Below are 121896 nucleotides of genomic sequence, written 5' to 3' on the forward strand. Positions count from 1 at the left end.
CTTGGAAGGGATTCTGCCCTCCTACTCCAGGGCTCCTGTACTGCCCCATCCTCCACATACTCTACAATATGGCATCCTCCATGAAGTGTGACCTCGCACATACATTGTGTGTGAGGTCACACTGCACAGACAGAGGACACAATTTTGCTCTTTAAAATGGTATCCTCCATGCTTTCTCGGGACCTGTGAGTTAATAATTCATTAAAATGGTGTCAGGCTGGCAAACAGTTTGGGATTCCCTGCTCTAGAGAGTTAAGGGCCCTTGTTTTCCCATATTTAAAGAAACTAAACTTCCAAGTCTAAAATAAGTGGCACATTATGGGTCAGATCCACGTTGCCAGTGAATCAGTGGGGGGTTTCCTATTGATTTTAAGAGAAGCAAGAGCCGAGCACTTCCTCTTGCCAAAAAACAAACAAGTTCTGGAATAACCTTAGTATACTGCAACCTCCACCTTCTGTGTAAATCAGAAGACATCAGGCTGTGCTGCAAATCTTTAAGGCTGGCTCTGTGGAGTTGTGTGTTTCCCTAATGACAATGATGACATGATCTCCTCCTAGTCTTGGAAAAATATGCTACAAAGTGTATTTGTTCCAGGAACACCTCATGTGTTTAACGTCAGCTGTTCACATCACTTCCCTAATTAACCTGAGTACTGCACCAAAAAGATAGTCATGGGCTTGGTGTACATACATCCAGCATACATTACAGCCACTGACCCTTCTATATGTCACTTTGTTGGCTGTACATCTTACGTTCATAGAGCATTGAGAAGGCTACAGATAATCTCATAAACCTCCAATCCCTACAAAGTACCATGCTGTGAGGTTAACTGCTTTATAGCGTGTTGGACAGTATGCTGTTTTTCATTTCTGGGAGACAAGTAAAGGACTTGACTGCTTTCCAAATAATGCTGCAGCACATAATTTAACTGGAGCGTAGAGCATTTGGCAAAAGGAATCCCCCATAGCAAGAAAATAAACACACTGGCCTGTAGCCTCAAAGTTTATCAGAACCAGAGGAAACATTTAATATGCATGTGATTCCCTACAAAGCAGTTATTGCTGAAGGAAACATAACAACTAGCCAGAGCTAAGGAGTGGTGGCTAGGGGAGAGGCATGTTAATCTTACTTTAATGATTTTTAGAAAGACTGATGCAATTTCAGTAGTCTTTCAGTCACTCGGGATTACACTGGATTGGAACATCACTGGAATGCTGCTCCAACTCTTTAATAAGAAAGGAGATTGTGTTAGGGTTTTAAAAATCTAATCATGCTATATTTGTTTGATTGTTTTTTAAATGTTTGTTGTGGAATTCATTTCATAGATGAGATAATAAAGGTGTGAATTTTTTGTTGGTGGTTGTAATATTTGTGATGTTTTCTGACTGGCTCCCAAGCTCCACCTAAAGAGGAGTAAGGAAAGGAAAAGTGGAAGAGTGACAACTTTCGGAGTAGATCTACATTATGTATGGTGCACTGGATCTTTATGGGAAGACCTCCTGGAAACTTCCTTTAGCCCACTCATCTTGCTGAAATAATATGTTTTATACTTACCCATCTCTGCTGATAACAGTGATATGGCCCTTTATGAAGGTCTCTATTTAACCACCAGTGCCAGTTCAGGAAGTTCAGATACAGTTTCATCATTCCATCAACCCTGAGTATTTCTGCCAACAAGATCATAAAACGACTGACACTTGAGTTACTAAAAATAGGACTGCACATATATGTAATTTTCCCAGTTCCCTCTTGATTTCTTTGCTAAACAAAGAATTGTATTATATTAGACTGAAGGAGTTTCCTTCTTTCCTCCTCCAAGGTACCATTCTTCTAGTAACTGCAGAACTAACAGTGGATATTTTTACACCTATGTGTCGTACCTATCAAGCTCAGGAAAATATTGGGCTGTGAAATAGAAGTAATAAACAGGCAGCGGAAATCTGCTAGAGGCATCATGCAGGCATTGAAGCACCACCGAGGAATATTAAAAGTTTTCAAAAGTAACAGAAAACACTCAGAGGCAGAGACATTTGCTGGAGGCTACTGCTTATTGGTTTGCATAGCAACACACTGGTGAAGCTGGGGACACCATCCCTTAACTTATATTCACATACAAGGTAACTTATTGCAGTCTCTGGGTGACTGAAACAGGTTAATGCAGACAACTGAGAGTACTTTATAATCTGTACAGTCACAGTTTGTTTGTTTTTTAATAGTACAACCCATTTGTTGTTATGTTACCACTATGGGTACATGCAGAAGGTGTATTTACACCAGGGGTTCTCAAACTTGGGGTCGGGACCTCTCAGGGGGTCATGAGGTTGTTACCTGGCGGGTCATGAGCTGTCAGCCTCCACCCCAAACCCCGCTTTGCCTCCAGCATTTATAATGGTGTTAAATATATAAACAAGTGTTTTTAATTTATGAGGGGGGTCGCACTCAGAGGCTTGCTGTGTGAAAGGGGTCACCAGTACAAAAGTTTGAGACCCACTGATTGACATAATTAATGGGACTGTTGCAGATGTGGAGCTGCTTGGTAATCATTTTGAACACTGTATGTTGGCCTAATTATTAGGATGTTTACTGTATGAATATGTTGCCTTATTTTCAGAGTGGGCAGCATGGAAAAACCATCAGGAAGATAAGATAAGCCACCAACTAGCAAATTCTTGAGGGTGGTTATGGAACAATGGAAGAGCCCTTGGCTCTTAAGAGTCTGACTTGACTTGCTGATCCTGCTGAACAGGTTTTGACAAACAAGGCCAAAGCCTAGGAACTGACAAGACCAAAGGGACTCTGGCTGGAGCAAAAGGGACACTCCTGTTCTGTCAAGAAGGAAGGTTCTTGCTGGGGAGCTGTGTGGGGGAAACCATACTACCACAGGCAGCACTTGGGGTGTCTGAGGAAGGTAGGCCTTCCTTGTCTGTCGCTTTGACCATGTCATCCCTCTCTCTACATTCTTCCACTGGCTCTCCTTTATCTCATCAATCATTAGCTAATTGTCTTCACTTTCAAGGCCTTTCATGGCCTATCCCCACCTACCTATCATCTGTCATTCACTACTGAGATGTCAACTCCCACCTCCAATCAACTCATGATAACAGCCTCCATCACCCACTTGTTACATTTTCAAACACTTTTCTCCCATGCTGCCTCTCTGTGTACCCAGGAGTGTGAGTCGCCTTTTTACCTCCTGTCTCCAGCCTGAGGGAGTCTTGCCTGTGTCTGGCTGGATGTCCACTCTCTAACACCATCAGCCTTTCTGCCACTCAAGCTGTGCCAGCCCTGTCTTTGCCTTGAAGGTTAACAATAGGTGCACCCCATTCCCAAGTCCCTTTCACGCATTCCCCTGTGATAGACAACCTGACACTGACTACTCACAGAAATTCCAGATCCTCTGCACCCAAAGGTGCAGTGTACCCCACTTTTACCTTAAGCCACCACTCTTCTATAGCACACAGCACTTGTGAGTGCTTATAATAAAACAAAAGGGTAAAGATTTACCTAGAAATGAAAGAAAGTGATGGAAACAAATGGTTGCAATAGAAAACAACACCCAACTCTCAGCCTACACTTACGAATAATTATCTTTCCTACCTAATAAAGTAGATTTTCCACCCCCCAAAGTTCAGTCTCTTACAGAGCTGGCTATTTCACAAGAACCAGGATCCAAACGTTCCTGAAAACACTCCCACTCAACAAGGGTGTTTCTCAGTGAATGGATACAGAGTGCTTCTCCCTCTTCTGTGTTACACTGAAAACAGCCTATTGTTTCAATTCATGTCTTGTTACGTTCCGTTTTACCTTCAAAAGGTTTTGATTGTTTGCAATTGCCGCTAATGGTTTCCCATTCAAAGTCTTAGTATTATGCAAACCTAAACAATGGAGCCTGACATTGCATCACCAGCTAAACATGGTGGGGATGACAACTCCTCCACTGCCCAAATGAGCCATCACTGAGGGAAAGTTTACACTTACAACACTCTTCAGAGTAGCAGCCGTGTTAGTCTGTATTCGCAAAAAGAAAAGGAGTACTTGTGGCACCTTAGAGACTAACAAATTTATTAGAGCATTTTTTCCACCAAATGCATCCGATGAAGTGAGCTGTAGCTCACGAAAGCTTATGCTCTAATAAATTTGTTAGTCTCTAAGGTGCCACAAGTACTCCTTTTCTTTCTACTTACAACACTGCATCGGTGCAGCTCTCCCATTGGCATAGTTTCCACCTCCATATGAGGCGGTAGCTATATTGGCAGGAAAAGCTCTCCCATTGACATAGTGCTGTCCACATGCTGGGGTTAAGGTCAGTATAACTACATTGCTTAAAGGTGTGGATTTTTCACACCCCTGAGCAATGTAGTTGTACTGATGTAGATCTGTAGTGTAGACCACCCAAGATACGTTATGCCCTGTTAATTAATTTTTCCTCCAAGTGCATAAAGCATATTTTCAATATAAATACATTATTCCTTAAATATTACCTATCATACATCTCACAATGATTATTTTCAGAGTAGCAGCCGTGTTAGTCTGTATCCGTAAAAAGAAAAGGAGTACTTGTGGCACCTTAGAGACTAACAAATTGATTAGAGCATAAGCTTTCGTGAGCTACAGCTCACTTCATCGGATTCATACAGTGGAAAATAGAGTGGGGAGATTTTATATACACAGAGAACATGAAACAATGGGTGTTACCGTATAGACTGTAACAAGAGTGACCAGGAAAGGTGAGCTATTACCAGCAGGAGAGCGGGGGGCGGGGTGGTGGCGGGGAAAGGACAATAAATTGTGTTAAGTATCTCATTCCCTACAAATATGTTTTAGTATTTGCTGGGAAAGCCTAGGAGACTCTGAATTGCCAAAAGGTATGTGATTTTCAGTGTGAGGGGCCTCTAGCTCATTTTCCTGTGAACTTGAATTAATCAGTTATTCAGCCAATTATACTCATCACACTTGTAAAATGCTCAGAGATTGCATAATGAGGAATGCAAATTACTCCAACTCCCCAGATAACAACTCTCCCTGACACTCTCAGCTACTCCATGGCACTGATCTTTCAAACACCAGGGCTCCTAAAACATGAATAAATAAAATATATGAATCTATTTTCCATCATCATACTCTGTGGATACTATAAGGGGAACATAAGGGAACCTAAATATTAGAGCTTCTTAAAAAATGGAATTCCTATTCTGCGGGAAATTCCAAGATTTCATTTCATGCTGTATCTGGATGAAAAGTAGAGATCTCTGCCTTTATTATTATTATTATTTTCATAACATCATATTCAAAAATTTTGACCTGATTGAAATGTTTTGGTTTAATTGAGTTGAGATATTTTGTTTTAATACTATAATTTTGACTTATTATATTATATATTTGTTAAGGGTTTTATGTTATACTATAAATTATAATACAATATAAAATTTAAATGATAAAGTTGAAACAAAATAGTTTGGCCCTATCCAAAAGAAACATTTCAATAATTTCCCATTCAAAATTTCAGCCAAATTAATAAGTTTCCACAAGATGTTTGATTTAATAAAATCAGCATTTTTTGATGGAAAAATCTTCCATTTGAAAATTTTCAACCAGCTCTATTAAATATTAAGAGACAGTCGGAGTCCTCTTGTAGGCCCACAATAACTATTTGTGCTAAAGCAAACTGAAGGGGAAGACACGTGTAGCTGATGGGAAAGAAAAGCTGTGTATCTAACAAGTAGAATTTGTTCAAGAAAAAGGACAGCAAAGCTGAGGGCCACATACTGAGTAGGTAATAAGAAAAGGAGTACTTGTGGCACCTTAGAGACTAACAAATTTATTAGAGCATAAGCTTTCGTGAGCTACAGCTCACTTCATCGGATGCATTTGGTGGTCTGTAGCTCACGAAAGCTTATGCTCTAATAAATTTGTTAGTCTCTAAGGTGCCACAAGTACTCCTTTTCTTTTTGCGAATACAGACTAACACGGCTGCTACTCTGAAACCTGAGTAGGTAATGGTCATGCTATTAAATCTACCTAAGGCCAGCTATAACGCATATGAAACACTGTGGCTTCATGTTTGGTTTCATGACTTCATTGGGCGTTGGATCAGGTCTTTAGGAGCAGTTTTTCAAAGGTGCTGACCAGCAGTTGACTTAAAGAGAAGTTTTGGGCACACATCAATTCTGTTTTGGGCACACATCAAGCCTTAAACCTGGTTAGCTGATGATGTAATGCAAGGCTCAATTGTCTACTGTTGTCCTGTTACAGACCAGTCAAGAGAAAACCATCAAAGACAACAGCAAACAATCAGAACCACTTGGAGGTAAACAAGGACAGAGGATTGCCCTGTCTAGGAATAGAGACAAAAGTAGTTTTAGGTAAAACCAGTAAACTGGGGTATAGTGCATCTCTGGGGCCAGAGGATCCAGGATTTCTGTAAGTAGCCAGGGTCAGGGGTTGGATACCACAGGGGAACGCTTCATAGAGACTCAGGAACTGGGGTGCAGCTATTGTTAACCTGCAAGGCAAAGATAGGGCTGGCATAGCTGGGGGGCAGGACCAGCCTTAGAGGTGGGTGGACTGGGTGATCACCCAGAGTGCCTTGCTAAGGGGGGCATCTCTAGAGCATGGGTGTTCTGTCCCTCTTTCCACTGCTGCTCTGCGGCCACCTGCAGGCACCACTGCTCCTGCCCCCTCCCCACCGGTTTGGAGTCGCCCCTGGCCAAGCTGCTCCCGGGAGCTTGCTGTCTGCTGTGCAGAGCTGGGTCGGGGGCTGATGTTGGTCTATCCCCATCCCCCCACCTGTGTACCACTGAACTGGGGTGAGGGGACAGGAGTCTGTGCTGCTGCCTCTGGGTCACGAGTGGGAGCAGCTGGCAGTGCTGCTGGACTGAACAAGCCTTCAGACTAGTGTTGCCATGCGTAAAGAGAGCGTGCCGTCTCTCACACTCCCCCAACACATCCACTCTCTCTCTCTCTGTCTCACATGCACACATACACACACTCGCACTGTCTCTCTCACATTCCCCCAACACACACACACACACTCTGTCCCTCACACTCCTCCAACACATACTTTGTCTCTCACTCTTTCACACACACACAAGCTCTCTGTCTCTCACACCCCCCCAACACACACACTGTGTCTCTCACACTCTCTCATTTCATAATTTTATTTCTCTCTTATGTTTAAATTTAATTCTTGAGTAGTGAGTTCTAAAATGCCTAACCTGTCCTGGCTGGAGTAATTATCATTATTACTTTTATTGCCATCTTGTGCTTTGTCATTCATTATTTAAAATGGTACAATCAAATAACAGTATCCTTTTAGAATGTAAATTTAGCTTGTACTCACCTTAGCAGTGCCAGTTTAAAAAAAATTAGCTAACCATGTAACTTTAGACACTGTGCAGATGAAAGTCGCTTATTTTCTAATTGTATTTTAAGTTATATCTGTAAAATAACTTAAAATTTGTATGAAAATAAATGTGGTTCCAAGTATGATACTAATAGCAATGACGGAGTCAAATGTTAGTGAGTCACGTACATGATTGTGATTGGTAAATATAAATGCCAAAATAATTAGAAAAATAAATTCCTGTTCTTAATAAAAGAGAAAAAATTAAGTAAATACATTTTTAGTGGAGTAAAAAACAATCGACTAAAAGAGAGTAGATAATGACAGTAACACAGAGTGTGTCTGTTAGAAAAAGTAAGCAGTTTTTATTTATTTTTATTTATCACTTGTTACCTATCAGCTCTGTGTTCTTGGGGAATCAGGGTGCAGTATCCAGCCTGTCTGACTCACGAAAGACCTCCCCCGTTCCCCCTGCCCCCAGTCTCTGCTTGAACCAAAGCCATTCAAAAGAAAGACTTACAAAAAGCAATGAAAAGGCAGTGGGAGACACACCTCAACCCCTCCGGACAAGAGTGACAGGATTAAGGCAACTCCCCTAGCCTCATTTGCATCAAAGATGGGACAGGGAGGCATCTCCATTAGCATACAGAATGGAGAACAGAGATTCCAAGGCAAGAACCGCACTGAACTCTGGGACCGGAAAAGCAGGGAAGCAATGCTCTCTGCTCCAGATGTTAGCGAACCCACGCCTGCACAGCCCCAGCTCAGTAGTTATCAGACCAATTCTAGTAATAAATCCTTTATTGGTATCCAAAATACTGAAGCTGCCTAATTGCATCGTGAGCTCCCGCGAAGGAACACCACCCATAGCCAGGAATGATCGGCTCCCCTTGTCTAGCCTGAACAAAACAACTTTGGTATACTCACTTGAGCCATCAGTTTACTCATAAACAAATCTAGCGTTAGGGGCATATGAGGGTGGCAGCTTGAAAGTGCTGCTTGACCCACCCTACTCAGGCATACTCTATTCTGGTGCGGTGCCCAGAACATATGAAGGTGACAGCATGGAGGTGCTGTTCAACCCAGCCGGCTGAGTCCAGGGACATATAATGGGTCAGCCTGGGAGTGCTGATAAACCCGGTCCTCTCAGACGCTCTCTGTTAATGTGTGTGTGTGTTCGTCTGATTCTGGGACTGGAGGAACCCGCCCTGGGGAACCTAGGTCCTGCAGGATAGCTCCACTGGGAGGGAACTTGCAAAAGGGAAAAATAGAGCTCTGCATGAGAACACAAGTGACACAAGCAGTACATTGATAGATTTACAGACCTCCCCCCCGAGAAGAGTAACCCTAATAAATGAGCGTACCCCAAAGTAACGGGCAAATCTGGTAACACTCTACTAAACATAGGGTACGAAGTATCAAACTTTTATTTCTGATATCTATGTTAAAGCTCCAGAACTGATACCTCAAGATCTGGGATTGGGAATATCTTGTTGCATTATCTTCTGATTGTTTTAAATTTACATATAAATTTAAAATGTGGCTTTAATTGGAGTTTGTATATACTTTTTTATTTCTTTATATAGGAATTAGATATAGAGCTACAGTCAGCTAATTCTTAAGTTCTTATCAGAAAAAAATCCTAGAGTTTTCAGGTGCCTAAGTAGCCTCCCTGGAATCACAGTTATAGTTGCCCCTCACCTCCCCAGAATCTGAAATGGTGCTCCTGGTGAGCCAGGAGTGGCTGGAGGGCCATGGGCTTTGGCAAGATGCAGCCCCCCACCCAAGTGACAGTGCAAAGCCTGCCTTGAGCAACAGGATGAGTGCCAGGCACCATGAGCCACATCAGCAGTGCAGAAGTAAGAGTGGCAATACCTTCAGAGCTGGGCACCTGTCACTATCAGGCTGCCCAGCCAATGCCTAATTTGTGCTGGGGCAGAACTCTGCACAGCTGTCCTTACCCTTATGCAAAGTATGCAGCTGTGTAGGGCACCTTGAAATTTGGGGCACCAAATTTCCTGGTGCCTTGCGCAGCTGCGTGCTGCTTCAGCCCCTGCCCCGCCTCTTCCCCAGGGCCCCCGCCCCTGCTCCACCCCAGCCCCGTCTCTTCCCTCCCCTGCTCTGCCTCTGCCCTGCTCCCACTCCTCTGAGGAGTGCAGCAGGGCCAGGCCTGCACTCACCAGTGGCAGGAAGTGCAGCGGCTCGGCCCCAGCCACGCCGGCGGTGAGTGGGGGGGGGGTTGTTCCCCCCGTCCCCCAAGCCAGCCCTGCCCCTCCCCTGCAGAGATCTGGGGCCAGTCCACCCTCCCCCACAGAGGCCCCTCCCCCTCCTCCCGCAGGAGGGCTGCGTAGGGCCCCAGAATAGCTAGGGACGGTCCTGGAGCTCTGGCACCTCTTTCCGTGCAAATTATGCGCCGGGGAGACGCAGCAGGGCCCAGAGGTGTTGGGGAGGGAGCCCAGGGAGCCCAGGGGGGCCAGGGATGGGGGGGGTTGCCAAAATACAAGTTCACCCAGGGCGCCATTTTTCCTATTGCCTGCCCTGCCTGGGGGGAGAGTGCTTGAATGTTGGCATGGCTGGTGATGTTAGGGAGCTAACACCCCGTTCCGACAAGCAAGGCTCCCTTCCCCCGGAGGCAGAGGGTAGCAAGGTTGACTTACAGTCTTGGGTACCCTGAGAACTGTTGCAACAACCTCTGCGTAATTTGAAGTGAAAGAGCCACATCCCAGCACCATGCTTTTTGTTCAAATTCTGCAAAAAGGGATGAGAGTGTAAAACCTCAGTGCCTGTCTGTGATTTGTCCCGTGAGAGGCCCAAATCCTCTTAAGCCGCGTAACACTGCCATTTACAAACTAGCTAAGGACCAGATTGATTTTGATCAAGCAAATCACTGTTTTACTTCAATCAGTGCGTCGTCCCATTACACTCATGCACTTAAAGTTAAGCATGTGCTTAAGTGCTTGGTGGATCAGTACCATTATGCCCTTCGATAGAAAACACACGAAAGGGGAAAACTTCCCTCATTTCGACAGTGGAAAAGCGGATATGATATTCCCTCTGCCAGAAGAGGGGTATTAGAGAAGTGGCAGGGCCAAGCTTATCCCTACATAGACACAAAGCCCCACAATAAATCTTGTTGACAGTCCCATGGGTCTTCTAGATGCAGCATATAGCCTAGTGTAATTTCTAGCCTGACAGTATGGCTTTCCCAGAAGTCTGATGTACCTGTGAATGATTACTCCCCACCAAAAGATATAGAGGCCATATGTGGCTCAGAGCACTATTAATGCCCACTGTGTTTCTGCTGCAAAAATGAGGGTTCCCTAGGGGAACATTCTGCCTAGAGCAGCTGCAAACTGCTCCTTCCCCTTCTGGGCAGCCACTTGCTCTGAATTCACCCCAAAGCACCAAGTACCCATTGTCCATGTGGAGAGGTTGCTGGCAGCAAGGCATTTGGGAGGGGTATGCACATTCTATCTGGATATGTACTTCCCAACACCACTTCAAATAATTAGTGCACGTGTATTCGACAGAATGGAACATAGCACCACACATTGCATGAAACTTACTTCTCCAAGCAGTTCAGTTCCACCTCTACCCTGCTCTGTCCCCTGTGATTCTAAGAAAAACATTCTTGTTTTCCTAGATACACTGAGATCCAACATAGAGTTAATTTGCCATGCACAAAGAAAAATTTCCACAGGTTAATTGCCATTTGGGACAATAGGAGGAGATATTATAAAAAATAATTACTAGCTGCTGACATACTTTCTTTTGGTTTTCTGCATTTTCAGACAAACAAATAATAGTTTATTTGTAATATCTTGATTGATATTATTTCTTGATTAAAATATATACTATGGATTTAAAGAAAATTATATATATATTCAGTGGCTAGACACATATACAGATATCTATCTATCTATCTATCTATATATATATATATACATGAAATGAAAAGAAATATAGCACTGAAATGAAAATATAGCACCAGGTTCTCCCCTGCATTAAGAGAGCTTTGCACAATTCTATGGGTGAAAAGTGGATTTAAAGTGGCTTAGCTGGCCACTGGAGGATCAATTTTGCAAGAGGGGCTATTCGCCACCCCATTGCCAAGCATATGGCCAAGGGAAAGCGAGACGAGTTGAGGTATTCTTGTGCTCTGGAAAGCCTCAGGTGCCATAATGGCCCCTTGGGGCCATTGGTCACAAATGCAATTTAAAGCAGCCTTCAGGCTACTCTAACCTGTGCCATGCACCTGACCAAGGCAGAACAGCTCAGGACTGGGAGGACACAAAGATGGCTTAAAGCAGTGGTTCTCAAACTGGGGGTCGGGACCCCTCAAGGGGTCGCAAGGTTATTACATGGGAGGTCACCAGCTGTCAGCCTCCACCCTAAACCCTGTTTTTCTTCCAGCATTTATAATGGTGATAAATATATTAAAAAGTGTTTTTAATTTAAAAGGGGGGGGGGCGCACGCAGAGGCTTGCTATGTCAAAGGGGTCACCAGTACAAAAGTTTGAGAACCACTGGCTTAAAGACACCTTTGCAGTTGTCACTCCTAGCCATGTTGCGTGCTACTCAACCTCAGCTGAAAATCTACTGTATGGACTGTTCAGGGCCAGGTTACACTGACATGATCCCTGACACAGCTACAGGGCTTGCTGGTCTCTCTGAGTGCACTCCTTCAGGTATTAGGCCTTGTGTCTTTACCTTTCCTGGGGTGGAATCCTGTGATTGTCCCATTCTTAGCCTGGCCCTGGACTACAGTACGCTGTGTATCAACAATATCCAGCAATTCCCACCAGGATCAGCACCTGTAGTTCTTCCCTTTGGAAGTCTCTGACCAGTGGTGAATATAGTGACCAGACAGCCTTCTTAAACTAAAGTATTGTTTATTTTAACAATAGGAACAAAGCATTTAAAAATAAGGATTTTGAAACAACCAGCAATCTAAACACATGCGGCATACCTATCTTACTTTAAGTGCTCCCATCCTGTGATGGTCACTTAGCTATTATTTATTTGTATTACCATAGTACCTAGGAGCTCTAGTCATAGAATCATAGAAATGTACTAACTTTGTCTTGCCTCAGTGCAGGGGACTGGACTAGAAGACCTATCAAAGTCCCTTCAAAGACCTCATTGTACTAGGTGCTGCCCTGACAGAACAAGGAGACAGTCCTTGCCCGAAACAGTTTGCAATCTCAGTATAAGACAAGAGACAACATAAGGATACAGACAGACTGACAGGACAATACAAGGAAACAATGAGAGACTTTTGGTCAGCATGAGAGGCAATGGTTTCTCACAGCAGCAGCCCTAACATTTATCAAGTGTTTTTGTAGGCATCATAGCAAGGGAGGGTTTTTAGGAGGGATTTGAAGATGGATAATGAGGTAGCTTTGCAGATATTTATGGGGATTTCTTCCCAAGAGTGAGGATGCAACACAGGGACCCCCTGGCAAAGGGTCTCCTGTTCTTTCAACACTCACCTCAGACCAGACAACCTCATCACACCAAATGCATATCTTGCAGGGTATTTATCTATAAAGAGTAACATGCTATGTAGCGACAGAAAGCTTGTAATTTGTCAAGAGTCATAATCATTGTGTAAAAAGAAAAGGAGTACTTGTGGCACCTTAGAGACAAACAAATTTATTAGAGCATAAGTTTTCGTGAGCTACAGCTCACTTCATCAGATGCATACAGTGGAAAATAGAGTGGGGAGATTTTATATACACAGAGAACATGAAACAATGGGTGTTACCATACAGACTGTAACAAGAGTGACCAGGAAAGGTGAGCTATTACCAGTAGGAGAGCAGGGTGGAGGGGTTGGGGGAGGGAAACCTTTTGTAGTGATAATTAAGGTGGGCCATTTCCAGCACTTTACAAGAACAGTAGGAGGGGAAATAAACAAGGGGAAATAGTTTTACTTTGTGTAATGACACATCCACTCCCAGTCTTTATTCAAGCCTAAGTTAATTGTATCAAGTTTGCAAATTAATTCCAATTCAGCAGTTTCTCGCTGGAGTCTGTTTCTGAAGTTTTTTTGTTGAAGAATTGCCACTTTTAGGTCTGTAAGCGAGTGACCAAAGAGATTGAAGTGTTCTCCGACTGGTTTTTGAATGTTACAATTCTTGATGTCTGATTTGTGTCCATTTATTCTTTTACGTAGAGACTGTCCAGTTTGGCCAATGTACATGGCAGAGGGGCATTGCTGGCACATGATGGCATATATCACATTGATAGATGCGCAGGTGAACGAGCCTCTGATAGTGTGGCTGATGTGATTAGGCCCTATGATGGTGTCCCCTGAATAGATATGTGAACACAGTTGGCAACGGGCTTTGTTGCAAGGATAGCTTCCTGGTTTAGTGGTTTTGTTGTGTGGTGTGTTGTTGCTGGTGAGTATTTGCTTCAGGTTGGGGGGCTGTCTGTAAGTAAGGACTGTCCTGTCTCCAAAGATCTGTGAGAGTGATGGGTCGTCCTTCAGGATAGGTTGTAGATCCTTGATGATGTGTTGGAGAGATTTTAATTGGGGGCTGAAGGTGATGGCTAGTGGTGTTCTGTTCTTTTCTTTGTTGGGCCTGTCCTGTAGTAGGTGACTTCTGGGTACACTTCTGGCTCTGTCAATCTGTTTCTTCACTTCAGCAGGTGGGTATTGTAGTTGTAGGAATGCTTGATAGAGATCTTGTAGGTGTTTGTCTCTGTCTGAGGGGTTGGAGCAAATGCGGTTGTATCGTAAAGCTTGGCTGTAGACAATGGATCTGCTGAAGTGAAGAAACAGTTTGACAGAACCAGAAGAGTACCCACACCAATGCCCCACTCCTGTTCATCCTCTTTTACCTGAGGCCCCGCCCTTCCTCCACCTCTTCCCATCCCTGCTTCGCCTGCATGGGGCCTCAGGAAGGGGCGAAGAGGCATGGGAGACAGGAGGTTTTGGGGAGGAGGCTGAGTGGAACTGGGGGTCAAATGTGGGAGGGCTTTGGTGAGGAGGAGGCCAAGTGGAGCGGGCCTTGGGGCAGGGCCACAGTCCGGGTGCACCCAGCCTCCCCAAATGAAGGAGTTGCCAGCCTTTTACAATCCTAGAAAAGCCACGCTCCTTGCCCAGAAGAGCATGCAAATCCAAATGAGACAAAAGAAACAAACAAGACACAGGTCTGGGAGAGAGGGGCCTGAGGATGACTGATGAGGGGTGGGAGGGAGGAGGGATTACTTGAAGAGGGAGGTTTTATGACCTAATAGAACACAATGGGACAATTTTTTATCCATCTATGCTGCTGCTTTGCGTGACCTGTGGCAAATCAATTCAGCCCTGTCTGTGCCTCTGGGAAATGGGAATAACAATACATAGATGTCTGTGGAAACCTTGGTAATTCTCCGATGAAAGGTTCTCTGTTAGCATCAGTATCATTATTTATTGTTATTAGCATGGTAAGAAATCCATCACCTAGCAACAGAACAGTAACTCTCCTCTCCCTCCTCCAAGCTCCCAAGTACTTGTCCTCATCTCAGCTTTCCAGCAATCTTTTCAGCTGGGGCAAGTTTGCAGCTCATGACTGTTGGTGATATTACCCCAAACCTACCCTGTCCTGGACATTCACAGCTGGTGCCATTTCACTCCCTTCCTCCTCCTCCCCCGTTCCCCCTCGTGCATCATTGTTATCTTCTTGCAGTTCTTTCTTTCTCTTTTCCCTTTTCTCCTTCACTTCTCCCCTCCTCCATTTCCTGCTTTATTTCCCTTTGTTCCCAAGCAATTGTGCATTGAGGCTCATGACCCCCAAGTCCCAACTCTTTGGTTGGTTGGTAGGATTGTGACATCAATAGTCATTCAGCCAATCACCACACACAACAGTTTTATGCAGTGTAGTTGTAGCAGTATTGGTCCTAGGATATCAAAGAGACACAAGGTGGGTGCGGTAATATTTTTTATTGGACCAACTTCTGTTGGTGAGAGACAAGATTACGAACTGAAATTGGTCCAATAAAAGATACCCACCTTGTCTCATACATAACAGCTGACATTTGATCCTGTTGGATAAAGTGCCAAAAATGTCTTCAATCTTTTTTTTTAATCAAGTAAATCTGTGGTCCGAATTTTTTATTTTGCATTTATTTATTTTAGATTACAGGAACAGCTGCCAAAATATACTATTTAGGTGACATCTCACTCACCTAAATCCAATCAGACCTGTAGGAGTAGCTGGCTTCATATATGTGCAGTACATCCAGACAAACAGCTGGACATGATTTTTATAAGCTAGGAAAAAGATTTGTCTTTATTTTACATGCTAGTGTTAGGATAGTCAAATTGCTCATTATTATGATTTTGGCAATTCCATTAGCCAGCATGGTGCTTTAGACATATACAAGGACAATGACCCTACCCTGCAGGAGCTCACAATGTAAATTAAACAGATAAAATATCAAATAATGACAACAGACCAAGGTCAAGGGAGAGAAGGAAGGAAAGGAGACAACCAAAAGACATGGAAAAAGAGAAAACTATTCTTTATTTTACATGGTCAGCAATTCCTTGTATCTGTTCTTTTAGCAATGTACCTTTTATCTGTCTATTCTTGTATCTAATCTAGTTGGTTTCTTGTTTTGTTTCTTTAGGGGAGGGAACAAATCAGAACCTCATATCCTAATCAAGCCCAGAATTTGGAGAAATTTGGATTTTGATCTGATTCTGAATCCAAATGTTGAAATCCCGACCTATTTCTATGGGTAGATGCCCAGCAGGTGTAAACCAGCATTGTTCCATTAAAGTCAATTGAAACAGCAATTGCCTCCCTTATGAAATAATGGGTGTCATTCTCTATGGACAGATTCTCAACTAGTGTAAACTGGGATTATTCCATTGACTTCAACAGAGCAACACCAGTTTACACCAGCTGAGGATCTGGTTACAGTGTTTTTGTTACTTTAATTTTTTTGTAATGATCAGACACACACACACACAAAAACCCCAAAGCCTGATTTTAAGGAGGATGTACCTACAGTCTAAAAGAAAGAGAGTCTTGCTCTCTTGCTTGTTATTCCAAAATGCTGGAGGGAGCAAGGACTTGGACTTTTCTACTCTTTGGGAGAAGGATTCTTTTGCTAACTTTGGCTTCATTGCTGGAGAAGGGCAGCTCATTGCCAATAAACCAGAATAGTCCCTGTAACTTCTCTGCTGATGTGTGGAGGCTGACACTTGACAGGAGAATAATGCATAAACTGGACATTTATTGCACAGTAAAACCCATGCTGCTCCCTTAAATAGTCATTAAAGGGGGGAATGTTGGAAATCAGCATTCAATGCATGTCCAGCCAGCCCCCACGTAAAGGACAGTGAGGGAGCAGTCATGCATTGCAAATGTTTCTTGGGCACAATACCATGAAGCAAACCCACCCTTTCTGCCACACAAAAGATCTCTGGGGGGGTGGAGGGGCGGGGAACACTCACAGAGCTACTGATATATCTGTCCATTGTGAAAAATCCATATAGAGAACGTTTTCTTTTATCCTTTCCAGGAAAAAAGTTTCTTCCCTTTTGTTAATTATCCTGGTCACTTGCAGGAAAACAGGCTCTTTGTTTTATTTACATAGTTATATCAACATTTTTCAATATTTCCTTTCTATGTTCTTAGACGGCATCCATCAATCTTAAAGACATTACTGCTGTGCTGTATATCTTTGGTTAGAAGCCACGCTTGGTTAGTGGCGACACTCTTACCATACAAACCTTGTCTGGTGCTCTGGCAATATCCAGATCCTCATCACATTCTTTCATCCCCACATTCTGCATCAAATGTAATATCCCCCACTCCTCACCCTTACAACCCTCAACGGTTTAGCTCCAGTCTGTATTTACTCTTATCCCTTGTCACCATTACCCCACCCTCAGGTTCTTTGCTCCACCCAAGCCAGAGGATTACCCCCAACCCTCTCCACACACTCTCCTCCCTATATCCTTCCTTCTCATACAATCCCCTTCCCTGAGCCTGTCTGCCATGCTTCCATCCACTCCTCCACGTCACAACTCAAAGGAGACTTCTCCCAGAAGACCTATAAACCCCAGCACCTCTTTTCCCTTACTCATCACCACATAGATTATAGGAAATATTGCTGAAAAAAACCCAAATTGTGTAACGAGCAAGACTCATGCAAAGCTTCACTGCTTACTCACATTGCTGTTTCCTGCATCCCTTCCCATCATCTTCCATTCATACATTCTCCATCTAGAGTGCCACTCTTTGGGACTTTGATTCTGTCTTCACATTGCCAGTACAATACCTAGAACACTGTTGGTGCTCTACATATAACAGGAGCAAACCAGGGGAAAAGAATTCCATTGAACAGAAGACATGCGTGTTTCCAGAATCCCCTTGCCACAACATTGCTACAGGAAGCATCTTAATGGAAGCTAGGGCTCCTAACTGAAGATATACAGCATATACAACTCAACATCAGAACACTCATTTGAGTTAGGGGCATGATGATTAATCTAGGGGTCATCAGTAAGACTTAGTTTAAGCTTTCTGTGTGTGTCCAGAAGAAATATTACTTTAATTTTACTTGCAAAACTGGCCAGAAGGCATCTTAAATCCCCACAGCAGCTCCTCATGGGCTGTGACTTACTTACAGAGCACTAATATAAATTGGGGAGAAATAAAGAAGAGGAACTCTTAACAGGCTGCATGGAAGACAGATGGGATGATCTACCTTCCATTGGAACAATGCAAGTTTTGCCATGGACTTTCTTGCAAGTGGGACAGGGATGAGCAGTTCCGGCACTAGGCATAAGCAGACTAAACAATTGCTTAGGGCCCTGAGCAGCTCAAAGGAGCCTCTGATTCACTTTTTTAGTATGTGTTGTGTGGGGAGAGGGCCCAAAAATATTCCTGCTTAGGGACCCCAATGGAGTAGCACTACCTCTGGGGATGAGAAGAGGCGTTTGCCCTCCAGATATTAAATCAAACCTGCAAAGGTGAAACTGGAGTAGAATCCAGGCCTTCAAAGGCAAAGTCAGCACCATAGTGAATTCTCTTGGTGCAATATAGACCCAGACCATGCAGTGTAGGCCATTCTCAGTGTTAACAGGGTTGTCACTGAGTTGTATTTATCCACATGAAATCAAGTATTGCTGGAGGATGGGGAGAGAAGTCTTGAGGGGCTTGAGGGAAGCTGAGGGAGAAGACAATTGTGACTCATTCGGATGACTGGAGTTAAAGGAGGTGGTTTTGAGACTTGAGAGTAGTGGCTGAAAGACTGGGAAATGCTGATGGTTGGTAATGGGAGCTAGAATTTGCACTTGGTTGAAGGAAATTAATATATACTATTCTATGGTCATGGAAAGTGCAAGGAAGTGGAAATCAGGACCCACTGCATGGAGCCTGGTGAAGGAGGTGTGTGTGTGTGAGTATTGGTACCAGACTGAAAAATGCTGATTAAAGGAAATTGGGATTTGAAGGGTATCTGGAGAAGCATGGACTTTGGACTTGCAAGGAAAGGGGAATCAATCTGAACTGGGGTATGGGAAGTCCTTGGAGAATAGGTAGAGAGCCAGAAAGTTTGAAAATGTTTACTGGTTGAAGGTTAAATGTGAATACAATATAAAAATAGTTGAAAACCTGCATGCTTGCACTTGTTAATGGGGCATCAGCCATCTTGGGTGACACACCAAGGATTGAAGCTAGTATCTCCAGAGCCGAAAGCATGAATTGCTATAGCTTGAGTTAAAGCTTGCTAGTTAGGGCTGCAGCTAGGGTTCCCAAACCTCCAGGATTGTCCTGGAGTCTCCAGGAGTTAAAGATTGCTCTTTAATTAAAGATTATATCAAGATTATATAGTGATTTTCTCAGTCCCTGGAAAAATCATAGAGCAGGTCCTCAAGGAATCAATTCTGAAGCACTTAGAGGAGAGGAAAGTGACCAGGAACAGTCAGCATGGATTCACCAAGGACAAGTCATGCCTGACTAATCTAATTGCCTTCTATGACGAGATAACTGGCTCTGTGGATGAGGGGCAAGCAGTGGATGCGTTATTCCTTGACTTTAGTAAAGCTTTTGATACGGTCTCCCACAGTATTCTTGCCAGCAAGTTAAAGAAGCATGGGCTGGATGAATGGACTATAAGGTGGATAGAGCACTGGCTAGATCGTCAGGCTCAACGGGTAGTGATCAATGGCTCCATGTCTAGTTGACAGTCAGTATCAAGTGGAGTGCCCCAAGGGTCAGTCCTGGGGCCAGTTTTGTTCAATATCTTCATTAATGATCTGGAGGATGGCGTGGACTGCACCCTCTGCAAGTTTGCAGATGACACTAAACTGGGAGGAGTGGTAGATATGCTGGAGGGTAGGGATAGGATACAGAGGGACCTAGACTAATTAGAGGATTGGGCCAAAAGAAATCTGATGAATCTCCTTCCTTGGAAGTTTTTAAGGTCAGTCTTGACAAAGCCCTGGTTGGGATGATTTAGTTGGGGATTCGTCCTGCTTTGAGCAGGGGGTTGGACTAGATGACCTCCTGAGGTCCCTTCCAATGCTGATATTCTATGATTCTATGATCATGTGATGAAACCTCCAGGAATACGTCCAACCAAAATTGGCAACCCTAGCTGCAGCATGCAGGGAGACCTCTAACATACTCTCACCAGTGGGTTAAGTAATACCTACCAAAAAAATGCCAGACTATCAATTGGGCTTTAGCATCATTGAAGCCCTGGTAGCAGCTCCAATGTATCAATTACTTTGTCTTTAAAAGAATACAAACACACATTATCCTTCCAGCTAGGTATATGAACATAGGACCTGCCAGCATGTTGCTACGTGGGAATCAGGAAGGACCAAGACACCAACAAGTCTTCTCTTATTTCCACCAAAAAATATAATTACAACAATAGACTTCTATAGTTTTGGAGAGATAAATTTTGATCTGAAAACCGATTTTGTTTAAATTCTCAGGGATTTATTAGTAAGAAAGCTTAGTGTAAAAACATTTAAAAGAGTATTTCAAAATGTCAGTGTCCCTTTAACTAGAGCCACAGTATAATCCTCTATAATCACAGTATAACCCTACACTTCTACATGGGAAGCACAAGTAACTAATTGGCTTTATAATCTGACTGTAACTGAGTATTTGATTTCTTCATACAAAAAGTGTCAAAGGTAAATGAATAAGGACTGGTTTCAGAGTAGCAGCTGTGTTAGTCTGTATTCGCAAAAAGAAAAAGAGTACTTGTGGCACCTTAGAGACTAACAAATTTATTTGAGCATAAGCTTTCGTGAGCTCCAGCTCACTTCATCAGATGCATTCAGTGGAAATACAGTGTGGAGATTTATATACATAGAGAACATGAAACAATGGGTGTTACCATCCACACTGTAACCAGAGTGATCACTTAAGGTGAGCTATTACCAGCAGGAGAGCGGGGGGGAGGAGGAACATTTTGTAGTGATAATCAAGGTGGGCCATTTCCAGCAGTTGACAAGAACGTCTGAGGAACAGTGGGGGGTGGGGGATAAACATGGGGAAATAGTTTTATTTTGTGTAATGACCCATCTACTCACAGTCTCTATTCAAGCCTAAGTTAACTGTATCCAGTTTGCAAATTTATTCCAATTCAGCAGTCTCTTGTTAGAGTCTGTTTTTGAAGTTTTTTTGTTGAAGTATTGTCACTTTTAGGTCTGTAAGCGAGTGACCAGTGAGACTGAAGTGTTCTCCAACTGGTTTTTGAATGTTATAATTCTTGACATCTGATTTGTGTTCATTTATTCTTTTACGTAGAGACTGTCCAGTTTGACCAATGTACATGGCAGAGGGGCATTGTTGGCACATGATGGCATATATCACATTGGTAGATGCGCAGGTGAACGAGCCTCTAATATTGTGGCTGATGTGATTAGGCCCTATGATGGTGTCCCCTGAATAGATATGTGGACACAGTTGACAACGGGCTTTGTTGCAAGGATCGGTTCCTGGGTTAGTGGTTTTGTTGTGTGGTGCGTGGTTGCTGTTGAGTATTTGATTCAGGTTGTGGGGCTGTCTGTAAGTAAGGACTTTCCTATCTCCCAAGATCTGTGAGAGTGATGGGTCGTCCTTCAGGATAGGTTGTAGATCCTTGATGATGAGTTGGAGAGGTTTTAGTTGGGGGCTGAAGATGATGGCTAGTGACGTTCTGTTATTTTCTTTGTTGGGCCTGTGCTGTAGTAGGTGACTTCTGGGTACTCTTCTGGCTCTGTCAATCTGTTTCTTCACTTCACCAGGTGGGTATTGTAGTTGTAAGAATGCTTGATAGAGATCTTGTAGGTGTTTGTCTCTGTCTGAGGGGTTGGAGCAAATGTGGTTGTATCGTAGAGCTTGGCTGTAGACAATGGATCGTGTGGTGTGGTCTGGATGAAAGTTGGAGACATGTAGGTAGGAATAGCGGTCAGTAGTGAGTGATCACTCTGGTTACAGTGTGGATGGTAACACCCATTGTTTCATGTTCTCTATGTATATAAATCTCCACACTGTATTTCCGGTATATGGTGGTGTTTATGTGACCATCGCTTATTAGCACTGTAGTGTCCAGGAAGTGGATCTCTTGTGTGGACTGGTCCAGGCTGAGGTTGATGGTGGGATGGAAATTGTTGAAATCATGGTGGAATTCCTCAAGGGCTTCTTTTCCTTGGGTCCAGGTGATGAAGATGTCATCAATGTAGCGCAAGTAGAGTAGGGGCATTAGGGGATGAGAGCTGAGGAATCGTTGTTCTAAGTCAGCCATAAAAATGTTGGCATACTGTGGGGCCATGCGGGTACCCATAGCAGTGCCTCTGATTTGAAGGTATACATTGATACTCGATTAGAGACCTAAAAGTGGCAATACTTCAACAAAAAAACTTCAGAACCAGACTCCAACGAGAGACTGCTGAATTGGAATAAATTTGCAAACTGGATACAATTAACTTAGGCTTGAATAGAGACTGAGTGGATGGGTAATTACACAAAATATAACTATTTCCCCATGTTTATCCCCCACCCCCCACTGTTCCTCAGACGTTCTTGTCAACTGCTGGAAATGGCCCACCTTGATTATCACTACAAAATGTTCCTCCTCCCCCCCGCTCTCCTGCAGGTAATAGCTCACCTTAAGTGATCACTCTGGTTACGGTGTGTATGGTAACACCCATTGTTTCATGTTCTCTACGTATATAAATCTCCACACTGTATTTTACACTAAATGCATCTGATGAAGTGAGCTGGAGCTCACGAAAGCTTATGCTCAAATAAATTTGTTAGTTTCTAACGTGCCACAAGTACTCCTTTTCTTTTTGTGAATAAGGACTTAACTGGACTTATCAGAAATGACACTTTTCTAACAGGCTACATCCTAGAAGCCACAATTTGAGTAGAAGTGGGAAATACTTAATCAAAATGTAGTGGAAGGCAGCTGTCAAAATAAGCAGACCCTATGCTTTCCCAGATAGTCCACAAAGATACAGATTTAAGATACTTCTTTGCTTTCTGACAGATCTCGTGGCTATTGATTTACTGTCCTTAGTCATCTTAATGAAGTGCTCATCATAGCAAGACAAAACCACTAATTGAGCAGTGGACCTAGATGGGCTTCAAGCCCTTACTTTCTAGAATTAAGTTTAAACTTCTCCTTCAGTACTTGCGAGGGAAGCCTAGTCTCTTCCTGAGTTGCCAGTCTCAGCCTTTTCATTACTGAGTCTTTTGGTACAGATACGGCTGTATCTTGAAAGATGGCTCAAGTGTCATCTTCTGTGAAGTCAGTACCTCAAGATGTGAAGAAAGTTTCCATGGCAGGGTCAGACTTTTTTTTTTTTTTTTTTTTTAATACTTTGACAGTCTCCACCAAATTCAAGATGCACAAATCGAGGAAGAATGAAAATGAAATACAGTGTGATTCCACAAAGACTGCAGAATGTCCTGTCTCTGACAGTGGGATACCCACCTCCAGATCTTTATATCCTAGGGGTTCTACTCCTACTTTTTATTGACCTGTCCAAGTCATAATCCTCTGTTTGTGGTATTACAGTGAATTGCTATGGAGATTATTGCAATGTCACAAACAGAGGACTGGGGCTTCAACTTGCTAATACGCCACCCAGGTGAGCTCTTAGGAAACAAGAATATTGCTTTCATGCAGGTGATCTTAGTAATAACAAATGAAGGGAGAAATTCTCTCTTCCCTTCCCCATCACTTTGAAAATATGTGCACAGGCAGAATCATTTCCGTGAGGCATTAGCTGCTCATTCAAGCCCTGATCTCAAACGGTTCAGAAGTCAGTGGGGGTTGGAAGTATTCAGCACTTCCCTGGATTTCGTTTAAAGTCCAAAATGCAAGGATACAATCTTTCCCTAGAAAAATACTGAGAAGGTTGGTCCCTTGTTGTCTTTTACGCACATGACTGTACAGTGAGCACCATTCTATTTAAATTATAACGTCAGACCATCAGCTAGCCTACCTCTTAACTCAGGGACTGGGGCAGGAACATCTTTCACCTCTCCACCTACAGCTAGGAGAATGAGTTTTCTCGTGAAAGGAATCTAAACTACAAAGCTTGATGTGAACATACTTTTGTATTACAGAGAACTGAGACTAGAATTTAACTTTGAAATTGACTTATTTACTGCAACCTCAGCCTGAGCAAAAAGTCAGCCTGTTGCCAATGAGTGCACACTGCAGAACGGTAATCAGCTCCAAGCAGTTTAAACTGTCCTTCTGGAGACTAAAGCTAAATGTGTTGTCTTTTCCATTTGGACAAGAAGGCTCATGTCTGAGCTAAAGAAAATGCTGAATATCCACAGGATTTACAAGATTAGTGATTTACTGTGCCAATAAATTTTAAACATCATGCTAAACACACTAGGAAGTCCTCCACCTCCCCATTCCCCTCTATATAAGTAAATCTGACATATGACCCACAAGAGTGGGAGAGCTCTAGATATGCGTTACAGTGTATGAAAAGCAAATGAATCCCCTCTGCACTACAGCAGTCTCTGAACAGCTGAATCTACAGTCTGACAGGCCAGGGTGATGAATATGTGCATCCAAAGGCCCCATGGCTATGTAAGTCAAACATTTCATAAGCAGGTGCTTCTGATTTAAAGCCATTATCACTATAACATATGGAACTTGCAGCATTGTCAACAATTGGGATACTTATCCAACCAGTGAAAAGATACAGAAGGGTCCAGATAGATTCAGGGATGCAATATTTACATAGATTACTATGAAAGGGGCTACTGAAGTCTGTTAATGAACTAGCCTTATACTATTGAAGCCACTGAGCCTCATTCAGCACATGGGCCTCATTCAATCCTTGGATAATTTCTCCACTGTAGAAAAATTTCCCCCAGTGTGACAGAGACTTCACCATATCTACATAACAGCTTTGAATGTAAAGGGACATGGTCAGAGCACTGCTGAGGTCTGGCTATGCTGAGCTCTGGTTGCTGTAAAGGACCATTGGGGCATATACAGCCAGGCACAAGTTGGAGCAGCCCCAAGGTGTCTCTAACTTGTGTAGGGGCTGAATCAGTCACCGGGCAATCCCAGGCTAAAGTAAATGTAAAGGAGGTGTAAAACCATCTTTGCCTCCCATCCTTTTGGGTCCTGCCTCAAGTTCAATGTGAGTCTACTAATGAAACTGGCCCATTGGCTTTATTCGGCAATAGGCAGCAAACCTCAAAAGCTTTGATGGTTCAGAAGAGCACCCAAAATGTAGATGTTTATCCAAACGCTTATAATCTTGTGTGTCTGAAATAATGATGCCCCACCCCTTCATGGTATTTGAACACTTCCTACACATGCAGAGGCATAATATTAAAATCATCAACCAAACATTTTCAAATCTCAGAAGAGTTTAGGGTTGGAGCTGGGTTGAAGATCTGGGTCAGTTCTGATTTTATCTGAGTCCCTTCACCCAACCTTGGTTTCAGTCCTACTGTAGGTTACCAGTAAAAATAAGTTACGTAATGATTTGCGAATCCCTAGTCTATGCCACTAACTGCCTAAATATAAAGGAATAATATGATCAACAGTCTTGGTTTAAGAGAAACTGAGGAAAAGGATAGCAGCGGGGCTGCAGGTTAAGATGGAGATCAACTTTCTTTAACTCTGTTATCTATATTGTGACACATGCAAACCTGCATGTTTTCCATTTCTATTTCACTTGTGGCCATTTTGGCTCAGATCCTCAAGGTATTAGGTGCCTAAATCAATGGAAGTCGGATGCCTAAATATATTTGAGGTTCTGGGCCTTTATGCTTTCTTTATTCTGGTTGTACGGGGGTGGCAAACAGAATTATGTTGCCCATCTGAATTATAAGAAAGAGAATGATTAAACTGGAATATGGCCAAAATTTTGCACCAGTTTATACTCCATGCATTTCCATTGACTACAGTGGAGCTGAACAGTTTGTGAATCAGAGTGCAATTTGTTCCAGTATCTTTATAATGGGATCCTTTTCCTGTGCTGTGCTTAAAGTGGTCTGAAAAAGGTGGCATGGTCTATAATAAACTGGAGGCAGCAACTTTGGTAAGATAGTGCTTAAAGTGAGTCCTTGAGCAACCCAGCTTGATTTCTTTTCTGAGTCTACAACCCCTTTCACTTTAAGCACTGGTTTTTTTTCCACAGTCTAAACATTAAAGCCTTTCCCCTGTGCACAGCTCACCTAAGTGAACATATTTTGCACAGGGGAACTCTGTGGGTGATGGAATTCCCAGTTGACGTCATTCTGCAGCCTCTATTACAGCCTCAGAACTCCTGTAATTTTAATGGCACCTATACTCCCTAATCTCACATATGGAAGATTTTTAGTTGGTGGAACTTCATAATTTCTGATCCACTGGCCATACCTTTACCCTGTCCTAAATCCACCCCCCTCCTCATCCCATAATACTATACTTTAAGCATCAAATGAAGCACTGCTTCATTGCAGACAAGGTATGTGGATCCCTTTGCTCAAGCTGTCTCTGCATCCTAGCTCCCCAGCACAGTGGCTCCACATAGTTTTGCTACCTTTAGGGCCATGTACACCCAGGCAGGGTTGGGCAAGATTTGCCCGTAAGGCTGAACAATTGGTAATAAAATGAGCAATAATGACCCAGTGAGACAGCATTATCTGGAAGATAATGACTGGCTGGGAAAGTTCAATGCCCAAGGCAAAGCAGAGAAATCTTACCCAAATCACTTAACTGTCAAGAAAACCTCAAATTGGAGGAGGCAAATCCCATAAAATATTCTTTTCCTTTCTTCTATCTGTTGTTCTGACTGCTGCTGTGGATGTGAAGGGTTTCTCTGTTAATGACACCAATCTTTTTCTACAAGTTAATAGCCAGTACAGTAACCAGTGGGAAAGCAGAACTTGCATCTTCTGCTGGGTTTATAATACAGAACTCCCCACTTAACGTCCTCTCGCTTAACATCGTTTCCATTTTACATCCCTGCTCCCTTACAGAACATGTCCCTTTCAAGTTGTGCAATGCTCCCCGAGAATGTGGTTTGGCCGCCTGCTTTGTCCATGGCTGGCAGCCCCCCTATCAGCTCCACTATGCCCCCCCAGCACCTCCCACCCTCCAGTGGACCATGCAGATCAGCGCCTTCCCCCTGCTTCCCCCGCCTCCTGTCCGCAGCAACCAGCTACCTTGCGGCGTTCAGGAGGCAGGAGGGAGAAGCGAGGACGCAGCGCGCAGTCTCCCCCCTCTCTCCCCTGCCCACAGCAATCAGCTGGGTTGTGGCGTTCAGGAGTCTGGGGGTGGGAGGAGCAAGGACGGATGAGGCGTGTGGAGTAAAGGGGAGGAGGTGCAGGGGGAGGAGAAGAGGCAGGGTAAGGGTGGGGGCTTGGGGGAAGGGGTGGAGTGGCTTGGCCGAGGATTGAGCCCCCCCCGGCAAAGTCAGTGCCTCTGCTTGGGAAGCTGCCACTGCTGCTGCGCAAGGTGCTTCTCCGAGCCTACGGCACCTTCAGTCTCCTTGCCTGCTTCACTGTCTGCAGTGCCAGTGGGCTGGGCCTGTGTGGGGTAAGGCGAGGGCACCTCCCAACGATAGTACAGCACCTGTGTTAAATTGCTCCTTTAAAATTGTTTAAAATGTATATTATGCCGTTTGTCTGGCAAAAAAAAAAAATTTCCCTGGAACCTAACCCCTCCATTTACATTAAAGCTTATGGGGAATTTGGCTTCGCTTAACATTGTTTCGCTTATAGTCGCATTTTTCAGGAACATAACTACGACGTTAAGTGAGGAGATCCTGTATGCCTTAAGATGGACCCTGCTATGCCTTTGATTTATGCAGCCACAACCAAGATATATGGACCTGCCCAGCAAAGCCTGTCATAGGATGGGTTAAAATTAGATCTTTCCACTGAGCACACAGAAAATAAGCCCAAACCAGACAGAGCTACTTCTCCTTTTGCTAATAAAGTCATCAACTAGCAGCGATCTCAGAGCGGGAGGTCATATCCTTATATCATTTACACTCAACAATAAATGAACAGTTTTTTTTTTTCCCCCTTGGATACCTGCCTCTCTGGGAGGTGTTACTCATTAACTTTTCTCAGCTGGCCTCCATTTCTCCCATAGGCACTACTGATACTATTAATGTGATGGGTGGCTCTTGGTGAGTTACTGACAAGTATGCACACCATGCCATCTGCTTAAAGTGTGGTTCTACTCTAAAAAGAGTCCGTAAAAATGGCACCTTCTTACTCATCAGATCAGCTCCTTTGTGTATTCAGAGTCATATGTGCTGCTTTCAGGGGCAATTAAATGTTTACTCCCATTGAACTTGCAGAGCTAACTGCTAAGAGTGAGAGTTAGCTGGAGTCTAATCCTTATGTTGCATCATCAATAAAATTGGCCCTGCCATTGGAATTATGCAGCCCATTGAAGTCAAGGAGGTTGCTGCATAGATGTAAGAGCTTGGACTGAGGGACCTTTATTACTGCTGCTAATACATGAGGAGGAAAGAATTCAGTTGGACTTTCAGATCTCAGGCTGAGTTTGCAAGGCTGGCTGTAGGGAAGTACGTGTAAATAGTTCAGAGTTCACATGGAAATTATTTGAGATACATATATGAAACTTGCTTGCCACAATGCCAGTTTTAGTCATTGCACAGAGCACTAGAGACCACTGGTACCGACCACTACACAACAGAACAAAACCTTCAGGTCACAATTGGACCTTGCCTCCAATCCAGCCTCCAACCTGATCTCAAATGGTCCAGGAACCCTGCCTGCCTGAAGAACTATCCCAACAGTCAGCTGAAAGCTAACACTAACCCCCCACCTAACAATAGAAGAGATACCTATTCATTCTTCCTTCTCTCATTGCCAAATGGAGTTGATAAAACTAACAGCTGGGTAAGTTAGAATGTCGGTTGCAACCCCATCAACATCATCTAAAAAAAAGGATTTAAAATAAAAGCTGGTTTTGTAACTTGTAATTTTGCTGAATGCCTAAGTTACTAAATAAGAAGGCTTACGTCATGCATGTGGTTATTAAGAAGTTAAGCCTTAAACTGTAAGTAAAAAGCCTGAAGATTTTAGCAGTAGCCATGGGGTTCAAAGTAAAATCTAATTAATCCATAAATCACAGCAAATTGGTGGCTTCTACTGGGACAAGTGAGTTAAGCAATTTACGTTTGAGGTGGCTGACTTCTCACTATGGAAAGCACGCTGTGAGAAAGTACGTGTTTCACTTCTATGAAACTGTTTTGCACGATTGCTTTTCTAACTTGGTCTTTGGAATGTGGTAATTGGTCAAGTGTGAGAAAGAAGCTGGGAGCGTGATGATGAAGGCCCTAATTAAAACATTAGCATTGATGACTGTCCCATGTCCATTAAAATATTCTCTGGAGTTTATTCCATGTAATCTTGGAAAGCAAAGCATTAGCAAGCCACAGCAGAGAAAGTCAAATTAATTCCAGGTCATATTTTGCATTCTATCCTTCTGCCCTTTGGAATTGTGTTAATTGTCTGTATCTAAATAACAGAATGTATAATATTAAAAGGTTCTTTTACTGCTAAATATTTAAAGGACTCCAAGTGATCTAATCTGTCTCCCGCCCACCATGAGTCTGCAAGTCATCATAGTGAAAGACAATTTTGTGTAATGAAAACATGTCCATGGAAAGATGTGCAAATGATAACCCATTTGTCTTTCAAATCAAATGCTTAAGAAACTCTGTTGCAGAAAAACTGCTACAAATAATACACTCATTTACTGCTGAGGGAGCACATTTTTCTCATTGAAAAGAGATATTAAATGAACCAGCTCCCAGGATTTCTCTGAATTATCCTTTATGAGTCTTTAGTGTGAGAGAAGGAAAACAAATAGTATAAGCAGGGGGGGACTTACAGACCATAGAAGTCACAAGTACTTATGAATTTGCCACACATTGTAATATTTCTGCATACCAAGTGATTTATATGTTTTATTCCAAAGAACTATGATGACTGTTTAGTAGGAAAAACACGTGTCTGCAGTGTACTCAGTAGTTTCATTGTGCTCTGGAGTTGGGATGGGGGGGAAGGAAAACTGACCAGATGAGGAAACTAAGTTTTAAAGAAAATGAGCAGCCAGACAGTCAGTTTCACCACTGCCTTAAGCAGGAGTAACTCACTTGAAATCAATGGAGTTGTGCCCATTTCTTGATGAGTTTGCCCAGAAATAAGTAAGGAGTCGATTTGCTCCTGCATCAAGAGCTCCACTCCGCACAGGAAATGGAGTGGGAGGGGGTTGGGAGAGGTTGTCTGTGTCAAGGAGCTAGTTACAGCCACCTGATCCTAAGTCACAGCTCCTGCCCCAATACCAGGAAGCAGCAATAAGATGTGACACTGACATTAGGTCTTTAATGGCCCCCATGCTAAGTGGAGGCCTAACATTGTGGAACTATGCTCTGCCCTACCCTGGCCTTACCATTTTCCTCCACAAAAAGGCTCCCATTACCAGCCATAGGTGCAGATCCTGCTGCGTGTTGGGAATTTGAAGGCAGATTACCTTAGTGGTGCACAGGGGCCATGACCACTGGCCCACAGATTGAAATCGTTTTTTTATTTGCATTATGCCATGTTATGTCAAGGATAAAGTCTGGAACATCAAGTGTGGAAGTATGGAGGCAATGTTGGCTTTAACAGCAGCATTTTCTTTAGCACTCATGTTCCCTAGTATTTTACAATTCATTCCTGGGAGAAAGTGAAGACCAAGTCCCTTAGAATCAGATGCTAAACAGCCTTCTCTGCCTTGCTGAATAAATCTGACATTTATAGTTATAGATTAGGCGAATCTGGACAAAGTCACCATACTGTGTATTTTCAGCTATGGTGCAAGTTCATTATGGACTTGATGAAAATCCCTTTGAAGTCAATGGAAAGTTTTCAACTGATTTCAAAGGGCTCTGGATCAGGCCCTGTGACAAAAAAAATGTTGTGGGGATAACAACCACAGAAATATTCTGAATGAAATACTAAGTTTGACAGCCAGGCTGTATGGACCAATCCAGAAAAGCGTTAAGCTTACGCTAACTTTAAGTACGTAAGTAATCCCACTTACTTACTGTCAATGAGGCCATGCTCACAGTAGATGCTGATCCAGCAAAGAAGCGCTTGCACACATGCCTAAGTTTAAATCAACAAGACTACCTATGTCCTTCAAGTTAAGCATGTGCCTAATTCACTTCTTAGTTGAATCAGGACCTATACGCACCAGGCAACTGCTGGATTTAAAGCAACAGCTTTTGATGGGTGAAGCTAATGTAAGTGATAATCATCTAGATCCCTTCATTTTTTGTGTAGTGTAGACATTTGCAATGTAAATATTTAGGTACATATGCTGCTGGGTGGCCTGGCACACAAAATCAGCATTCCATTGAGATCTCATTTAAAAAGCACATATATTTAATAACGATAGCAAATACATTGTTTGCTAAAAAATGAGAAAATGAATCAGTTGTTTTTTCCTGGAATTTACACTACTATAGTTCTGTAACTTTCTTCTGTGGTCACTGCAGACTGATGGTAAATAGCTGCTGGCTAAATTGGATACATATTTATGCTTACCAATGTAATACTCATATTCTATATAAATATAATAAAATAATAAAAGATTTAACATTTTTGTTTTCATTCTGTTACTTACATATATTTACTGTGAGTTCACAAAATACACTTCTCTTTCCTGTCTCCCCCAATCTTCTATTGAATTCCAAAGAAACCTGAGTTTATAGTTCAAGTTAGTATTTGCAACATATTTAGGTATACAGCTCTGAAGCATGCAAAGGATTCTTCTCACTACGCTAGACTTGAATGCAAGCATTTTCATGTTCTTAGTGTAAGTATGTTGTTTTTTTTTTTTAAAAAAAAGATACACAAATGGCAGCAGTAAAATGGACCCAGAGGATGCACAGGTGCTTGATGCAAATAAAATAGGACACTTTGAAACCCAAAAATGTGTAAAAATGCTTTTAGTTATATTTAAAAATACCATTTGAACTATCTGGGGACATTATATATCTATATATTTTCTAGTGCTGGTCTGACAGCCCCAGAGACTTGAACCCTTTGTACATCAAACAGAACAAGGCTCCCTATACTGATCTACCACATAACTTTAGCTGTGACCTGAACAGCTCATCTCCAGGGGTAAGAAGGTGTTTCTTCCTCCATGCCCATTCAAGTCCTGATCCTCTGTTGGCATTGCCAGCAATGGTTCCCAATGTGGGGATTATTTGAGGGAGAGGGCTATATATCTCATCAGTAGCTGGACTAACCATTACCTCAGGTCACATAGGCCATCAAGCAGAGGTAATAATTTAGGAGGCAGTGCGGCCTAGAGAACAGTGTGCCTGGGTTGGGTGTCAGGTCATCAGATTCCTACTCATGGCTGCTGCTGACCTACTGTGTGACCGTGGGCAAGTCACTTCACCTCTCTGTGCTCCTATTTCCTCTCTCACCCTTTGTCTTTTCAATTTAGACCAAAAGCTCTTCAGAGCGGGTAATGTTTCTTACTATGCTTTTGCACAGAATCTGACACCATGGGGCCCCAGTGTCAGCTGGGACCTCTAGTGCTACCGAAACACAAATAATAACTATGGCCAAGAAGATATTGGTTGGATTCAAAATTATGATCTTGAGATGAAGGTCCCCATATTTCATTACCAATCCCCTGAGCCATTTTTTTTTTTGCTCTTTTTTCTGCCTTGTATTTTAAAAAGGCATTAGAACCCATTGATTACATGTGAAGGGGTCGGGGGGAAGGAGAAGCACATACATAATTGGTGGTTACCTGCCACTGACCCAGGACCCAGAGTTAGTGATAAAAGTTATCAAACAATCCTGTACACACAACTCATATGCCAGCACAGTACAGACAAACCACAAAATAGTCTTTGGTTAAACCGTCTAAGTTTATAGCAAATGGTTTGCAAAAAAATTAACCAAAATTGTTACTCCCTTTATTCAGATGTATTGTTTACTTAGAAAAAGAATGCCAGTGTGTAGAGTATGTTGCCTGTTAGGAAAGTTAATCTTCACATCTCAGACTACTACTAAATTTTTGGTAACCACTGCATTACCATCCTTGCAGTCTGAAATGGCACTGGTGTGTCCTTTTAACTCTTAAATTTACTGCAGTCTCTCAGAGAAGCCTTCATGTATGGTCAATGATATTTTGCTAAAACAGAGGTTAATGCAATTCTCCCATTATGTTTTCCACAGAATTAGTACAAATACAAAAGTCAGAGGTGACTGGATTATTTAAACGACCAAGTTGCAGTTTTGACTATTGTTTTAATCATCCACTTGCAGACTTGTCTTATGAGTTGAGCAGGAAAATGTCAATTTGACCAAACTAGTTTTAAAACAATGTTTCTTTTCCATAACACCTCCTATAAAATGAACATTTTCTTTAAGAAAAAAATAAAAGATTCAACTATTATCTAGTTTGAAAGATTAACAGTAAAATCTGCTTTGACAATCAAAGCCTTCACTTGCTCTGAATGTCTAGAACTCATGCTGTTATCCAAGTTCCCACTGATCTGCTTTTCCTTCTTGGTGGAGCCTGTTCTTGAATTAGAAGTGTAGCTCTTGGTTTCAACAATACAATCTCTAGTGTTTTGCCTCTACTTCAGCCACATGAACAATACCTGTGTCAGTACGATACGAGACCAACTGTAGTCTCAATCACAGTTCCTAGCTGGTACCAGCAGTCACGGCAGCAGAAAGCCCAGGGCAAATTTATTAATGCAGGTAACACTGGTGAATCAAGCTGTTATGCTTGCTCTTCTTTTGATGCTGAAAATCTTAATGTAATACTAGATTATAGTATCTCCTTATGTAGATTTTCAGTAGATCTTTTAAGACACATTTCACTGTAGAGTCAAGCCAAATGAATGTCACCTTTGCTAAATTTTCTTAACAGCATAAATTGGGCCCTCTTCTTTCAATTTCAATAACTAAAACCCATCAAAACATTACAAGCAGACCTTTGATTTGCCAGGCTGGCTGCTATAATATATTATATAGGGAGACCAACATGCCTGCAATTTTCTCTTCTTCTAAACATTTGAAGCCCTAGAGAGCAGCACTGCAAATCCTGGCTTTCAAGAGCGTCAGATTAACACTGGCCATTCACAGCATCTGCTGCATTAAATGAAATCTGTGCTGGATTCATTTGCTGTAACTGAGGCATTCTTGCTTCCAGCGACTTGTCAGTGGTTGACTGCATTGTCTGATTCCTTTTCCGTAACATCTGCCCAATCCCCATCATGGGGAATCTGCCTCTGCTTTTAACACAATTAGGGCTCCCCAAAGGATTGGAAAGACTATTTGAAGCTGGCTGAGTAGGAGACACGACTTCTTCTCTCAAAGGACTTGTCTTTTCTTCGTATGTGAAAGAGACTTGAGTGCCATGAATTGGAGTTTTGGCAGGAGATGCGCTTCCAGGCTGGAGAAGTGGAGATAGTGTCCTTTCACTTGAGCTTTTATAACTAAAATTCACTGGTGAACTCAAAATTCTATACTGGTGAGAGGGGGAAATCTGATCTATTTGGTCCTCTCTATCGACAGATTCAAAAGAATGCACAATATTCAGGATCAAAGGAACATCCTTTGTCTGACTTCTGATGCTTGCAGACTCTTGCTGAGGAGAATCTTGCCTCTTAAGGAGTCTAGGGGTCCTTGGAAGAGGTGGCTGGATTTCCAGATATTCCAGAGAACAGGAAGTGACACAACTGGTCTTGGTTGCCATGGGTTCATGGTAAGGGCTTAAACCACCGGTAGAATCTACAGAACAAAAGGAAAAGAAATCAGAAAAGTGAATGACATTCTCTAATACTTGCTCTGGCCCAGGGCAGAGGGTGTTTGACCTCACATTCCACAGAAGTTTAGCCGGCAGGATGGATGCAGCATAAAAACCAAACGGCTGTGCAGCGTATACTCAGTGCAGTGATCAAGGAGCTGATGCGTTGAATTTTATTTTGTACTTACATGGTTGTTCTGTGGGTTTGTTACCTGCCAGTGATCTCAGTGGCAGGACAAGTGCATTGACTTAGTAATAAGAAATATGCAACCACATGCTGATGATATCTTAATAGTTTGAATTAATGAACTTCTGAGAAAAGTCTAGGAAGTATGATATTTCCTTTTTATTTTTTTTTAAATCTTATTAGAGCATTGCATGATTCTTAGCAGGAATGGAACACTTTACCTACTGAATGCCTAGAGATACATGTAATAATAACGAGGTTAATCCTGAAGTATTTACTCCCATTGGACGAAATGTGTCCTCAGTTTCACAGGTCTACATATAGAATAACTGCATTCCAGATTTACACAGTTATAGCTGGAAGCAGAATTTCATTTGTTGACTTCAGAGGGAATTTTGCCTGAGAAAGCACTGAATTCAAATGGAACAAGGTTTTCATGATCTGGCCCAATAATAAAACAACAGTGCAATCAGGAGATCTCCTTGGTTTTCACTGAATGTTCGCATCTACCTATACCGAACTGATTGTAACTAGAACCAATGTGAGGCAACACACATTTTTCTTGTGTTTGTGAAAATCAATCCACAGAGATTCTTTAGCTGGATTCCCCTTGATTTAGAGGAGAGAGGACTGGCAATAAAGCACTCTCCATAAGGATCCCATGTATTTAAAGTATCCTTAGTCTGAAATAGCTCAGGTCTGCTGATCTTCAGGGAACACTGCAAAATTTATATCTATTTCTTTGGGACATTAGGAAGGGAGGAGTCTGGGCAGAGGGCTGAGATCTGTGGATGGGTGTGAATGTTCATTACTTGGGTTGAGTTTAATCTGGAATGCATTGATGGGGTTTTGTCTGATTGGTCTGCTTTCTGAAGCTGGTCAAAACGTTTTGTCAAAATATTTGTCTGGTGAATAGAAAATTTTCATTCTCATCAAAATCTAAAAGATTTTCAGATTTTAGTTTCAGAAAAGGGAGACAGGGAAAGAATATAAATGGAAAAAATCATTTTACTTTAAAAAAATCTATTAAAAATTTCAACAAAATTAAAATTTGCCATTACTTTTGAAATTTTTCATGGAAAATATGTACCATTTCTGATCAGCCCCATGGATTACTGTTACCTTATGGCAGATAGTGCCACGGCCTGATAATGCCATTTATTGGACTCTTTTTTTTTTTGTTATGAAACCTAAATAATCAAATGAATAAAATGTCAGATTACTGGAAAGTGTATGATAAACACAGCTTTAAATTTATGTGTGTCTCCATCTGGGTCTAACATCTGGGTCTAACCTCTCCCAAACACATTATTCACTCCCTTCTCTCACTGCCACTCCCCCCCACAGCCCTTGCTCCATATACACACTATCCCATTTTCACTCTTGAATGCTCTTCGCTTCAATTCCTTTATGTTGTCACACACTGCAGTGCTCCCTCCCACCTATTCTCTCTCCGGCTTGCCTCCCCTCCAGCATGATTAACACTTTTTCTGACCTCTCTCCCTAGTCTTACATATTTTGCTTTCTCCCTTTGTTTTTGTTTCGAAGGTTTATTGTGGTTTGGGTTTTCCCTCCCCTTCCCTATTGGCTGGCTGTTTATCCTTCCTTCATCACCCAATCATTCCCCTCTGTTTTCTCCAATTGCTCTTGGTTACCGGAACTCTCCTCCTCTGGCTCAGTGGTTGCTTTCCTTGCTCCCTTCTACTCCACTCTTACTGCATTCCATGGGCGGCAAAAAAAAAAAAAAAAAACTCTTTGTCAGGTTCACTCATCTGCTGACCCATCAGCAGGGTGCTGTTGCTTTTAAAGTGCTGGTATAAAATAAAGGTGATTTTGCATGCATTTATGTTGTGTAGAGGAAGGAAGACTTTAAACAAAGCCATGGAAACTCTATCACAAGGCAAATCAGAAGAGACACAAAACCAAGAGTTCATGATTATTAAAAATTGTCATTGTGTCTTTCGGAAATTGTGTTTAAAGCATGATTTTTTTGTTCAATCCTCTCTTATTTACAACTTCCTTCTACGTGTGGTAGATAACGCACACACCCACACCCACAAAATTCTTCTACTAACCTTTCTCGGGAACACCAGTCTTGGTGGTTTTTCGCTCTTTCAGCAGTGCCTTGGGGTTCTGTATCTGTGCAATAAGGCAGGAGGAGGGTTGTCTGTAAGAAGGTGAATTTTTCTCTGTTTTCTTTGGGAGTGGGCGGTAGAGAAGCTCCCCTTTCTTTTCTTGTTCTTTTTGCTTTTTGTCCTTTAAGTTATAAAACAAAAATAGTTTGGCTTATTTTAGAAAGTTTATGTGCCCTAAGAAAAAAAATGAATTCAAAACACCACTTATCTAGCTGAATTCAAAGATTTAACGGGAATACATCTGGCTACCCAAAATAACTAAATCTTCTGTGTAACATTTTCTTCTGATCTGTTAAACATGATTTCATGGCTCTCATCTACATTGAAAACTCATGCAGTGTGAAAATTGTTTTCAGAAACTCAAACAAAAGAAAAGCTCTTTCTTCAGAGGCCACTCAATCCTCTGACATTTTAAAAGGTGAGTTATGAAGCTTTAAAGAAGTTTAAACTCCCAAGTCATTTACAGTCTGTCTGGGCCCAGACATGAAGAATATGGACCTGATACTGCAGATTTAGGGCCTGATACTCCACTGTCTTGCACCTTGCATAGCCACGTACACCTGTGAAAAATGAGTCCAACAGGATATAAAATACTGCCATTCAGATTTGGTAACATTTTAAAGCTGTTACACAAAGGTGTCCACACAAGATGAACGAGAGTCGAGAATTAAGCCCGTGGGCTTCAATCCTGCCATGATCGTTGTGTGCCTGACTAGCACTCACTGCATGATTGGGGCTTTGCCCTTTAAACATGACAGAGCCATACATCTTAAAACAAACGATTTTATATCAACTGACAGTGGGGGGTGGGAAGCACATACTGAGTTTTAGGACTCAGAAGGTAAGTAAAAACAACCTAATTTTCAAAATTTTGTTTTAAAATGTAAATGAATTAGCATTTTTTTTTTTTTTAACACAAGGGGCTTGATTCTGCAAGGCACGGAGTGCCTCCACTCCCTTGATTTTAGTGGAACCTTCGGATGCTATTTTACCTTGGAAAATCAGGCTCCAGATTTGCAATTCACATTTATATTTAGTTGCTAGACTGCAAGAATCTTACACTTTCCTAGGAAGACTTTGCTTGGTCCAGTTTTGGACCTATCTGTTTTCTTTCTTTCGGGGGGGGGGGGGGGGAGTTTCGGAAAAAAAAAGTTGAGTGTTGCTTTAAAACAACACTCTTCACACTGTTATAAACTCTCTATTTAGCCACCTTATTTGTTATATTCAATTGAAAAGTCTGTGAAACTACAAGTCTTTTTTAAAACAAATGCTTCAGAGCTCTTTCCGCCATTAAGTCTTTATGTATACATTTTGATAGATAAAATATTAACTAAAAGGAGCCCATCTTAAGATTTCATTATAAAAAAAAAAAAATCAATGGTACCAGCTGAGCACTCATTTCATTGCCATCCCTATAGTAACAAATCAGTACACACATGTAAGAGAGGAAAACCAGTTTGGATGAAGAAACAGACATTTGTTATAATAACCCCTAGAAGATTTGAAACTAACAACTTTAAGACCAACACATTAGGAAAATAGGTGGGCAAAGTCCATTTTAATCATTCCCATGGCTCAGGTACTTCACTGTTCCCATCCATGGACCAAGAAAAGGAGCTCAAATTTTTCCCCATGCTTGCTGCCCTTTGAACTTTGGAAGGTTAAATACTCCTGAGGAAGGGCATCAGTGACTCACAGAAGAACAGCACTCTTTAGGCTTTATGACCTATTACAAAGCTGTAAAGGAGGAATTTTTAGGGCTGGCAAAGAGATCTTTCTTAGAATCTAAAGCATCTCTGGAAATCTCTACTGAGCAACAAACCTCTTTCACACAGGCTGTGGATTATGTGCAAACGGATCAGATTAACTCCTACATGGATAATGCATTGCATGTGGTTTTAGCTGTACATCTCTCATTCAGTTTATTCTGTCAATTCTTTGAAGCAGATACCTGGCCTTCTTGCATATCTGCAAAATACTATGCACACACATGGCACTATATAAATAATAGATCATAAAAATAAAGTCAATGGGAGCAGTGCAGTTAATTCCCTGCACATCATGTTGAATAGTTACATGAGGCTCTGCAGCTATGATGCCAAGCCCAGCAGAAACTGGGGTTCTCTCTTTGTGACGAGAGGACCAGATGGTGAAATATCAACACAAAAAGGCCATCAAGACTCTCAACAGCTATTTGGTATTTTGAGGGAAGGATTTGCATTTTGGTTGATACAGCCTCAGCGAGAACATTTCAATACGGCAATTATTTTTAGTCTAGTGGTACAACAGACAGAGCTAACTCAGAACTTTGCCCTACTCTGAAACACGTTCCAAGTGACCCTGACATTATATTACGTGTTCATGCTGCTGTAACATTTTCATGGAGCAGTAGCACAGCTGTCTTGTACAGACTCAAGTACCCATGTGAAAAGGAAATCCACATATCCTGTGTTATCAGTAAGTTACTTCATCCTGGCTACATGCTGGAAATGGTCTTTTAATTATTTTTAAAATTGATTAGGACTATTTCCTCTAAAAAGAAAAAAAACCCTGAGTCCCAATGTGCCAAATGCCATTATATTTTGAAAAGGAAAGGAAGATTTTCTTTAGAGGAGCTATAAATGTTCAGCCTTCAACATACTGTATATATCCAGCTCACACAATGAAAGAGCTGTACCAGTAAGCTATACTTGGGAATATTTGGCATTACCTCATTCTATGCTATTTCCTGTCCTGACCTCAACCCCCAAATCTACCTCTAATCCCAGCAATAGATTTAAAAGAAAGATAACTGGTGTTTATATTGTCTTTGTCTGTTGTTACGATAGGACCACAGCACTAGCTCTCTGTGCTAGAATTCCTTCAGCTCCCTCCAAACCTGAATCTGACTCCGGCAGCTACTTTGCATGGGGAGCATCACACCCAATCCAGCTTCCAGGGATCCCATACATGGGGCACTACTTTAGCTCTACTGTTCCCAATCCCATGAGTCCTCCCAACACCTCTTCTTGCTTGCTTACATACCTCTACTAAATATAAATATGAAACAAGCCTTTAAAATACCCTATCGCGGGTAGGGAACTTGTATCTTGGAGCTCTTTGCACACCAGTTCACAGCCGTCTTAGCAACACCACTGCAGAGCTTGCTGCTAACTTCCCCCTCCAGTGAGCCCTATGGGAAAGGGGGCTTGCCATTCTAACAGCTACAGCCCTATTGCAATACTTCCTCACTAGCAATATGGGGCACTATGAGCCACAACCACTATGGTCACAGTCATTTACATTTGCATTTTTTACATTGCTACTAAAGTGATGTGGAAGAATTTCAGCCAGGTGCTGCAGAACCTTAGGAGACGTCTGCATGGCATCTCCATGGCAACACAGCTACATCATTTATCTAGGGACTAGTCTCCCATGTTTCTCTTTGGAGCTGAAAGGCAGATTGAGAGGGATGCTCATACTTGCAGCAGTGGTGGAAGAACACAGTCAAATTGGGAGATCCCAAATAGCCTAATATAGGTTAGTTTGTAAGTAAACCTTTCCTTCTTGAGAGAATAAGGGGATGGACCCTGGAAATTTCCCAAAGAATCTGAAAAGACACCCAAAGGATGTCTCCATCACGAAGCATTTGTTAAGAGTCCCTATAGAAACAGGTTTAGTTATAGGCTAGTGATTATTTTTAGGTAAGTTATTTCTGAAGCATTTCTTTTTTCTGTTTCAGTGTGCTAACAGTTCATCTTCTGTTTTAGAATATTATTATTTATTTGTATTGCTGAAGTGCCCAAATGCCCCAGTCAGGATTGGGCCCTAGTATGCTAAGCACTGTACAAACACATAGAAAGACTACCCAAGATTTTACAAGCTAACTTCTAGAATCTGTCATCTTGTATGTACCAAGGCCCTGCTCCTGTAGGATTTGAAGTTTACGGGATTACTCATGTGCTCAAAAGTAAACACGTACAGACATTTTTGCAGGCTTAGGCCCTTAGACAGTAATTTTTATGTTACAACTCAGAATATATTTGATGTCTTTTTCCCTCATTATAATACAAATTTTAATATTTATAAGATACAATAATTTAAGAAGGGAGAGAAGAAGGCTTCCATATCCACCTTAAAAACATGTTGCAACAATATCATCGGGTTTGCCCACAAACAAAAGCTGTACTGGTTTCAGAGTAGCAGCCGTGTTATTCTTTTTGCGAATACAGACTAGGAGTACTTGTGGCACCTTAGAGACTAACAAATTTATCTGAGCATAAGCTGAATGCATCCGATGAAGTGAGCTGTAGCTCATGAAAGCTTATGCTCAAATAAATTTGTTAGTCTCTAAGGTGCCACAAGTACTCCTTTTCGAAAAGCTGTACTGTTTCAACTATCACGGTATTGTAAATGTGATACAGCCCACCTAGTGTGGACACAGTTATAGTGTTATAAAGCTGTATATAGTTATTCCTTTGTGGGAAAGTGAAGAAGCTATATCAGTATAACTGCATCCACACTACTGGCTGTACCAGTATAGCTATTCCAGTTAAAAAAAAAAAAAAATCACACACCTAACCAAAATAGTTATACTGTTATACGTAAAACTGTCTGCAGACCAGGCTTCAGAGGAAATAAGCAGCGACCCCTTAGCCATGAGAATGTATGCTGCCAAAATAGGCAATTGTGGTAGCACTGTCATTAGTTCTTAATTTTTCGTATAGAAGTCATACATCAATTCTCTGGTTGCAATTGGCTTTTAGGGCTGCAGAAGCAAATGCACTTCCATTTTAAAAATAACACCAAAACAATCTGTGTGTTTCTATCGTTGCACTATTTGCCAAATAAGTTTTCTTTCACTTGTGTAGAAATACAAGTGTATGTTCTTATACAATACATTATTATACATACCCATATACACAATACACGCATGTAAACAATAAGCTAACAGCTAAATTCACACCTCAGAAACACATAAGTGGCTCCTAGTGATTGTACTGGGAACCTATGTGTATACAGAGAAGAATTTGGCTCTAATGAGCCCTCAGGCACATCTTACTCAATCTATCCACAGCTGATATGTTTTAAATAAAGTATGTGCTCTTTATATAAATAAAATGCAGCACGTGCTTTGCCCTGATACTTCCATCTGACTTGCAATTTAACTTGTCTATTAAATTGGTAAATGCATTTTTTTAAAAAAACAAACAAAACCAGACACAATATAAAGGTGCCCATGTAATTTTGGGTTTGGAAACCATTGTTAATAATATGGTGACCACCACCATCATAACTGTGAAAAGCAGCTTTAGAAAGAGGTGATCTTTTGGGAATACTGTAATTTATCATATGGTTGTTAGATGAAACCTGCACAATGCTTGCACCACTGTAATTCCTCCCTTTGGCAAAGAAAGGAAAGAAAAGGAAATCCTAAAATCAAAGGGCCCCTGCTATCTGTAGTGGATTCCTTTAAAACCCAGGCAAAAAAGATAGAGACAAGCAACACAAAAGGCAACACCTTCTATCTAGTGAATGAACAGTATCTTTGTGATCACTGAGAGGGAACCATTGAGTGTAGGCACTCCTCATCAGTCAGCGTCCTAATTTACATGACCCCTGTTTTCTGTCTCCAGACAGAACAGTACTAGCAGATTGCAGAACACCATAAAACCAGAGTGGCTTTTACCAATAGTGTTTTTTAACAGAACCACTAACCCAGGAACCTATCCTTGCAACAAAGCCCGTTGCCAACTCTGTCCACATATCTATTCAGGGGATACCATCATAGGGCCTAATCACATCAGCCACACTATCAGAGGCTCGTTCACCTGCGCATCTACCAATGTGATATATGCCATCATGTGCCAGCAATGCCCCTCTGCCATGTACATTGGCCAAACTGGACAGTCTCTATGTAAAAGAATGAATGGACACAAATCAGACGTCAAGAATTATAACATTCAAAAACCAGTTGGAGAACACTTCAATCTCTCTGGTCACTCGATCACAGACCTAAGAGTGGCTATACTTCAACAAAAAAGCTTCAAAAACAGACTCCAACGAGAGACTGCTGAATTGGAATTAATTTGCAAACTGGATACAATTAACTTAGGCTTGAATAGAGACTGGGAATGGATGAGTCATTACACAAAGTAAAACTATTTCCCCATGGTATTTCTCCCTCGCACCCCACCCCCCACTGTTCCTCTGATATTCTTGTTAACTGCTGGAATTAGCCTACCTTGCTTGTCACCATGAAAGGTTCCCCGCCCCCCCGTTGGTGATGGCTTATCTTAAGTGATCACTCTCCTTACAGGTTTCAGAGTAGCAGCCGTGTTAGTCTGTATTCGCAAAAAGAAAAGGAGTACTTGTGGCACCTTAGAGACTAACAAATTTATTAGAGCATAAGCTTTCGTGAGCTACATCTCACAATGCATCCGATGAAGTGAGCTGTAGCTCACGAAAGCTTATGCTCTAATAAATTTGTTAGTCTCTAAGGTGCCACAAGTACTCCTTTTCTTTCTCCTTACAGTGTGTATGATAAACCCATTGTTTCATGTTCTCTGTGTGTGTGTATATAAATCTCTCCTCTGTTTTTCCCACCAAATGCATCCGATGAAGTGAGCTGTAGCTCACAAAAGCTTATGCTCTAATAAATTTGTTAGTCTCTAAGGTGCCACAAGTACTCCTTTTCTTTTTGCGAATACAGACTAACACGGCTGCTACTCTGAAACCAGTGTTTTTTTACTCTCCTAGGTCCCAACATGAGGATGAAGCACAGTTCTTGAGGGCAGAGAACATTTGTACAGTGCCTAGTACAATGACATACTAGGGATTCTAGGCACTACAGTAATACAAACAATAAATAATCATCAAAGCCACTGGTGTGCAATGATAGGCCCAGACAGGCATTTCTTACACAGAGCTCTCACTGAAGTCTGGATAGTAAGATTGGGCATATAAACAGGCCAGCGGTGTTCCTGTGAAACCAGGACTGACCTGAGGGGCGGGCGATCCAGGCAGCCAACATCCAGGAGTGCCAAATCCCCATTTGTTGTCTTTTTCCTTTTGCTTGCATTTGTTTTGTGGGGAGGTGGGTGTGCAGAATGAAGTGATGAACACCACAGTTTTCCACCCTGGGCAACAAAACACCTCAGGCCAGCCCTGCCTGAAACACTTCTCCTCAATATTAATAAACGTTGATGCAAAACCAATTATGTTCTGGGTTTGGGATGACATTTTTTGGCTTTTGCTTGACTAAAATGTCAAGTTTTCTAGTTTTTTTAAACAGGTCTCGAAAAAATTGAAAAAAAAAATCTTCACCCAAATTTTTCATTGGGAAAAATACCCATTTTTCAAACAGCTCTACTCAGAGCCTGTCAATGAACCTGGGCTGAACATTGTTTAATTTTTGAGTTGCATTGTTCAAATGCAGTGAAGGCTGTGACCGTGAGCAAGTTACTTAAGTTCTTGGTTCTTTGGTTTCCTATTTGTACAATGGGGATGATAATACTCCTTCTACCTCCCAGAGAGCTCTATTCTTCCTCAGCAAGATACATGCAACACTGATTGCCTTCAATCATGCAACACCAATTGCCTTCAATGGGAGCTACTTGTATCTTGGAGTGGGAGACTAGCCCTCAAATATTGTGAGGCTTAATTTATAAATTCTTGTGAAGTGCTTGGAGAGAATCAGCTAGAAGATGTTGTAGAGGAGCTACGGTGGTTTTTTTTATATCCCTAAGAAAATTTCACACAGCACCATGCAGCCTGTATTACAGCAGAATATATCTGAGGAGAAACACAATAGCTTTAGTGATTAGCAGTTATTATGAACTCATCAGTGTTGGGAGTGTTCTCAAAGTCAAATTGGGGGGTTGAGAATACCTGAATGGACAAATGGAATTTGCTGTCTAGAACATTCGCATCTCTAACTTATATTCTTCACTGTCACTGAGATTCACATTTAGGCTTACATGTTGGCGGTATTATTCTGACCTTTCTGTCCATTTGTTCTGTGCTAGCAGATCAGTCGCTTCTTTTTTAATGAAGATGCCCAAACCTCCTGGCAATTCTTTTGAAATGAGTCGTTTGGTAACTTTCTCTCTTGTAAGCAAGTTTCCCTATTTCTCTGGGCTTGGAATTATTTCTGTTTTCCCCCACAGGGCCAGAAACCCACCAATTGTATTCACAATCAGTGGGAAATTCTTAAATTCAGTCCGGTATCAAAGTATCATCATAAAAAGCTCTACCTCATAGGTATCTTGGTTCACCTTGTATTTTTCTATCTGGTATAGCTGGTTCCTGTAGCAAACATTGTCATGGACATCTGACTTCTGTTGAAGAGGGGAAAAAATAATGTGACATAATTAGAAGCAACAAAACTGATAAACTACAACCTGCTGGGCCAAATTCACTGTGGCTTTCAACGGAGTTGCACCAGCTTATGGCAATGATGGATTTGGCCCATTATATTTAAATATCATTCTTGCTGATCTGCAAATGGCCAGCGAGACATCATTATTAAAACATCTGAATGGTCTTTCTAATATAACTATGCTCTGAGGAGGAGTAAAAATCCATGGCCATTCATCAGACAAGGAATCCCTCTGAGATAAAACAGAAACTAATAAGTTGAAAGGAAAAACCCATAAAACCCTGCCCCCTTATAAGCAGCCTTGTAGATGCTTACAGCTTCCTCACTATTTACATCTCAGACCTAGATTGTGCCTCGCTATGCACAGATGCCAAGGGAGGACAGAGTACAAGGTGCCTCAGCCCCTTGCATGCCCCATACACTTCTACAGGGGCCACCCATTATGTCGCTAGAGAGCACGAAACTACCCGTGCTGGCAGTGCTAGGCTCACTTAAGCAGGCAGAGAGGGGTAAGCTGAGGTGAGGTGAGGTGGGGGCAGGGTGATGGCTCCCCCCCTTCTTAGCCAGCATAAAAGAGTGCACAGACTGTACTCCTTCAAAGAAAAGTGTTAGGATGGCTACTTCAGTGCATACTTCCCCACTGTTATGGGCTCAAATCACAACTATGTGGACTACAGAGCTTTTCATTGTTTTGATGTGAAAACAGGAGAAATTTGCTGGTTTCAATGGCCCTTTGCTTTGAATTCAAACCTCAAAGTCAAACATGGGAAGGGGGCAATCCAGGGGGAAGGGGGGAGCTGAAGAGGTAGAAGTGACCCTAAGGAGAAACTGCAGAACTGGAATTAATTTGCAAACTGGATGCCATCAAATTAGGCCTGAATAAAGACTGGGAGTGAATGGGTCACTACAAAAACTAACTTTTCCCCCTGCTGATACCCACACCTTCTTGTCAACTGTTTGAAATGGGCCACCTTGATTACATTGAACTCATTAACACTACAAAAGAGATTTTTCCTCCCTTCTTGTCAACTGTTGAGAATAGCCCACTTCAACTTTAATTGAATTGGCTCTTTAGCACTGACCCCCCACTTGGTAAGGCAACTCCCATCTTTTCATATGCTGTGTATTTATACCTCTCCACTGTATTTTCCACTCCATGCATCTGATGAAGTGGGTTTTAGCCCACGAAAGCTTATGACCAGATAAATTTGTTAGTCTCTAAGGTGCCAAAAGGACTCCTTGTTGTTTTTGCTGATACAAACTAACATGTCTACCACTCTGAAACCTAAGGAGACTGACACCAAAGAACAAAGAAAAGCGTTTGCAAGAACCCCTACAAAGTGAAACTGCCAAATTTCACACAACCCTAGTCATAATCTATGTGAGGGAGATCCTGGGGCTGCAACTGCACTGTCAGTCTCTTAAGTCACTTATTACTCTTCTCATCCCCAGAGTAGACATCTATTGATGCCAATGGGAGGTTTATGCAGAAACTGAATGCAGAATATGCAATAACAATCTACCCTGCAAGAAACCTGCAATGCAAATTGGACAGCAGGATTTTTGACCCAAGGTCATATGCAAGAGCTATTTGGTATTAATGCTTTGTGCCATGGGCCAAGAGGCTCAAAAACGAATCAACAAACTCTACATACATATTATTTTTAAGTACCACTTTTATCTTAAAGTTTTCAGTTCACAACAAACACACACATTTTAAAGTGTCCCACCTCTCCTCCCAAGAATCACATTACATTAACGAATGTTTCTTAATAACAGAATAATTGTATCTGAAGAGCATAAACCTGACACAACTCTAGGACAAAAACAAAAGCTTTACATGGTAAGGACTTTGTTTCTGTAAGCCACAAGCCTTCCCAGGAGCCTCTTTGTCCAATGCCTACATTTGAAAACCATGTACATACAACCTACAAGCAATTACTTCCCATGCTTGGGAATTCTGATCTGATGTTATCTATTTACCAGGATTATCTGCCTTTCACAACTAATGTTATATGAACAGTGAATCTCAAGGGGCTACACTTCACTAAGTTAAAGACTCAGAATCAAATGTCAGTGTGTGGGAAAGTTTTCGTATATTACAGCATTCTTTTTATATTTATTATATTATTATTATTGTTGTTGTTGTCTTCAAGAATCAATATCAAGCAATACTTACTCTCAAGCCTGTCAAATAGCGCTCTAGTTTCTTATTAAGTAGAAAGTAGATGGCAAGAGTGTTGCTTGCCCTATTAGAGAGGACAGTGTTGATCACATCGCTGTTCTTGTAGCCCAGCTTTTCAGTCATATGGAGCAGCACACTTTGGCTGAGGTCTTCTAGGTGAATTCTACACAAAAAGAGAGACCAAACAAATTATTCTTATTCAATCCTCCAGATGAGACATTAGAATGCTTGTTAGCAACGAGGACACCTGCAGAGTATGCACTAGAGATCTGAAGGCCATTATATAGCTAAGTAATGTAAACATGACTAGCCTTATGTTCTTGTGAAGGTAGCTCTAGTTCAAAAAGCAGCCAAAAATTATTTTAGCGATAAAAAAATACCTTCTGATACTTTAACTCAGCATACGCTCTGTACTCAGGGATTTTGGATGCAGTTTTCTATGTGGCTTTCAGCCCTAGCACCCTATGCTGCGTTCCATTCAGATCTGACAAACTAAAAAAGGTCAAGGCTAGTTATTACTTGGATGGTAGATTGCCAAGGAACAGCTACAGTATGCGCTGCAGGAAGTGACATTGATCATTAAATAGATGGCATTCTCCCCTCTGAGTCAATAGTGAACCAATGGCCCAGCACGGTGTTAAGAAGCACTGCAGTGCTGCAGATGCCACAGTTTGATTAAGACATAAAACCCAAGGTCTTGACCACTGTAGTCATTAAACATCCCATGGCTCCTTTTGGAGGAGAAGAACTAAAATCCAACTCAGCTAGCTACATTCTGCTTACCTATATGTTTCTGTTCTTTCCATTAGATACAGTACTTCTTCATCTGCAATCATTAACCGCTGCTTGGGTGTTTCTCCTTGCATTAAGTAGCTAGCTAGAGTGTTTCATCCCAAAGATCGGTATATTTCAACAGTAGGTGAAGTGAGCTATATGTAACATTTCTATAGCAGTTTGCTAAATCTGTAGAAGTGCTTTGAGGTGGAAGGCACTATATAAAGCTAAAAGTTATAGATAAAATATGCGTGTGTTTGCACACGCTCTCAAAAATGGACTTATCTGAGTTGAGGAATGGAGAGCAATAGCCTAGTGCAGTTATAACAGTGCCTTTAACAATGAATTGGAAGGTCAAATTTCCCAAAGAGCTCATTTAGGCTTCTAAATGAATTGGCCAGACTTCCAGGTGTGCCCAGCACCCAGTAGCTCCCATTATTTTCAAAAATAATTGTTTTTAAAAAAAGCTATTCCTTGTTCCAATAGCTATTTTAGCCACTTATTTAGGTGCCTTACTAAGGACTGCTGGGTGCTGAACTTTTTTAAAAAATCTGATCTCTACTTTTAATAGATTCATCATTTCCCATCTCACCCCCTGCACTGGTATTTTTAATGTCTGTTACATTCAGACGTTACTGCACGTGAGATGGAGTTGGACATAGCAGGACTCTAAATAATATTCAAAATCAAGTCTGGTAAATCTTGACTAGCAAATATTTACCTTTGTTCAACGTGCTTATTAAAATTCATTTTGTACTTAGGGACTGCTTTTAGGGTTATTTTAAAGAAGTTAATAGGCAAACTGTATATGCTGCTGTATGGTAAGTAAGTCTGTCTTCGGATAGCAAAAAGAACCCAGGCAATTGTTGCTGGAAGTAGTCTGTAAAATGTAAAGTATTTTTTGTCGTCAGAGAATTTCTTTAATAAAAGCAAGCTTATAAAAAGCCAGGCAGAATTATTTTATGAAAAATCTCCTGCATCTCAGTTTTACATCCTCCCCCCATCCACTCCTTCTACCAAGTCCCTATCTAAGGAGCATTTAGTGATGCCCATAAAAGGGCAGAAGGGGTACCCGTGAGTACAATACATTGCTTTTTGTTAGTTCAATAAAAATAGTGGTTGGGATGAGAGTGGAGATTTCTTGGTGATTAAGTGGTGGATAAGAACTACGGTATATATACTGCTCACACACTCTGGCATACATCCAGAGGAACTCTTTCAAAGTTGAATTTAATTGTGTTACTCCAAATTTACACTAATTTAAATGAAAGCAAAATACGGCCCTAAATATTTACAATCAAGAGGATTTTTCTTATCACACTATTGAATAGCAACTTGTAGGTAGGTGAAGTTTGGGACCTAAACTAGTTAAAAAGAAAAAAACACTATAGCCCAAAGATAGAAGGCAATAATCTACATGACTTTAATCCTATGGAACTCCACTGACTTCAGCACAAAATGTGGGTCAAAATACACAGGAGCCTAATTTTCTGATTTTCCAGAGACGCGAGTGATGAGAAAAACTGATTTTGTACATACAGTAGAACCTCAGAGTTACAAATACCTGGGGAATGGAGGTTGTTCGTAACTCTGAAATGTTTGTAACGCTGAACAAAACATTATGGTTGTTCTTTCAAAAGTTTTCAACTGAGCATTGACTTAATACAGCTTTGAAACTTTCCTATGCAGAATTAAAATGGTGCTTTCCCTTTTTTTCTTTTTAAAAGTAGTTTACGTTTAACTCAGTACTGTTCTGTATTTGCTTTTTTTTTTTTTTGGGGGTCTCTGCTGCTGCCTGATTGTGCACTTCAGGTTCCAAATGAGGTGTGTGGTTGACTGGTTAGTTTGTAACTTTGAGGTTTTACTGTAATATTTATTGTAAGAGTGATTTTTTTAAAAAAGGGATATCCTTTTAAACTAGATTATGTACAATACTTTCCTTCCCAGCTAGTTCCTTTGCCTTCAAGACAGAACGATTAGTGGGCACTTGAGAAATAAAGGACATTGCACTACTCTTTTCTTTAACATTTTAGACTCCAGCTTCCTTTACAAGTCACCTAAATAATTATACATACAATCAGTTATACTTGTGAGCAAACTCAGAAACAACACTTCCAATACAATCTGACAAAGTGCAACTCAAGTGCATGCCAGAGATTTAAAAATATATATCAATATAAAAGTGCACCTTGCACGTGCAAATGGAAAAGAATTTGAAATCAAATGTATTTTAAGCCAACCTTGTGTTGTGTTTAGTGGAGATAAGACTAGGAGTGAGAGAATTAAGTTACCCCCACAGCTCTCAGTTACAGTTACATTTGCTTAACAGATGCCATGTTTAGTAGATTGATTAGACTCATTATGACAGTGATTTAATTAGCATAATGACTCATTCAGTTTACACTTATTTTCCCTTTCTTTAACTCAAAATGTTCATATGTACCATACTTTAGTACAGTCCAATGCACCAAGATTCCTCAAATCTGCTGTGTGTGTTTTGTGTTAGCTCAATTAGACTTGGTATCGGGACAAGAATGCTGAGACAACGATTCATCTCATTCTCTACCACATCCCTTGTAAACCAACCACTCTTATATTCCTTCTTTATATTCCATCCATGAATGTAGCCAATCACGTTTCCCTGCACCACAACTCTGTGTTCCCCTGTATTCCAGCCTAACGATTCATTGCTTCACCAGATCTCTCTTATGAACTTCCATTCCAGAATAAAAGCCCTCAGACTCACTCAAGTTCGATCCTCCCATTTTCTGAGAACTAGAAGCTGCTATTCCCTATGTGACTCTAGGCTTGCAATCCCTGGGCATAAATAAGTCCACAGCTGGTGCTGAATTGCGTTTTACACAAAAGCTATTGCATTTTGACTAGTGGCTACATCCACAAAGGGGATTTAGACTCGTGATTGCAACACCTAATGTTTAGACGCCTTGCCACATAAAAGAATCCATAGGTCTGAGGTAAGTACCCAGGCTTCCTGTACAATGCATGCAAAGAGTTAGGCACCTAAGAATGGTATTCACAAAAGTCACCACGCTGAGCTGCTTAAGCAAGCCAGTAGGAAATGCTGAGAAGAAGGGTGTGGCCAAGCCCTCAAAATCAGATAGGTGCCTAACTGTAGGCTGGTGGGATCTGCCTGACTCCACTCAGGATTCTCCCCATGATCCCTCTCCTGGAATTTGGCACCTAAACCAGATTTGCTCTTTTCCACAAAAATAAGGAGGAGCCCCCTACAGCCTTCATCAAGAATGTCAGAGAGCCAGATTCAAATCTTCCCCTCTGCCTGATCTGGAACAAAGGCCTGGGCTACACTTGGGCGGGGTAGGGGGGAAGAATCAATCTAAGTTACACAACTCCAGTTATGTGAATAACGTAGCTGAAGTTGACATGCTTAGATCTACTCACCGTGGTGTCTTTACTGCGCTGAGTTGACTGCTCATGCTCCCCCGTCAACTCCGCCTGCACCTCTTGCTCCAGTGGAGTACCGGAGTAGACGGGAGAGCACTCGGCGGTCGATTTATCGCATCTACACTAGACACGATAAATTGACCCCCCGCTGCATCGATCGCTGCCCGTCACTCCTGCGGGTAATGTAGACAAGCCCAAAGACTTGAACCAGATTCTCACTGCTCTGGGAGGAGGGGGAAAGGGGCACAGCTAACCACTCAGCTACAGAGTCGTTCTCAGTCTGTGCCTGGCCCAATGAATGTTTAAGTATATTGTACAAAAATTGAACAGCTTAAGCAAGAGAGAGCCCCACCAGGGAGTGAGGAGACCCGGGTTCAAATGCCCATTCCATATCAGGCAGAGCAGGGATGTGAATCTAGACCTCCCACATCCTGGGTGAACACATAAACCACTGAGCTATAAGACACAAGGCAAAGGGGGAGGGGAGACAGAACACACCACCCACTCCTCCTCTGATTGAATGCTTTGTGTGGGGCTCAATCCAACAGACAGCCTTTGGAAACACCTACTGCATCAGGCAGTATGGATTAGGTGAGAGCTAGACACCAAGCAACTCAGCAGTGTCAGGGTGTGGCTGGCACTGCACATGTCCACTGGCTGAAACTTAGGTGCCATAGGAATTTAGGTGCCAACAGCGTAAGCAGCAGGGGTTTGAGGATGTAAATTTTGGACTTAGGTGCCTAAAGTGACATTTAAGCACCTAAATCCCTTGGTGGATCAAGCCCTAATTGTACCAAAAATAGCACTCTTTTTTTCCTGGCTGCATATATGTTTTGCCATGAGATCTGTCATCCACCTGAACCTGGTCATATGTCTCTGTGTCTGTTGAGGTGTTCAAGATTAATACTCATCTAAGCAAGTTCATCTAACTCTGATCCTCATCATAACGGTTACCATAATAATGTTTTATTTATCACACAGAATCTGAGCTGGAGTTTTAGAAAGATAGTAACTTCTAGTGACATAGTAATATCACTCCAAACTATGGCAAACAAAGGGGTGCCAAGACTGATGTACCGTGGGCTTCCCCCATCAATTCTGAGAAGATCCAGGAGTTAACTAAGTATGTGGTCTTGATCCTGGATCACCATGCAGCAGTATGGCATCTCTCTGCTAGTTTAAGGAAGTAATTTTGACTTTTGCACTAAGAACTCCCTCAAAACTGATATCATCTCCCATTTATTTCAGGCCCAGTCCTGAAATAAGCATAAGCAGTCCGTACTCATGTATGTAATCCCAATGAGTTCAATGGGACTTTGTTATGTGAGTAAGGGTATACAGGATCAAGCCTCTAATGGTTTAATGTGTTCTCACATTTGCAAAGTATTGTATTAATTACAATACCTGTTTGGATATGTGACATTATGCAGTCCTTTCCCAGGGTAATTCTCATTAAGCCAACGATTTGCTAAAGCTTGCTGGATGTTTGGTCTCTTTGCAGGATCTGGCTCTAGCAGAGATTGTAGAAAGTTTATGGCCGCTGTGAAGATATTAAGAAAAGACAACAGCTATGTCATATGCTTTACAACTTAACTTAGCAACTGAGTTACTATGGTAAGTAACCTTACCAAAAATATACTACCAAGCAACGGTTTCCTTTATGACATGCTCTAATGTCCCTGAGAAAATTATCTGCTAAAAAGTTAATCCATATGTAAAATAAATAATTTTGTATAGAATAATAAATGAGAAGAGGGAAAATTATCTGTGTGTGCTCTGAAGGTAACCTTCATGCTTCCAGGAAAAAAACCCAGCACGGTGAGAGGCATTTGTTCCAAATTATCCCCAGACCCTGACGCTGGTCAGATAACACTATTCTAGACAGGAGGATCATAACAGGCACCAGATCTGATTTTACATTTTTAAAAAAGGAAAAAATCTTTGATACAAATCTAATCTAGAGACTACCCTGTGCAACATATTTCAATAGCAAATTGTCTTGGACAAACAGTAAGAGAAGTCATCTGGAATTTTACCTGTCTAGAGATTTGGCGAAATATTAAACATGAGAGAACGTAGCCCCAGTTCAGTAAAACACTTTAGCACATACTTAAGTCCTATTTACTTCAATGGGACTTAAACACATTCTTAAGTGCTTTCCTGAATCAGGTCCTTAGCATTACAATCATTTCTTCATTATTTAAATGTTCCCTCGGCAACAACATATGGGTTTCTTCCTTATACATCCCTTCAAAAATTCAGCAGAAGTATAATGTTAGAGGCCCAAGGTGCAATCTAAAAAAGGAACTGCATGCCTCTGGTGTGGGGCTGAGCAGCCTCAACTCCCATTAACTTCCAATCAGCACCAGTGCTTAGTATCACACAGCATCAGGCCCAGAGGACCAAATTAGTTTCTCGGTTAAAATGGTGCATCCATACTGAAATCAATGATAGGACACGCTGACCCAATTAAAATAGAATAGTAAACTTAGTGGGCTCATTTCTATTTTCAGATATGAACTCCTGTATTTCCAATGACTGCAATGGAGTTGCAAGGGAATATCTAAGGGCAGAAGTGGGCCTATGTTTTGACTCCATTCCTTTCAAGTTTTCCATCAAAGAATCTCAAAGTGTTTTACAAACATTAGTTGACATCATGCCTTTGAGGTTGTTAGTTACAAGGAGAGAGAAAATGACTGACCCAAGGCCACACAGGAAGTCAATATCTGAGCTGGAAACATATCTCCATTTTGACTAGTCCTATATTTTAATCTCCAAACCATCATGACTAAAACCTGCCTTCTGCTTGTGCAATCTTAAGGAATTTAATATGCTCTCTACAATTCTTCATGGAACAGACACAGAAACCTAATGTTGGAGAAGTTTGGGTTTTTTTAAGATTTTGTACACGAGATCATCCAAATGCTTGCAGTCAGCATCACATATGCAGAAATTAGACACATCATACGCACCACAGAAGCCACCAAATATAATAATGTGGCTAGCACACATGGGCTACATACTAAGGAAAAAATAGTCAGCCAAGCTACAAAAGAATTCTGGATGAATTCCATAGCAAACACCAAAAACAATGTACTCTCTTCTAGTTTACAGACCATTAATCTTGGGACAGTGGATACTACCCACTTGTTTTATGCCATTTTTGTCTTTTACAACTGAATTCATCTTTGCACTAGAGTAGCAATGGCATATCCTCTTCACCATCGTCCCAAATGCTCTACGTGGACTGCCATTTACACAGTAATCAATGGGCATCTCAGGGGCCAGAAACACAAATGATAGGCTTCTTTATTTCCGTACCCTCCTTTGTGTTAGGAGAGCAGCATGTTTGCTCTCTAGGCCGGGATGAAACCATTTGAAAAGGGCAAAAATGTTAACTAAAGATAAAGTGTACTTGCCTTTAAAAGGCTCTTTTCTGCAGTCATGTTGTTATCCAGTCCCCTCCCTTATGTACATCACTGGTCCTTTTTGAGCATGCTCAGCTCAGGAAGTCACCATGAAGCCTGGTCTATGTGGGGTCAGGAAGAGGAAGTGTGTGCCTATGTTCTAAAGCAGATCAGTGGACAATGTATGACTGAAGTGTGAATTTTTTGTCATTTTTTTTGTATGGCAGTGACTTTCTTGTCTTAGTATTGCTACCCAGGGGGTGCAGGAAATTAAGATGCTCCTGGGCCATTGCAGGAGACATGAGGCATTTGGGGTGATCGGAATGGCTCATTCAGGGCTGACTAGAACCAACCCATATCAAGGAAGGATCCAGAAAGACAACAGGAACCCCAGTTACTGAACAACTGACACTTAACAGTGGGAAGCTCCAGCAGATGGAACATGTGAACTCAGCAGGGCTCCCCAGGAGGAGGACAATGGACCAAAAGGTGTCAGATGTCTGCGTTTAGAGCTGAGCTCACAGAGACACAGGAAGCTCTCGCCTGAGAATGGACAAAGATAGAGAAAAGAAACCCTGATGGTTCCTATAGCAGGATGGCTCAAGGGAGCCTGGGTGTGGGCTACTGTCTTAACCTTTGCTTCTCTATGCCAACTAAGGACTTCCCAGTACTGCATTCCAGTTGACTGATAAACCCTAGTCTGTTTTGAAAAGACTGCCTGGTGTCACCGCAAATACTTGCAGAGGTGCACTGATCCCTGAAGAGGGTGCAACCCTCTCTGAATAGGAATCTTTTCCAGTTGGATTTGCTGGACAGAGCTCACAGCGAGAAGCAGGAGTGCTGGAGCCCAGTGGTTGAGTCTCAGGCCTGGTCTACACTGTGGGGGGGATCGATCTAAGTCACATTACTTCAGCTACGTAAATAACGTAGCTGAAGTCGATGTACTTAGATCTAGTCACTGAAGTGTCTTCACTGTGGTGAGTCGACAGCTGACGTTCCCCCATCGACTCCGCCTACGCTTCTCGCTCCGATGGAGCTAATCGGCGGTCCATTTATTGTGTCTAGACTAGACACAATAAATCGACCCCCACTGGATCCAACACTGCCCGTCAATCCTGCAAGTAATGTAGACAAGCCCTTAGAGGCATTCAGGCCATGTGGTCTAGCATGTTGAATGGGGGACTGTTTAAAAGCTGGGCAACAGCACAAATCCTGTAGATTCGTGACACAAGAAAGGAAGAGATTTGTATTATATAAGTTAGGAGGAGGTTCTGTAGGTGCTGAGCCCTACCAGCTTGAGGAGCCTCTTTGTTCAACATCCTACAGAAACCAAATATCTCCTGGACACGGCCCTGAGAGACTATCCAATTTAGACAGACCTACTGTCAAGAAGTTTACATTTGGCAGACAGAGAGAATTACGATTATGCAGTTACCAGGTCACCTAAGCATGAACTGAATTTTTGTAGAGTTATTTCTATCTTCATAAATCATTAATTACCATGGGCTATTTTAGCTTAAATCTCTCCTGACTTTTCCATATTTTCATACAACAATATTGCAGTAACAGCAGGGAAAGATTGGAAATCTGTCCATAAATCTTTTGGAATTTGATGTTATGGCTGTTTCATGAGCATCCTGCAAGCCCCATGTCACGTTTCTTAGATAAAGAATTCTCTGTTGTTAAGAACAACAAATCCATTGTTCTTCTGTTTTGGCTTATGACTTTCCATTTTTCCCATTTCCCCAATTATAAAATGCACCTCGCAACAGATTCTGAGCACAGTTACAACAACAGTGCACAATGCTTAATGAAAGTGTTATGTAAATAAACTCAGTCCCCAAATGAGTTCAATTCCCTATACAAGCTCTCTTTTCCTCCAGCAAATGACTAAGAGGATGAGACTTCTGCCATACTATAAAGATCAAAAGATTCAGGCTGAATGAAATGAATTCCAGAGCCAAGAACTCTCCACTGAGATTGCTCTGCATCTAGTATCAAGAAAAAGTACCTCAGCTGATCTTAAGTGTTGTGATGGCACAGATGGAGAGAGGCAGTTTCTCAGTGAGCCAGGATCCAAACCCTACAGGCATAAGTAAGGGCCTACCAAATTCACAGCCATGAAAAACGCATCATTGACCGTGAAATCTGGTCTCCTTGCATAAATCTGTTTTTTGTGTGTGCTTTTACCCTATACTATATAGATTTCATGGGGGAGCCCAGCGTTTCTCAAATTGGGGGTCCTGACCCAAAAGGGAGTTGCAGGAGGGTCACACGGTTATTTTAGGGAGATTGCAGTATTGCCACCCTTACTTCTGCACTGCCTTCAGAGCTGGGTGGCCAGAGAGTGGCAGCTGCTGACTGAGGGCCCAGGTCTGCAGGCAGCAGCACAGAAGCAAGGGTGGCAATGCCATACCAGGCCATTCTTACTTCTGTGCGGCTGCTGTGGCAGCGGCTCTGCCTTCAGAGCTGGGCTCCCAGTCAGCAGCTGCCGCTCTCCAGCTGCCCAGCTCTGAAGGCAGTGTTGCCGCCAGCAGCAGTGCGAGAAGTAAGGGTAGCAGTAATGCAACCCCTCCACATAACCTTGCGACACCCCCCCCACCCACCCACACAAATCCTTTTTGGGTCGAGACCTCTATAATTACAACACCATGAAATTTGAGATTTAAATAGATGAAATCATGAAATTTACGATTTTTAAAATCCTATGACGGTGAAATTGTCTAAAATGGAACATGAATTTGGTAGGGCCCTAGGCATAAGACCTAACACCATGAATTGTACGGAAAAGCAAACATGAAGCCAACAGATCAATCTTTGGAGGTGGAGCATGTTACATATGAAGTCAGATGCAAATAAAACTGTTATACCATTCCCTTGGTCCATGCTGAACAAAGTCGCTGAGCTAACAAAGGTATAACTGAATTATCCACAAAGCTGGGGCTTCATCTATGAAATCAAGGATGGTGCTAATCTGGTTAGCCAATCACCTTACACTTGGCAGAATTTTCTTTCTGTGGTATAATTTTGGATAATGTTTATTCTCTTTACAGTTTCAAGACCAACATCACTGGAAATTTCGTTTCTCTTTAAATTTCATTCTGAGACCAAGTTCAGTTTTAAAAAGTTGTAAAACTAGTTTTATTAATAGGAATACAAACATTCTTCTGTTTCGACACTGAGAAGCCACATTCCTTGCAGTGGCCAGAAACAATTTGGTTTCTATTGTTTTTAGAGAATGCCGAATGTGAATGTCTGCCTGGTGAAATTATGCATAGAGTTGCTGTCTGTACTACTGACCACATGAAACAAGCTAAGGCAATTTCATACCACTGAGCCATAAGTTAGACCCAATTTTTAAAACCCCTTAAAACTGTATTAGCAATAGAGGTCATTAGATGATGCAACTCATTTTTGGAATTTTAACTATCAGTTGCTCAGCCATCATAAATGCTAACACCTCATTTTCTGCTTCACAGGGTTTGCTTAATGGCACGTACGCTTACACACTCTGGAGATACTGTCTGATAGGCTTTACAAACAATCGTTGGGATGCAGTGATTAAAAGGTAAAACATCAGTGAATTTATGGACTATCAGCTGTGAAAAACTTAGAATTCTGTAACATAAATAAGTTGTAAAAAGCAGAGAGAGGGAAAGCCCATAAAATAAAAGAAAATGAGATTAAACTTGAATGCTCTGCAGCCGTAGTTCCCAAACTTTTTAGTACTGCAGTTTACTTACAGATATTTTAAAACTTGGTGGCTTCCCACAACCAAATATCTTTGTTTTTAAACCAATTCAGGACACTAGATTCAAGAGAGACACTACAGCCTGGACAGTTTTGGGACTTTATTCAACCACATACAGTTTGTTTAATGATATAATCTAATCTAATCCATGTTTTTAAAACTATAATTAAATATATGGATTTTGGGGTGTGTTTGGACATAGTCCAAGATTTTAGTGAGAAGATTAGGTCTGTTTCAAACTGCACAGTTGTACGATGTTTGGTTGACTCTCTGATGACACCAGACATAAATCAGTTTTCAAATTTAAATTATTTCTGTGTTTAATTTTCACAGAAATCATTGCTGAAAGCCCAGACTCACCGAGTATGTTTACACTGCATTTAAACACCCACGGCTGGCCTGTGTCAGCCGAGTTGGGCTTGCGCAGCTCGAGTTGCGGGACTGTAAAATTGAGGTGAGACGTTCAAGCTCTGGGACCCTCCCTCTTGTGGGGTCCTAGAACTTGGGCTCCAGACTGAGCCCAAATGTCTACACCACAATTTTCAAGCCCTGTAGCCCGAGTCGTGTGAGCCTGAGTCAGCTAACATGAGACAGCCATGGGTGTTTAATTGCAGTGTAGATGCACACACAGAGATTAAAGGAAGCAGCACTTTTATAGCTTCTACTGAGTTTTTCATACTCTCCTTCAACAGAATCCTTTGCTTTGTTAGATTTGAAAACTTGGTCTTCAGTGTGTGATCAGTTGTTCATTCCAACAGATTTTCTTGAGCTCATAAGCTTGAGGTTGGAATGGAGTCAACTGTTATCGAGAATGGAGTTTGAATCCAGTTGGTATCTAGAGATTCATGTTCAACTCCAGAAAAATATGAATCAAGAAGGGAATACAATCCAGACATGAGTTAATATTTGGTCTAAGAAAGAAAAGGAGTACTTGTGGCACCTTAGAGACTAACAAATTTATTTGAGCATAAGCTTTCGTGAGCTACAGCTCACTTCATCCGATGAAGTGAGCTGTAGCTCACGAAAGCTTATGCTCAAACAAATTTGTTAGTCTCTAAGGTGCCACAAGTACTCCTTTTCTTTTTGCGAATACAGAATAACATGACTGCTACTCTGAAACCTATTTGGTCTAAGAGGTTTTGATCACTTTCGCTCTGTTCTTTTTATAAATCTGATAACATTGGAAACACCTTGGTAACTCCCTTTTAAATGTGGCATCTCCAAAGACAAAGCTTCAAGAATCCCCTGATTTTCTCTAGTACATTTTCTCAAATATATCTAGTATACTTGTATTCCTTCCTTGAAGTATTAGCTTCAGTATATTCAGTATGCCAGATATGTCCACCAGGTAAACTAACATAGTCATGTCCATATTTACACATGTAATCTGCAAAGTCTGTTTTCCTAAGGAGGACAATTCTGATTTTGTCACACAATTCAAGGATACATTGTAACATTTTCCCACGTGACAACCACCTACCTTCAGTGTAAAACAGAAGCTACGTGTGGGTAGAGCTCTTTGCTTCACACAGAATATTGAAACAATATGTTCACTGCCCAGGATTTTATAAGTAGGGCCCTACCAAATTCATGGTCCATTTGGTCAATTTCATGGCCATACGATTTTAAAAATCATAAACTTCATGATTTCAGCTATTTATATCTGAAATTTCATGGTGTTGTAATTCTAGGGGTCCTGACCCAAAAAGGAGTTGTGGAGGGGGTGGTCATAAGGTTATTGTAGGGGGAGTTGTGCTACTACTACTCTTACTTCTGCGCTGCTGCTGGCGGCAGTGGTGCCTTCAGAGCCGAGCATCTGGAGAGCGGTGGCTGCTGGCTGGGAGCCCAGCTCTGAAGGCAGCACCGCCACCACCAGCAGCGAAGAAGGATGGCTTGGTATGGTATTGCCACCCTTACTTCTGTGCTGCTGCTGGCAGGGTGCTGCCTTCAGAGCTGGGCACTTGGCTAACAGCCGCCCTCTCCAGCAACTCAGCGCTGAAGGTAGCACAGAAGTAAAGGTGGCAATACTGTGACCTCCCTGAAATAACCTTATGACCCCCCCTGCAACTTCCTTTTGGGTCAGGACCCCCAATTTGAGAAACGCTGGTCTCCCCCCATGAAATCTGTATAGTATAAGGTAAAAGCACACAAAAGACCAGATTTCATAGATTCATAGATACTAAGGTCAGAAGGGACCATTCTGATCATCTAGTCCAACTTCCTGCACAGCGCAGGCCACAGAATCTCACCCACCCACTCCTATGAAAAACCTCACCCATGTCTGAGCTATTGAAGTCCTTAAATCATGGTTCAAAGACTTCAAGGAGCAGAGAAGCCTCCCTCAAGTCAACCATGCCCCATACTACAGAGGAAGGCGAAAAACCTCCAGGGCCTCTCCAATCTGCCCTGGAGGAAAATTCCTTCCCGACCCCAAATATGGCAATCAGCTAAACCCTGAGCATATGGGCAAGATTCACCAGCCAGATACCCAGGAAAGAATTTTCTATAGTAACTCAGATCCCATCCATCTAATAGATCCAGAGACCCATCCATCTCAGGGGATTTGGCCTATTTACCCTGAATATTTAAAGATCAATTACTTACCAAAATCCCATTATCCCATCATACCATCTCCTCCATAAACTTATCGAGTAGAATCGTAAAGCCAGATAGATCTTTTGCCCCCACTGCTTCCCTTGGAAGGCTATTCCAAAACTTCACTCCTCTGATGGTTAAAAACCTTCGTCTGATTTCAAGTCTAAACTTCCTGGTGGCCAGTTTATACCCATTTGTTCTTGTGTCCACATTGGTGCTGAGCTGAAATAATTCCTCTCCCTCTCCTGTATTTATCCCTCTGATATATTTATAGAGAGCAATCATATCTCCCCATAACCTTCTTTTAGTTAGGCTAAACAAGCCAAGCTCCTTAAGTCTCCTTTCATAAGACAAGTTTTCCATTCCTCGGATCATCCTAGTAGCCCTTCTCTGTACCTGCTCCAGTTTGAATTCATCCTTTTTCAACATGGGAGACCAGAACTGCACACAGTATTCTAGGTGAGGTCTCACCAGTGCCTTGTATAACGGTACTAAAACCTCCTTATCCCTACTGGAAATGCCTCTCCTGATGCATCCCAAAACCGCATTAGCTTTTTTCACAGCCATATCACATTGGCAGCTCATAGTCATCCTATGATCAACCAATACTCCAAGGTCCTTCTCCTCTTCCGTTACTTCTAATTGATGCGTCCCCAACTTGTAGCTAAAATTCTTGTTATTAATCCCTAAATGCATAACCTTACACTTCTCACTATTAAATTTCATCCTATTACTATTACTCCAGTTTACAAGGTAATCCAGATCCTCCTGTATAATATCCCGACCCTTCTCCGAATTGGCAATACCTCCCAGCTTTGTATCATCTGCAAACTTTATTAGCACACTCCCACTTTTTGTGCCAAGGTCAGTAATAAAAAGATTAAATAAGATTGGTCCCAAAACCCATCCCTGAGGAACTCCACTGGTAACCTCCCTCCAACCTGACAGTTCGCCTTTCAGTAGGACCCGTTGCAGTCTCCCCTTTAACCAATTCCTTATTCACCTTTTGATGTTCATATTGATCCCCATCTTTTCCAATTTAACTAATAATTCCCCATGTGGCACGGTATCAAATGCCTTACTGAAATCTAGGTAAATTAGATCCACTGCATTTCCTTTATCTAAAAAATCTGTTACTTTTTCAAAAAAGGAGATTAGGTTGGTTTGGCACGATCTACCTTTTGTAAAACCATGTTGTATTTTGTCCCATTTACCATTGACTTCAATGTCCTTAACTAATTTCTCCTTCAAAATTTTTTCCAGGACCTTGCATACTACAGATGTCAAACTAACTGGCCTGTAGTTACCTGGATCACTTTTTTTTCCTTTCTTAAAAATAGGAACTATATTAGCAATTCTCCAATCATTCGGTACTATTCCTGAGTTTACAGATGCATTAAAAATTCTTGCTAATGGGCTTGCAATTTCAGGTGCCAATTCCTTTAATATTCTTGGATGAAGATTATCTGGGCCCCCCGATTTAGTCCCATTAAGCTGTTTCAGTTTCGCTTCTACCTCTGATATGGTAATATCTACCTCTATATCCTCCTTCCCATTTGTCATGCTACCATTATCCCCAAGATCCTCTTTAGCCTTATTAAAGACTGAGGCAAAGTATTTGTTTAGATATTGGGCCATGCCTAGATTATCTTTAACCTCCACTCCATCCTCAGTGTTAAGCGGCCCCACTTCTTCCTTCTTACTTTTCTTCTTATTTATATGGCTATAGAACCTTTTACTATTGGTTTTAAAACCCTTTGCAAGGTCCAACTCTACTCGACTTTTAGCCTGTCTCACTTGATCCCTGACCTCTTGATGTTCTGACCTCAATTAGGTAGCTTTCCTTGCTGATCCCTCCCATCTTCCACTCCCTGTATGCTTTCTGCTTCTTCTTAATCACCTCTCTAAGATGCTTGCTCATCCAGCTTGGTCTACAACTCCTTCCTATGAATTTTTTCCCCTTTCTTGGGATACAGGCTTCCGATAGCTTCTGCAGTTTTGATTTAAAGTAATCCCAGGCCTCCTCTACCTTTAGATCCATAAGTTCTTCAGTCCAATTCACTTCCCTAACTAATTTCCTTAATTTTTGAAAGTCAGCCCTTTTGAAATCAAAAACCCTAGTTGCAGATTTATTTTTGTGAATCCTTCCATTTAGTTTGAACTGAATTAGCTCATGATCACTTGAGCCAAGATTGTCCCCTACAACCATTTCTTCTATGAGGTCCTCGCTACTCACCAAAATTAAATCTAAAATGGCATCCCCTCTAGTCGGTTCAGCAACTACTTGATGAAGGAATCCATCAGCTATCGCATCTAGGAAAATCTGAGCCCTATTATTATTACTAGCACTGGTCCTCCAGTCTATATCTGGGAAGTTAAAGTCTCCCATGATCACGCAGTTTCCATTAGTATTTACTTTATTAAAGACATTAAAAAGGGCTCTATCCATATCCAAATTAGATCCCGGAGGTCTATAGCACACCCCAAGCACTATCGTAGGAGAGCCTTTACTAGTTTTCTTCCCCAATGTAATTTTTGCCCAGACACACTCTGTCTTATCCATTGCATCGCTTCTTATTTCTTTACATTCTACCTCATCATTGATATACAATGCTACTCCACTCCCTTTACCTTTGTTTCTGTCTTTCCTAAAGAGCACATACCCTTCAATACCTGTAGTCCAGTCATGACTACTATTCCACCATGTTTCTGTTATCCCTATGATATCTGGTTTCACTTCCTGCACCAGTAGCTCTAGTTCCTCCATTTTGTTACCTAGACTCCTCGCATTGGTGTACAAACATCTTAATTTTTGCTGTTTGGCCTCGCTCACATTTTGTACCCTATTAGGCACAGTCATTCTACATCCAGTATAACCTATTAGACTAGTATCCACACCGCCCTCACTCCTTATATACATTCTCCTACCCACGGCTGTATCCATTCTTACTTCATCTGCTTCCCTCTCAATGCTAAAATCTGGCGTGGAGATTTTCTGGACATCTCCCATCCATCTCCCCCCAATTCCTAGTTTAAAGCTCTCTTTATCAGTTGTGCCAGCCTCGATCCTAGAAGTCTATTTCCTTCCCTACTGAGATGAAGTCCATCCCGAGAGAACTGACCTCTGTCCGTGAATGCCTCCCAGTGGTCATACATCCCAAAGCCTTCCTTATAGCACCACTGCCTAAGCCATCTGTTGACAGTCATATTCTCTAGGAACAGGAAGGATCCCGCTAAAGATCACCTGAGCCTCAATTTCCTTAAGCGTCTTCCCCAGCCTAGCATAGTCTCCCTTAATACTTTCCAGCGAGAATCTAGCCGTATCATTTGTTCCCACATGAAGGATAATTAGGGGATTCTTTCCCGCTCCCTTTAGGATCCTTTTCAACCTCAGGTCTACATCCCGTATCTTAGCACCCGGAAGACAGCACACCCTTCTATTCTCAGGATCAGCTCTAGTTACAGGCCTGTCTATTCTTCTCAATAAAGAGTCCCCGATCACATAGACCTGCCTTTTCCTGGTGACAGTGCTATTCTCCAGTGTCTCCCCTGTTCTCTCTGGCTGCAAGTTCTTTCCATTCCTATTTTCCCCTACAATCTTCTTCAACCCATCCTGTATCCTCCTGGGGCTCATATTTGGTGTAGTCTCCCTTGACTCTTCCCCTTTTTCTATAGGGCTAGCCTCTCTTCTCTTCTTCCTTACCCTTCCACCTTCAACAAGTACCTGCTGAGCCCCTTCTTCATTTTCCAACTCTGCAAACCTGTTCCTAAGCTCTATTTCTCCTTCACTAGCCCGTCTTTTTCTCTGCCTGGTTCTTTGAGTCACATGTTTCCACTGACCACTTTCCTCATCCAGTCTCTCCTCAAAATTCCCCAGCCCTGGTTCCATCTGTGAGTCTGAGCTTTTCCCTTCAGATACCTCATATCTTTGCTCCATCATCTGCTCAAACCCCTTCCTAAACTCAACCAGACTTTCCACCTGCATCTCCAAACCTCGGATCTTTTCCTCCATCAGCTCTATCAGACGGCATTTCATGCAGAAAAAACTCTTACCGGTTCCCCCCTCCAGGATCATGTACATACCACAGCTTCCACATCCAGTCATCCTCAATGTGTCTTTCACTGCAGGAGTCACTCCCACAGCTGCCTCTGTATCTGTCATCTCCTTCCCACCTAAATCCTGTTAATCTGGGAAACACAAGCCACACCAAAAAGACCACACACCCCCCAGCAAAAGCAAACCCCAAACAAGCACCACAAGCCAAACTCCCCTTGCAAACTCCCACTCAAACTCCCCTGTTTAGAGCTCTGTTTGCTAGCTCCTGTGCTGCTGCAGCTGTCTCTCACGGCAGGAGACCAGATTTCACAGTCCGTGATGTGTTTTTCATGGCCGTGAATTTGGTAGGGCCCTGCTTATAAGATTAACTATTTAAACATTGAGGGCCTCATGTACTTCAGATTGCAACTTCTGAGAGCCAAAGTTTAGTGATGAATCATGCAGTGTGTCCAAATTGCTGCTTGTGTCACTTTCTTTACTCATGCTTCAAGCCCACTGTTCTTTCCAGTCATGGCTGCTGCCCCATCAGAGCATAGCCCCACACACATAGACCACTTGAGACCTTCATCTATGATGAATTAATTGAGGATTTTGAACATTTCTTCACCAGTTGTTCAGATTGGGATTTCTTTGAGGAAGAGAATTTTTTCAATACTGTACCTGCTTTGACAAATCTTCCCATACAACTGAAGCTGAGCCTGAAGCTTGGCTATGTCTGCAGATTCATCAAGCTGCAATGCAAAATATTAACTCTTCTTTAACTTGTTCTATCAACTGGTCCTGGACATTCTCTGCAAGAGCATCGGTGTGTCGACGGATGGTATTTGGCATAAGAATGGTTTGCAGTGTCATGGCTGCATGTTCTCCAATCATAATTCTACACGTGTCTATTGCTGCTGGAAAATCAATGGGACTTGCCAGTAGTGTGTGCTTGTTTGCATTTTGCAGTTCACGTGGCCACACCAAAAGATGATTCTACGGCTTTCTGAGGAACACTTGCTTCTTTAGACATGACTTTTTTTTTTTTTGGCCACTTTAATACTTCTTGTTTTTGAAGGAAAAAATCACAGCTCTCGTTTACATATTCTGGGTGTTTGGTTTCTAAATGTCTCTAGTAACTGAGAGTGCAAGGCCTGGGAAACTAACCCTTGAAAATAAATGACATGCTGCGGCTGTGGATTTTCCACTGTAATAGCAAGACACAAAAATCCAAACATAATGTAACTTGTCATATTATCTACTTTGCTTCCTTTTCTGTTTAACTTTATGAAAATCATCTTCCTCTTCAGCCCAATGATTGTTACATATATGCTGAACATTTGGCAAAAATCATTCCATTATAAAGACAAGATGCACCTATCTCTACCTCAGTCCCCTTACCCCATGTGCTAGGGCTGATGCTGCTGGCCTCCCTTTGTCCTCCACTCCAACTGTAGGCTTTCAGTTGAGAGACTTCCAGCTGCTGACTCCTCCAGCAGGAAGTCTCTCTGCAGAAGGCTTCCTGCAGGAAAGAAGGGTACAGAGGGTGTGTCTATGCTACAACTGGGATGGAGTCTCCCAGCCTAGGCAAACAGACTTGTGCTAACTTCGCTCCAGATTGCATGCTAAAAATAGTGATGCAGATGTTGCAGCATGGACATGCACGATTGCACAGGTTTGCCACCCGAATCCAAGCCCACCTGATCGGGTGCTAGCCCAGTATTGTTCATCTAAAACCAATACCAGAATGGCTCTGTTGTCTAAGAGGCCAAATGAAAAAAGGATTCCTAGAAGGAAGATTGAACACCAACTTCAGATTCTGGCTCACTGTTGCCATATAGTTGCTTTGCGTGCTCATGGTCACTGAAAATTTTAATTTTTGGATAGATGATTTGTTATCTTTTGCAGATTAAAGTGACTGCTTGTTTGATGCAACTGACTTTCTATTCATGAAATAATATGTTGCACAACATATACTGCACAGTTAAAGACAATCTTCTGCAAATAATTTCTCCTCAGACCTCTACATACATCAGAAAAATACTCAAACCATTCGTTACATGGCTAAAGAAAAAAGGCTGTCTCCCTAAAGAGTTAACAAATTCAACAATTTGCCAAGCAGAGGAGCAGAACAGCTGTTGTCTGCTGACCCACAGCCTAATAGTGGCAAGAACAAATGTCATCTTAAATCACGGTTTGCCAAATCAGTGAATGTGCAGGTCCCCTGCCTTAAATCAAGAACTGAGGCATACCTTTATGTACAGTAGGGTAAAGGCTAACAGATTTAAGTCTGCTCCATTAATCTTCTATCTCTGAAAGCTCAAAGTAACTACTGTAACTCCCACTGGATAAATGAAATGTTACTTTCACTGTAGAGACTCATGTCAGATAGCTACAAATTACACAAAGATGCAATTTTTGGAAGAATTCTGATCCTTACAATGAAAGTGAATAATGGACAAAGCCCACTGGTCCAAGTACACTAGAAAATACGCAGTAAGAAACAGACCTGCATTGGCAGAGGCCTCTCTGAATCCCGGCTTTGTATGATTTTAGCACCACATCCTGGTCCCACTGAGGTCAATAAGAGCTTTGTCATTGACTTCAAGAGGATCAAGATTTGGCATCTCATCCAGTACAGCATAAAGCAGTTATTATAAACTTACTCATAACACAATTACTCAGTGGAGCTTTAGAAAGTGGACTAGGATATAAAAATGGCAATTTAATGCAACAGAATCCTACCAGGAAAACTCTGGAATGGAAATAGCGAACACTCTAATTGTATCAGATAGATACTGAGACTTGCAGCATCCCAGCTCACTCATAAAACACTAGCACATGAATCTTGGGCAGAAGAGTGCCACACGCAGGTCTGAGATGAACAAGGAGCAATGCTGACAGACTCCAAAGGGAGCCTTCTTTAATTCTCCTCAGTCAGAAGGCAGAGGCTGGGATTCAGGGCCTGGAAAGCATGGATGGAAGGGATTTAATAGTAAACAATGGTAATAATACAGTATTTACTACTTCTACAAACTTGTTATAACTAGGGGGATTCTCGGGGCTCTTTCAGGCACACAGAAATCTCCATAGGAGCAAAACACTTTTACAGTGAGTTTCTACAGTGAATGGGAAGTAAACGCTGTAAATGTAGTGCTTCCATGCAGACCCTACCTATGCCAATGGAGGGATTCTCCTAAGGGTGAAGCTGTCCACCTCCTCGAGAGGTGTGGATTCTTCACACACCCGAACAATGTAGTTATACTGACCTAATTTCCTAATGTAGACCAGCCTAAGTGAAATTCACATAAATACCTTCACCTATACATGTTCGATTGTGAACACAAAAAGTTCCAACCAACTGCACGTTATGAAGGAACAAGTACAATTACATTTGAATAAGCAAAACACATTCATACATTACACACGTCCATAGATTCCAGGCCAGAAGGGAACATTATGATCATCTAGTCTAGCCCCTGTATAAACAGGCCATTGAATTTTACCCAGTGATTCCTAAATGCAACAAATCATCTAAAATAATGGCTCAGTGACCATGGGCAACTTCTACTGTGAGGAAGGGAACCAGTGGAAAATTCACAACTTACTTGTGCTTCCAACATGCTCTCTATCTGCATTCCTAATCCACCCTTGAATGTAGGACCTAGCTGCTCCTCCTCTGCAACTGCCAACATGCCGTCTCTCCCCAACTCTACACAGATAACTGCAAAAGAAGCACCCACTCAACATATCCCTAGATCAGGGGTGGGCAAACTTTTTTGCCTGAGGGCCACATTGGGGTTCCAAAACTGTATGGAGGGCCGAGTAGGGAAGGCTGTGCCTCCCCAAATAGCCTGGCCCCCACCCCCGACTGCCCCCCTCAGAAACCCGCACCTATCCAACCCCCACCCCCCGTTCCTTGGCCCCTGACCACCCCCTCCCAGGACCCCCTGCCCCTAACCGCCCCCCCTAGGACCCCACCCTCATCCAACTCCCCCCCGCTCCCTGTCCCCTGACTGCCCCGACCCTTATCCACACCCCCGCCCACTTATAGGCCCCCCAGGACTCCCATGCCTATCCAACCCACCCTGCTCCCTGACTGCCCTCCCAAACCTCTGCCCCATGCAACCCTCCCTGCTCCCTGTCCCCTGACTGCCCCCCGGGACCCACTGCCCCTTATCCAACCCCCCCCACCTCCTTACCATGCTGCTCAGAGCAGTATGTCTGGCAGCCGCATCGCCTGGCCGGAGCCAGCCATGCCACCGCACTGCCCGGCAGGAGGCTGCGGGGGAAGGGGGACAGCAGGGGAGGGGCCGGGGGCTCCCCAGCTGGGAGCTCAGGGGCTGGGCAGGATGGTCCCACGGGCCAGATGTGGCCCGTAGGCTGTAGTTTGCCCACCTCTGCCCTAGCTGGTATGCTGCTAATCTGTGGGAGGCAGTCCTTGCTTACAGCCCTCCCTGCTGTTCACCATTTTTCTGTCCCCTTCACCATTTTCTACCTTCATAGTCCTTCCAATGACCTGCACAGATTCAGTAGTCCCCCCTCTCAGCTGCAGCATCAGACCCACTTCCTGATCAGCAACTGATCCCCAATCCGGATTCCCCAACTGCATATCCTTACACTCTACCCACTACCCGTCACCCAGCAACAATCCAGTACTACTCCCCCTTGGTACCATCACCCACTTCTCCCTACCTAGTGTCTTGACTATCCTAACTCCCACACACAGAGTGCTGATCCTCCAATTTACAACTCAAAGCTCCCAATCCCCACCACAACATTCCCTGCTGAGAGCTGGTGAAGGTTCAGCAAGTCCCTCTGTCCTCCACCCTGTCCCTCAACTAGCAAAGGTGGGCAGTACCTAATAAAAATATATACAATGATGACTGATACAGAGAAGGAGGTTGGGAACATCTGTTCTTCATCTCTGATATCTCAAGAACAAGGGGACATTCAATGAAATTAAAAGGCTGCAAACTCAGAGCTGATCAAATGAAATATTTTTTCCTACCAGGCATATTTTGACTGTGGAACTCATTGTCACAGGAGGTTGAAAAAATTAAAATTCTGTCTCAAAATACATGTGTTTGGAGAATAAGAGGGGGCGGTCAGGGACCAACGCTCAAATTCTGTCCAGGCAAATAAAACCTAAGAAAAAAGCCAGGGTTTTTGACACACGCTGACACAATTTGTATTGAAGTTTAGCAATGATACTGTTGCAAATGGCAAGGATCTACTGTGGGAACAAATATTTTATTAATTATTAATAATAACAACTAATAATTTTGTAATCTAACTCAGTTGAATAATTTGAAATGAAAAATAGACCAAACACACCAGAAAAAGCAGAGCAACTCCACAAATTCCTCTCCACAATATTGCAGCATGCTCATACCTCAGATTCACTGCAACATTGTCCCTCTCTACCTTGTGTTCAAAAAGCAAAGCACTATGTTATTGTGGGACATGCAGATCTTTCTTTAACTATAATGAAAAAAAGCCTACATTCTTTCACAGTTAACATGTTATGCTAGTGCAAAATCTTGAAATCCACAGTTAAATGCAATGGTTCCACCTGAATGAATATGAACAGACTTGGGGAATATAGTGTTGATTACCTGTGGAGAGTTGGGCAGGGAAGGGGTTCATTTCTTTGTCCACCATTTTGTGGTACAAAGCTCTCAGACTGAATGGCTCCACAGTGAAAGGTAAAGTCCCAGTCAACATAGCATACATATTCACTCCACTGAAAAGAGAAGCAGAGAAGAAACAGTTCAGGAACTAAAAGTATGCCATCAGGAGTGGGGAAAGGCATGAAGAAAAGCATAGATGTAGTTATCGGCAATACTTTCACTTTAATGGTCAACACCTGTAAAACTAATGTGCAACTTTCATTTCTCTAGGGTCCTTAGAACCTTGGAATAGGAACCTGATGTTTTTGCTGCTCTGCCTGTGAAATGCTCACTGATGTCAGTAGGAGTTTCATATAAAGGTCCCGATCCAGAGCCAATGCCAGTGAAAAGACTCCCATTCATTTCGGTAGACTTTGGATCAGGCCCACAAAGCAGCTATATAACAAGAGCTGAACAATTCTTGGTATTAACTCCCCAAAACTGGCCAGTTCACTAATGAAAACTCGGTTATGTTTCTTCTATTTCTCCTCACTCCTAAAAGGGCCTTTAAACTGAATTCCGTTTGAGAATTTACCTTTTCCATTTTGCTGGCAATCTCAGTAACTCGGGCACAGCATAGAAATGAAGTCAGTATATTATAAGGTGTCACACTCCATAGCAATAGTGTGGTTAGATACAGGGAAGGCTAGGCGCTAACTATATTACATTATTATATATATATCCTGCACAGGATATTTTTGCTGGTAAAGGTTAAGGGTTTAGAAGAATGGCAGCCTTCTGATTGTCTGTATTCCAATCACAGTAAGAGTTCCTGCATTCCATAGTGCTGGTAACCCCCACCATCCCTGATGTAGACGGATGACTCTGTGCAGGAGTGAGAGATTAAGTAGCTGTATGATAGTTTAGTTCTGGATCTCCTCAGAGCAGAGACTACAAATTAGGCTCAACTTGTAAAGCTCCTAAAAAGTGGTTAGTTGTAAAAAGATATGACTGGATCAAATTCAGCCCTGGTGCACTGACATCAATGGAGTTATATAAGAAATTAACCCATTGTACCTAAGCATACATTTGACTATTTCTCTTACTGCTATGTATATCTAAGGTTTATCCCTCTTAGCAGTAATAATACCTAGATAATACTTTACATTTTCAAAGGGCTATAAAACATTAATTAATGAATGCTCACAATTCAGGCATGTAAGTTTTATGATCCCCATTTTACTGACAGGGAACCTGAGTCACAGAGAGGTTAAATGGTTTGCCTGAGGCTGCACAGCCAGTCAGTAGCAGAGCAAGGTGAGCTCCAGACTTCTAGTGCTCAGGAAGGCACTACCCCATTAATGTTTCATCTTATGCCATTTTTTCCCACCTCTTCCTGCTCGTAGATTACAATTGTGTTTATTTCCAACCAGGAGAAGAAACAAGTGTCTATATATACAGCTGACACCACATACGGGCCAACAGGAGGGCAAACAGAGGAGTGCAGTACAAGCCTTTCCAGTAATGCAGACACATAAATCGGCTCCAAAACATACTTAGCATTGCCCTGCCCCCGGTAATGGAGTCTTTTGTCTGCACTGCATGGACATTAAAAATCTCACAACATTTCTTGTATTTGTATGAGAAAAGGCTTGTCCAAGTTTCCTCAGCTGAAATGTCTTTTCTCTTTACTATTATCCTCTTTATACAGTGATCCGGGTAGCTTCCAGCCTTCATGCCAGAGCTGACTGTACACAATATATGAATTTAGTGGGAGCATTTGGAGATCCTTAGGTGTAAAAGGAATTACATACAGTAGATTCTATGCCCTTCAGTGTAGAAACCATATCTTCCTCTGTGTTTGAAAGTTCTTAGCACATTTTCAGCTCCTCCAAATCTAAATAATAAATATAAAATATAATAGAGTCCATTTCTAATCCAGATGTCCCCCATGCCATAAAGCAGTGGGTCATGCTACTCCTAGAGAGTTTGGTTGATCACGGTAACCAAACACTTTAATATATCTGATATGAGCTACAGTAAAAAAATAAAAATAAAAAATTAGCTGTTACAAGCTACATAACTCACATGGACCAAACGTCTATTTTGGGACCATATTTTTTCCTTGCAAGAAGTTCTGGGGCTGCATAGGCCGGGCTGCCACACTGTGTGCTGAATGGATCAGAGTAACCCAAGATACCCGCACAGTTGCTCAAGCCAAAGTCTGTGAAAATGAAGGAAATACTAGATCATACACACACATTCACACACATATGCACTGAAACATTAGTGAAACGAGCAGTTTTTCCAGACATATGCAGTCTACTGCCATAAGAAGAAATCGTCCTGAAAAAGAAATTTTCAAGAGTTTGCTGTCTTTATGGATTGAAAGAGTAGAAGCTTTGGTCAAGTAATTTTTTAATGTATTGGGAGAAACAAAACTTAGGATACTTTCTGTTGTCAGATGCACACTTGCAACTGCGTGATTTCAATGGGTGTTGCAGGAGCATAGCTGAGAGCAGAATTTGGCCTGCGTGTGCATGTGTATGGGGCAGAAGATGACCTTAAGATTGTCCAATATTTTATATTATTGCAAAATGTTGCTAAAAAGCGAAGTCTAAATGTTACAGCTTCAAACTTTTCCACTAAATGGTGTAAATGAGCCGTCAACCTTAACAAGAGGTTTTGCTTTCTAGGGCTGTGGTGATAATATATAAATACAAGTTTGCAGAGTCAGCACTCTGACTCTAAAATGGCAAACAGGGGAAAATATGGGTGGAAAAAAAAATTGGGTTTTTTTTGTTTAGGTTTTTGTTTGTTTGAAGTAATGTATTTGTAGCCCTTAGTGATATCTTATCTATCCACGTAAAGTGTCCATTTCCAGTTGAGTGTTTTTATTTGATTCATGCTTCTTACGAATTCCCAGAATGCATACAACACATATGGATCTCAGGGTGATTTAAATGAAATTAATGTAGACAGGAAAACTGAATAATGCCTAGGAAAAAATAAAGTTATAAAGATTACCATGGGAGCTGAAGTGTCTAAGTGAATGCACATGAATACTTTCCACTTGACTGACTATTTGGGAGGAAGGCAAGCACAGAATGCATGTACACTGCCCTACATTTGAACATTCAAAATGTGCCAGAGGGAGTCTGCAGGAGCACATTGTTAAAACTGAAGGAAGGGTTGGCACTATTCCTTTCCTCTGATGGAATCCTACCCTGTCTGGATACTGATTAATCATCCCTGCCAGAGATGACTTATCCCTGGAGTTTATACAAATACTTCTGAATATTCTTGTTGTTGATGTTATTATTTTGTGCTTAGACTGGACCAGATTACGTCTGGTCTACATTTTTGAAGAAGCTCTTTGTTAAAATATTGGTAGTATATGCAGTGGGCTTTTAAATAAATATTTACTTTTGATCTTAAGGAGAGAATGTAATTGGCACGAACACTGATAATTGTAATGCTGGTATTGTCTTTATCCAATATCTTTTGTAACCTTTGCTGTTTGCAGAATTAAGATCAAAAACCATGACTGGTTCCTCAAAGTAAATATTATGGCATGGGGAAACTCCCTCACTGTTCCTGTTAATGCTCAACCAGGGAACCTTCACATTACACTTCTCTGCTGTAACACCTTCAGGAACACAATACCGAGCTCAGCATATGGGCTACTGATTAAACTAGACTGTTACAGTGATGGGAAGGTTACTAAATAACATGGCCATTAGGACTCTCAGACATTTAATATAAGAACTTATGGGATATTTCAGCTCTTGTGCAAGCAGGCAAAGCTGCAGCAACTTCGGTGGAGTTGCATCCATTTACACAAGAGCTGCTTTTGGCCCATTATTTCTTGAACAGAATGCCATTCTTCGTACCAAGAATGCCCCAAGCCCCACAACTAGCACTATGATTGTGTCTTTATCAGTTACCTGTGATCAAGGGCTGCTGGCTGCAGAGAAGCACATTTATTTCACCAAGTACTCAAAAACCCACTTCTCAGATCTGAGTCTTAGCAAGCAGCTGACAAGGGCGACACTTCATGCAATAAAAGGAATATATATAACAGAATATAACCAATGCACCTAATACAAATCACTAACAACTTACTTTAAATCATCTTAATACAGAGCAAAGAAGAACTGACAAAATCAGAAGCCATCCTTTTGGCAGTGTGATGCAGAACAGGAGTCAGACTTAAGGAATTAAGCTCTCATTTGTATGCGTGAGTAAGCAGAGGTGTTCTGTTACTGAGATAACTTGTATTAAGTTCCTTGGGGCAGGCACTGTCTTTGTCTGTGTTTTGTATAATGCCAAGCACACTGACACCTAATAGAGAATATAACTCTTATGTTGGTCAAAGTAAAAAAAATAAAAAATGTTTTGGTTAATTGAAGAGCGATGACCTAATACATTCATCTGACTTTGAAAGTTCCTGTTTACTCATGCATTCCAATGGGAACTGAATTCCCAGAGTCTTATTCCACATCAGACTGCAGTCCCTGCCCCAAGGAGCTTAACATAAGTTATCTCTGCATATTCATGAATACAAAGGAGAGCTTAATTCTCCAAATCTGACTCATTGGCACTCAGAAGCCCTTGCTGGGAGGCATCCATTCAATGACAGCCTCTGCTGAGAGACCTTTCATAGTTATGGAGATATAAAACATTTCATTATCATGTATCATCTAAATGAGAGACTGCACAGGGGAGTCAGGAGGGGCAGATTCTCTTGTCCACTGAGGCCATTTTGTGCCGCACAAGCAACACAAGTCAGTCTTCAACCAGCCAAAGACAGCTGGTGGAGAATTTCCCCTACACAGAAGGGAAATGTGAGGGCATGGCCGGGACAGGACAGGGATCTCCACTACACTCAATCCTCCACTTGGTGTAAGTTAGAGCTGCCTCTGTGCCCTAACCTGGACCAGGGCCAGGGGTTCTGAATCAGGGAGCTGCAACCAGTTTTTTCTCTGTTCCACCCAAAACGTAGCTCCAATGGAATGACGAATCAAGGCCATAAGGTAGTGGTTCTCAATCTTTTTTCATTTGTGGACCCCTAAAAAATTTCGAATGGAGGCGTGGACCCCTTTGGAAATCTTAAGACATAGTGGGTCCGCAGACCACAGGTTAAAAACCACTGCCATAAGGGTTTCAGAATAAAATTTTCAGAAATACTTGTCTGTGTGTTGTAAGAGGTATGACAATTTCCTGCAATATCCAGGACAAAACTTACTGAATTAAGTTTAAGTAACTTAGGAGCTCATTGTATTAAAAATGTTTGTGTTGTTATGGGATTGTATGTAACTTGTCTAGGACACCGGACTAATCCAAACCTTGGGAAGTGTTATAAGCTTCAAAGGACTCAAATAATGGGTTAAGACAAGAACGAGCTGTTAATCGAGTAGGTTTCCTAGGAAATACTTGGGAGGAGGGAAATACAAATGCCCACCTCCTGACCTGATCTTTTGAGTTTTACCATGGGGATGGGACCTTTGTCTACAAATCACCTATTCCCAGGATCAAAAGGCCCAAACTACATAAAGGAGTAACTAACAGATTCATGGGAGTGCTTGTTCTGAGCTAAAGGAGTTATGAATGGGTAACCACAGGAAAACCCCGGGGTTAAGGTTTGAAGGACTGTTCACCAGACAGAAGCCTTGTTAGAGTGACGTAAGCTGATTAGTATGCATGTAGGTTCTTTTATTGTTTTTAATCCATTTTCTCTGTAGTGCTTTTACCTTAAGAGTAAATGTGCTTGATTAGAAAGAGCTGTGTGGTAACTAATGTGGCAATTACACTGTGTACTCTTTCTAAAGAGAAAAGTAAAGCAGGCTGGCTTAGATGCCTGACTTTGCTAGGGAATTTATAGTGAAGGCAGGGAGCTGTGTGGCCTGGAAATACCCTCATCAAGAGGGAGAGAGACTCATGTCTCCATGCAAGAGAGTCAACAGTTGGAGAGCTGGAAGCCTGAAAGTGGACATCCTGGCTGGATGATAGAGGGGGAATACAAGTGCAGTTGCCCTCAACTGGTGTCGCTAAGGTATCAGGACCCATCACTACAGGTGTCATATAAAGAATTGTTCAGAGGAGACATATTAGCCAACAGATTGGTGGATAACTTAAAAGATAACTCATATCTGTTTTGGATTGCTTCATCAAACAGTGGCCTTCTCAAGAAAATTAAATCCAAGGATTTCCTTATAGAATAGGAGAACCTGAAACAAGAGCTGTTTGGATTGACTGTAAATCTGCTTTTACTTTTAGTCTAATAAACTATTAATCTAATAAAAAGCTCTTTATGTTCTATAACATATACAGTTGGACAATGGGATTTAATTGTCTTGTTTTAAAAACACATACTGAGCACAATCTGCTACTGTTAAGATGTTGTTAGTTGTGAGGACTAGAGGACAATTTACTTTAATGCTAGCTAGTTTAAGGAAGATCTAAACATCTCCTTCCCTATCCTTTCCACACCACGCACTGTGAAGAGACCTTACTTATGCAACTGAAGCAAGTAAGACTGTGGAAACAGTTTGGAAATTTTTTCTTTTGTTTTGGCACACCAGTTTTATATTGAATATCAATCATCTGACTGTGTCTGTATTGGGATATCAAGTGTATGTACTGTTGGGTAATCAAACACCAAATAACAAGAAAGTTATAGAAATTCTTTAAATCCATCAGATGTTCTCATTACTGTGTTACAAACCATCTGGTCTCACTTAGCTGCTAAACTGAGATAATGGGTGGTATCCATCATTACTGATGAATAATTCATGGTAACATATCAATATCCTCTTGACCTGCAATTGAGGCAATGCAACATTTTGTTTTGCTATTATCTTTCCAGAGTTACTTGATTCACTAAAATGTAGTGACTAAAAAGTCATGGCCATTTTTCAAAACACTGAATTCCTAAGTGGATTTTGGATATTTTAAAATATATTAGCAGTCCCTTCTTGTTTGCACAGAGATGTGTATCATTCATCTAGATGAACTGGCGCACCTTTTGACCTAAGTTTAGTCAACACTTTTCATCAAGTTTGAGATGATGAAACCTCTCTTTCAAAGAAAGAGTGAAAGAAAGAATCTGGCTTCTAAGCAGACAACTAAAAATACTGCTGCTATAAAATGTGTAGGCATGGAAATAAATATAAACAGATGTTCTTTAATAAGGGGCATATTTTCCTTTCAATGCCCACATTAACATTAATGGGAGTTACACAGAGGCAGTGAAAAAAGAATATATTCATAGATGATTAATCTACAATCTCTCAGGACTTGAATGAATTAAGCACTGCATACAATGGGTGCCCTAACACAATCAAGAGTCCATTGTTGATTTTATTTTTTTAAACACGCTTCTAAATCAATTTCTCATCTGATTTTGGAAATGAGTTTACTGTATATAAACAGCTTTCAGAGTAGCAACCATGTTAGTCTGTATTCACAAAAAGAAAAGGAGTACTTGTGGCACCTTAGAGACTAAAATTTATTTGAGCATAAGCTTTCGTGAGCTACAGCTCACTTCATCAGATGCATTCGCGAATGCATCCAATGAAGTGAGCTGTAGCTCACGAAAGCTTATGCTCAAATAAATTTGTTAGTCTCTAAGGTGCCACAAGTACTGCTTTTCTTTTTGTATATAAACAGATGACCAAATGTTGCCAGCTGCTGTGTGTGTGCACAGCTCCTGCTGACTTCAGCAGAAGCATGTGCATCTGGGGGCAGAATCCAGCACTTAATAAATATGAAATTAACAGGGTAAAACAAATTATTTTTGTGGGGTCTCTTCAGTAATCCTTACTCTGACAATGCTCCCATTGATTTCAATAGCAGCTTTGCCTAAGTAAAGGCTGCCGGATCAGGCCTTTAATAAATAAATCTGAATTCACTGGAACATTTTTCACAGGGTGCTTTCAGCAACAGCTTGGATGCTATTTGCACTCTCTCAGAATCTCTCTGTAACACCATTATGTGTTGTCACGTGGAGGATTGTGAGGACTAAAAAATTCTCTTTATATGATTGCACAGATTTCAATTATTGGCATTGTCAAGAGTTTCATACCAATAAGCTTGATATTGTTGTCTTCATCTAGCAACAGATTTTCTATCTTCAAGTCTCTGAAAGAAATAAAATGTTTTGTGTGAGCATCTGAAATGATGAAACAACTTTTTGTCATTCTCAACTGTTTCTTTACAAGATTCAGAAATAGTAATTGATATTATGAATTATGGTAGCAGTGGACATGGTTTCATGGTTAAAGTTGAGTTGAGTTTTACACTTAAAGCATTTTGTTACATAAAAAGAGGCCGCTACCCTCTGATCCCTCTGAGGGTTGCCAAAAGAAACTATACCATCTGCTCAAGAAACTCCCTGAAAAAGCACAAGAACAAATCTGCACAGACACACTCCTAGAACCCCAACCAGAGGTATTCTATCTGCTACCCAACATCCATAAACCTCAAAATCCTGGACGCCCCATCATCTCAGGCATTGGCATCCTGACAGCAGGATTGTCTGGCTATATAGACTCTCTCCTCAAACCCTACGCTACCAGCACTCCTAGCTATCAGACACCACTGACTTCCTGAGGAAACTAAAATTCATTGGTGATCTTCCAGAAAACACCATCCTAGCCACTATGGATGTAGAAGCCCTCGACACCAACATTCCACACAAAGATGGACTACAAGCCGTCAGGAACAGATCCCTGATAATGTCATGGCAAACCTGGTGGCTGAACTTTGTGACTTTGTCCTCATCCACAACTATTTCACATTTGAGGACGATGTATACCTTCAAGTCAGCGGCACTGCTATGGGTACCTGCATGGCCCCACAGTATGCCAACATTTTTATGGCTGACTTAGAACAACGTTTCCTCAGCTTTCGTCCCCTAATGCCCCTACTCTACTTGTGCTACATTGATGACATCTTCATCATTTGGACCCATGGAAAAGAAGCCCTTGAGGAATTCCACCATGATTTCAACAATTTGCATCCCACCATCAACCTCAGTCTGGACCACTCCACATAAGAGATCCACTTCCTGGACACTACGGTGCTAATAAGCAATGGTCACATAAACACCACCCTATACTGGAAACCTACTGACCACTATGCTTACCTACTTGCCTCCAGCTTTCATCCAGCCCACACCACATGATCCATTGTCTACAGCCAAGCTCTATGATACAACTGCATTTGCTCCAACCCCTCAGACAGAGACAAACACCTACAAGATCTCTATCAAGCATTCTTACAACTACAATACCCAGCTGCTGAAGTGAAGAAACAGATTGACAGAGCCAGAAGAGTACCCAAAAGTCACCTACTACAGGACAGGCCCAACAAAAAAAGTAACAGAACGCCACTGGCCGTCACCTTCAGTCCCCAACTAAAACCTCTCCAGTGCATCATCAAGGATCTACAACCTATCCTGAAGGACGATCCCTCACTCTCACAGATCTTGGGAGATAGACCAGTCCTCACTTACAGACAGCCCCCCAACCTGAAGCAAATACTCACCAGCAACCACACACAATACAACAAAAACACTAACCCAGAAACCTATCCTTGCAACAAAGCCAGTTGCAAACTCTGTCCACATATCTATTCAAGGGACACCATCATAGGACCTAATCACATCAGCCACACGATAAGAGGCTCGTTCACCTGCACATCTACCAATGTGATATATGCTATCATGTGCCAGCAATGCCCCTCTGCCATGTACATTGGCCAAACCGGACAGTCTCTATGCAAAAGAATAAATGGACACAAATCAGTTGTCAAGAATTATAACATTCAAAAACCAGTCGGAGAACACTTCAACCTCCCTGAACACTCAATTACAGACATAAAAGTCACAATTATTCAACAAAAAAAACTTTGAAAACAGACTCCAACGAGAAACTGAAGAACTGGAATTAATTTGCAAACTGGACACCATTAAATTAGGCTTGAATAAAGACTGGAAGTAGAGGAGTCATTACACAAACTAAGAACAATTTCTCCATGCTAATTTTCCTCGTACTGTTACTCGCACCTTCTTGTCAACTGTTTGAAATGGCCCATCCTGATTATCACTACAAAAGTGTTTTTTCTCCTGCTGATAATAGTCTACCTTAATCGATAACTCTTATTAGCGTTGGAATGGCAACCCCCATTTTTTCATGTTCTCTGTATATCTATCTATCTTCCTACTGTATTTTCCACTGCATGCATCTGATGAAGTGGGCTTTAGCCCACGAAAGCTTATGCTAAAATAAATTTGTTAGTCTCTAAGGTGCCACAAGTACTCCTCGTTCTTTTTGCTGATACAGACTAACACGGCTACCACTCTGAAACCTATAAAGAATACAGTGTCTCCTTTCCAAAATTATAGCCCTTACCCTTTGGGCCTTAGATATCTACATCTCATTTCTTCATTGTCTGATAGCTGTACACAGACTTTCAGAGAGGCTGTCATATACTTAACAACCAGGTAGATACTGACCACTCGGAATTAACAGGGGCAAAGCACCAGAAAAAAAGTTGATCTGGTATTAAATCAGCAGAAGCAAACAGAATTTCATGCAGTATAGTGAATTGTCCAGTACTAAACAATACTACATCTCTGAACAGGGAGAGAAATGATTTGGAAGTTAAAAGGAAGTTTTAGGATTAAGACAAAGTATTAGCGAGAAAGAGGTAAGATTTTTAAAAAGGAGAGAGAATTGCTAGATGAAATGAAAGCTGAAAATCAGTGAAAAGCAGGCAAAACACCCACAGAAGGAATAAAAAAGCCACAAAGGTAATTAGAATAATGAGATAAATGAGTGAAAGAATAGAAAGACTAAAAATACATACAACTAAAGACATGTAAAAGAAATAAAGTTTAAGAAAAATAAAAACAGATAAAGTAAAAGTGACATAGGCAGAGAGAAAAATAAAGTAGCTAAAAATAGACAGGCTGTACCATAGAGTGCAGTCAGACCTGGTTAATCCATGCTGTTTACCCATATGTCTGCATTCTCAACAGATTTACCGGTAAGTGGTAACTGATCTAGTAGTCCATGGTAATTGATCTAGTAGTCCATATGTACCACTAATTTGTTAATCTGAAAGTTTTTTAAAATGCAGCACTGTGAACTAGATTAGTATACCTCTACTTAGGGCTTGCCTACACTTTAAACGCTAGTGTGTCAAGTGTAGACACTACCTACGCCGACAGGAGGGATTCTCCCATCACTGTAGTTAATCCATGTCCCAAGAGCAGTAGCTAGGTTGACTAAAGCATTTTTCCATTGACCTACCACTGCCTATATGGGGACTTATGCTGGCTTAACTACATCGCTCAGGGGGGTGGATTTTTCGTATTCCTGAGTGATGTAGCTGGGTCAAACTAATTTTCTAGTGTAGACTGGCCCTTACCTGGTGAACAATTCAGCATTTTGACAGTGGAAATGATTATTGCCTCTTTTATAACTGACAGCTGTTCTATTTCTTTTTAATCCTTCTTTGAAATAAAGAACAAAAACCCAAACCAGTAAAATCAGAAACCAAAGCAACACCCACCTCCCTGCCAAATCAAGCCAGACCCCCACAGTCATTTTTGCTTTCAGGGATGTGTACTCTGAGCATGTGAATGAGTAAGCCCACTCGGTGTACAATGACCCTGTTCAATATGCATGGAGAAGATGCATACACACCCTTGGCATCAGTCTTTTTGATAACAATATAGCAAATCTGGAGAGGGGTACGTTTGGAGAATATTTTAAAAGGAATATGGTCAATAGAAAGTGGTAGTAACTGAGGTAAGGTCCCTTCTTGTCCCTATAGTCTGTTTATATTTCAAAGGGATAGTTCCCAACAAGGATTTTTTCATTAATATTCCATTTTAGATTATTACAAGCATATCACTTAAAAAGTGATTGAAGTGAGTGGGGTTTTACTAAAGGAGATGCTGGATCAGGCCCAGTGAGTGCATGTTTCCTTTTTTAACCTCAGTGGATGAACCCAAAAATCAACAACAAAATGACTTTTAAAAACATCCAGCTTATTATCTACCAGCAAGTGAACTTTGGCTCCAATTAGTTAGACATGCCTTTCCCATCAAGTAAATTATGTCTGAGGTGCTGCAGAAGGAAGCAGAGTACCCCAGAGGAGCCTTGTCTACACTATATTTTTTTGCTGGAAGATGTCCCACCATTGCTTATGCTGTATGAGTGTTAGCATTAACATAGACAAGGCACCCGCCAGCATTTATACCACACAGACCTACTCTAAGCAGCGTTAGATAACATGGTGCTTAAGGCTCCAGGCAGTCTCTGGCATTTGACCTCTGATGCTTCAATGGAGCTGCAGTGGTGTTAGTAATGATGGGAAATTTTTCAGGAAAAGAGCCACACAGTCAGTGTGGGGCCCTTTCCTAGCAGACAGAGCACTTACAGAATAGAATATTAGTGAATGAATAGGTCAGTGCCTTGGGAGAGGTGGAGTTGACATGCTATTTATCTCTGTTTGATCACAGCTGGTTTTATGCCTGGCTTGGGCTCACCCTCCAGGAACAGGATTGACTGTTATTGCATTGAAGTTTCTGTATTGTTTTCTTTTGCTCTGCTCTGTTAATTCTGTTTTGAGTGAATGTGTGTGTCCAAATTATATCTTCAGCTGAGAAGGTTCATGATAATTCATTTGAACTGAGGACACTCAAAGCTGTATTTGTGAGAGAGAGAGAGAGAGAGAGCAGGAAAACGTATTGTGCTGATTTACAGAAAGTAAAAAACAAAATTAAAAACAAAACACACATCTAATCTACTTTGACCAAGGGTTCTTTTAAAATGGCCAAGACACACAGCGCATATACAACTTACGGAGGGACACAGAAACCAATCTGGCCCTGACTGAAATCAATGGGACTACCCAGCGTGTGTAAAGCTACGCACATACAGAAATCTTTGCAAGATCAAGGTCAATGTTGCAATTTTTGTGACTTTTGCGATTTTGGCAAGAGTTTCACGCTTTTTGGTGTGTTCCTTAAAGTCCAGGTTCCTGGAGTGGTGGCATAAGATTATGGGAAAATATCAGTTTTCATGTTTTGGTTTGTTTGTTTTTATACAAAAGTAAGTTTCCAGCCTTCATGAGTGAAAAGCTTGAACACACGGCCTGGGCCTAAAGGTTCAGAAACCAGGAGGCTTAAGTAAAAGAACCCAACATTCTTTTTTTAAATCTCCTGATTTTGCAGGGGCTGAGACAACACTTGGTGCTGGCAATACTGCTAGTTACTAAGGTCTAGAAATGGTAAGACCTTCAGCACAGACCAAGCTCTGTTACTGTAATACAGAGAAACAGAGTATATTTATATTTTCCTGCGCTGCAAAACTATGAACTTGCTGTCATCATTCCCTGTTTTTGAAAATACGCTTCCCTCTTTTGGTTTTTTGTTTGTTTGTTTCATGCATAACTTTAGGGCCAACTTTTGATACCCTTATTCCAGCCAGTAGTTCAAGTCTTTAGTTGAGCAGCTTAAAATAAGTTTATAAATATTCACTACCATTGCAGGTGTCACACAGAGAAACTCAGGCTTCTTTTGCATTTTATTTTTATGAGAGGTGGGGGAAGGGAGTCAATGTGTTTGCCGGAAGCCAATGGTTTGTTATCAGCAGGCAGCTGCAAAGCAATAGTAATGGTGGATGCATCCTGCATTACCTTTTCAATCACAAAATAAGAAAAGAACTAACCCAACACTAATCCACCCACCCTCAACCACTTTATAGCCACAAGAAGAGCTGGAGGTGAAATAGGCAGCAGATTGCATAGATATGTGTCAGTTATAATGCTTATGTACATTCCAAAGAGACCATTTTTGCTATCAAATAATATACATTGGGCCCAAGACCACTGAAGTCAACGTGGTAGTATCAGTGTAAGTGAAAGGGGAATTTGGACTGACATCCTTAAAGCAATGCTTAGTTTGTTAATGACATTGTGCTCCAACAGAGAATGACTAATGGTAACTTTGAAATATATCACAAAATAGAAAGACAAACCAGCTTTGCATTTCAAAAGGACACATTATTCTCTAATGCAAAGATTTGTCATAAATATTGCACCAGCCACCAGATTACTTGCACTTAAAATTAACAGGATGAAAGTTATCAAAGCTAACACATCAAGCAAGGGGTGTCAACGCATGAATCTTATGATGTCCTAAACAACCGAATTCTAGGACACTACCTCCACTCTTTCTCAATGTGCTCTTTTTTTTGGGGGGGGGGGGGTGGATGAAAAAATATAGATACTCCACTCCCATCCATATATGTTTCTCTTGTCTTCAACAGTTCTGATCTTTTTAAATTGCACAATCCTTACAGAAGGTCTGAATATATTTCCATGAAGAAGAAAGATAAAAAAAACAGGGTATACAGAAAGCTATCTTTGCTCCCAGTACATTATTAAATTCCTTTCTTTGACATTCTGACAGTAATTGCACTGAATAGGATTGAATTTTGTTCAAATTACTTTTAAAAGGTTGTTGAGAATTTCCTGTGGGATGCTGTTGCAAGCACCCAGGCTTTCACTTCATTTTCTTTGTTGTCCTTACGCTCCCAAGGGGCTTAATGTTCATCCTGGTTTTTGACAGCATGAAGGCCTGTGTAAACACCCTCTGAAAAGAGAAAGCTTCACCATATACTGCCATTTGGGTTTGTTTTCTTCTGTCAGAGGGAAAGATAAAGATTCCTATCTGAGTCATATTTGAGCTTGCTACTTGCACAATTTTAACAACAACCATCTCTTCTCATCATAACAATGATCACAATTTTTCTACACAAAGTTATATTTAAGGTATATATTATCTTGTATTCCTGTAGCGGCTAGAGAGTTCTCAGTGCTGGGTACACCTTCAGGAAAAGACAGTCCCTGCACTGAGGAGTTTACCATCTGCATCCTTCACCAGTCAGTATTGGCATCAGAAAGGTCTAGGAAGGAATGTGTCTATGGCAACACACATCACTTACAATACATATACACAAGCAATTTATTGATCTCTAAAATAAATGAGGCTGCTTGGAGTTTCTGAATTATAAACTGTTCGCATGTCACCCTACTCTTAAAAGACACATTTCCTTTGAATTCAGGGTCCCATATCTGATCCTGAGATCAGAGTGATTTCTTACCATACCGAGACTTTATCATCAGTGGAGCTGGCTAAATAATATCCATCAGATAGCTTAGCTGAGTTTCATTATAATATTTCAAATATGTTATTTAACTAATTTTTTTCACCCAGCTTACAGAACCGGGAAAATAATTTGTGAGTATATTCAGTGAATAATTTAGATGACAAATTTGGTGAATTTTTGGAACAAAATATTCAGCAATTTGCTTTAAATGCCCATCTCCATTCAAGAGGATGAATGATCAAAAGAACCAGCTCTGAAAGGGGCATCAACAATGTCAGCCCACATAAGACCCCAGCGGCTGTGTTTTCTTTATCAAACAGGGAATGTGAACACCCACAGATCACAGAATAGATTTGAGTGCTGCTATTTTTGAAACAGTTTTAAAAACAACAACAACAAGAGAATATTGTCATTGCATTCAGGGTGAGAATGAATCAGACTTCCGCACTCTTTCTTTCTTTCCTTTTTTATGGTTCTGATTGAGCAGTCTATTTTCAGAGCTTCTATAGCCCAAAGCCCAACAGGCTGAATGACAACTCCAGAGGCAGCTATTAGCATTTCTCTTTCTTATGCAAACAGAGATCCAATGCAACAAATTCTAATTATCCTTCCAGTGGACTTTCTTGTCTCTTTATGATACTCCAAATATCACATTCGTAATGAAAGACAAGTTATTGAATGGTTAAGCCTAAACAGAAAATACTTACAACTATACTGATTGTGATCCTGCCAAATTGTATCAGTTAAGCAGGTTTGGACTTGGTCACTACTTGGAGTGGTGTACTTGGTCACTATTATAGGAGACTTCCAAGGAAAAGCTATGGGCAGTATATTGGTACTAGTCATGCAGTAGGTGGCACTTTTTCTTCTAAGTAAATAGTAGACTAATGTCGGGACAGATCGTGCCCTCCAATATCTGCACGTCCATGCATGGAGCTCAGCCCCTCCATGTAGATGGGAATTTGGGTGGTTCCAGGGCAGCTCCCCTACTTTCTCTAGCCCCTGTGGAGAGTTCTCTGTGCAGAAGAGTCCTCCTCCTTTCAGTCCCATGAAACCTGTCTGGAAAAGTTAATATACCCCAGGTCGTATTTCCCCTCTTTGGGTGCGCTGCAGTCAGATGGTGCATAGCAGCATGACGCCCTTTGATGTGTGCTGGTGAGGAGTTGAGAGAGGGGAGATGAGGCCAGAGCCACCACTGAGGCTCTTCATGGATAACCTTGGCCTCCCATGAATCCTTGAGATCAGCCAGGTTTTGGAGCAGGAGAGGGACACAAGAGGACAGGAGAGGCACACAGCCCCTCACCCTCAGAAAAAGATGACACAGGAATCTCAGTGAGGAAATCCTTGCAGTTTTCCTCTCCCAGAGCCCCAACTTGAGACTTTTATCCTTGAAAGGCACAATGTGGACCTCAATGTAGTGTGAAGGAACACTGTGCTCCCTCAATTCCTGCCTATACTTTTAGAAAAAAATTTTAAAAATCAAGGCCCAGACCACTTGTGGCACTTTTCACAAGGGCAAGGACAATACTCCATGTTATGGCTCTATTTCAACTTGAGTCAGTACATTCAATTTACCTAATTATTGCAATGGAACCAGTAGAGGAAATAATTTTTCCCACACTTATTTTTATTACCGTAATGCTAGAAACTTCAGCTGAAATCAGCCCCCATTGTGCCAAATGCTGTATACACACACTGTAAGCCCCAAAGAGACTGCAACACAAATAGAAAGGACAGACAACAAGTGGGAGAAAGGAATTATATTTATCTCCCTTTTGACAGGTGGATAACTGAGACTTAGAAACACTAGGGCCCAGATCCTCTTAGGAGCCTATATACCTTGGAGGACCTGGGCCTAAGTGACTTGCCCATGGTCACACAGGAAATCTGAGGCAGAGCCAAGAATTGAACCTATATGTATGTATATTTAACAAGATCATCCTTCCTCTCTAACAGCGCTCTGCTCGATTCTTGCAATGCTCTTGCCATGCCAATTCTGGATTTATCCTCAGAAGAGATTGTGACATGGACTGAAATGTGCCAAGTTCTGTGTTTTGTTTTGATTTTTAAATCATGTGGAAATTTTGGGAAGCAAAACAATCTTATGGAGTGAGCCGAGAAGTAGGAACCAGGAACTACCATGTTCTAATTCAGTTTTAACTACTGGCTCAATGTGAGACTTTGGGCAAGTCAGTTGACCTCTCCTTGTTGCAGTATCTCATCTTTAAAGTGAGACTATACCTACCTACCTCCAGAGATGGCTGGAAGACAAGTTATGTTTGTACAGTGCTTTGAAGATGCAAAGCTCGAGATATAAAGAGTAGAAGTAGGGCCCTGCTTCAGCAAAGCATGTGCATAACTTTCAGTGTGTGAAATCAATGAGACTACTCATGCTTACTTAAGTTGCACACATACTTAAGAACTTTGCTGGGGCTCAGGTGGGCAGATGTTCACTATTGTCTAGGATAAGAGGAACATCAAGATTAGCTACAAACCTGAACAGAAAATTTTATATCAAAGTTTAAAAAAATAAATAAATAAATCTATCATCATTTAAATGCTCCTGGGTAAATTCTCACAGGCAGCTCTTTCTACCTTACCTGTGAACTACCCCGGCCCGATGAAGATGCTCCACTGCTAGAATAAGCTGCCTGATATATTTGCGTGCTTCGTATTCTTCCAGTCTTTTTTTGTCATAGATCTTGTGCATTAGATTTCCCCCAGGGCACAGCTCCATGACAAGGTAGTAGCTGTTTTCAGTTTCCAATATATCCAGCAGCTGAGCTATGTTGGGATGTCGGATCATTTGCTGGATCTGCCCCTCACGTCTCAGATTCTTGGTGACGTAGGTATCCTTCTTGGCTCTCTTCTTGTCAATAACTTTTACTGCCACCTGATAAGAAACAAAGGAGGCATGGTTGACATCATACAGACCAATGATTTATTAGCTCTGACCTTGTACAAATAACCTCAAAATAAATCAAGGGATGTAAGTACCAACTGATAAGCTGTTTGAGGCACAACAGCTAAGCACAGAGAAATAGCTGTTCTTTTTTCCACTGAGACCTAATTGCTTTCCCAGTTCCTTTTATGGGATGACAGACAAAAGTTGATACAAAGATATGGCTATCAAAGGGGCAAAAACACTTCTGTTAAGTGGACTTGAAAGCTTAGTCTGAACATGCTGTACTTAGTCTTCTTCTTGTCTATTTGCTCAGAAGTTTTTGAGGATGAAATTTACAAGCAACCATGAATGTGACCTTTGTAAGTGATTTAGACATGTGTATGGCATTGGGCTTACATTTTGAGATGTCACAATTCCAGCACAAGTTTCTTAAAAGTTAACCAAACAAGGAAAAGTAGCAGGTTAAGTTCTCCAAAATAAATATATAAATAAATAAAAATAAAAAAGAGCACCGCTTCCAGCCTCTGGTCAACCTTGACAATCTCTTTAAAAATATACACTTAAAACCACTCTCTCTATTACCTCCACAATACAATAACCACTTGTGTCTTCCACGAACAAAAGCCTTGGATTCATTCTATGATGCCATTGTTTTACACATTGAGAGGCACTGGTTCTATTTATTGTGTTGGCAGGTTCATTAAACAATTTGTAGTAAAAACACAGTCACCCCTTTAGTTGCTTTGTGTTTTTAGATATTTATTTAAATTCCTAAGCTTTCCCATTTAGACAGGGGGCTGCAAACTTCCAGGTCATTAGCACCAGCCAATTATTAAACAACGTATATCAGCTGAACAGCAAAAGGCTATGCTCAGTCCTTCCCTCATGTTCTACATTTCCTCTGCAACAACAGGAGTCATTTTAACTCATGCACTGAAATCAAGTAGCTCACTAACCATTTCTACTGCGACACTTGTTAACTTTTCAAAAAAAAGAGCTTGGTGTTGTTGCATGACAATGAATTTTATACGTAATTTATATGAAAGGTTCCTGTCTACATAGGACCAAATTCAGGCAAGTGTGTGGAATGTGGCATCTGTACCCTCAAAGTGGCATACACAGCTGCTCCACAAACAGCATTATTGTGTACTTGTATGAGAGTTGCAAGCAACTCTTGTGTGCACTAACTTGCCTTGTCTATTCCTATTAAGAGCAGAAATAATCAATGCAAGACAAGTATCTGAGTTTTACTGGACTAGTCATTAATCCAGACAGTAATGATAGTGAAAATGACCTTCATTCTGCCTCCAGCTTAGCAGGCAACTATGTCCATCCCTCCTCCTGGATGATGATCTAGCCACAGTAATTCATACTTTCAACTGCCTGCTATTATAACTCATGGTAGTTGGGGAATGACGATTAAGGCAACTAGTAAACTGTACCTTATACAGGTTTCAGAGTAGCAGCTGTGTTAGTCTGTATCCACAAAAAGAAAAGGAGTACTTGTGGAACCTTAGACACTAACAAATTTATTTGAGCATAAGCTTTCATGAGCTACAGCTCACTTCATCGGATGCATGCAGCGGAAAATACATGTTCTCTGTGTATATAAAATCTCCCTACTGTATTTTCCACTGCATGCATCCAATGAAGTGAGGTGTAGCTCACGAAAGCTTATGCTCAAATAAATTTGTTAGTCTCTAAGGTGCCACAAGTACTCCTTTTCTTTGTACCTTATACAGATCACATAAGATCACTTTCCTACCTGGAAACACTGCCAAGAACATATCCTCCAGTGGCTCCAGGTTTGTTTCCAGTTTCAATACAAAGCCCTAGTGCATATATTCTCAACAGGCTGGGACCCTCCACAGAAGTCACCTCTCTGTTCACAAACTACCAAGACAGCTGCATTCCTCTGAGTTGATGCAGCTAACAAGCTAACTTTGCCCAAAGTGAAGCTCTCAAGAGCTGAAAACAACATAGTCAAAGGGGTTCATTTGTGAAGCCAACTGCTGGAAGAGGCATGGATAAGCCAAAATCTAACCATTGTTAGAGTATATTTCAAGATATGCAAAGGCATTTCTGCACTAACCAAAGACAGGGAATTACAACAAGAAGATGGCACAAACTAGAAAAATATACCATACCTGAGAGACAAATATTCAAGTCCACTAGGGACAATTATGCACATTTTAATTACTGTGTTTGGCTGTCAGATACTATGATGATGGATCACCTAGAAATACCCAAGATATCTTAAAACTTTCTTTCTCTGGATCAGCGTATGGCTTATAATTTCAGCCAGTGGTTCCGTTGGTTCCCACAGGCAACTGCTATATGTTCTGCTTGAGGGGAAAAGACTTCTCTGTATTGTTTTACTTAAGTATGTGTGTGATCCAGGGACCTCTTGCCAACTGGCAGAGGGCATGGGGGTCGTAGGGATCCCCTAGTATCTACACAGTAGTTCACCAAAGAATGTCACATAAGGTCTTCAATGAAAGCCTGTGTCACACTGCTCCTCATAATCATTGTGAAATGTATGTACAGATAATATGTAAGGAATTATGTCTATATACTGAAAATGATGTTCTTAAGGTCTGTGACTTGGGGCTGGTCACCAAAAGGTGAGAAACAGGTTTCTTTCAGGCAAGATGTGTTTATGTATCTGTCTACATGTAAATTGAGTATTGTATGCTTCACAATGAACACCAATTTACTGTCTGAGCAAATGCTAATCAGGTGATCGCAAAGTCACCAGGGGAGAGTCTATACAGGCAAACACAAGCAACAGGGTGTAACCCTGTTTGCAAGTAATGACAATGGATTTTTGGACTATAACTGTAGGGACAAAGACATATTCTGGATCTTTCCCTTGAGGAGGCAAGAGGACAGTGTGCTTGTTTCATGAACAGAAGATCACAGCCAAGCCCACCTGTAATACACTGGAAGGATTTTGTGTGAGCTTTTGCTCTCTATGACAGGACAATGTCTTGTTAGTTAAGTTTAGGCTCTAGAAAACATGTTATGATTTAAATGTATAAATAACTCTTTGTTTCTAATATTTCTGCTTGTAGAGGGTGGTCACCCACTCCTGCCCTGAAAGGCTTGAAATCAGCCCTGGGAGAGGGCTGTGGCTGGGAGCAAGCAGTTCCCAGGCTGATTGGGGGAAGCAGGCTCAGCTGTGGCCATGCCCCAATCAGGGCTCAGCTGGCCCTTATAAGAGGGCAGTGGGCCAGGAGCAAAGAATCTCCTTTAGCTGTGGAGGGAGATGGGCCTAGCTGCTGGGGAGTGTACCAGAATACCTGAGGTGGAGTAGGGCTGGGGGAAGGCCAAGGGAGCTGGGGAGCTATGGCCTGGAAACCCTGCAGGCCTAGTGTAAGCCTGGATAGGTACTGGGGTTGCAGGGGGCAGCCCAAAGGTAGGCAGAGGCAGCAGGTCCAAACTCCCCTTGCCTGTGATGATTGGCTTATAGGCTGCAGTTTGTCCCAGTGTGTGGGGACTCAATGGTGACTGGCAATAGCCAAAGACTGAAGTGAGGTGGGGATAGTGGGTGGGGGTTCCCTGGGGAGGGGAGACCCAGAGACTGGGGGAGGGGAGTACTGCCAGGGGGAAGCACCCTGGGACAAAGGGGCACCAGGGCCTGGGAGGGACATGGGGGCCAGTGGCAAGTGGGTCACCAGCCTGCAGGAGTGCTCCACAGGCTGGAAGAGCTAATTCCCTGAGAGACCAGCAGGAGGTACCACAAGGGTGAGTTGCCACACTGTGACACTGCTTATCATTTGAATCTGTTATTTATTAAATAAATGTATCCTTGCTTTCTCTATAACGAAATCTAAGTGCTGTGTGTTAAGTGGAGCCAGACTCTACTGTATAACTGGTAAGCTGTGGAGTACTGTACCTTTGGGAACAGAGGACCTATGCATATCGTGAGTGTTCTGGGGATCAGAGGCTGGTCACTCCAGGGAGATGCTCAGAGGACTCAGGGCTTGGAGTGTGCCTATTCTTGACCTGAAAAGAAAGAGCAGGACCTACAGAGGCCTGAAAGCCAGTGCTTGTGTTGACTGGCTGCTGAGGAACTGATCCATAGCAGGTTTCAGAGTAGCAGCCGTGTTAGTCTGTATTCGCAAAAAAAAGTACTTGTGGCACCTTAGACTAGCAAATTTATTAGAGCATAAGCTTTCGTGAGCTACAGCTCACTTCATGCATCCGATGAAGTGAGCTGTAGCTCACGAAAGCTTATGCTCTAATAAATTTGTTAGTCTCTAAGGTGCCACAAGTACTTTTTTTTTTTTTTTGAGCCATAGCAGGCACAGACAAAGCTTCCTCACATGAAAGTCAGGTGGTAGTGATGTGCCTCACACAACCCTGGGTCTCCTCAAGAAGTATCACAAACACTTTAGCAAATGCTTTCTCACTTGCTTGTGAAGACTGTATCTTGCCTGGAGCTCCAGAAAATATAACAGCCACATTAGGAATGGGTGGTGATTGTAATTATTGTGGGTAGGATGCTTTATTGTTACAAAGATTTTTTTGTTTTTTCTCTGCATACTAGGGCATATGTGGTGGGAACCATAGTGGCCTTCAGACCATATAATAATGGATAGAAATAAGCATTTTATTTATATCTTGAAGGGAAAAAAATAGACCTAGAAATTTGTTACATTCTGCCTTATTCAGAAAGCTCTAAGCCCACTTCTTAAAGCCAATGTTCTCTAGGTTGGTTCTCATTCTATGCTATGATAAACAAATGCTTTGAATTGTTAGATTAGAAACATGGAAATTGCTTTTAATTAGATTAAATCACATCACTAGGTATAACTAGCTTAACATTAATGAAATAAGCAGATAAGATTAAATTCATGAACTTTTTTTGATAGAGAGGAGGGGGAATGCTATGATCTGGGAGTCTTACAACAGAAATAGACCCCAAAAAGGACCTGACCACTGTTCTCACAGCCAAAATTCCCATTTAATTCAAGTTCATAAGAAACTGAAGAATTAAGCACTAAAAGTTTGACTTAATCAGAAATAACTACTGATCTTTAATTATCTGGATAAATTATTCACATAAGAGGCTGACTTTAAAAAAAAGTTGAATACCTACAGTATAAAGATAAGGTAAAGTAATACACACAAGACAGCTGCACAGGTGAAACATATGGCATAGGACTGTAGCAACACTCCCATAAATGGAAGCTACATTCCAGACACATTAAAGGAAAAATCACTTCATTGTAAGGTAAGATAACAGGGAAATCAGATCTTAACAACTTAAAAGTCTGCGGTGATTCACCAAGAAATCAGCAAGTTCTCTACCTAATGAGATAAGAGCAATAACACAGACTAGTGTAAACTATTCAAACAGCAAACTACAAGAGTTAGTCAGCTAAGGACAAACAAATTCATTGATACAAACCAGCACATAATCTTTCTGTATCATATCGCACGAAACAACATCTGAAGAAGAAAAAAAGATGCTGGTATTTTTCATAATTGAAAGATACAAAGTATTAACCATATGGAACATAAATCTGTTTGAGGCGTATTGTGAATCATCTCTCACTCATATCAAGTCATCCCTAATTCATTGAATATAAAGGCACATTGCTGAGCACATCTGTAACTCCCACATTCACTATATTTGCTATGGGGAAGCAGGGAAAGCCATGTGAATGTGGGACTCCCAGACAGCAACTTGGCCATAGTCTTTCACTTTTATCTAGGAATTTGGACCCTGATCCTGCACCATTAAAATCAATAGGAGCTTTGCCACTGACTCCAGCAGGTGCTGGATCAGACCCTTGGTATGACTGCACACCACCTATTCAGACAGAATTGTAGGGTTGTTTTAAGTCCATCCCTTCATTCTGGACCACCTTTCCCCACATTTAAGTCCTATCAGCTCCATCCTATCCACACTAGTTGCCCCCCTTGCATTTGGCCTATAATGTAAGTCTAACAGCCATGGCTGATGTAAAGCAGACAAGGGAGGCACTGGCAGCTTTGTTTGAGTAACACCCCCACACAAGTGAGAGAGAGAAAGTACCATTTCTTTGCAGCACTGTTTTCTCTCTTGGCTGGGGAGAGTGCATCCTCTTTCCTAGCACCAAGTTTCTGCAAAGGGCACCAGAGAAATACCTACATATGTGGTGCTTCCATTATTCTCTTGGTTTGGTTTGCCCCTGCATAAGGCATCCCTGCTAGCTCGCTGTAAGGAACATTAGGCCAAGCAAGCCCCACCCATTTCTTTTCTTCCCTCCTCTCCCCTCTGCACTGCAGAAGTCCAGTCCATTCTAAACAGTGACACCCCTGCAAACCCTCTGCAGCCTGCTGCCCCACCCCAGCTACAGGCTGCTAGAATGCCTTCCTGCACGGGGGGGCCAGCTTCTGTGCTCAGGGCATACACCTATGTCAGCAGGGAGGTCAAAGAGAAGACTCACAGCAGTGAGACACTCTGTAGAGGAAGTGGGAAAAGGAGATGTGGGGAAGAGATTCAAGAGAAGGAGATTGCAAATGGCACAGACTGCGGGGAAGAAGGTGGCAGGATTTATGCTCCGCGTGAAGAAGGAAAGAAGGCCCACAGGGTAAAATGCACACAATCTGAGTGAACAGATTTATGAACAGAACTTTGTGCTGCAAAGAGGGGTTGCAAGGACAGAATCCTTCTCTCCATCAGTAGCGGTTCTGCAGCCCTTTTGCAGCCTATTACAACTCCTGGGCTGAAACAGGGGACCCCCCCCAATACCTACACAACCCCTACCTGGAAGGGTATGGCTAGTGCAGGAGTTCTCAAACTGGGGGGTCATGACCCCTCAGAGGGTCACAAGGTTTTTACATGGGGGGTGGTGGGCTGTCAGCCTCCACTCCCAAGCCCTGCTTTGCCTCCAGCATTTATAATAGTGTTAAATTTAAAGTGATTTTAATTTATAAGGGGGGGTGCACTCCTTTGTGGTTTGTGTGAAAGGGGTCACCAATACAAAAGTAAACACTGGGCTAGTGGATGTAACTGTGACCCCAGCGGCCTCACCCCCTCCACGCTGGCACCCACCACCTGGAAGGATACTTTTAAGATGCATGTTTTAACATTTCCTAAAGATCCCCTAAAATGGGGCGAGAGCGGGACTGCTCAAACAGCCCCATGGAGGATACATATCTAACATCTGGAATCCAGTGCAGGCTAGTGCTGTTGGTCTGGGGAAGAGGCCCAAAATAAAATTAGACTTAATTTTATGTAGTCATGATCTTGCATCAGCAACACCTGATTACATAGCGCCTCTCACTCTCACCTGTTTCCATGAATAGGGCAGGCCTGGCCAAAGGGCAACAAAGTCTAACCAACATTCACCGAAGTAACACATCTCAATCACTGCCACCAGAAGAGAGAGAGTGTCACGGGATCTCCTGGTCAACCTCCACCTGGCCCTAGCAAAAATGGCCATCTATAAAACCAGAGTGAGGAGGTTGGCTGATAGTCTCCTGTGACTGTGGGGCCTATTTCCGATCCTCGGTCCTTTCACGTATCCGGGCAGAGTTCCTCTGGGCAGCGTCCTCTGACTCCCTTGATGCCTTTGAGGAGCAGTGGGCGCTGTCCGGGTTTCTCTGCTCGGTGTCCCCGTCCAGTTCCCTTTGTTTGACCCTTTGACCGCACTCCTGTCCCTATTTCATTGTCCCCTGCAATTTTTTGGGTATCTAGGTCCTGTGGATCCCCCTTTTAGGCTGGAGGGGATCCTTTAGCAGTGGATGGGCTTTGCCCGCCCACTTCCCGGATCCCAATAAGACCAGAAGAGAGAGGAAAAGAAATGGGAGAGCACTGAACAGATACTGCAAGCAGTTATCAGCAGAAATGAAGCCAGCAACTGAGGGAGCAGGAAAAAAAATGACCATATGGACTGTTCAGAAACCTCTGTGTTTAAATAAGCCTGCACACACTTAAAAAGAAATAATAGAATAAAATACACACTTACCCTGGCATCAAGTATTTTCCTATAGAAGTTCTAGCTCCTTTGTCTCTCATTTCTGTTTAGCCCATTCCTTTTTTTTATTGCCCCTTTTTACTCTATTCTTTTTTCCTATGTTGCTCTCCTTCCTGTGTTTCCTTCCTTTCCACAATGAAAGACCCCATTGGTGCAAGGGGTCAGCAAGGGTCCCCTCCCATGAGGTAGGTTGTTCTTGTTTTGATATTTTATATAGAGAACATACATGTTCCTCTTGCCCCCCACATCCTCATATTGTACCATGTAAAAGAAAATTGAAGGACCAACCTCTGCCCTTGGTTAAACTAGGGAAAATATGGAATTATCCTATTCACTACAATGGGGTTACTCCATATTTACCACAGTATAGATAAGTAGAATATGGCCCTACATATTCACTATACACCATTTCTCCCTCCCCCGCATGTTGCAAATCTCACCCACCTATAAAGAAAAAGGCATTTGCCACAGATATTAGCTAAATATCAAAACAAATTTAAGGTTTCAAAATCTACTCCAGGGAAGGTCTTTATTTTATTTATTTGCTCTCGCAAACCTTAGATTGGGAGCTCTCTGAAACACTGTCTTTATGTTGTTGGCACAGTGCCTAGCACAATGGAGCCCTGATCAGAGTCCTTAAGGTGTATCACAGCAGAAATCATAATAAAGCAAGAGATGAATCAGTAGAGTGAATCAGTAGAAACAGTAGTTCTTGACATCCCACACTTCACTTCTGGTTAAATCTTTGCCATGTAAATAAACAAATGGTTTGGGTTACTGTGTGTTTTGAGATACACAGATGAGTAACAGGCCATATTTGGGTTTCAGTTTCTCAGAATTATATTGTTAGAATCGCTTGCTTTCCTGAAGTTTGTTCTGTGCTGTGACACATCATATGAGTAAATTCTGCTTATTGGGATTGTGGCAATAAAATATTGTGGTGAGTGTGTATTGAGGACTGTGTGTAGTGGGAAAGAAAGGGGCCAAATTAATCCCTAGCTTAACTGGTCCTATTGAAGTCAATGGAGTTATATCAGGGACAAACTTGGCCCAAAAGTTCCTTGTCAGAAATGCTCCTCTTTGGTCATATCTAAATGCCATACAACAGTTGTTGTAAAGATTGCACAGAGTATGCCTGAAATGGAAGTGCTCTTGCAGCTTCCTTTGTCTTCGTGCATGTGTCTGGGGAGGAGAAGAGAGGCTTTTCTTTCCATCCTACCTTCTCTTTCCTCCCAACCCAATCTCCCACAGTGCGGAATGCTTCTGGGGGAATGCCGTATTCTACAGACAGGTCTTGCATTTAGATCTGAAAGCAGTCAGGCTTCCTCTGATCTCACCTAATCAGGTGTTCCACATCCAGTGCCCAGCTGCTCAAAATGCTTTGCCCCTATATCAGAGCAGTTTGTCTTGGCCCAGTCTAGAGTGCAACAAAAGTCTCATCCTGGGCCAGTCTCACTGTTTCCTGATTGAAATCCCAGCACAGAATCTACCAGGTTGTGAGGGAAGCATGCTGCCTGCATCAGGTACTGTCCTCTGACACCAACCCAAAGCCCAGCAGTTGAGCTATTACATAGTGTTGGAGACGAGGAACTTCCATGTGCTCAACGGATGTATGCCAGGAAGCCATTCCCTCTCCCCCACTTTCTGGGTACGCCAGCCACTGTCGTATCTGGCTATTGTTTGCTCCCTTCCTTTTGAATCAAACAGTGAATTGGGGGGGAAAATGGGAACCAAAAAGTTGTGCTTCTGTTTTTGAAGACAAATATTTTCTGGGACAGTACAAACACACAGAGCTAATTAGGTATTTTCCTAACTGTTCTATGCTAACATGAAAGCAATATAGCTCTGTTAGACAAGGGGCTCAGTCTTATTTAGAGACAGATTTTTCTTTAAGCCAGTTTTATGTAAACACCCCATGAGGCTAGCAACTTGCTGCTAAAAATTTGTATTCTTTATGCCTAAACCTCAGTCCTATTTCAATAAGTAATTCAAGTCATGGCATCTTTGAAATGTCCCGCTGGTGGGAAACCAAATGTTGAATCCCATCACAAAGTAGGATGCTAACAAACAAAGTTGTGGGTTTTTTTGTTTGTCTTTTTTAAAAAAAGACAAGCTCACTGCAGAGTTGATCTTCAAATACATACAAAATTGCTAGAAGGCATTAGTATTTTTAGCAGCTAAAGCTTTCTGAGAATTCCTCTACATAACTTTTCCATGACAAGCCTCAAAGACTTGCTTCAGTTAAGACATACTATCATTCTACCTGAATAAGTGGAACCTCTTATAAAATGTTCCAGAGGCTGGTCAGTAACACTCTGCACTAGCATATGGAAAAACCAGGTTTGGTTGTCAGACAGGAAGGTGTAATGCACATCAATGGAAGCAAATTCTACTGGCTGCAGAACACTAAATCCCTGGAGGGACTGGCCCTGAGGCTGGGGTCAGGGTGTAGTGGATAGGGTCTGAGGTGAGATGATTAAGAATCTTCCACTACCAAAAGAAAAACAGTGGCACACTTAAGCCCTGATCCTGTAAAAACTTAAGCATATGTGTAACTTTACACTTGAGTAAAAGCACGCACATGCATTTGCAGGCTAGGGCCCTAACAAACTAAAGATAATTTTGAATGACTCTTCCCTTTATCTCACACACTATCTTATACGTTCAAATAAGAGTCAAATCCTGCAGTCCCTTACTGAGGCAGGACTCCCACAGAATAAAGAGGAGGTATGCCTTAGTAAGGGCCAAATAAGCATTATAGGATTTGGCTCTAAGTAACAAATATAACATCAGAGAAGAAACTTCATGGACTGCAGTTATGGGCTGATGTAGATGTAGCATGGCACCCCTGGATGGTTTATGAGAAGCAGAGATTGAACTAGGACCTCTAGATCTGAAAGTATGAACCTTTACTGACTGAGATAAAATATGCAGATCTATAGTGGCTGGCCTTCTTAGAGGTTTGAGTCAGTTTAGAGAGAAACAGAGGCCCACCGTATAAGCGTGGACTATATTACAAACATTTATGTAAATTCATCTCCATTTGTATTTTTTAAGATACACATAAAGATGAGTTTCAGAGTAGCAGCCATGTTAGTCTGTATTCGCAAAAAGAAAAGGAGTACTTGTGGCACCTTAGAGACTAACAAATTTATTTGCGCATAAGCTTTCATGAGCTACAGCTCACTTCATCGGATGCATTTGGTGGAAAATACAGAGGGGAGATTGATTATACACACACAGAGAACATGAAACAATGGGTTTATAATACACACTGTAAGGAGAGTGATCCCTTAAGATAAGCCATCACCAGCAGCAGGGTGGGGAAGGAGGAAAACCTTTCATGGTGACAAGCAAGGTAGACTATTTCCAGCAGTTAACAAGAATATCTGAGGAACAGTGGGGGGGGAGGGGAGAAATAACATGGGGAAATAGTTTTACTTTGTGTAATGACTCATCCATTCCCAGTCTCTATTCAAGCCTAAATTAATTGTATCTAGTTTGCAAATTAATTCCAATTCAGCAGTCTCTCTAAAACCTCTCCAACGCATCATCAAGGATCTACAACCTATCCTGAAGGATGACCCATCACTCTCACAGATCTTGGGAGACAGGACAGTCCTCACTTACAGACAGCCCCCCAATCTGAAGAAAATACTCACCAGCAACCACACAACAGAACCACTAACCCAGGAACCTATCCTTGCAACAAAGCCCGTTGCCAACTCTGTCCACATATCTATTCAGGGGACACCATCATAGGGCCTAATCACATCAGCCACACTATCAGAGGCTCCTTCACCTGCGCATCTACCAATGTGATATGCCATCATGTGCCAGCAATGCCCCCTGCCATGTACATTGGTCAAACTGGACAGTCTCTACGTAAAAGAATAAATGGACACAAATCAGACATCAAGAATTATAACATACAAAAACCAGTTGGAGAACACTTCAATCTCTCTGGTCACTCAATTACAGACCTGAGAGTGGCTATTCTTCAACAAAAAAACTTCAAAAACAGACTCCAACGAGAGACTGCTGAATTGGAATTAATTAAACTTTACCATTTGTTCTAGTAAACTGTGCAGGCTCTGGTGTCTCTGTGGTGTCTTTAGTTACTTGTTGCTAAATGTTGTCTTTCAGATGACAGGTTCCAAGGCCTTAAAAGATAGGTGTGCAGATTCAAGGTTTTTTTTTTTTTCCCAAGCAAATCCATTACTGAAATTGACTAACATTGCCACTGTTTGAACAAAAAAGAAAATCCTTTCATGTAAGCTGCCAAATGTGAAGAGTGTACATCCAGCTGTGACTGCTCTGTTATCAAGAGATGGAATTCAGAGTTTTGCTGTATCCTAGTAAGCCGCCTTGCCTCAGGGCCCCAATTCAGTAAGGTACTTAAACACATGCCTAACTTTAAGCATGTGAGTAGGCCCACTGAAATCATTAAGAATACTCGTGTGCTTGAAGTCAGGCATGTGCTTAAATACCTTGTGGTTTATAGCATCTAATTCATAGAGCATTATTAACTATTTGTGTCTGTAAATTTTAAAGTGGCATATTTTGTGAATCCCTTTATTACAATTTTCTAAGGGATTTTTCGATAATCCTGTGTAACATCATATTTCCCCTAGCAACAAATCTCCTTAATAAATGTTAGCGTTTTATGGTTTTATGCATCCTTCAAGTTATGATTTCTGCAGACAATCCTTAAAACTATCAACAGAAAGTTAACCAACTCTTTATTCACCCTATTTACAGGTTAGCTGTTTATTTCAAGGAAAACAGAGATAAGCCAGGCCAACAGCAATCTGCAAAAGCAGACTTGTCCACAAGTATAACCACTGTCTGTTTCGCCTCCAATCTGATGGACTGACAAATATATCCATGAATATGTGGATCCAATGCAGGAGCAATGAATTGCAATATTTTGGTGTCACATAGCTAGTGTATGGCCCAGTAGACTAGAAGCAGTATTTTGCACTGCTACATTGTAAACCTGGGTATGAGAGGGATGATGTGACTCCCCATAGACAAGTAGGATTTCAAGAGTCATGGAAGAGTTCTAGTCAGTCTTAGACAGAAAGAAGGTGGTTCCATTGACTTCCCATTCATTGGTTGACCAAGAGAGACTGAGGTGGCCCTAATGGTGTCCTCAGTGACATCAGCAAATTTTCACCTCTTAGGTATCTAAGGCTATATACAAGAAGACTAGGATTAGGCAGAGATGGATGGAGGTTAAGGAAGATGACCAGGGACAAAAATAAATGAGCATAATGATGGTACAGACTGGACAGGAAATCCTTACAAGCCTGTCAAAACCAGCCTTAAGGTCTGGATTAGGCAAAGCAAGGAGAAAACACACATTTGAATGTCTGAAACAACATGATTTGCCTGGCAATTTAAAGTGTTCATCAAATATCACTCTCCAAATATTGAATATTTTTCAAAGAAAGATTTCTCCCCATACATAAGGTAAAGCTCACATTGCTATAATACTCTGTCACTCAGCAAGAAAACTAGTTGAGCACAAAGTATAATCAAGTCAGAGGAAAGGAATTTTCAGGGGCTGTTACACAAATGAACGAGGAGCGATATGTGATCACCGTGGCAGATGGAAAACTTCTTAAGGCAAGTGTGGTCCCTATTCTGTGTTGACCAAACTGATTGCTACACATGACTGGTCATGGAGGAAGCCAGCGTGACAACTGTTACAAAACAGAGGTCCTCTTGAGCTAAACCTGGCCCTTTTTAAGTTGTAAGAACAACATAAAACAGCTATGTCTAAAATACAGCAAAGCGTCATTTATGCCTCAGTCGCAAATGAACCATATCCTACACAGCTGTTTCTGATAAAGTAAAACTTGCCTTTTTAATGCTGACAATTTTGTCTGTCACAGTGAGATGGATGAGGCTCTCAGGTTACATGTAGGGAAACAAAAACGGAGAACTGATACCAGATAATAATGTTACGTTAACAGCAACCCTCACAAGCGAGCCCCTGCTTATGAATCTTCTAATATCCACATTCATGGACTTATAATACATTACACATTAAACTGTCCCAGTTTCACATTTCAGTGATGAAATGCATAACGAGGTATGCAGAAAAGTCAGGGTCCCTCATATAATAAATTGTTTTAATACTGATGTAGCTTTATAGTTTTTTCTAGAGGAAAACTTACTTACCAGAGCAATAAATGCTTTACTTTTGATGCACCGAAGGTTTAAGTCTCAACACTATTACTTGTGTGGCGTTATAACATTTGTGAACTTTGTCACTCAAGTTAAGAACCAAGAGAAGAAGTGTTTCAAGGCAGCAAAATGATTACATATTCTGTGTCTCATAGCTCCCTGGATATCACACATAGAACACCGAATATGGAAAGTTTATATTGGGGGGGGGGGGGAGGGGGAAAACAGGCAGATAGTCATGAAACTTAATGTATTACTCTCTTCTATTCTCTTCATTTGGAAACCTTTTGCAAAGCAATAATACTTCTGATCCTATACTAAAAGAAAGAACAGCATTACGTGATCGAAAACTAAAAATCATTTCTAAGGACAGGGTAAGGTAGTGAAGCATTCATTTAAAAAAAGGAATCTTTAGTAAGTGCAACTTCAGCTTTCTGTTTATTTTTTAACAGGTAGTCCTCTTCACAGGCCCTGTTAACCTCTCATAGGATCTTTACTGCATTAACCTCCCCTCTAGAGAAGGAAGGGCTAGACTCAGTTCCTTTCATTAAGGGCTGGTCCACACAGTTTTTGTATTGTTTTAGCTATATCAGTTTAGAACAAGTCTGATTAAATTACTACAAACCCCTAGTGTGGACACACATTTTTACTGGTATAAAGGTGCTCATATTGAGATCAGTGATTCCAGGAAATATACCAAAATAAGCATTTTCATTCACTTTATTGGCACTTCCTTAACCAGCCCTCTAGAAGAGTCATAGGCTGTAACCCACTGCCCACCAGCAGACAATGTTGTTTCAGAAGGCATTAGAGAAAATGTTTGAGACACGCTACAGTAGTTAGGAAATGGTTCCAACTCTAACCTTTATGACCATACAACCCTTAACCTGTTCCTGAGGTTGCTACTGATAGGAGGGATAAGAAAGCCAATGTATTTATTTACACTGTCTATTTGAAATGTTTACCCTCAAAACATTAGATTTCAGCATCTTGATCTTGTTTGTGATTTCAAATATCAAAAAGTGTTCAATGGAGGTGGACAGAGGTTGTCCAATGAAGTTTTAAATAACCCTAGTAATGAATCTTCCACCACTTCCCATGGGAAACAATTGGACAAATAAATTGCGCTGTTAAGAAGTATTTTCTGAAGGCCAATGCAAGTTTTCCTTTGCTCTGTTGCATCCCTTATTCCTACTGAAACACCTCAGACTACCCTGCATGATTCTTCTTCCACCTTGGCACTGACATGCTTCAGATAATTGTAGATATTCCCTTAAAAAACTTGGAGAACATTGTAATCAACATAACTAACAGTTCATTTTTTATATTGCTGTTTATACAACATGTAACTACTCAGTTTTAGATAGACTATTACAATCAATTCACTTGTTACGGGATGGTTTGTCACAACAGTTAAGTGGCTGCTTGACTTAGGAATTTACATCATCCCCCTAAATAAGATAAATGCTATACACTATTACCTTCCATTTTCCTGAGTTTGGGATAACCACACAACTCGCAAATGGCAAAGGGAAGGGGGAATATAAGTGAGTTGCTTTATGTCTTCTGAAATGTATGAAGATAAATAGTAGCATCCCATTATTCACCAGTGCAAAAGCAATCCTGGTATAACTTCAAGAGCATACATCAGGGATGAATAAGGCCCATTCTGAGACAAAGAGAGCAGGACATATTTTAATTAACAAGACATTTATATTTAACATATGCCACCAAAACCAGGCACAAAGCTTTACGCTTCATTAAAAATGTTAAAAATACAAAGCTTTCAAGAGCAAATACGAGGACCCAGATGTGAGAATCACACAAAAACTTACACCTGGTGTCAATTTAATCTCAACACTGGATATTACCCCTATTTGCCACAATAACTAAAATTATGATGGTATATACGAAAAGCAAGCACTACTGACATGCACTGTTAGCGATGCCTTTAAAACTGCTGAATGTAAACTTGAAAGCAGATTATCTCAAGAGGATAAGCAACTGCCACATGTGCATCAATTCAGATCATTTCAGAACATGTGAGAGCTACAGCTGAAAAATATTAAAACAAGCTTCCTGGAAGACAGATTGGAATAGTGAGCAGCTTCTCTGACTATTAAAGACCATTTTACTTACTCCAAACATGAAACATAGAACAATAGGGGGTTAGAAGGAAGAGTTCAGCTTTGTAATAGGCTCCTGTTGCAACTAGTTATTTTCCAGATGAATCCATTGCAAGCAGTTGATTACATAAGAAATAATGAACAGGTGATTGAACATCAGCAGCCTGGTGTTTATCCTGCCTTATGTTAAAATCCTTAAATGCTCCATAACATGGGTTACGCCATGCTGTGCTGACAAAGTGCCAAATCCTGCAGTCCTCATTCAAGCAAAACTCCTACTGAAGTTACTGCAACCTTGACTTAAAATCCTTCCAATTATATTCTAAATAAAATTTGATAAAGTATTTAACATTTACATAAGCATTCATTCAATAATTTAAATAAAAATTACATACAAGAAAACTACATTAAAAGAACATTATTACAACTGCAAAGTCAAGCACTCAAAAGCTAAGCAGAATTAAAATTGTTGGTGAACCTTAATTTGGCCCCCTTGTACATCTGTGTTGTGATACGATCGATCACCTAGAATTTGTTCCACAGGACCTCTGCTTCATTCCATGCGCAGAATGGCCAGTCCTCACTTAAAGAGCAGCTCTTCAATATTTTGTTTTAGCCTCAAAGTTTAATGTATACATGGCCCAACACCACAAGTCTTGCTCTGACAACAGAATTATTAATTTCCTCATGGGTTTTTCTGTGGTGCTCATCACTGCAGTATGAGTGCTTCACAAACATTTATGTCAGGTATGTGCTTTTTGCCATCCCCTTCCAAATTCCAAGTTCCTGCTCCAAAGAATGGGGCCACGAGAGGCTTTCAAAGAAAAGGTCACCATAATTTACTAACATGGGTCTGGCAAGCTGCTGGGAATACCCAGAGCTGTGAGACACTGTGCTACCCCTCTCAGCCTCAGTAAATGGGAGCTTTGTGGCACCTAAGCTATGTGACAACTGCCTGACACACCAGCTTGTCTGCCTTGCCAACAAACTCTTCAGGGCTCTCCCAGCCCAAACCTTGCCTAGCATATAACCATTAGTGAACTCCAGCCCCCGAGCTCCTCAGAGATGTCTCTCAGCAATGCACAGCCCTTACCATGGTGCAATAACAAAAGAGATTAAGTTTGCTGCTCCTTTAAAGAGACATAAACAATGACTTGTTGCCTTGACTGGAATTAACAATCACTTCCATACAAACAAAGCACTGGTTGGTCTAGATTAAAAAGTAAAAAGGTTATTTAATTAAAAAAGAGATTGGTTTTAAGGGAATTCAAATATATGGGATAAAGATAGAAAGAGTTAGAAAAAAAACAGCAAAATACACTTTCTAGTGGCTAAGACCTAACTTAACAAGCTACATTCTTTGTTCAAGCTGGTTTCCTCAGCAATCTTCCTTTTCCAGCAATGGCTTACTAGCTTTTGATCAGGAGCCCCACAGGGATTCCCAAGGCACTAGTTTTCCATGTCTTCTCAGGTGAAGGATAACTTAGGGGAGGGTCACTCCCCCTCTTTTTTTAATAGTCCCATAAACCTTTGAAATCCATTCTTCTGAAACGTATCCCCAGATAAAGTTCCTTTCCCTGGATGGGTGTGATGCCATGCTGTCTGGTGTATACTCCATGCTGTGTTCTCCCCCACTGGTGAGCTGGGGTACACTAAGCCAGTCAGGCCAACTGATACTTACTGCCAGAGACCAGGGAGGCAGTTGCCTCCTGATAAATGGATGCTCTTAGGGTCACAATGGGGAAAATAACATTTTTTCCTAGCCCTGTTCTCAGAAACATCTGAATCATTTTGGCTGAAATTTCCCCTCAAAATATCATCCTCAGGCAGACATCCAGAATGGAAAAATTTCACCCGAATGGTTAAAATAGCAATCCCCAAACTTTTGAGGGTCATTCTCCCCCTTACCCTTGTCCACGCCCCTCCCCTGCCCCCCCCCAGAGCCAGGAGCAGGATCATGGTGGGGGGGGGGGGAAAGAGATGCTTGCCTTGGCCTCACTCCCCTGGACATTCCTCCATGCCCCGCCGGGGGGGGCGCCCCATACTTTGGGAACCTCTGGATTAAAGTCTGGCAAAGTTCTACACAACTGAAAACAGCATCTCATAATGGAAAGCATTAGGGAAACGTAATATTAGGTAGCATTACCAGCTCTACCTACAATAAAGAATTAACCTGTCATGAACTGTTCCACCTTAGCAGCCCCACACCTTATTTTAGGTGGTACTTCTGTCTTTGTTATACTCCACTTAGATTCTGATCCTGCAAACACACAATTGCTTAGTTTTACTCATGTGATAAGTTAATGGGACCACAAGGTACATAAAGTTGAGCACATGAATTCTTACACAATCAAGGATTTAATTAAATGGTAAAGTCCTCAGGATAAAGAAATTTTCTTTAATTACTATGTAAAACATCATGTACACCTATGGGGCTATATACACTGAACACTGTATATTTCCATTTATGAGATGGGGGAATTAAGTTTTGTTGCTTTAACTTAAGCTTTTACAAACAAAAAGGAAAGATTTCTCACAAGTGGTAGTTTTTAATGGAAAAAAGAGTTCCTGGAAGAAGGTCACTGTACCAATTTTACACTAAGTATTTTTCAAAACGAGCTCTTCTACATCTATAACATTTTAAAAATGTGAGAACCCAATGACAAATAAAGCCACTAATTGAATGTTCATGGTGAGAAACAGAATGCATCTAGAAAACTAACATTATACATGCAGCACTGTGGGGGAAAAAGGCAAAAGAACAGGCCAAATTTCTAACTAAGGATCTGTGCCGTAATGCCATGAGTCACTGAAAGCAATGAGTGTTGCCAGCTCTCACAATTTTCAGGCACACAATATCTGGGGGTTTTCTTAAAGCCCTACCTCCAGGAGTCATGTGATTATATGTGTTCCTCAGTTTCATTTTTAAAAAGTAAGTTTCTAGCCTGAATGGTTGAGGAGAAAAGTTTGAAAATGTGGCCTGAGTGCATCCTAAATGCTCAGAAACCAGAAGGCAAAGAAAAAACCCAAACCATATTTTAAAAAGCTCATGGTTTTTAAGCCAATCTCATGACTTGGGGGGCGGGGAGTGACTCTTTACTTTGGAAAACTTGGGGTTGGCAATGACGCATTTGGGTGCACAGCACCTTGCTTGAAGCACTCAACATCTGTAAGAACCAAGCGCTAAATTTCTAAAAAATGGCAACAATGACTGGGGAGATGGTACGACTCAGCACAGCTTCTGCTGGCAAGACTCTTAAAGAGTCTTGGACATCAACGAAAGCTCCCCTCCTTTGGACGGAATTCCAAGACGCTGCGAGTAGTCAAAGCGTGACTCCACAATCACCCCTGCCTCTTTGAATTTCTCCTGCAGTGCAAATTATCAAATTTGATGGATCTGACCCAGCATGTTTAAAACTGAACCAAAAGTATTGATCTCTGAAGGACACTTGTAGTACAGAACAAACAGGTTAATCTAAATGTATAATATTTGTAGTATTTGACACAGTCACAATCTTTCGCTGGTGTAAACTGGTACAGCTCATTGATGTCAATGGTGTTGTGCCAACTCACAGTAGCAGAGAATCTGACACACTGTATTTTCAGGTTTTGACACGTATGGTTTTCAACACAGAGGCAATGGTTTTGAGTATAATCTTAAATTCTCCAAGACAGAAATACTACTGTATCAGAACATGAGTGTGCACACTTTCCTTAGAAAGCTAGAGACCACAGGCCAGATTTCTCATTGCTTCCTGTTCTTGTGCGAAAGACAGCAACATGCATCTCCCATATTCTGACATCAGTCCCCAGTGCAATTTTACACCAGCCTGCAACAGCTGGGGTCCAGAGTGTTTTGGCCAGGCCCATTCCCTCCACTGGCACACTCCCTAGATCATTTAAAAAGAAAATTGGTTCTTTTTTTTTTTTTTAGCATAACTTGCTGTTCTTTGGAATCTCATTACAAAGATGATTTTTTTTAAACTGATATTTTAAGCAAGAGCTGGGGGTTGTCAATTTAAAGATTTTAAAGGCCAGAATGAACCATTAGATCATTTAGTCTGACCTTCTGTATAACACAGAGCACAGAATTTCACACATTTATCCCTGTATTGAGCCCAATAACTTGTGTTGGATTAAAGCATTTCTTCCAGAAAGGCATTCAGTGGAGACTTGAAGATTTAAAGACTTCAAGAGATGGAGGATGCACCACATCCCTTAGCAGTTTGTTACAATCGTTAATCACCCTCACTGTTAAAATTTCTAATTTGAATTTTTCTGGCTTGAACTTCCAGCCATTGGTTCTTGTTATCTGTTTCCTCTGGTGATGATCTGACATTTAATACAGGTCTATGCTACAATGTTTTGTCAGCATAGTCATGTTGGTCAGGGGTGTGAAAAAACCCATGTCAGCATGGTTCTTGTAATGGGAAATTATGCCTCACCAACCTGTTAGAATTCTTTGAGGAGGTCAACAAATATGTGGACAAGGATGATCCAGTTGAGTTAGTGTACTTGGATTTTCAGAAAGCTTTTGATAAGGTCCCTCACCAAAGACCTTTAAGGAAAGTAACCTCATGGAATAAGAGGGAAGGTCCTCTTGGATCAGTAACTGGTTAAAAGATAGGAATAAATGGTCAGTTTTCAGAGCAGAGAGGTGTAAACAGTAGGGCTCCCCAAAGATCTACACCAGGACCTGTACTGCACAACATATTCATAAATAAAAAAGGGGGTGAACAGTGAACTGGCAAAATCTGCAGATGATACAAAATTACTCAAGATAATTAAGTCTAAAGCTGACTGACAAGAGTTACAAAGAGATCTTGCAAAACTGGGTACGAAAATGCAGATAAAATTCAATGTTGGTAAGTACGAAGTAATGCACATTGGAAAACATAATCCCAAATATAGATACAAAATGTTGGTCTAAATTAGCTGTTACCACTCAAGAAAGAGATCTTGGGGTCATCATGGATTGTTCTCTAAAACCATCTGCTCAATATGCAGCGGCAATCAAAAAAGCTAACAGAACATTAGGAATCATTAGGAAAGGGATAGATCAGGGATCGGCAATGTTTGGCACGCAGCCCACCAGAGTAAACCCCCTGGCAGGCTGGGACAGTTTGTTTACCTGCCGCATCCGCAGGTTCGGCCGATCGCAGCTCCTACTGGCTGCAGTTCACCATTGCAGGCCAATGGGGGCTGCGGGAAGTAATGTTATAGTAATATTATAGGTTGTAATTTCATGTATATAGTTATGAGGCTGAAAATGTGTCCTCATGGCTTAAAACAAACCCAGGCAAAAACTCTCCAAGAGCAGAGAGGCAGTTCACACCTCATCAGGGCATGTATGGGACAAACCCAGCCCAGCCTTACAGGAACAAAGGACACTGGCCTAGGCAGCAACAAAGGATCTGTTGGACTCTCGAGAGATTCACCCCCCTTTTCCTTGGTCAGTCAGGGACTACAATGAGATAATGTTCACCTGACCCTGAAGCGGGGAGGCAAAGCCAAGAGGGAAGAAAGAACATGATAAAAGGGAGAGATGTTTGCCATGCTCTTCCTCTCTTCCACCTCCATCTACAGACATCACCACCAAGCAACTGAAGCGCTGATCAAAGGGGAGAGCCTGGCTGAAGGGCAACCAGCCAGCCTGTAGTGAGAAGCATCTAGGTTTGTAAGAGCACTGAAAGTGTTAAGACCAGCTTAGAATGCGTTTTGCTTTTATTTCATTTCACCTAATCCGACTTGTTGTGCTTTGACTTATAATCACTTAAAATCTATCTTTTTGTAGTTAATAGGTGTGTGTGTTTGTTCTACCAGAAGCAGTGCGTTTGGTTTGAAGCATGTCAGACTCCCCTTGGGATAACAAGTCTGGTACATATCAATTTTTTTGTTAAACTGATGAACTCGTATAAACTTACAGCGTCCAGTGGGCATAACTGGACACTGCAAGACGGAGGTTCCTAGGGTGGTGTCTGAGACAGGAGATATTGGCTAGTGTCATTCGGTTGCATGATCCAAGGAGCAGCTTACACGCCAGAGGCTGTACGTGAAAAGCCCAGGAGTAGGTGTTCTCACAGAAGAGCAGGGTAAGGCTGGCTCCCAAAGTCAAGAATTAGAGTGACCTAGCAGGTCACCAGTCCAGATAACACCAGGGGAACGTCACAGTGAGCAGGGTGTATGTGCGGCTTGTTACTCCAAGTGAAGTTCACACTTTAAGCACTGATATTTGTGATTTTAAGTGAATCTTAAGTGCAATGGCTAAGAACAGTCAGAAAGAGGTCAAAGTTTTGTTATTTTCAGTTTGTTTATTTTGGGTGACGGAAATAAGCACAAGAAAGCAAAAAAACGACTACCAGTGAGGCAGCTACAAAGCTAGAGCTGGCCAGACTGGAAGCTGCAGAGAAGGAAAAGGACAGCAAGTTTCAAATGTGGCAGGCAGAAATGAGGCTCAAAGAAGCAGCTGTGGCCAGAGAAACTATGGAAGCAGAGGCAGCCAGGGAGGCAGCCAGAGAGGAGGCTGCATACAGAAGGGCCATGGAAGAAAGAGAGAGAGCGCAAAAACACCAACTGGACATGCTAGATGGAGATGGAGATGCAGAACCAGAACCCCCCAACGACTCCCATCACTCCAAAAATCAGAACACTTATGTCCTGCATACAGTGAGGAGGACGATATTGCTGAATATCTGACTACCTTTGAAAGGCAGTGCGTAATATCAGGGATTTCATGTGATAAGAGAGTTGCTACCCTGCTCGCTGCAGTACTGTGATGTTCTCCTGGTGTTATCTGGACTGGTGATCTGCTACGTCACTCCAATCCTTGACTCTGGGAGCCAGCCTTACCCTGCTCTGCTGTGAGAACCCCCACTCATGAACTGTTCATGCACAGACTAAATATAAGGGAGTAATTCTTCACACAATGCAGTCAACCTGTGGAAATAATTGCCAGGGGATATTGTGAAGGCCAAAACTATAAGTGGGTTCAAAAAATATAAGTTCCTGGAGGATTGGTCCATCAATGGCTATCAGCCATGATGGTCAGGGATGCAACTCCATGCTCTGGATGTCCCTAAACCTCTGACTACCAGAAGCATGGAGTGGACAACAGCAGATGGATCACTCAATAATTGCCCTGTCCTGTTCATTCCCTCTGACACATCTGACATTGGTCACTGTCGGAAGACAGGATACTGGGTTCGATGTACGACTGATCAGACCCAGTATGGCCATTCTTATGTCTGTCTCACCCAGAAAAAGACTGGCTGCAATCTATAGCCTCTTCAAGTGTTTGCATATGCAGGGTGGTATTGGGTTAGGTAGGTGATACGAGAGAGATAGAGACTTACCCTCTTATATACTGAATATCCCAACATTCTTAGGTTTCAGAGTAGCAGCTGGGTTAGTAGCCACACACACTTAAATGTAAATGAATATTAATATAGCAGCCTATGTCTTTTCAGTCACAGTAAATTCTTGGCACGATTGCCTTGGCTGGTCTAGAACAGACAGTGTAACTGCCTCTCTGAGTGAGCCTCATTTAGACTCTATGGAAGCCAAATAGCACTTCTATGACTCAACACCTGCTGAGAAGATCTAGAGCAGTACTATTCCCTATACGCCTATTTCAATCATTCATAAGCACTTCAAAAGGTAAAGCAGGCTATGAAGTTCAAAAGAGAATGTGCCTGCTACAGTAGTATGTAATTTTGTAATCTGTATGCAGAGCAATCTGTCATTGACAGATTCTACAGGACATGCTATGCAGGTGCTTTTTACAAATACTTCATTCAAGGAATACCTGCTGAAGGTTAATAGGAGTTTCCAGCTCTCTACAGAGTGCTTGTTCTTCCCACATATCCCACCCCTGCATTTCCAGGAATCTAAAATACACAAGTTAGCACTTGTTTGTTACAAAAATGTATTCTAAAAACAGAACTTTCTTTGAAAAGGCCACCTCTAATATTAGTCATTTTACCTCTATGGCAGAACCAAAAAACTATATTTTTAGTAGCTACTTCCCACTGGGTAGTTAGCATTGTCATGCAAAACACAGTTCAAGTTCCTTTATATAACCTTCAGCACTAAAACATTCTCTAGCCCTAATACATTGTCATTCATATATTTAATTAGAGTACATAATAGATCATCCAGCCTCCTCAATCTACTGAAAGTACAAACAGTCTCGCTCAATTATATTCAAAGGGACATGGCCTTTTCTGTCTGCATTAATGCCGTAAGGAATAATATCTTGTGAAATCTATTTCTGGCAAATTTTCATTGCTCAGTGGCTGGCCATTCTGAGTCTAAAGACACTGAGTTTGAGACTACCTCAGAAAATACCATGAGTGAGCCTCCTATCATTCACTGAATTACAATAGAGCTAACTCAACAAGGATTTCATCATCACAATTTAAGAATAAATCTAAATTAGCATGCTACCAAGAGAGAGATGGCTTCCTTAGAAGTAGCAAGAAAGATTGTCAGAACTGAGGAATCTTACAAATCAATCCTTTCCCCAAAAACGTTCAGATTGTAGGCTGTGATATTTTCATCTAAACAGGTTTCAGAGTAGCAGCCGTGTTAGTCTGTATTCGCAAAAAGAAAAGGAGGCGTTGTGGCACCTTAGAGACCAACAAATTTATTTGAGCATAAGCTTTCGTGAGCTACGAAAGCTTATGCTCAAATAAATTAGTTAGTCTCTAAGGTGCCACAAGTCCTCCTTTTCTTTTTTCATCTAAACAGCAATGGAAAAAAATAGTCTGTTCAGTATTCTCCTGTGCTCTGCCTAAATGCATTTACTTGCATCAAGCATAACCAGTCCTTTTTCAAGACCAGAAAGTAATCACATGCCTGTTATTATGGAAACCTTAAACCACAAAAAGAACAGTAAAAAGTTTGACCTAAAACCCTCAAAAAGTAAAGACATTCACAGCTAAAGCTGTAAAATCTAACCTTAATTCACCCTGTTGTGCCTAGGTATTTCCAAGAAGTACAGGACCAAATCCAGGTTATTTTACTCACAAGTGTAGTCCCATTAGTTTCAGCAAGACTACTCTAGGGAGTAGGGTAACCAGGATTTGGCCCGAAGTAATAAAATATCACAGGCAGTCTGAAGGTCCCTGAAACACCTACCTATGATGGGGTGAGGTAACATCAGAGTTTTGGCATTCACTTTGTATTGCCTTGATCTTGTGCTATAACACAATTGCATCTGAACCTAGTTGGGGCCTCATTAATTCAAAAATGTAATGCCTAAGTACATACATTAACTCCTCCAGAGCTATTAGGGTCTCCTGCATTGTGCCTCCCTGGGTACCTTAATTTACTTGGAATTTTGAATGACTGTAATAGGCTTATTAGGTGCCAATGCAGCCACCAAATATTAGCACTAAGGCTTCACATTTTTATGGCATTTTTAATGAAATTAAGTCAGTGCCCTTGCTCAACAACTGCTTTAAAAAACAAAATCAACTGTCAATTTATTTTCCTTTTTCTAAAATATATTAAGGGCACGAATCAGCATCATGGAATCATAGGCCTGAAAAATGTCAGTTTAGAAAAATACAGCAACTACCACGATTCTGCAAACTGCTCCACATGAGAAGACCTTTATTCCAGCAGGAGCCTCTCTGAAGTCAGAGGGACTCCACCTACAGGCACACGTGTCTGCCCACGCAGATCATCTTACAGGTTTGAGCCCTAAATTATTTCTTTTTTAAATCTACATGGGCTAAAAGGTTTTACACAACGGTCTTCTGGCCTAGTGAGAGGGCTGTGCACTGCCAGGCAGAATATCTGGATTTTAGTCCAGACTCCAGACCCAGCTCAACATTCCCTCTTAACTGTACAATGAGACAAGTAAGATGTCACACCTAGTGAACATTTCTTGCTAAGCAATCAGAAATGCAATTTGGAGGGGCAAGGGGAAATCAATAAAGTAACTGTCATATAGAGGCCGGTCCTACGTGCCTTAAAATAGAGCTCCTATTAACTTCAATATGGCTTTGGCTATATGATCTGTGTAAGGAGTGCAGTATTGAACCCTTAGTCATTTAGAGCAAGATTCTGGTACCCTTATGTTGAGTAGTACACTACTCTTCAATTTTCCCCACTGCAGTCATTGAGAATTTTCAAGGAACTAGTCACTCAATATAAGGCTGGTAGATTCCAGCCCTAAAAATTAATCTGCCTCTTAATATATTACCAGGCACGTGGGGAAGGACATTGACATAGCAACAAACCACTTAAGTAAAACTTCCCTTTTTACTGACCCATTTCCTGTGCACTGGTGTCATTCCCTTCCCAGTTTTATTTCTCCTCCCCAAGTGACACTCCTCCAATTTCATTCATGGAGGTGCTTGCTCTAATCTCCTCCCCAAAGCCCCACACACCAAGCAAAGGAGTCCAGGAAAGCATATGTTTGTCTTCCCCACCTCATGCTGCAGGTTGGGCTCTGTGTAAGCTGGCTGGAGGCTACATCAGAAGTTCAGTAGAGGAGTATGAACAGGAGAGCTGCATGTTCATCAGCTCCATACAGGGGCTGAAGTTCAGGTCTGGGGTCATGCATGCACCTGAAAGGGAACAGTGTTGCGGCTCTTTGTTCCCAGGGCAAACAGTAGATATGAGAAAACTGATCTGGCTAAAGTTATACCTTTTGGGGGTTCAGAGAAGATCAAGTAGCTTTCATTATTATTTACTATTTCCATACACTCCTGCTCTTCCTTAGTTTCAGCCAGAAATAAAAGTGGAAATGCCAAATATCACAGGAACTTTCCATGTACTTCCAACTCCAGTATTCCAAAATGTACTCCAATTCTCACCAAAACATTCCAATTACTCAGGCAAAGAGGTTCACGTGAGTTTTGGATAACAACTTTAGAGGTTTACTTGACACAAGCCAGCCAGGGCTTAGAATGCCAGGGAGGTGGAATGCTCAGCCTCTAAAGAAAGATGGATGTCTTGAACACTCAACATCAATGCTTCTGTCCAACACCGACAGGCTCAGAAGAAAGTCACATCTAGTTCTCCACTGTATGAAAGATGCTAGTCCCAGAAAACAACTTGGGGTCTCAAGGTTGGGGGCCCTGACAAGTGTAAAGCAACTTGCCTGTCCACAAATAAAGACACTAGCCCACATAATTGAGAAAGGTGATTCTCCAACACTTTCACTGTTTGTTTCCTTTGGTATAATTGCTGTTATTCAAGACAAGAAAGAAACTGGGGGTCTGGAAACTGAGACAGTAGGGCCAGTGGTGGGTCTCTCTCTCTCTCTCTCTCTCTTTTTTTTTTTCTCCTTTCTTTACTTTCTTAACAGACTAAAGTAAATGTAGCAATCCAGAAAAGGGGAGGCGGGAAGGGCATGCATGTGTAGGTGTCTTTTATCAACCAGAGGATTAGATGTATTTGTTACTGAGGAGAAGCATGAGGTTGGTAACAGAAGAGAGCAGGGAAGGATTTTTTTTTTTTTTGCACTCCTATAACATAATAATCACTAACCCTATTATTGTTCCCATGGTGAGTTTCAGGGCAAGTCTCTTGTTAAATTTCAGCCCATAACAAATTTCTTCTACAACTGGAGTTAAAAACTTGAGCTCAGGAATTTATAATGGAAATTATGACAATCTTAACAATAGTTGCATTTACAGTGCCACTAAAATTAGAGTACATTATACTCTTGTCATTTGCTTACCATGATCTAACTGGTTAAAATAAACTGTCAAACCCACTCTGAACAACTGTAGAGAATACTCTTTTTAGGATTTTTTAATCCATTTTATTATTGTTTGTATTTGTTTGCATTACAGTAGCACTAAGAGGCACCAATGCAGGTTGGGGACCCATTGCATGAAGCACCATACATAGTAAAACAGCCATTGCCCTAAGAGAGCATACTGTCTCAATACACATTCGAAGGCTAGGAAGTGAAAAAGAGGCTTACTGAGATGAAGTGACTTGCCCACAACCCCCAGTAGCAATGCTGGGACTAAAACCCAAGTCTCTTGAAACCCCACGTAGTATGTTAGCCACTAGTTCTCAACCCATTTACCAGTATGGGACGCACATGCAGCTCTCTGTGTGTTATGGGGGCCACATCCACACATATATATCATACCTGTATGGCCCTGACGATGTCACATGGGTCGCAGCTGTGTGCTGATTGGGCCACGGGTTGAGAACCACTGCATTAGACCACTGTGTCTCCAAAATAAGCCTCCATTTTTGTTACTTAACTGTATGAAAACCTTCCTTCGAAAGACGTTTCAGGTCGGTGTGGGACACCAACAGTCATTTTTTCATCACTGGTTGCAAATAACTAGGAAGGCCAGATTATCTCAAAATTAATAGTTTTTCATTAGCTGGAAGGTGCTCCTTTTTTTGTTTTTTGCCGCCATATCCATTTTATCAGGACACATTTTATGCAATAGCCCAATACACCCATGATGTATAATTCCTTTGGCTTCATGGAGTTACACCAGGAATGAATTTAGCTCAGTAGGTTTTAGTAATCACAAAGTGTCCTGCATTAGACAAGTCTGGGTGTTCTCCATTGACAAACTGGCTAGAAAAAGGCAGAGACTTGTAGGCTTAGACAAGGGCAGACTAATTGTATTGCTCTTTGTCAACAAGCTGGTTTTCCTCCAATTCTCCTAGTACTGACAAACCAAGTAGTTACATTCTTAATAATATTAGTGACCTCATGTTTGATTGCTGTAGGATCTGGAATTGGAAAAAGTACAGAGAAGGGCAACAAAAATTATTCAGTGTATGGAACTGCTTCCATATGAGGAAAAATTCAAAAGACTGGGACCATTCAGCATAAAAAAAGAAATGAATAAGGGGGGATATGATAGAGGTCTATAAAATCATGTATGGTGTGGAGAAAATGAATAAGGAAGTTTACCCCTTCCCATAACACAAGAACCAGCGTTCACCCAATGAAATTAGTAGGCAACACCTTTAAAAAAACAAACAAAAGGAAGTACTTCTTCACACAACACACAATCAACCTGTGGAACTCATTGCCAGAGAATGTTACAAAGGCCAAAAGAATAACTGGGTTCAAAAAATAATTAGATAAGTTCCCAGAGTATAGGTCCATCAATGGCTATTAGCTAAGATAGCCAGGGACCCAACTGCCATGCCCTGGTATTCCTAAACCTTGGACTGCCAAAAGCTGGGACTGGATGACAGGAATGGATCACTCAGTAATTGCCCTATTCTATTCATTCCCCTGAAGCATGACACCAACCACTGTCAGAAGACAGAATACTGAGCTTCATGGACGATTGGTCAGACCCATCAAGGCCATTCTTATGTTCTTATTCTAAAAGATTCTGTATAAAATAGTAATAAAGTAATAAAAAAAAAGTGAGTTTCCATAAGATGACTTCATCTCTTACTAATGTCCTCTAAAAACTAAACTATGTGTTACACCTTCCAGCGTGACAATGTCAACAACTTCTAATCATAAACACAGTCCACCCAAAAAACCCTAGCTCTCATTTCAATAAGCAAATAGTATCTGTCTTGCTTGCAGACATACCAAATTACACAGAGCTACCAATATTGCAACAGTTTAAGAGGCTGTGTTCTTTACCACAATGTTTAAAGCATATTTATAACTAAAAGCAAAAGGGGAAGACAGAGAATTGAATAGTCTATATTGTATGATAGCGATTAAGACATTAAAAAACCCAAAACCTATAATTATCAAAAATCTTAGTTTATTGACAAACTGAAAATACTATTTTTGTGTTGAATGTTTAGAGAGGCAAACTAGTCACAAAGTTCAGTATACTATCAATTCAGATATTTTCTTTTCACTGTCATATAGAACCACATTTATTTTTTCTTAGGCATAAAATGCTATCTATCCATGGAAGTGACTCTCAGAGACCCCCTGATTTTTCATTTTGCACCTCTGGGTGCTGGATTAATAGCCCTCCTCCAGACACAAGTACCCATCTATCTAAATAGTAGAGCACAGACATAATGCCCAGCCAGTGAGCCTCAATCCAGTTAGAGGGACTGCCTCTAGCAAAAAGGACAGTCTAATCAATTGCTGTCCTTTCAATCACAGGTAACTTCAGTCCTAGTGGGAGCATCTCTCGTCTCCGATTGCCAGCAACTATACCAATTGGGATGTGGGGAGGGGGTAGCGTGGCAGACGCTCCCTGCAGAACTGGGAATACCAAATTCATTTCACAGACCGCAACCAAATCCCAGGAACAAATACAATCTGCAAGAGAGCTGTCCACAACATGCCAGCAACAAGGGGGGGGGGGAGTTGCCTCAGTTCGCCCTTAAATAAGTGGAGTTGACCCAAAAACGCAAATGAAAAAGTGCTTTCTCTTTGTGAGCGGCCAGCAGGAGAGCTGCTCTCTAAGTGTGGAGGGAAGCTGCCGACGGGCGAGGTGGAGGGGGGAGTGCGGGGAGGAGAATTTAAACACACGTACAGTAACAGTGCGGTATCACAACTGTAAATGGCAGCCTTTGGGGCCATAGCTATAGGGACACTGCAACACTCCTTGCCAGAAGAGGGGCTGGTTTAGGAGGGATCTCCTCGGGGGTGGGGAGGGGGAGAGTAAACTGGGGGAGCTGCCCCTTCTAGTAAGTCTGCGGGGAATGGAGGGGCGCTAGCCCTTTGAGCACACTGGAATGAGATGAGAGTGGGGAGTTGCCCTCGGGAGTCGAGTTGGCGGGGTGCCCAGAAGGGAGCTGTGCCTGTGCCCAGGGCGGGTGTGGCTGGGGAGGGACAGCGGGGAACTGCCCCCGTGGTTGGGATGGTGGTGCACAGTGGGGAGCTACCCAGCGGTTAGGGGGAGTGTGGTGGATGGATAGTGGGAGCTGCCTCCGGGATCGGGGGTGCATAGTGTGGGGGAAGCTCCCCTCGGGATCGGGGTGCACGGCGGGGGGGGACTAGCCCCGGGGGAGCGGGATCGGGGTGCACGCGGGAGCTGCCCCCCGGGGGAGCGGGAGCGGGGTGCACGGCGGGGGGGACTAGCCCCGGGGGAGCGGGATCGGGGTGCACGGCGGGGGGGACTAGCCCCGGGGGAGCGGGAGCGGGGTGCACGCGGGAGCTGCCCCCCGGGGGAGCGGGCTCGGGGTGCACGGCGGGGGGGGGGCGAGAGCTGCCCCCCGGGGCAGCGGCCGGGGCTGGGAAGGATGGGTAGCTGGAGGGAAGTGGCGGGGGAGCGGAGGGGTCGGTACCTTCTCGCCGGTCACCACATGCAGCCCCTCGCGCACTTTGGCGAAGGACCCCTCTCCCAGCTTCCTGCCGATCAGGTAGTTGCCGACGCGCTTGGTGTGCTGGAAATCGCGGAGCCGCTCCCGCGCCCCCGCCGCGCCGACCCAGGCGGCCGGGAAACTTCCCTCCGAGCCCAGCGGCGGCTTCCTCGCCTCCCCGCCATCGCCGAACCCCGCCGCCGGCGGCTCGCTCAGCAGCCCGTCGCCCGCGGCCGCCGGCATCCTCCTGCCCCGGCGCCTCCGCTTCTGCCCTGCCCGCCGCTGCTACCGCTACTGCCGCCGCCGGGCACCTTCCCTCGGCATCGGGGCAAGTCCCCGCCTCTGCAGAGCGCCCGCGGCCAGGGGCTCGCTCCCAGCTCTGCAAGCCCCGCCGAGCGGCCGCAGCCAGGCGCTCGCCTCCCGAGCGCACGTGGGGCTGGGGGGCGGGGCTGCTGCTCAGGCGCCTTCTGGAGGCGCAGAGCAAAGTTCCTCCGACCAGCCGCGGGCTGGATGGGGGGGGGGGGGGCCGCTCCAGCACGATCCTCTCCGGAGAGCGCCGGCAACAACGCAACGTGCAGCCAGCCCAGCAACTAGCGGAGGCGAGCGTGCAATGCTGGCACCCAGCGCATCACGTTGAGGAGCCGGCGAGAGCCAGCTCCCGCAGATCAATTGTCTCCAGTCCCCGTGCAATCCGGTTTCCCTATTGGGTCTGTCTCGCGTGACCCCTCCCCTCTGTGTGTGTCTCCCTCGCTCGGTGCTTTCTCTTTGCTTGAGGCGCCCTCGCGGCTGGGGGAAGCCTAATCCCGTTTGAATGTGCAGTCATTTAATCCGATCCCACGCGGCGGGAACAGATGTGATCTAAACTCAGCACAGCAGCCTGAACATTTTCAAGCCCTGGTCGCCCCTCCTTCCCCCTCTGCTAGTGCAGGGCTCTCAAAACAGAACACCCCCAAGCCCCTCTCCCAGAGAGAAAAGCCGCCTGAAAGTCATGACAGTGCACCTCTCTCTGTATAATCACACTACAGATCCCAGCTCCCAGCCGGATAAAGACATTCTACGTGGTTCTTTTTCTGGACATGTATGGGTGTGGTTTTATTTTCTCGTTATGTTTTATTCTCGCTTGAGAATATGTGTATGCTGCGCCGCTTTCCCCTTTCTGCTTGTGAACACTTCGGGG

General features: G+C 42.0%; 1 protein-coding gene and 1 long non-coding RNA gene across 3 annotated transcripts; one reads left to right on the forward strand and one right to left on the reverse strand.

The window, feature by feature from the left end:
- Positions 1-32543: 32543 nt before the first annotated feature.
- HUNK (hormonally up-regulated Neu-associated kinase) lies at positions 32544-121415 on the reverse strand. Of its 2 annotated transcripts, XM_038388162.2 has the most exons (10): positions 120705-121414; positions 88890-89182; positions 79188-79243; positions 73190-73325; positions 71108-71235; positions 53105-53240; positions 47498-47666; positions 45194-45277; positions 36900-37080; positions 32544-34621 (listed from the first exon to the last, which is right to left on the reverse strand). In XM_038388162.2, the coding sequence occupies exons 1-10, from the start codon at positions 120960-120962 to the stop codon at positions 33954-33956; spliced, it is 2109 nt and encodes a 702-aa protein (XP_038244090.1). In that variant the 5' UTR covers positions 120963-121414; the 3' UTR covers positions 32544-33953. The 2 variants fall into 2 exon arrangements, with proteins under 2 accessions (XP_038244090.1, XP_038244091.1); XM_038388163.2 differs by lacking the exon at positions 45194-45277 and having other exon boundaries at positions 120705-121415.
- On the forward strand, positions 91696-116016 carry LOC122458898. The gene is made up of 3 exons (XR_006279214.1): positions 91696-91855; positions 98566-98571; positions 116005-116016. It is a non-coding gene; the product is annotated as an uncharacterized LOC122458898 (long non-coding RNA).
- Positions 121416-121896: the final 481 nt, after the last annotated feature.

Source organism: Dermochelys coriacea, chromosome 1, assembly GCF_009764565.3.
Source record: "Dermochelys coriacea isolate rDerCor1 chromosome 1, rDerCor1.pri.v4, whole genome shotgun sequence".
NCBI classification, from domain to species: domain Eukaryota; kingdom Metazoa; phylum Chordata; order Testudines; family Dermochelyidae; genus Dermochelys; species Dermochelys coriacea.

What these genes read in the sequence shown, in the direction of transcription:
- HUNK (XM_038388162.2), bottom strand. Translation starts at nt 120,962, where the DNA reads ATGCCGGCGGCCGCGGGCGACGGGCTGCTGAGCGAGCCGCCGGCGGCG. An exon ending in CGGGCCGGGGTAGTTCACAG is followed by an intron (nt 79,244 to 88,889) that starts GTAAGGTAGAAA and finishes TATTTCTTTCAG; the next exon opens with AGACTTGAAGATAGAAAATC. An exon ending in CAACAATATCAAGCTTATTG is followed by an intron (nt 73,326 to 79,187) that starts GTATGAAACTCT and finishes TCATTTTCACAG; the next exon opens with ACTTTGGCTTGAGCAACTGT.